This window comes from Lissotriton vulgaris, unplaced genomic scaffold (genome assembly GCF_964263255.1).
Source record: "Lissotriton vulgaris unplaced genomic scaffold, aLisVul1.2 SCAFFOLD_1408, whole genome shotgun sequence".
NCBI classification, from domain to species: Eukaryota; Metazoa; Chordata; class Amphibia; order Caudata; family Salamandridae; genus Lissotriton; species Lissotriton vulgaris.
In genome coordinates this window covers 91237-235415 of record NW_028255291.1, presented here as the reverse complement: position 1 = coordinate 235415, position 144179 = coordinate 91237, and the positions used below count along the sequence as shown (strand labels likewise).

The 144179-nt window shown below is 47.4% G+C and overlaps 1 protein-coding gene and 1 long non-coding RNA gene across 2 annotated transcripts; both read right to left on the bottom strand.

The window, feature by feature from the left end:
- Positions 1-33179: 33179 nt before the first annotated feature.
- On the bottom strand, positions 33180-35673 carry LOC147659173 (uncharacterized). The gene has a single exon (XM_086951920.1). The coding sequence runs from the start codon at positions 35411-35413 to the stop codon at positions 33608-33610; it is 1806 nt and encodes a 601-aa protein (XP_086808046.1). The 5' UTR covers positions 35414-35673; the 3' UTR covers positions 33180-33607.
- An 839-nt stretch (positions 35674-36512) lies between these two features.
- On the bottom strand, positions 36513-128026 carry LOC147659172 (uncharacterized). The gene is made up of 3 exons (XR_015307306.1): positions 127962-128026; positions 123293-123412; positions 36513-36759 (listed from the first exon to the last, which is right to left on the bottom strand). It is a non-coding gene; the product is annotated as an uncharacterized LOC147659172 (long non-coding RNA).
- Positions 128027-144179: the final 16153 nt, after the last annotated feature.

The window sequence follows — 144179 nt, the reverse complement described above, 5'->3', positions numbered from 1 at the left end:
GGGAATAGTAATTTTTACCCCTACACTATCCAACGCTTTCCCTACTGTTGCACTCTCTGGAGTGGGAATAGTAATTTTTACCCTCCCGTTATCCAACGCTTTCCTTACTGTTGCACTCACTGGAGTGGGAATAGTAATTTTTACCCCTACGCTATCCAATGCTTTCCCTACTGTTGCACTCACTGGAGTGGGAATAGTAATTTTTACCCCTACGCTATCCAACGCTTTCCCTACTGTTGCACTCTCTGGAGTGGGACTAGTAATTTTTACCTCTACGCTATCCAATGCTTTCCCTACTGTTGCACTCTCTGGAGTGGGAATAGTAATTTTTACCCAATTCTTTCTCTACTGTTGCACTCACTGGAGTGGTAATAGTAAATTTAACCCTCTCGCTATCCTACGGTAAAAATATTGTATATTTTTTGTTAATAATATGTATATATATATATATGTAATAAAAAAAGTTTTATTTTTTTATTTTTAAGTTACATTAATTATTTATTAATTTTAAGTATGTTTAAATTAATTATATTGATTATTATATTAATTATAAATTACTATTAAGACATTTAAAAAAATCGATATTTTGACTATCTATATTTTTTACAACGATATTTTTGATTCGATATTTTTGTACTTACCTGTTTGGAGATAGGGATTCAATATTTATGTATTCTATATTTTTTACTCGATATTTTGCTACATCGATATTTAGGTCATCGATATTATGTCAGTGATCCTATCAGCCATGGGACAGACAGAACATCCTAGCGTTCCGTAAATCCTCACCGGATTTACGGAAGAATCCCACTGCATTTTATACAGAGCTAGGTACCGCTCTGGGATCAACCATTACGACACTCGTCGATATCGATTTGTTCTTTGGGCTATGCCTGCCAGCGGATGTGTGAAAACAAATTAGAAGAATAGACCACACTGAGCTGCTTGGCCATACCTGGGAACAACTCGGTGTTTTAGATAAACAGCGAAACCCCGGACAGAAACTAATAAAAGCCATATTAGACCTTCCCGACAAGATAGTACAGAAAGTCAAATCCATAATCCCGGAGAAAAAGATTGATTGGCCCATTGTAACCGCATGCCGCCAGAAACCACAGGGGGATGTCTCAGAGTACTTCTGCCGATTTGAAACAGTATTCTCCGATTACAGCAGACAAGACATGTCCACCGCAACCGGACACCATTTATTTGTGCAGAATTATGTTAAGGGACTGCTACCGGACGTTTTGCAAAAACTGCAGACTAGCGAAAGCCGAGGGGCAGCCTCTAAACCAGCGGCCATCCTCCAGATGGCCCAGTACTATGAACACCAGAAAAATGAGATTGATAGGGCCACAGAAAGAAAGAAGAAAGACTTAAAATAAAGGGTCATGATAGCGCAGCTCCAAGGGGTGAATACAGGAAGGGAGCAATATAAAGGAGTATACCAATAACCCTAGGGCACAACCGCCTAGAAGTAATCCATCAACGCCATATGCAGGACGACCAGACTTAGGACAGGATCAGTGTGCATTTTGTAAAGAGTAAGGACACTGGAAATCCCAATGCCCGATTCTGCTAGGAATCAGTAGGGGCAGAGGGGCCAGAGAAATAGTAAACGGACAGAAAGAAAGAGGATGTGGGAGGGTACACGAATGAAGTTAACGAAGAGAGACCAGGTAGAGCAAACACATTTGATCATCCCCGACAGAATCAGTATCTGCAGTCCGATTTCGACAACACGTATGACTTTGCGTAGGACAGCCAAGGGCAAGGGAGGGATCCAGTCGAGCTCTATGTTGACAAGCAAAGCTCTTATGTTACCGCAAAGGTCCTGGGCACAGAGTCGCCATTCTTGGTAGACACAGGGGCAACACGTAGTGCGCTATGCAAACGACTGATTCCAAGGGCACCCTTGTCTGGCTCACACATAACCTCAATAGGATTTGATGGTACGCCCTCCACCATCCCTTTGTCCAGACCGATCCCCTTCAAAATTGAAAACAATGTTATCGACATGACATTCCTTCTCTCTTCCAATACCCCAGACGCCATTATGAGTCATGATTAGGGCTCCCGGTTTTATGGTATTTATTTTTATGCCATTTCCGTCTGTATTTATCCATATTTATTTTTTGGGCATTTTTTCAGTATTGATCCGCATTTATTTTTGCCACAAGCAAAAGACGCCGCTACAGCTAGTATTTTTCCGCATTTATTTAAATTGACAATGCACACCAGCGCCCGGTTGTAATTGGTCAACACAATACATTCATCTGAAAACTTTGCCTTTGTAGCACAAGCACATGTGCATTTCAAGAGACTTTGCGGACATTGATGCTCTTTCTGGTTTGTTAATGAAACGAAGACCACTGAAAACCCTTTCAATATTTGCTGATGACACTGGAATTGCCAAGAGATTCTGTCATACCACAATAAGAAATGATGCAAAAGGACACCATGGCCAAACTATGAAAACGAATTTAAATGAGAGCTGTAGCTAAGCACACTTTTTTAAGACATATTCAAAATCAGCTTCAAATTTGGCAGAGAGGGTAATGTGGTGGTCACAGGTTCGAATAATATCATTTCAGTTGTAAAGCATTTAAAAATAAAAATGTAATTCTCCAATAAATACGTAACAGATATACGTTTGTCAGACAATATAAAAGTAGTACATTGAATATTCTCCTGCTTATGGAGCTATAGAGAACTTCTGATGCCTTGACTAGGGTCCACAGCATGCGTAGGGGGGAGTTGCAGCAGAGACAGCTCCCAGAACAGAGGAAAGGTACTTCTGGGGCAGCAGCAGCACATACTATCATGGAATCACCAGCGTCGGATTGGTAACACGGGCATTCGGGCAATGCCCGAGGGGCTGTTGTCCGAGTTCTGCTGTGGGCTGCTTTTTTTGAGCAATCTGGGGGGCCATTTGGGCACTGTGTCTATTGTTCGAATACAGGCTCAGCCAGCGGCCCAGTGGGTGTCTGAGTGGCCTTTCTAGGGGCAGATGGGCGATCATCACCTCCGTTTAGCAACAGGCAGAGGTGTCACTTTCTTTGTCTTGCTGGCTGGCCCATTAATGTGTGCACATACTGAGCGGGGGCAGGGGACCTGAGTAGAAGTGGCCTCACTTGTTTCACTACTGTAAACTAACGCATGTATTTTTTTCCCCCTCTCCTAAAGTTTTTTTTAATAAGATTACGCCAAAGCAGTGATTTGAGGAGTGATTATGCAAATGTGGGCCGATTTTTGTTTTGGCGTGCCCGGGCCGATTTTCAATCCCAATCCAACCCTGGGAATCACCACACTCAAGGCATAACAAAGAATTAATAAAATGTATGCGATCACATTGTTAATTCACGTTTAATCACTAGCGCGTGAGTGGGTGGGGGGTTGTCACAAGTCTGAGGGCTGGTGAGCAAATCGTATTTACAGAAAATACATGAAGGACATTAGGAGCATTGTCACGAAAGGATTTAGTGACACTCTGCTTTTCACTGGTACTTGGAAACCTTTTCAAGACAGTGGCGATAGCCTTATGCCGGAGGGTGGGAGGCGCAGAGTTTAGGCATAGAGAAGCCTGGGGCTGGCAGCAAGTCTCTCATTTAGGAGAGCATGGTGCACAGTGACCAGCATGGCACAAAAATGTACTGACAACATTTTCAATAGCTGCCTATTAAAACAGCTAATCCCAAAAAAATGAATGAAGGCATTAGAGGGCATTTCAGCCACTCTACAGTTAGGACATAGATCACAATAAAAACAAAATGAAAACGAGTCCACAAGACGGGGGGAGCGAACACTTGATGCTGCCTTCTTACTTGGGGTGGGGAGGGAGGGCAGGAGCCTGAGGCTGCAGAGGGACAGAGAGATGCATCATGTTCTGCATCTGCGGTTGAGCAGCCAATGGGGGTTATCGGACACAGATGTGTTTGGGGCCAAGCTACTATTTCTGACTCTACTAAAAATTACAAATGTTCCACTTGAAACACTGAGTTGCTGCGCTCCTCAGAGCTTTCCTGTGCAGTGAGGCTTATGCAGGCAGTAACAGAATGTTTTGAATGCATGCTGCAGTGCACACAATCAATTGTTTAATTCACGTTTAATTACTAGCGCGTGAGTGGGGTGGGGGGGTTGTCACAAGTCTGAGGGCTGGTGAGCAAATCATATTTACAGAAAATACATGAAGGACATTAGGAGCATTGTCACGAAAGGATTTAGTGACACTCTGCTTTTTACTGGTACTCGGAAGCCGTTTCAGGACAGTGGCGATAGCCTTTATGCCGGAGGGTGGGAGGCGCAGAGTTTAGGCATAGAGAAGCCCGGGGCTGGCAGCAAGTCTCTCATTTAGGACATAATTTTCAATAGCTGCCTATTAAAACAGCTAATCCCAAAAAGTCACTCTACAGTAAGGCACACCGATCACCATAAAAATGAAAACAAGACCACAAGACGGGGATGGGGGGGTTAGGGTGGAGGGGGGGTTAGGGTGGAAGGCGGGGGGTGGGAGCGAACACCTGGTGTTGCCTTCATACGTGGGGTGGGGGAGGGAGGGCAGGCTGCAGAGGGACAGAGAGAGGCAGGAGCGGCTGGCGCAGAGCTAATCCGAGCAGTGGAGTTCTGGATCCCTGGAGATGCTGAACAGGAAGGCGTCTTCAAACGTCACTATTCCGTAGTGCAGGCAAAAGGAAAAACAGCCAGGTGAGGCCCCAAAATAAAGGGCAGAAGTTCCCAGGGCGGGGATGGAGGTGTTAGCACGCCCACACAGTGACGCTACGATCAGGATTAGCTCAGGGTCAAAGACCCTGAGCCAATAGGTTCACACCACAGCACGTCACTGAAAGGAATTCCCAGTATCAAAACAGGGGCGTGGCATGGCAACTCTGAACCACGGCAGCTCTGCAAGATTTACATGTATTTTGCCGTTGTTAAATATAAATACAGACAAAGGAAAACGTGTTTTCCGTCTGTATTTATATGTAAAAATCCGTTTAAACGGAAAACCGGGAGCCCTAGTCATGATCTACTGAAGCATTTCTGTGCAACTATCAGATGTTCGCCAGACGGAGTACGAGTCATCTTATATGACAACCACCAGCACCAAAGAGATAATCCATCCCGACACATCTATCCCATTTTTGAGACAGACACATCCCTACTAGACACTTTGCCCTCGCATCTGTGGGCCAGGGCCGATTCAGACGTAGGACGAATGATGATTGACCCGGTACACGTGACAATAGGACGCAACCTTACCGAAAGTACCCCAGTACAAGATATCGCCAGAAGGCGAAAAAGCATTGACCGATATCATACAGTCTCTGGTAGAGGCAGGAGTGGTAGAAGAGGTAGTAAGTAATGTTTGTAACAGTCCTATTTTACCGATCATCAAGAGACAGGGAGAGGGAAATGGAAAAGCCTACCGCTTCATCATCCACCTCCGAGAGATAAACAAAATAGTAGTACCGCAGTACCCAGTAGTTTCTGACATCACCACCATTCTAACCCTAACTCCATCCTCGGCTACCACTTTTTCCGTTGTTGATCTCAAGAATGCCTTCTTCTCCATACCCATTCACCAAGACAGCCGCTATCTTTTCGAATTTACCCTAAGATCCCGCTCCTATAGATTTTGTCGAGCAACCCAGGGGTACACCGATAGTCCGAGCATCTATAGCCAGGCACTCAAAAGGCAGTTAGACGCCTTGCAGTTACCAGATGGGGTGGTGTTGATACAGTATGTAGATGATATCCTTCTGGCAGCAGACACCTCTCCACTAGCCGTCACAGCCACCATCCAACTCTTACACTTCCTTGCAGAGAATGGTCACAAAGTCTCCCGAAAGAAATTGCAGTTTTGCAAACCCCAAGTAACATACCTAGGACACCTCTTATCGAAAGAAGGGAGAAAACTCACACCCAACAGGATTCAGACAGTTTTAGACACTCCCATTCCCAAGAATCAGAAACAGGTCCGCTCTTTGATAGGCCTCACCTCCTTTTGCCGACAGTGGTTGCCAAACTTTAGCCTCATTATCAAACCCCTTCTCTCCCTCCTAGCCAAAGACATCCCCTCACATTTTCCCTGGACACCCGAATGCCAGTCAGCATTCAAAGAACTGCGAGATGCCCTTTGTTTGGCACCAGTTCTAGGAACCCCAGACTACTCCAAACCATTCTTCCTCTACACACATGAAAGGGAGGGATGTGTATTGTCCGTCTTAACACAGCCAATTGGCCACAAACATCGCCCTTGTGCATATTTCTCTGCCACTCTCGACCCAGTAGCTAGAGCTTTGCCGGCGTGCTTGCGCGCTATGGCAGCTGCAGCAGTATCCATCCGCCAGAGCGAAGGAATAGTGCTCTCCAATCCCATCACTGTGTTAGTACCCCATGCAGTTGACACACTACCGAACCAGACAAAAACCCAGCACCTGACTAGCGCACGACTGACATGATACGAGTTGACCCTGCTAGCACCACACATCACTCTGAAGCGATGCACCACTCTCAATCCAGCCACACTGTTACCCCTACCCGAAAATGACCCTGGTGTGATTCCCTTACATGACTGTGTGACCCTCACTGACGAACAGACTAAGAGTAGGGTAGATCTTCGAGACACTGCCTTTCCAGAACCAGATGGAGAACTATGGGTGGATGGCTCATGCATCAAACTCCCCGATGGCACCACCTCAGCCGCATATGCCGTCACCACTGCCCGAACCATCCTCGAAACAGCCCGCATTGCCCAATGATCCGCACAAGCAGCAGAGCTCATTGCCCTCACACGAGCATGTATCTTAGCAGCTGGTATGACTGTAAACATATACACTGACAGCCTGTACGCCTTCGGGGTGGTTCACCATTTTGGGCCTCTATGGAGGGAAAGAGGATTCCTGACCTCACACGGCACACCCATCCTACATGGAGATCTAGTCTCCACCTTGACAGAAGCAGTCCTCCTCCCCAAGCAGCTAGCAGTGATTAAGTGCCAAGCACATAAGAAAGTGACAGATCTCATTAGACAGGGAAATGCACTAGCCGACATTACTGCCCGAGCCACAGCCACGGACAGAACCACGACACGAATGTACGTGACTAGGTCACAAGCAGAGCAATGGACTGACGCTAGAATGACTATAAGGCAGAGGTATTCAAACTTTTCCAGGTTGAGCCCCCCCAACTGAATTCCCCCAGATGTTGGGCCCCCCCACCACCCGACCGAAACCTCGGGAATCCGGCACACCACATGATCGACTGCAACGCGCACACCACGGGCCATATCCGGTAAACAATGCTCAACACAACAAGAGTGCCTAGCAAACTGCAGGCCTGTGAGTGGGTGTGGCAAAACGACAGAGGCGTACCACACAGCTCAAAACACAATCCTCCAAAGCAAAGGAAGTCATCACAACCCTCCCCATCCATCATGTACACCTTGTCATCCACCAACTCCCCCACCATTCATTCCTTCCCTCCATCTGTGCCCCATCCACATCCAAACCCCTTCAACCACTTGCAAACCCATCCACCATCCATCCATCCCTCCATCCATCATCTCACCCATCCATCCCTCCATCCACCCCTCACCCATCCATCCATCATCTCACCCATCCATCCCTCCATCCACCCCTCACCTATCTATCCATCATCCATCCATCCCTTCACCCAATCCATCCCCTCACCAATACATCCACTCTTCCACCCATCCATCCAACCACTCACCCCTTCACCCAAGCTATCCTCCCACTCATCCATCCACTCCTCCATTCATCCATCCATCCACTCATCCACTCTTCCACCCATCCACTCACTCACTCACTCATCCATCCAACCACCCACCCTCTCACACATCCAGCCATCCCCCCACCCACTCATCCATCCACCCAGTCACTCATCCGTCCCCCCCCTCAACCCCCCACTCATCCATCCACCCACCCATCCATCCCTCCCGCTCTCCACCCTCCCCCACTCATGCATGCACTCTCTGACCCATCCATCTCCATGCTCCTCTCCTCACCCATCTATGCACACACCTGCCCATCCACTCTGCCAATCATTCATCCATGTCCTCACTCACCCATCCATCCTCCCCCTCTCTCTCCATTCCCCCCTCACCCAGCCACCCATCCCTCCATCCACCCTTCACCCATCCACCCACTCATCCATCCACTCATCCACTCATGAATCCATCCATTGATCTCTCACCCACCCCTTCACTCCTCCATCCATCCCCCGTCCATCCACCCTCCTCAATCACCCATCCATCCCCACATCCACCCCTTCACTCATCCATCCATCCATTCACCCCTTCACCCATCAATACATCAATACATCCATCCATCACCTCTCTCATCCATCCACCCACTGACTCGTCCACCATCCACCCCCCCATCGATCCATCCACCATTTCACTGATCCATCCATCCCTCCACCCATCCATCTACCCTTCCAACCATACACACATCCATCCACTCCCATCCATCCCTCCACTCATGCATCCATCCTCTCTCCCACCATCCATCCACCCCTTCACCTATCCATCCATCCCCTCACTCATCCATCCCCCCACCCACACATCCACCATGTCACCCACACATCCACCATTCCACCCATCACTCCACCCATAAATCCACCACTCCACCCATACATCTTTTCACCCACATGGCAACATAACGGACGTCTGGTGGCCGGCTCCACCCGACATCCCTCGCTCTCCCTCTAGCTGCCTCTGTCTCCCTCACTCTCCTTATGTCTCCCTCGCTATGCCTCCCTCGCTCTCCCTCTGTCTCCCTCGCTCTCCCTCACTCTGTCTCCCTCGCTCTCTCTCACTCTGTCTCCCTTGCTCTCCCTCGCTCTCCCTCACTCTGCCTCCCTCGCTCTCCCTCTGTCTGCCTGTCACCCTCCCTCGCTCTCCCTCTATCTCCCTCGCTCTCCCTCTGTCTCCCTCGCTCTCCCTGTCTCCCTCGCTCTCTCTCACTCTGTCTCCCTCACTCTGCCTCACTCTGCCTCCCTCGCTGTCCCTCACTCTGCTTCCCTCGCTCTCCCTCTGTCTGCATGTCTTCCTCACTTGCTCTCCCTGTCTGCCTCAGTCTCCCTCGCGCTGCCTCCCTCGCTCTCGCTCTGTCAGCCTCTGTCTCCCTCCCTCGCTCCCCCTCTGTCTGCCTGTCTCCCTGCCTCGCTCTCCCTCTGTCTGTCTGTCTCTGTCTCCTTCCTCCCTCCCTCTTCATCTCACCATGCCTGTGTGTGCCCGGGCTGACACAGCTTCTGGGCACACACACACACACACTCAGCCGGGCAGCCGCACCCGAGCACTTCACACCTCTTTAAGAGACCATTCCCATGCTAATGAGGCTTTGCTCAGCTCTTAGGCCCCTGCAGCCCCACTCTGACGGAAATCGCCCGCCCTCACAGAGAGTCTCTACATCGCGCTGCACAAAGGGAAGATCGGAGTGGAGCACGCGCCCCCCCTGGGATGGTGCTGCGCCCCCACAGTTTGAAGAACCCTGCTATAAGGGATATCCAAATGACAGGCACACACGACAAACTGACTGAATGGGCTCGGGTGGGACAAAAAGACAAGGAAGGCTGCTGGAGAACGCAAGACGGAGACAAATGGCTGCTACCTAATGCCTACCTGATCCCCATATTGACCATTGCACATTTGCCAGCACACATAGGATCTGCCCCTATGACCAAACTAATCCCCAGAGTATGGCATAACAGCAAGATAGCCGAATCAGCAAAACGCTTAGTACAGCAATGTATAGTATGCCTGCAACACAACCCAGGGAAGGGAACAGTAGTACCACGGGGAGGGTTTGGAGTCCCTGACCACCCCTTTGAAGTCCTCCAAATGGACTACATCCAGCTAGAGAGGTGCCATGGTCTGAAATACATTCTAGTGATCGTGTGCGCCTTTAGCAAATGGGTGGAGGCCTACCCCACCCACGACAATACCGCCTTAGCTACCGCAAAGGTAATGCTAAAATAATTCTTCCCCCGATATGGCCTTTGTAGGATTTTATGGAGCGACAATGGCCCCCACTTCATAGCAGAGGTCATACAGAACATCCTGAAAGGATTGGGGGTAAAGCAACATTCCATGCCATTTTCCACCCCCAATCAGCGAGCCTAGTAGAAAGACACAACGCCACACTAAAACTGAAGCTAGCAAAAATAGTCGCCACGACTGGACTGAAATGGCCCGACGCCCTCCCACTGGCGTTGCTATCAATGCGCTCCACCCCGACCAAACACCAATTTCCTCCTTATGAGGTTGTCTTCGGCAGACCAATGAACGTTTGGGCGGCACCAAAACCGACAACCATTAATGATGTCCCGGACATACTAATGTCCGACTACTTGCACAAATTGATGAGCAAACTAACTCTTATCCACCAACAGGTGCAGCAAGCCATACCAGACGTATCCAGTCTAAAAAGTCCATGCTGTTCTGGTTGTGAACAAGAGTGAACTGTAAATTCCTATTTCTGGTATTTATCCATTGATGGAATTCCAAGAGGCTCTCCTGTGAGCCTTGCCAAATGAAAAAAATGTCATCAATATATCGCAGCCAACAGCGAAGGTTGGCTGCGAAAGGATTGATGACATTTCGGACAAAAAGGTCCTCAAAAACAGACACATAAATATTTGCAATATCCGGCGCAAAAATTGCACCCATAGCTACTCCTCTTTGTTGTTTAAAGAAGTTTTTCTCACAATTAAAGAAGTTTTCACATAGCGGAATTCGAGTACAGTCTATAATGAAATCAGTAGGAACTGCATGGGGTCTGGGTCTACTCTCCAATAAATTCTCGAGAATTGAGATGACATCAGTTTGGGGAATGTTTGTATAGAGGCTCTCGATGTCCATTGACACCAAGAGCTCAATCGTATTGTCAAAGGGAAGATTGTCAACCACATTAATAACTGCAGTGGTGTCCCTAATGTAGTGTTCATTTTCAGTGGCAAAGGGATGAATGAAAAAATCAACATATTGTGCCAGGGGTTTGAGGATGGAATTACACCCGGACACAATAGGCCGGCCAGGAGGACATGTCTGGTCTTTATGAACCTTGGGCAGTATGTAAATTGCCGGGACTGTAGGTGTTTTGTTTATAAGAAACGCAGCTTCTCTCTCACTCAGCCATCCTCCAGCAAGTCCAGTTTTCGTCAGATCAAGGATTTTTTTCTCTAGTTTAGAGGTTGGATTGCCAGGCAGTTTGATATAATTCGTTTTGCTATTGATCCCCCCCTTCCCAAGTTGCGGTTCCCGGAGTGGCTGTGGGTGGTTTCTCAACCTGTTTGGGGGGTTGGAGTGGGCGGAGGTAGGGTGGGTATTAAATATTTGCATCCTCCTTCTGAGGCGCTTTTGTTTTCGACCGTATGCACTCTGTTGTTATGTTGCACGTCCTATGTTGCTGCACTTCAATGTGTGTGTGGGGTAAGCTTGGGTGGGGGGTTATCTGGGATGTTCAGCCTCCTCCTGAGGCAATGCTGTTTTTTATATTTGGATATTCCATTGACATATTGCTTGCATCACACCACCGTTACACATACTCTCTGCACTGCTTTGGTGCATTGCATGGCACACACTCCGAAGGTCGTGCTCTTGGGTGCGACACCGACTGCCATCCTCCATCCTGTGGCAAATGCTCCTCCCTTAGTGCCAGGCTCCCTGCTTATGCTAGTGTTTGCCAGACCATGTGCATCCCCTACATTGCTTAACTGCTCATCCTTTTCTTGCTTTGCACCACCATGCGCTCCCACTCTAAGCACCTGACCACACTGCGTTCCTCTCTTCCCTTCACTACTACGGCATGACAGACACTGTATTTTGGACATGGAATATCCGCAGTCTAAATGACCTCCGTAAAGCCCAACTGATTCACGCCCACCTCCTTCTGTACAAAGTGGACATCTGTCTGTTACAAGAAACCCACCTGCTACCTGCAACTGCCAACAGACTACATTCCGGACACTGGGGAGAATCACACTCCTCTTTCTACTCTAACTGCTCCCGGGGGGTGTCCATTCTGATACACAGGGGACTCCCTTTGAAAACGTCCCAGGTACTTACTGACCCCGAAGGGCGCTACGTAATTCTCCATGGCTCCCTGCAGGCCAAACCTTTAACAATTACTGCAGTATATGACCCTAACACGGATGACCTGGATTTTTTTGCGCAAATCTGGCACCACATCTCGTCCCTAGGCCCTGCTGCTCTCCTCTGGGGGGGGACTTTAATGTGACACTCTCCACAGTCTTGGACCGTTCCGGTACTCATGCTTCAGACCCTCACTCCGTGGCTCTCCTTAGCTCAATCCTTGCCGAAATCTCCCTGTACGATGCCTGGCGCCACATGCGCACTGATACCCGCGAAGGGCACTTGCGTCACTGGAACTTGCAGCTGTTGGTCCCATCTGGATCTCTGCATCACCAATCCAGATATCCTTTCCTGGCTTATCTCCGTTGATCATATGGCACACCCTTTCGGATCATGCGCTGGTACAGCTTAACCTTCTTTTACCCCAATCCCCTCGGCGGACCTTCACCTGGCGGCTCCCCCCGAATGCACTTCGAGATTCTGTCTACTGTGACGAGGTCCAGACCGCGATCACTAACTATTTTGAGCTTAACGAGGGCTCTGTGGATTCTCCCGCCACACTTTGGGAGGGTTTTAAGGTTGTCGGGGCATATGCATCTCTAAACAGTCAGGGATTTTACGCTCCATTCGCAGCACACTATATCAACTAGAATCGGAAATCATGTCTTTGGACTCTGCCCATGCTCTCCACCCCAGCTCTGATACTCTCGCTTGATTTCGCGAGAAATACTCAGAATTTGCAGAGGAGGCCAACAGAGAGCTCTCATTCCTCGGCAGAGAGGCCAGAGCATGCCGTTTTGGTGAGGGCGACCGGCCCGGTAAAACTCGGGCCAACCTTCTCCACCCTCCTCGTGCTGCAATCTACATCACGGCGCTTTGGGATGGTGGCCCTACTCGAACTACCTCCCCTTAGGAAATCAAGGCGCGATTCACAGAGTATTACACACAACTTTATACTGCGGGCTTCAACCCCTTGCATGAGGTCTTTAACCAATATTTTAACACCCTCGAGCTCCTATGGCTTGAAAACTATCATTGTGAATTCCATGACAAGCCCCTCTCTAAGGAGGTAATACTTGCAGCCATCAATAGTATGCCTGGCGACAAGGCCCTGGTTTGGACGGTCTACCCGTTACAGTCTACAAGACTTTTGCCCCACTTTTGGTACCACACCTGGCCGCTATGTAGAATGACTCTTTGGAAAGTGGTCTCCTCCCACCATCGCTCTGTGAGGCTATGTTAACGCTCCTCCTCAAGCTGGACAAACTCCCTGAATGCCGTGACTCTTACCACCCCTTGTCCCTTATTAATACGGACAATAAAATCTTCGCAAAGCTACTTGCCTCGCGACGCCTTCTTCTCATGCCACTCATTGCTCGGCCAGATCAGTCTGGCTTCATCCCTGGGCACGCCACTTCACGCAATCTTCGGACCATCTTTTCCGTCCTCCATCAGATTAATCCAGCTCTCCCCACAGTGGCTGTTCTTCTTGACGCCACCATGGCCATCGATACCCTGGAGTGGCCCTTCCTATTCATTCTCCTTCCAAGCCTTGGCTTCAGCCCAGTATTCATACGCAAAATATTACTCCTATAGACTCTACCCTCCACCCGTCTTTGGATTAACGGACAAATTTCCGATCCCATCCCTATCGGGGGGTACCCGCCAAGGGTTGCCGTTCTCGCCCATGCTCTTTGCCATCGCAATGGAGCCCCTCGTGGCCAGACTTTGACAACAACACACTCAGAGGGGCATTGGCTTTGCAGCCCGTGCCCTCTTGGTCTCCATGTACGCGGACGATATTACTTTATATGTCCGTCACTCCCAGGAAAATCTCAGCCCCCTGGTACGCGAGATCATACGGTTCGGTGGATACTCTGGTATCCAGGTGACCTGGAGTAAGTCAGTCCTCTTTCCTCTTACTGAAGCCACTATGCCCTTTACTCTGGACTATCCTTTCGTCTGGTCCCACTCGCTATTTGGGTGTCTGCCTTAGCAGGGACGTGGAAGAACTTTGGAGGGCTAACTTTGGTTGTGCGGAGGACTGGCTTGAGTCCAAGATAGCCCAATAGAACCGGTTGCCCCTATCTCTGACCGGTCATATAGCCATTGCTAAGTTGGTTGTCCTCCCGAAATTCCTGTATCTTTTCCTGAACGTCCCTGTCCCCCTCACAACCCACTATTTTCATAGGATTCGTTCGCTGATCATCTCTCTAACCTGGGCAGGAAGACAACCCAGGATCGCATATGACACTCTTACCCTCCCGATGTCGTGTGGTGGCCTGGACGCCCCTCTTTTTAAGCTTAATGCATTATGTGCTCAGGCCAGTTTCTTGTACTTCTGGATTCATCCTACTCCTTTCCTGCCCCATGTGGCGATCGAAGCTGATCTTGCAGCCCCGTGGCCTCTAGTCACTGCCCTGTTTGCCCCAGCCAAACTCCCACGCACTAAAATAGAGACGGTCGAAACCTTGTGCTGGGCCTGGGAGGGACTATGCTGTATGCCTGGTGCTCCGATGCTATCGGCAAAACAATGCCGATTGTTCGGCATCCTGCTTTCCCCCCGCTCCAGCCCTCCGGCATTGCTAAACATGACACCCCACTGGGGATGGCGAGAGTAGCGGACCTCTACCCGGGGAGCAAGTTCTACTCTCTCTGCTGTCTCTGGTCCCATTGATACTTTACTTTTTTATCAGTTATGGGACATTTGTCGGGAACTGCATCCTACCTTCCCCCAGCCCATTCCTCGATGACCACTCTCAACTTCCTATACTCGTCTCCCACTCCTCAGAAATTGGTTACCAAACTCTATGCCCTCACGCTGACGGCCACCTCTTGAGGTTCCGTGATTTTGAACCCGCTTCATAAAGGCCGTCGTATCGTGACGATTTTGGTAACAGCGGACCGCAAATGACGAGTGTAGTATGAACGAGTGTTTTCGTTATGCTCGAGTGATGGATTCACCATGAAATTAGGGCTTTTGTTCTGAACCTTCGGGTTCCATTTTGTGTACGGCAGCCATTTTGTGGTTGCCCTCACATAGGCCGATGACTACGGTCGAACGAGTCCTTGGGATACGTACACCTTTAGCTGACTTCTGTGTGACCTGAGCCAAACTGATTCCATTGCCCGAAGCTAAACTTGTTGAGCCAGTTTCTTGTTCGGCAGCTGGTCAAGATAGAGATCAAAGAGCAGGACATTACTGAGTTTATGGTACATGCACACACCCTTCTATCTTGCTTCTCATCTGTTTCTGTTCCTTCTTTTATGGCCTATTCATGGTTTGGGTTGAGGTCTTTTATTATGGGCTTGTCCGGCCTGTTTGAGCAAGAATGTTGGACCTTTCCGTGTAAATGATGGTGGGCTGGACAACTGAAAGGTGGGCTTGTCGTTATGTGATACTTTTTGCAATGTCATCTGTGATTGGATGGTTTTTAAATAATTGGTACTAGTAAGGAATGTTTGCCTGAAGCATGATTTTTGGCATAAAAGACGGTGTCTCGCAATACGAAGGTGTGCAGTCTCTGGCGAACCACCCGTGCCGTGCTTCGTAGACTTCTGTTCCTGGTTGCAACCAATAAATTTGATCTTTGACGTCACCGAGAAGTATCCCGTGTCTCTGTATTCTAAGACAGGTGAACTCGAAGACATTGGGCGTCTAAAACCCGGTTCTTCAAACTATCTCCACTGACCTTGCTCGTGTGGCATGGGGCGAGGATCTCGGTGTGGATATTTCCCAGGCCGATTGGCTTTGCTGTTGAATCCAAACGAAGCGATTATCTCCAAACTATTGCCTGTGCCTTATAGTAGTAGTAGTAGTAGTAACAGACCTTTCTTGAGCGCATATTTCACGCTTAGGTCTCATAGTACTTTGCCAACAACAGTAACTAGAGGGGAGAGACAGAGTTAGAATAGCCATGACTTGAGATCTTTACGAATTTTTTTATGGCTCGTCTCCTGGTGGAGTTGCATTGGCAATAAGTTCCTTAGCTCCCGGGGCAATTTTGGAGAAAGACCTATCCCCATTTTTTAACCGTGCATACCTGTGGGATGTTCAAGAGGTGCTTGTTGGATAAGCAAAGGGGGCGTCTTGTCTGATATTTAACCAGTTTCTTTGCCAGGTAGATAGGTCCCTGGTTGTTCAGAGTTTTGTGGGTGAAGCAACATCATTTAAAAGAAACTCTTTTTTATCGGCAGCTAATGGAGGGTCCTAAGACTGGGGGCTGATGGAGATCGGGAAGGGAGATTAAGGACCAATCTGGCCGCAGTGTTTTGAAGCACTTGTAGTTTAGAGAGAAGTCTTTCATTAATGGATGCAAACAGTGCATTGCCATAATCTAATCGGTTGATGATTAGGCCTTGTACTAGTGGCAGCCTAGCGCTGAGGGGATCCATTTAAAGATTTTTTTCAAAGAGCGCATTTGTCTGTTACTAGTATGGACCAGGGAGTTGATATGGTCCTTCATGGACAATTTGTTGTCCATGATAACTCCCAGGTTACGAACTGTTGTTTTGGGCAATGGGCATGGTCCAAGTGAGGGAGGCCACCAGTCTGCGGACCATATGTTCAGAGCGTCTCCAAAGAGCATGATCTCTGTTTTGCTCGCGTTGTGGAGCAGATGATTAGTTGACATCCATTTGTTTACTGATGTCATACATTGTATAAATGTGCGCTGTGTGTCAGTTGGGTCAGCATCAAGAGTGATCAGCTGTTCCGTGTCGTCAGCATAGGAGATTGTGCTGAAGCCATGGTCTCTGATAATTTTGGCCATCGGCGCTAGGTAAAGGTTGAAGAGTGTTGGACTCAAACTGAATCCATGAGGAACACCCTTATCAATGATTAGGCTATTGGAGCAGAAATCCCCTATTTGTACCATTGTAGTCCTTTCCGCTAGGTAGCTTTTTAGCCATTTCAGAGCCGGGCCCTCGACACCAAACTCACCTAGACGTTCTAAAAGAATGTCGTGTGAGATGGTGTCGAATAGCTTTTTTCCAGTGTGCTGGCACAGTAGATTCTGATAAAGAGAGGTTAAGGATATGGGTCAGGTTGGGGATGAGTGCTGAACCAATCTTGGGTGGAATCTGTGCAGATGCAGGGTCGGTTGGTGACCCGGATTTCATCCTATTAAGTAGAATGGAGGTGTCTTCTATTGTAAGTTTACTAAAAAGAGAATGGGTATCTGGTGGGGGAAGTTTTATTCTGACTATGTAGTGTGTTAGAGTCATGGGGAAAACATTTATGGATATCATTTATTTTATTTACAAAAAAGGTTGCGAGTGAGTCTCCTCACTCCTGTGAGATGGTATGTGGAGGAATGTCTGAGACAGGGTGTGTGAACTCCTTTAGAATTTTATAAAGTTCCTTGTGGGAGTTAGAGGGTTGATTGATGCGGTTTCCAAGATAGGTTTTTTGGGCATTAGCAATGTTATCCATATATTGTTGGTGAAGCATTTTATATTAATATCTGTCTGATGTATTTTTAGTTTGTCTCCATTTACGTTCTGCCTTTCTGACAGCTGTCTTGATGTGTTTTAGATCCAGAGTGAACCAGGGGGATAATTTTATGGGGCAGTTGATTTTTTTCTTCGGGGTAATTGAGTCTAGGGATCTGGTTATGGCCGCATCCAATTTTATCACACCCTCATTTATGTTGGTCATTTCAGAAGGAGGAATAGGGACAAAGGCTGTTTGAAATGATTTCAAGTTGATCTTGTTCCATGGTCGGCTAAGCTTCACACGCAAGGCCCTCCACGGCACCGGACCAGCATACCTGAACAGCCGACTCAAATTCCACGCACCCCAAAGGACCCTACGATCAGCCCAGCTTTCCTACGCCGTGGTCCCCCGCACCAGAAAGACCAGATCGGGAGGCCGCTCCTTCTCCTTCCTCGCGGCCAAAGCATGGAACGCCCTTCCGCTCCACCTCAGACAGACAACATCGCTCCCCATCTTCGCAAGAAACCTCAAAACCTGGTTCTTCGACAGACCCCCTCCTTGATGGAATGGAACCTGCACCCCCCCACACCCCCCCACCCCTAGCACCTTGAGACCCTTACGGGTGAGTAGTCGCGCTTCAACAAACTCCTGATTGATTGATAGAGCTTCTGCTCTTTTTTGTGGGTCAATTTAGGCATCCCTTGGCCTATTTGAAAGCTTATGAGGTGATGGTCTGACCTTAGGATGGGGAGAATTTGATTGATCTTTATGCAATGTTAGTTTGTAAATAATAGATCTAGGGTATGACCAGCATTATGGGTGGGGTCTGCTATCAGTTGTTTTAAGCCGAGTGAGTCGAGGTTGGTGATGAGGTCTCCAGTGTAAGGGTCATTTATAAGCTCGGCATGATAATTTAAATCTCCAAGGAATATAAACCTATCTGCCGTGAGAACATGTGGAGCAATCATTTCCGTTAGATTATTCGCAAATTGAGTTTTGTTACCCGGGGGTCTGTATAGGAGTGCACCTTTCCATGCTTCAGTTTTTGTGCCTTCTATTCTGAAATTACAGATTTCGCCCCAGTCAGGCTGGACGGCTTCAACAGTGCGTAATTTCATGTTAGATTTAAACACTATAGCTATCCCTCCTCCTTTCTTCCCCGTCCTATCATGCCTGACTGATCATCTGGTAATGGGGGGGGGGGAGTGCAGTCGCTAGGTCAGGCTGAGAGGACTCATTTAGCCAAGTTTCAGTAAAAAAGCAGAGGTCTGGCTTCTCCGAGTCTAGTAGGGACCATATTTGGAGTGAGTGCTTAGGGAGGGAGCGTATATTGCAGTCTAGTGCTTTTATAAATTCTGATTCTGGCTTAGAATTGGTAAGCCGTGGGATAGTGGTGCTGTTCACTGTTGGTGCGCTTACTTTAGTGATGTGTAAGCATTCTGGGGTGTTAGGGAACTTGGTGATCAAGGAAGTAGTACTGACCCGGTTTAAGGAGTGTAGCTCATGGTTAGTGTATTTGATGATTGTCTTTTCTTATGTCAAGTAAGGGTGATGTGTTGGGAAGGATAAAACTAAAAAAGGAATAAAAAAGGCAGCGTGACTGGCGCCTGGCGACAGACAGGCGCAAACAGGCTTGCCTTTGGCGTGTCACTGTGCGAGTCTGCTCTGCGCAATCCCTTTTGTTGTGGGGGGACTGCCGCAGAAGCTGGGATGCTAACCTCCCCTGAGTCTAGGGGGAGAGGAAATGGCGGAGTCGGTCCCCTCCGCACAAACGGCACCAGCCGCGGCGGACCAGGGGAGACTTCGGTGAAAGCGGGAAATGTGGCGCAAATTAAAAGCAGGCATTTTACAACAGTTATAAAGCTAGTCAGGCAATTTAAAAATAATCAGAACAGAAGTGCGGGCGTTACTTTGGCCGGACAGGGCTCTGGTTACTGCCCCCGTAGTGTTTTGTGTTGGCTACTGGCATCTGCTCTGCTCGCTCCCTTTTGTCGTGGGGAAGTGGGAGGGACTGCCGCAGAAGCTGGGATGCTAACCTTCTTCGGCAAAGCTCTACAGCCCAAAACGTGAATTTAATTTTAACACCACATCCATCTTCTCATCAAGAACAAAGAGACTTGTCTTCAGTGAACATTACAGCAGTGCCTGTACCGGATGGTATAGTGTGGGACAAAGTTGATTTCGACATATTTGGCCCGACTGAACTTTTAAAAATTCCACATTTGTATAGAATATCGTTAAGTGATATTACCTCAAGTACATTTTCCGATGATTGGGACTTTGAAACTGTAAATAACATGTTGTCTGATTTAGAAAGATCTGCTGGATTTTCCAGTAGTGAAACATTGGAAAGCTCATCAGATTATAAATTTATGTATTGTTATCAACATTATGGCCATACTTTTTTCCATAAATCCGCGACACCTAGAAATGTCTTCACATAAAACCAGTGGGAACATTGTCCAATACTGCCAAAGGACAGTTCAAAAATATTCGTGCACAAGTTTCCATATTTTTCAGGGTTTAATATGTCTCACCCAGCCTCATATTACGGTAAGGTTGCACCTACATCAGCACAGAAAAATATGCTTACAGATACGAAACAGATTTACTCTGCTACCTTTATTACCCAGCTGTCTCAACAAGGGTTCGACCTTTGGAAAGACATTACAGACCTAAAATCAGTCTGGGATACTAGAGACTGGCAAGTTCAGGGGATGGAAGCTTTATTTAGAGTATGCCTCATCCCTCAGCAGATCATGTTTTTGAATGAGACAGTGCAACAACCGTCTTGCCTTGGACTAGCCAAGATCAAAGACCTGAACACACCTTGGTGCCAACACATTACACACCAAGGATAACAATACATCACAAGAACTAGTTACATTAGATGACATCATTCAATACAATAGATCAGACCCCGATTGGAGGAAATGGTTGATTTGGCCCACAGACACCAATAGTTGTCAGTCAAGATTCTTGGGTAGAACTGAAGGGATTAATATTCATAGGCCAGTTCCACGTTATTTACAAAGACAACATACGGGGGTAGTGACATCCTAAAGTGTTGGGAAGTTGGGCCTTGATTGGCTAGGAACCTCAACATTCACCTAAGTGAAACAACACTTATCCTTACTTACAGAGGATGTGGATCTTAGGGAATTCTTACTAGGTCCCAGGAAGCCACGTCTGAAACGTTTCATATATGCCGGTGTTTACGCTGCCTACAATGAAATATGGAAAATATCCCAACAAAAGGTCACAGAGAAAATACAGGAAATTGACCGTATACATTTAGAAAAATCTTTGGCAGTAGTAAATAATGGGTTAACAACATTGACCTCAAGGATATATTCCTTAGGCAACATTGTATCTTCTGCGATAGACATATTGGAACAAGATTTGGCCATGTTGCAACACTGCATCTCAGTTACGTTCTGTTATGTTGTTAGGCTAGGCGCTTCAATCTTTGCATGCAGGCTATGTGCCTTGGTGTTTTATCAACAGTACTTCTCTGTTTTCTGAATATAATCTAACAGATAAACAGGTAGAAATGGCACAAAAGGGAGCAAAATATACAATTCTTAGTATTGAAAAACTGGACAGATTAGTATTCAACGTAGCAGACTCACCGGCTACAGAATGGCTCATCCATGGCCACATAACTCTCCCGGTCACTACTTTCCAGTTTCAGTATTGCCTTGAACATAAGCAGGCAGGCAAATATGAAAAGATGGGTAGGGAATAAATCGAGGAATCTTGGGAATCAGTAGGCAAGATGGCGGACACGACCGTGTCCGAGATAGGCAGGCAAGAGGTGCTTCCCACCGGTCCAACCCCTCTACATCCCCGACCTGAGGGAGAGCTGTCTGCGGGTGACCAAAACACTCCCTATGCAGGATTGAATACCAAAATCCTGGTAATCGTGAGGTCCTTGTTTAAAACCTGCTTTGGAGCCTTCGCAGTAATGCTCCTCTTTTATCTGGCACAACTTTATCAGTTGCACTATCGGCATGCAACCCTCATTACTGCTTACCGGAGCTTGGCAGCAGGCGCTGCGACAGAGAGTTACGGGCTGCGACAATAGAGAATCGTAGCGGCTCCTGGCTGGTGCCGCAGTCAAGCGATGCACTGAGCGATGCGGCAAGGCATTCTCTCCCATTCGGTGCTTGTTCCACAGCGTTTGCCTCACAAACCACAGAGTTGAGCGGCACAGTGTGGGGCTCTTGCTTGCTGCAGGAGAACATTGTACCACCAACGAACGCAGTGGAAAACCAGGACCGGAGTTGCAGTTTGAGCCCTACGAAAAGCATGGGCCCGAAAAACGCTAGTGCTGTTCAGAAGGGGCCAAAGACATGAGTCACAGCAGCCAAGGCAGGGAATGCAGCACCTTCTCCAGCCCAAGCTCCAGCTCACGATTTGACACCGGCGGGTGCCCTTAATGGCCCCATGCAAGAAGTGGGGTCTAACAGTTGCTCTATCCTAGAAAATACACTCTCTTCCCCCTGGGCTGTGTCTGGCACAGGTCATACTGGTGCCAAAAAGAAGATCCCGGGCATGATTAAAAAGAGTCAACCCTCAGTCAGAGGTAAGACATTTCCTGTTGTTGAAACAGTGATAGGGATAAATGATTGTGCCGGTCTTTTAGGTAATAGCAATTCAGCCCTACTTGCTATTAGTCCAACATCTGAGTTAATTGAGCCAACTATTGGTATTTCCTCAGCACAAAAAACCTACCTGGCTTGCAGGGGGAAGAGCAGGAGCAGGAGGGTATTGAGAGTAAAGTGGAGTATGCTGACAATGTTGCTGAAAATTTAGCTCCGGATACTGCTGGCTCCAGTAGCGCACATCAGGTGGACAATGTTCTGTGTGAGAACGGTAGTACGGCAGCACCAACAGTGCTAATAGAACCGGACTCTTGCGACTCTGGTGTAAACTTCTTCTCTATGTCCGACCTCTCTAATAACTCTGAGAACGGGAGCACTGAAGGGGACTAGGGCAATGAAAGAAGCGTGACCAGCTCAGCCCCTCCGGACGAAGATGAAAACAGTCTTCTGGTTCATGAAGATATTAATACAGTTAGAAAACTGAAGGATGTCCCTCAGATAATCTCCCATAAAGGTCTCTCAGATCTTAACAATGGATCTCCTTTGCTGCCTCATTCTTATGGTGCAGGGTCCAACGAGAGTCGGGCTGTCATTGAAGAAGTACAGGGAGAAGGTTTGTGCTCCACTGAGACAATGCAGAACAACGTCACCTTAGCTTCTATATACCAGGCAATAATGCCACATCGGGAGGAGACTCGGGCAGAAGGACTCCGATTGCAGGGTGCAGTGCGTAAACTCCAGAATACGGTTCGCCGCATGAGTAAGAACTGTACGGAAATCTCTGCCAGGATTGGTGAAGTTGAGGGTAGAATTTCAACAATTGAGGATGATAAGAGTCAACAAAAAACTGATTTATCTTCCCTTCAGTCTCTTCGAGTTGACTTTACTTGGAAACTGGCTGATATGGAAAACAGATCAAGGAGGAATAACCTTCATATTTTAGGTGTACCTGAAGGAATTCAAGGAACAGACATTCGCCAATTTGTCATCAATCTGTTTTCGGAAGCATTTCCAGATCTTTCGAAGTGGAAGTAGGAACTCGAATTGCAGGGGGTGCATAGATTCCCTTTTCAGATACGTTGGGGCAAGACTGGTGTAGAGTGCAAGCCTAGAGCTATTTTGATCTGTCTGAAAACATTTTTACTTTGTGAATCCCTGTATGAACGGAAGAGGCGTGGGCAGGTGTGCAAATTCTTTGTGCGCCCAGACTACTGCCAAGCCACAGTACAGCTGAGATGGCATTTTCACCAGTTGATCCCTCAATTTCAAGCTAAAGCGCCGGAAACGTATTTATTAAATCCTGCGAAACGTAAAATTATATTCAAGGATAAAACAGTATTTTTTATCTCAGAAATTGCAGCAAAGGAATTCTTGGGATCAATTTAGTGGGATGTGTGGAAGGTATTATTAAGGGGTTAATTGTTCGATTAACAGTTCACCCTTTTTCTCAGTTACTCTCTTGCTTATTTAGTTTACCTCAGTTAGAGGGTGGGGGGGCTTGGTGGGGGCATTTTGTCCTTTCTCTCCATCACCAATAGGGACTAGTCAGTCCCTTTGCCTCATTTGGGTGTTTGCTTGGGTGGGTGGAGAGGGGCTTCAGGGTGGGATAATTGGGGAGGGCGTTTGGGGGATGTTGGGGGGCAAGGAACAATACATTTTTGTGCTTATACAGTAACCGCTTTTTAAGTGTGATTAAAATGTTCTTCACTAAATGTTTTGACTTGTTTGGAATAGCAATTCCTATGCTTATGCTCAGAAGGGAGGAAGTCATTTCAGACTTGATAACTCAACCGCATTGTGAACATGGGTAGATATGAAGTCGGCTTATGGAACATTTGTGGCCTAAGCGATAAAAAGAAAAGGGGGATTACCGCTCAGATACTTAAATCAATGAAAGTAATTTATTATGTTTACAAGAAACTCACATTGCTTAGAATAATAGGGGCTGGTTGAAAGACCTGGGGTTAGAGCTGGTTTGCTGTACACGACAAGGTACCACCACCAGGGGGGTGGCTGTTCTGAAAAGGTGCGGATGGGGGATGTAAAAGGGTGAAAGAGGATCCTTGCGGTCGCTGGGTGATTGTGGAATTGTGCTTAGATGGTCGGGTTGTAACCATACACTCTATTTACGGCCCTAACCTTGATGATCCTTGTATGCTGAACAACCTTAGTATTGAACTAGCCCAATGGCCCTCCCCCCTGATCCTTTGTGGGGACTTTAATCTCCATTTACCTGGGAGTGTAGATATAACCAGCGACTACTATTATACAGGGAAAAAGGGACAAACTTTTAAAGCAACAAAAGGGCTAGTATAGGACTTTGGGCTTGTAGATGTTTGGTGTATGAAAGAGAATGGAGCGTCAGGAAACACCTATTATTCTGTACCACATCGAAAACATGTCCCCTTAGATTACTTCTTTGTGGCGGCTGACCTTGCAAATTCTGCCAGGATTGATATCCAGCCTAAAATAATCTCGGATCACAACCCGATTTTTTTAGAGCTAGAAACTGGCTATAGATCTCCCTTGAGACCCTGGTAGTTTGAACGTAAATTATTGGTGGACCTCGATTTTTGCGAACAGATGTCCAAGTGGATATCAGATTTCTTTAAGATTAATCGTGGGTCTGCGTCTGTCCAAATGGTTTGGGAAGCTTTCAAAGCGGGCGCTCGCGGAGCAACCCTGAGCTATATAATTAACAAACAATTAAGATTACGGTCTGCACTGTCTGAGGAGATTTATTTATTTATTTAGAAGTTTTCTATAGCGCTAACAAGACCCGAAGGTAGCAGAGCGCTTTACAGTAGAGGGAATGCAAAAGAGAACAACATGACACAAATTCAGTAAAAGCGAACAACGAGCGACCATTTGGAGGTGGAAAAGTTCGAACAGCAGGACTTCTTGGTAACAGGATTCAGCGTTACAGCTTGGTTCTGGGGACACTTGCTGATCCAGGTTACCCACAACCAAGGGAGCGGATAAGGCACGAGGATTTGAGTTGACTCTTGAATTCTGCATAGGACGGTATGGTTCTGATGTGAGGGGGATGGCGTTCCATATTCTGGGGGCATTTCCTGTGAAAGAGCCGTCCGCAGTTCTCTTCTTTCTGGTTTTTGGTAGGATGAGCAGCAGGGAGTTAGAGCTTCTCAAATTTCTGGCTCTGCCTGCTTTTTTAAGTTTGCTTGCCAAGTATTCCGGTTTGCCGGTATGGAGGGTCTTGTGGGTTAGGCAGGCCGTTCTGAAGGTACTCCGTATTTCCACAGGGAGCCATTCGAGTTCTTTGAGTGCCGGGGAGATGTGGTCAGATTTTTTGCAGCCTGTGATCATTCTCGCTGCCGCATGAAGTGTTGTTTTTAGTGGGGCCAGGTGCGATTTGGGGATGCCTGTTAGGATTGAGTTCCCATAGTCCAGTCTTGATAGAACTAGAGATTGCGTGGCTAATTTGAGGTCCTTATTGGGAATGTAAGGTTTGATTTTATTCAGAAGTCTGAGGTTGAAAAATGCGCTTTTCGCCGAATTCTTGATGTGGTTTGCCAGGGTAAGTTTGGGGTCTAGGGTGAAGCCCAGGGATTTAACGGAGTCGGCTAGCGTGAGGTTACCTTTGAGAGCATCGATCGACTTTAACCACTCGGTGATTTGAGGGTTATCTTCCTTGTTTGAGATGAGGAGTGTTTCTGTGTTGTCGGGATTGAGTTTCAGGTGATTCTTTGTCAGCCAGTCTTGAACTTGATTTAGGACATGGTTGAGTCTGTGGATGTCATTAAGGGAAGAGGATTCCAGGTAAATCTGCGTGTCATCCGCGTAAAGGTGGAAGTGGATGTTGGCATTCCTGAGTAACTTGGCGAGCGGTTCCATATAGATGTTAAAGAGCTGAGGAGAGAGCACAGATCCTTGAGGGACACCCTTGTTGACTTGCTGGGTTTCGGAGGTGAAGTTCTTGATTTTTATTATTTGCGTACGGTTATGCAAGAAGGAGGAGAACCACTTGAGGACTACCTCGCCAAGACCGGCTCTTTCTTGAAGAGTCTTGATGAAGAGCTTGTGGTCCACCGTATCGAAAGTTGCGGAGAGATCAAGGAGTATGGGGAGGCAGCACTTGTCCGCGTCAAGAGATCTGTGAATGTCGTCTATGATGTTCAGCATCGCGGTTTCTGTGCTGCGGCCTTGTCTGAAGCCGGATTGGAGGGGGTCCAGGAGATTGATGTTGTCCAGATGGTGTGTCAGTTGCAGGAGTACGCAGCGTTCAAGTGTTTTTGAGAGCAAAAAATTAGAGCTCATTAGCTCTAGGTTTTTATGGGGTTATAGATGCCAGAGAAGGGCTTATAGGAAGATGGTCTTGCCCAAAAATAGTGGTGGCTGGGGTATTCCTTATTTTTTGTTTTATTATTGGGCATCTGATCTGCAATTTATAAGTCCATTAGTAGTGGTTGAGGGCGCTGAAGTTTTGGTTTGTCATAGTCCAGTAATATTTACGTTGAGTCTGGGGGAGGAGGCTAATGGGTGTCTTGTTAAAATCCTAGAGCCTAGTTATTTAAAAAAAACTAAATTCAAGATCCTTAAATCCGCTTATTGTATCTGGAGACAAGTTAAGCGCCATCTAGGGATCCCCAACCTTAGTGCTTATATTCCCTTCTCTGCCGCCGGGCTGCTGCCTTTGATCTTCCGTGATCAAATCTCTTTTAGATGGTGCTTAAAGGGAATTGTTACACTCGGAGATCTATGTGAGGCAGGTCAGCTTCGATCATTTACTGAGCTCCAAACTAAATATGGCCTTCCTAAGCACGATTTTTACAAGTACCTTCAGATCCGGAGTTTTTTTAATTCTTTAGGTTCCGGGCGAGAAAATCAATTGAGAACAATTCCGCTTATTGTGAAACTGGGTAAAGCTTCCATAGGTCATCTGTATACTCTACTGATTGAGGTACTCCCTGATGATATACAGACTTTTCAAAACAAGTGGGCTCTAAAGCTTGGGCAAGCAGGGATTAACATGCTAGACTCGTTAAGTCTTGCAAATCAGGTTTTGTTGACAGGGATGATGCGAAGCCAGCATTATATGGCTATTCACGACCTGTATTATACACCAAAAAAGATCTCTAACTGGGCCACATCTGCTTGGACTAAATGTAACAGGTGTGGGTTGTTTGCTGCAGACACAGTTCATATGTTTTTCTCTTGCCGAAATTAGCCGAACTTTTCTTGTCCATAGAGCATTTTTTGGATTCCCTGTTGGGAGTAACAAATGACATCACAGCAGAACTTGTGCTGTTTGGGCTGAGCTCTGACATTGCTACACACATGCGCGAGCTTGTATCACGAAGGAGTGGATCAACACTGAAACTCCATTTTTTGACCTGGCGGGCAAGATTATTATCAATGTATAAACTGGAAATGGCTATTTATAAGACCAAGGGCAGGAGAAAAAGGGCAATGGGAGTTAAAATCTGGAGACCCATTACGGACTGGATTTAAAAGATATCTTTGTTTTATTAAAGTTGTCTCTTTCCTAGCTTTTTCTTCAATCATTGTATTTGTGCCTTTGTCCTTTTTTTATATTTAGGTTTCTGCTTTCTTTCTGGTGTATATAACTGTTGTTCTTGATTTTCTTCTCGTATAGTTTTCTCTGTCAAGGAACTCTATTTTTATTTGTTCATATCTGATTGTTGATGTATTTATTCCTTGCAAAAAAAGGGAAATGACCAATAATAATTTTTTTTTTTTTTTAAGGGAATCTTGGGAATTACTATACAGAATTCGATGCGGGTGTGGGGATTGAGAAGTGTTCTTAGCGGTACAAACTGTGAGAGTGCTTTAAGTGGATCACTCATATGCCAGGACATATTGCTGCACGGGGCTTGTTATGGTTCTGTAGCGAACCTGTCCTGCCATCTGACGGGTTCCCTGGCTGCAGAGATGACTCCAGCATTCGGTCTACTTTCAAATGGGAGTTACCTGATGCTGAACTATCAAGGCTGCTGTGGAATGCTACCAGGCATTGCATATCTGGTAACCGTCGGCTCCAGAGTTACTTGTTGTATGCAAGTATTGTTTCCACTGATACATACAGTCAGGGAGGCGCCGTTATGGCCTTCACTGAATGTTTCCTTCATACAATTTGATGCTCTTAGCAGAATGAAAGCCATGCATCTACAGCAAAACGTGCCCTTAACCTACACCAGAGAAACCTTTGATCCTCAAATAGCAAGAACCTCAGCTGATATACAGGCACTCATATGTACAAACTGCCCCATTCATCTCGCAGAAATTATGGGTCGTATCTTTTATATGTCTGATACAAGTGGTATTGTACACCTATTTAAGACAATAGGGTCAGGACTGTTAAGCACCTTTCAGAGAGTCCTCGGAGTTATCCAATATTTTATACACTCTGTCTTTGGAAGCATTTTCGGAGGTCTTCTGCTTATCCTGGCATTAATTGCAGGAATCCTGATTGTCCCATTACTGCTATGCAATGGATGGCCCAATCACCAAAGAGATGACAAAAGCGCTCCTGGAGCGGAAATACCGTGAACCCTTGGTGCAACATCTGGGCATACCTCGCCTGCTGGAACTGAGCGCCTCTTGGTTCGTGTTATTTAGACCAGTCTGGATGGACTGCATCTTACATGTTCTTCGATGGCTGTTCTGAGGAGAAGAATGTGTGTGGGATCTCTGACACTTTCATCAGCTACGCCTTCGGACATGGATGCTATGCTGGACCCCATAAAAGCCCATGCTCTGCGTTGTCCCCAGCGTATTCCTATACTGATAGCTGCATTCCTCGAGAACCCACAGGTGCCATTTGCTCCTGCTGGGTTAGGTGTTGCCTCCTCCACAGGCACTCTGGTATCAACTACCGCACAAGCTGCCCTAGCACCGGCTGTTGGCAGTACGGAATATCATCTATGTGCGATTGACATACTCTGCAAGGTGTTAGACTTGTCCTCTGCAGTACCAAACACCGATATTGTTGCATCTCCCATCCAGGACACTTAATGTAAAATTGGCTCATCTTTTGCTGGGAAAGAATTAGGCTTTTCTTTTTCTCATAAATAAACAAACAACATTTGGAACATTTCCTACATTGACACTTTCACTGAAAAAGACATGGTCCTCTTCTGCTTCTAGTAAAGCAACTTCTATGAATGGACAAATTGGACTTTTTGCCCGAGTGGCAATTCAAACATCAACCTTTTACATTTTTTAAAGACTAATTTAAAATTATTTAAATACTTTTTTTTTATGCATCATTGTATTAAACATACATCGGTTTCAATAAACAATACAGAGGTATCAATCAAATTATACATTGTAGAGCGGCACAGAAGGAGAATTTTCATATCATTGCATTGTATAAGAGGGGAATGCTACGGCATTAGGGAGTCATCTTGTTCAGCACATCGGGCGGCACACACATCTCTCCACGGTATGTATTCTAGGGACTCCATATACAGGACCACTTTTTGGGGCATCCCCTGGCCGAGTACACTGTTTTTTCTCTATACATACACAAATCAAGGTCTCTTTCCCAGGCTTCAAGTGTGGGCGATTGGGCTGCTCCCCATAATTGTGCGATGTTTCTTTTAGCAATCATGAACCCTAGTGTAACCCACTGAGTGTTCAGGTCCGTGGGTTTCCATATATTCAAGAGGCACCTACGCACCTCTGGGCGAAGTTGGACCTGTAGCCCCGCGTTGATTGTGTCATGGACCTAGCTCCAGTAGGAGCTGATATAGTTACACTCCCAGATGATATGCATGAATGTCGCCATATGGCCACAGCGCCACTTACATTCTCCTTTATCGGATCTTCCCATAAGCACCAATCGGGGCCCAGTGATATATAGTCTATGGAAGATTTTAAGCTGCACCAACCTGAGGCGCCCTGGAATGGTAACCACTCTAGGGGAGGACACAGCCTCTTGCCAGTCCTCGTCATCTATTTCAACCCCATCTCGCCTCCACTTCTCCCCCAGTGATTGGAGGGGATCTGCCATGTTATTAATTAGTTTCTTGTATATTAAGGAGATAGTTTTTTCAGGAAGGTAAGCATCTAAAATTCTGTCATCTAAGGGTGAGGCTTTGGGAAGTGAGGTCCGCTTAAGAAGATGAGTCAGGAGTGAATGCTAGATCTGTGTATATCGGAAACATTTGGTGCCTGCCAGCTTGTATTCAGTCTGTAGTGTGTGGAAGGATTTGACCCCTCCCTCTCCCCAAATGTCTTTAATATGGGAAATGCCAATAAGGTCCTGTGAGAAGTTGGCCTAATATATGATGTCACTAGTTCTAAAGGCACCTTGTATCAGTCCAAGCAATCCCTTATGGTGATGATTGTAAAGGCAACCTTATAGACCAGCTATCCTAGTGGTAGAATGGACAAAGCAGTCTAAAGGCTAAAACTTCAGAGGGCATGTGAAGCCAGCTGTTTTACCAAGTACAACCCCTTGAATACCAAATAAAAGGACACCACACAAGGTATATATAAAAATTAGAATGTATTTATTCGAACACATACCCTCTGCACTCTTTATGAGGTCAGAGGTCTAAGCACAATACAAAAAACTTAAAGAGCATACGCTAAGTTGCACAAAATACAGTTATGGCCTAGGGGCCACGAAAACCATATACTAAAATAGTGGTATAAGCACCACGTCACGAACAAGGAGTAGGCCTAGGGCCTGGGGTCTTTTCCACGTACGCGCATTACCATTGAAGTCAATGGGAACTTAGAAATCAGCAGTAAGAAGATTTAGGACACTTCCGGACAAGCTAGGAGGAAGCAACTAAAAACAGGGACACTTGGATAGTCAATACCCACAGGAGCACCGGAGTACTCGCGGTACCTCACCCACGGGAGACGGGGGCATAGGTGTCAAGATGTGTCGCGTTTCGTAGCCGGATCCTATTGAGACCTGGAGAAAGAGGCTGCAGGCGACTAGGAGGAAGATGTCCGGGTGGATCCAAGGGTGGATTGAGGATGAAGAGTACCTGAAAGCAGAGGGGACAGAGTCTGGGTCACTAGCCAGTGACCGCGTGGAAACAGGAAGGAACCAGGCGATGTCGAGGAGCAATCAGGTGATGTCTTGAAGCTTGTCTCTGCAGCCACGTGGACCAGGAGGCGTCGAAGACGACCAGGAGCTGGATACGGACTGTCCCACAAAGGATCTCGCTGATGGAGGAGTTGACTTCCGGATTGGAGTCAAAAAGCCTTGGCAAAGGTTCTAGTTCTGAAAAAAAAGCCTTGGCAAAGGCAACCCACGCAGGAATCGAAGATGGCCTCTGATGCAGACCATCAAGGTCTGAGGGGCTTCTCTTTCACAGGGAAGCAGGGGTTGGTTGTCACAGAGGCTACTAGCCAGCGGGCCAGTAGCCGGACAACACGTCGAGCAGGCAAAATGCAGAAGGGCCCCACGCCGATCTCGTGGAGGGTGGATGGCTGATCTTCAGTGCAGATGGTGCTCTGAGTTGGGGCTTCTCAATCCCCAATGCAAAACTTCGAGGGTGCCTCAGAAGCCGCACATGTAGCAATTTGCAGGCTTTTCAAGAGGTCCTGTCCCACATCTCTTGTCGCCTCTACGGGTCTCCACCTTGCTGTGGTCGAGGATCAGAGTCGAAGAAGTCTGGAAGTATGGGTCTTGTCAGGCTCTGTGCCAGGGTTCCGGCAGGAACGTCGACAAAGCAAGCTGTTGATTGCTGATGGTGCCTGTTTGCCTGTTGTTACGGCTCGCGGCCCCCGCTTCGTGGGAGCCACTCGCAGCCGGACTTTGTTGCTGCTGGGTGTTCTCTGCTACAAGGAAGCTTGGGGAACTACAGACACCAGAATCCCCTTAACTGCACTCACCTGGGCTGAAGCGCAATCCCGCCCACCGCGCTATTTTACGGCTCGAGGCCCCCGCTTCGCAGAACGCGTGCGGGCGGGCGCCGGGCGAAGCCCGGGCCAAGGGCGGGCCCGTTTGAGCCCGTACGAGAACGACCGAGGACCCCCCCTAATATCTCCACTACAAGGTCGGTGCATGATTTATACCCTGCCATTTGTTGTAGATTATCTAATTACTAGCTATCATTTACACACTCAAAGATGTAGTTGTTCTAAACCTCATCGGAAATGACCACTCCTAAGGCTGGGAGAGGCAGGAAATCAACTAATGGTGGGTCAATAGTGGGTACCCTGGACCAGTTTCTTGCGAGAGCATCTTCCGTTCTGGCCCACGAAATAGAGCTGACAGAAAGAAGATTGCCACTTGACCCTGCTTTCAACAAACGGGCATCAATGGGAAGTTTGGCCCAGGCATCTTCACCAAACCCCCTACAAAATATTGATCTTACAAGGCCAGAAGGCAATGACGTGCGAGAGGGCAACCAACAATTGCAAATTGCTGGAGGCTGGCCTTGCAACCCAGTATGTGAAGCCGCCATGCTAAATACTAGAAATGCCCCTAACCTTCACACTGTGCATTCTGGACCTCCAACATTAAGTGTCAAAAGAAAAGCTAAAATTCAGAAATCTGATAAAGTAGGGGGAAGTACAATACCACCAACTCCGCATAGTCCTGCTACATGCCAGGCCATCACGGAAGAGCCCACATCGATATTGAGTCCTGGTGTTGTGTTCCCCGCTGAGTTGGGATTGGACTTTTGGACCAAACTTGAACACGTTTTTTAAAAGACATGTCTCCCCATTTATGACAGACTTAACTTGATAGAAAACAGGCTTGCAAGTCTCCAATTATCGTTTGCTTCGGCTCAGGCACGGGGTGGGAAACAGGATAAAGGGATAACAGAAAAACAAAAGAGATTATCTAAGCAAACTAATGAATCTGAAATTCCCTCTACCCCTCTGCCTACGAGTAATGCAGCTGATATCAGTGCCCCTGTTCTAATCCTACTTCATCTCATCTAATGATATTGCAGTGACTAACCACATTGTGTTGAGTGGAAGGGCAGAGATAGAAGATGGGAGCAGGGCTATAATTGAACAACGCCAAGCGAAAAATAATATTTCTTTCAGATTCTGTCTTTCAGATACAAGCTTTTTTGGCATAAAGATTATCTCCAGTGTGGAGTTTCTCATAGTGAGATAGCGTTTTTCTCTGCAGCTTTTCTGGCATTCAGAACACTCATAAGGTTTTTCATCAGTATGGAGAATCGCTTATGGTTAGTGAGGCTGTGCTTATCAAATAGGAATTTCTGGTATTCACAGCATTGGTAATGTTTTTTCCCTGTGTGCGTCTGCTCATGTAGAGTGAGATTGTGTTTTAAATTGATGCTTTTCTGGCATTCAGAGCACTAAAATATTTTGGTGTGTTTTCTTATGGCGCTTAAAATGATCTCTTCCTCTGAATCTTTTCTGACATTTAGAGCACTGATAATTTTCTTCCCCAGTGTGGATTCTCATATGTTTAGTGAGATTACATTTAAGGCTGAAAAATATTTGGCATTCGGAGCACTGTTAAGGTTTTTCCCCAGTGTGGGTTCTTATATGCTGAGTGAGTCTGCCTTTTACACTGAAACATATCTGGCATTCAGAGCACCTATAAGGTTTTTCCCCAGTGTGGGTTCTTATATGGTGAGTGAGACTGCCCTTTTCACTGAAACATTTGTGGCATTCAGAGCACCGATAAGGTTTTTCCCCAGTGTGGGTTCTTATGTGATTATCGAGACTGTTTTTTTGGCAGAAAAATTTTTGGCATTCAAAGCACTGATAAGGTTTTTCCCCAGTGTGGGTTCTTATATGCTGAGTGAGATGGCTTTTATCAATAAAACATTTGTCGCATTCAGAGCACTGATAAGGTTTTTCCCCAGTGTGGGTTCTTATATGCTGAGTGAGACTGAGTTTGTATATGAAACATTTCTGACATTCAGAGCACTGATAAGGTTTTTCCCCAGTGTGGGTTCTTATATGCTGAGTGAGACTGAGTTTGTCTCTGAAACATTTCTGACATTCAGAGCACTGATAAGGTTTTTCCCCAGTGTGGGTTCTTATATGCTGAGTGAGACTGAGTTTGCCTCTGAAACATTTCTGACATTCAGAGCACTGATAAGGTTTTTCCCCAGTATGGGTTCTTATATGCTGAGTGAGACTGAGTTTGCCTCTGAAACATTTCTGACATTCAGAGCACTGATAAGGTTTTTCCCCAGTGTGGGTTATTGCATGTTGAGAAAGACTTCTTTTGTCAATGAAACATTTCTGGCATTCAGAGCACTGATAAGGTTTTTCCCCAGTGTGGATCTTTGTATGCCGTGTGAGAGTACGTTTTAAACTGAAACATTTCTGGCATTCAGAGCACTGATAAGGTTTCTCCCCAGTGTGGGTTCTTACATGAAAAGTGAGACTGTTTTTGTCAATGAAACATTTCTGGCATTCAGAGCACTGAAAACGTTTCTCCCCAGTGTGGGTTCTTACATGAAGAGTGAGACTGTTTTTGTCAATGAAACATTTCTGGCATTCAGAGCACTGATAACGTTTTACCCCAGCGTGGATCTTTAGCCCAGCGTGGATCTTTGTATGCCGTGTGAGAGTACGTTTTAAACTGAAACATTTCTGGCATTCAGAGCACTGATAAGGTTTTTCCCCAGTGTGAAATCTCACATGTGCAGTTAGAAGTGATTTAACGTTGAAATGTTTTGGGCATTCAGAGCACTGAAAATGTTTCTCCCCAGTGTGGGTTCTTAAATGAAGAGTGAGACTTCTTTTCTCAATGAAACATTTCTGGCAATCCGTGCACTGATAAGGTTTATCCCCAGTGTGGGTTCTTATATGCCGAGTGAGACTGTTTTGGTCACTGAGACATTTCTGGCATTCAGGGCACTGGTAAGGTTTTTCCCCAGAGTGGATTCTCATATGTTCAGTGAGATAAGATTTACGGCTGAAACTTTTTTGGCATTCAGCACACTGGTAAGGTTTTTCCAAAGAGTGGGTTAATGCATGTCGATACAGACTCGCTTTGACACTAAACCTTTTCTGGCATTCAGAGCACTGATAAGGTTTTTCCCCAGTGTGGATTCTCATATGCTCAGTGAGATAAGATTTACGCCTGAAACTTTTTGGGCATTCAGAGCACTGAGAGAGGTTTTTCCCAGTGTGGATTCTCAAATGCTCAGTGAGATAATATTTACTGCTGAAACTTTTTTGACATTCAGCGCACTGATAAGGTTTTTCCCCAGTGTGGATTCTCATATGCTCAATGAGATAATATTTACTGATGAAACTTTTTTGGCACACTGAGCACTGAGAGAGGTTTTTCCCAGTCTGCATTCTCTCAAATTCAGTGAGATGCGATTGATGGCTGAATTTTTTTTGGTACAGGTAACTTATTTCCCCAACTTGGGTTATTTTGCTTTGATTGAGGCGGGTTTGAACACTGAATTTGTTCTCACAGTCCGTGTTTTTGTAAGGTGTATTTCTAGAGTTACATTTAGTTTTCTCTTGCTTATATGCCACCGTAAGATTGAACTAGATTTTAGAGTCTGGCTTGTTTAGATAATGTTCAGTATTTATTTCTAAAAGAAATTGTGTGTAATCTGCTTAACGTTTGAATTAAGCAAAATATGTCTCGAAGCAGCCCTGTAAAACCTGTTGAAATGTTTCTAGCAGATAAAAGTCTTTTGGTTATAGCCTCTCCGGCAGCAACTTATTTTGTGACTGAAGTTTTTCTCAAATCTATTTGTATAGGTTCTTAGCAATGCAGTGATAAGGTGTTAGTCTGATATTTAATGATTAAACTGAGAAGTACCTTTTTGCACTGACGTAATGGCAGTAACTGAGAACATTAGAACATGCACAGTACTATTGTGGCTCACCAGTCGCAGAACATCAGTTAATTATACCCTTTCTATAAGGTGTAGTTCTAAAGACGAGGATTTATTTACATTAGCTATAGCGCAACGGTGCTCATTTAATCCATTTTTATATTTAACAGTTTTACATATCACTCCTGCACAACAGAATGTTGAGGCGATTTACATAGAATTACAGAACAGTACACATTAAAAAGGAAACAATCTGAGATGGTCATGAAAACAATAAAGTTGTGAATTTTTAAGGTTTTCGCCAGAGTGAGCAGAGTGGGTCGAGGTGTTATATCCAGAGGCAGATAGTCTCAAACGTGTGTAACTGGTTAAAAACGGTTGTTGAACAAAGGTGATTTTCCAATCTTTTGGTTGTTAAGGTGTCAGCTTCGGAGTCTTCTTGGAGCGTCTTTTCTTTGATGGTATGCTGAAGAAACCTTTTGTTGTAACTTTCTTTTATGCAGTGTGTGCTTCCTCTCTAGAATTACATGATGCTTTAGATGAACGTTATTCTGTCATGCTGAGGCAATTTGCCTTTCTGATAATATTTCAGATGAGGATGCTGAAGTGGTCTTTCTACATTATTTCTGATGCTGTGTGCACAGATATGGCTTTGCTCTGGGTTAATGAAATGCAAAATTAGAGACTTCACTTACAGGTAGAGTACTTTCCTCGCCACACTTAGATTTTTGGAAATTATTTAAACGTAGAATGCTGGATGTCCTTCAGTTTTTCAAAATAATCCTTCCTATGGCACTGACATTTAGTGGCTTAGTGCTAAATCTTGCTTTCTTCGTCCGTAATTTCAATCACCTATAGTATTAAAATTAAATAGTTAATACATGTACATTTCCAAAAATAATAATTCACAAGCCAAATCAATGCAGGATTTTTAAAATGTTGAGCTGTTTTTCAGACAGAGCAAAGTGTAGAATGGTAGCCTGAGAGTACTTGGATGTAGGAGTGAGGATTTGTAGAATTTTCAGCATTTTATTAAGCTCACAAAGGATACCCTATGGAGTTGTAACATAGAATCCCAAAGGCAGATATTAAAGTCATATGGACTGGCACCAAACTGATATTAAAATAATATACACTATTAATTAATTTGTAATGCAAATTTCTGGGACTTAAAGGACTCCGCCACAGACAACAGGCATTCTCCCCTGCCCTGAGTTACCGCCTACTTGTATCTGGTATCCTGACTTTTGAGTTTTGGCCTCTGCCTCAAACAAATCTATTATGTGCTGCGAGGACTATGCCTAGACCTATCCCTCGACTATGGTCCAGAGTATGAATCAAGGGCAATAAAATGAAGGCGTACTTTCATGTGTTCATTTTATTCCACCTGATTATCAGTTGTTAGGTTTTTCTGCACCTGGAATTACTGGGTGCAGAAAATCAGGACACAATTATTTTCCAGACAGAAAAATTAGACTGAAAAGACGCATGAGACTCTGGGGGTGCAGCAGAAGCAGCCAAGACTTATGCTGTTTTCTTTACTAACTGGGGGAAAACCACAATTCTTCCCTCTGTTGGTGTTCACAGTCGTTGTCGGCCTATGATTCGGCATTGAGTGCAGAGCGTATCGAGTAGAGCCGAGGGGCCGAGCCGAGGAGGAGTTAACGAGCAAGAGGAGCGGAGCCTGGGACGACTGCCCGGGTTTGTTTTGTGACCAGTTCCCGCTCCCGAAGGTTTCTCCCGCTTCACCCGCGTCCTGTTATACGGGCGCTTTAAGTTCGACGGATCTGTTTTGTGGGCAGGAACGGCCACTGCCGGCACCGCAGTGCTAAGGCACTGCTGGTGCTGCTTGTGCGGCGGACGCTGCAGGGGTCAAGGGAGCCTTGGCCTGCGGTGCTGCTGGTGCGGCGGCTGTGACGAGGGACATGATTTTCAAGGACCACAAAAAGAGGAGTATAAGGACCTATCATTCATAAATGGGCAACACCATTGCCCAGGTACTCCGGTACCTGGAAGTGGGAACGCGGGAGCAATTTGGGATTTATTCTTCAAAACCTCGCAATTAAATCTGGAAGCTTTAACATATCAGTCCAACAAAATGGAGGTCCAAATAGATCTCTTGAGGGCTATGGCATCCTCTGTTGCCGGAATTGAGCAGAAGATAACAACGCAAAATAATCTAATAGTAAGGGCACAATCTCAGCCAATATCTACGTATGCAGAGTGTAGTTGTGCCCCGCTAATTAACAAACTTGCTACCATTCCGGATATTTTAAAAACGATAATTGACAATGTAAAAGGGAATTTTCCTAATGTGGGAATTCAACCCATCAAGACCGACTGCTCCTCTAAAGATACAATAAAATGTAAAGACAATACTGTTGTTGTTAAAGAAAAAATAGATGATAAAACAAAAGATCAAGAAGTGATACACCTATGCTGGACACAATCAACATTGACAAACGCAGCTCCAGAAGTTCATCTATCAAAAAGACAGAGAAAAAAAACAACAGAAAGCAAGAAATAAAGCTTCTAAAAGTATAAAAAATACAAATTCATCAGATATAGTGAGATTGAACACTGGAAACAGCCATGACCAAATATCATATTGTGAAGGTGAGGGTAAACAAATGTTACCAACAAAACCCTTTTACCCTCTATTTAATAAGGATATATCGGAGGTAAAAGCAGTTATTTATTTTATTTATTTATTTTCAAAGTTTTATATAGCGCGAACAAGATCTTCACAGATATCAGAGCGCTTTACATAGAGGGGTACATGAGGGAACATAGTCAAACAGTAAATCAATAGATCACACAGTACAAATAGGTGGCTGCGAAGCCATCACGTGAGTAATAAGACAACTCATACAAATAAGTAAATGAGTCAAGCATGTAATACAGATCGGTGCAGGGTGTTAACAGAGTTCGAGATAATAGATCAAGTGTATTTAGCCATGAGGATAGCTTTTACTTCTTTTTTAATGAGTGTAGTGGAAGAGATAAGCCTGGTTTCGGGGGGGAGTGAGTTCCAAATCCTAGGCGCCAATCCTGAGAAGGAGCGCTTGTATGTTTTTTCCTTCCGGAATCTTCGAGGTTTCAGCAGAAGATTGTTTGTGCCTCTCGTGTTTCTAGTTCCCCCAGAGATTGTCAGTTTCTGAGCGAGGTAGCCGGGTGAGTTTAGGTGTACCGCCTTGTGTGTCATGCAGGCGATTTTCAGATGTATTCTGGCTTCAAAAGGCAGGCAGTTCAGGGATTTCAAGTCAGGGGTAATATGGGAGTGCTTTTTTGACCCAGTGATGAGTCTCGCTGCAGCATTCAGAGAAGTTCTTAGTGGTGCGGTAGTAGTTAGGGGGAGTCCGCAGAGGGCGGTGCTGCCGTATTCAATACGTGGGATGACTAGCGCTTGTACTGCTGTTTGGAAGTCTTTGGCTGGGAGGTAGGGTTTAAGTTTCCTCAGAGTATTGATCTGGAAGTTCGCTCCCTTTGTTGCCTTGCTGATATGTTGCTGCATGTTGAGGTTGGTGTCAAGTGTTATGCCTAAAGATTTTGCTGAATCCACTATGGTCGGTTGGACATTGAGTGCTGTTAGGTGCTTCAGCCATGTTTGTGTGGTAGATATTTTCGTGGGAGGTGAGATCAGAAGGAACTCCGTCTTCATAGTATTTAATTTGAGGTGGTTATCAGCCAGCCAAGATTGGGTGCTCCTGATCGTTGAGTTCAGACGTAAGATGTCTTTGGGGGATTGTAACTTGAAATATAGCGGAGTGTCATCGGCGTACATGTGAAAGTTTACATTGGATGCTTGTAGCAAGGAGGTGAGAGGTTCCATGACTAGGTTGAACAAAGTTGGGGATAGAGAGGATCCTTGGGGGACGCCTAGCGTTACAGGTATTGGCGAGGACATCAGGTTGTTGCTCTTGAATTTCTGCGACCTGTTGTTAAGAAAGGAAGTGAACCACTTGAGAACAGTTCCAGATAAACCCATTCTTGTATTTAGTAGTTCTAGTAGATTCTCATGTTTAACGGTGTCGAATGCTGAAGAGAGATCTAGAAGGATGAGGAGGCAGGTGTCGTTTTGGTCTAGCATTTGAAGTGCGTCGTCGATTATGTGAGTCATAGCAGTTTCTGTGCTGTGTCCTGCTCGGAAGCCTGACTGGTGGGTGTTGAGGAGATCAAATTGCTCAATGTGTTTAGTCAATTGTAGTTGTGCGCATTTTTCCAATAGCTTGGCGAGAGTAGGAATATTGGTGATGGGACGGTAATTGTTAAGATCAGAGGGGTCGGCTGTAGGTTTCTTTAGTAGAGGTGTGATCTGACCAATTTTGAGGGAGTCAGGTATGCTTCCTTGTTGGAGAGAGCTGTTGATAATTTTAGTCCAGAGAGGGAGAAGCAAAGGGGTAAAGTCTTTTACTGCGGAGGCAGGGAGGGGGTCCGTGAGGTGATTGGATGGTTTCAGGGTGCTGAGCAGTTTGCCAATTTCTTCTTCCGAGTATGTGCCGAAGGTTGACCATGTAGCATTGTTTTTTGGTTCAGTGGGTGCTAGGCGTTGGGGTTTGGAGTAGAGGCTTGCGTCAATGAGGAGATCGCTTTTTATTTTGTCAGTTTTTTGGATGAAGAAAGCAGCGAAGTCTTCACAGGAGGGTGCCTCACGCCTAGTGTTGAGCGGTTGGGGTTGTTCCTTGGATTGTGTTCTGATTAGCTCAAACAGTTTTCTCGGGCGGTTTTTTGCTTGGTCGAGTTGGAGGCTGAAGAAGTCTGATTTTGAGCGTTTTATTTTCCTGAAGTAGGCGTTTCTCTTTTTCTTCAGCTCTTTTAGGTGCATTGCAGAGGGGGCTGATCTCCAGGTACGCTCTGCCATTCGCATGTCTCGTCTATCCTCATTGAGACTCCCGTCGTACCATGGTTTGGAGATTTTAGTAGAGTCTCTTTTCAGCTCCATAGGTGCAGCCTCATTAATTATAGATGTCATAGCGTTGAGATAGTGGTCAGTCAGAGTTTGGACGTCTGTAGCGCCTGTCGGTGGCAGTAGGAGGTTGCAACTGTTAGGGGGCAAAGAGCCTGGGTTAAGCTTTTTCAAGTCTCTTTTCCAGACTTTGGGCTTGGAGAGTTGAGCCGGGTTAACTTTGACTTTTTCATTGATAAAAAATTTGAAATTTATTAATTAATTAATGTGAAATGTGTTATGAAAAAAAAATGCTTAAACAAGCAAGCTGATAGTATGGAAATGATAGAGAATGGGAAAATTCAGTCCTTAGAAATGCTGCAAGTGGAGGAAAGTAATAAACAGGTGGAAAATAAGCCATCACAATTAGAAACAAATAGAGCAAAGAGTGAGAGTATTAGAGAAGATGAAACGAATAGAGATTTGTTAAAAACCTGGAAGGATATTAAATTACCACAAGATCTGGGAACCAAAACGAAGCAGTTACATAAACATCGACAATCATGGTCTCAGACTGTTAGTAATCATAATGGAAGGTTAATTGAACATGCTCAAGGTGAAAATAGTCTGCAACAAATTAAATTAAATAACCCAGATAAAAAAAGAAGGAGTGGTGCAGGTAATTTTTATGCCAGAATATCAATCTAGGGGTAATAATGATATCTTGACTCGTGGGAACATATTAAAATTGTGTAATGCAGTACCCTCTTTAAAGAAAATTAAATGTACCTGCATAGAATCAATTGAATTAGACACATCAAGAATAATAATCGCGAATCGACATTAGTAATTTGGGCATCTTCTACTGCCGCCAGCCGTATTATGCAAGAACATAATCTCTTTCAGGACTGGGGAATAAAAATAACAACTCCCCTGCAACCTTCCTATCCTAGCCCTTTTGTTTCATCAAAATTACAAAATCATAACCAAATGAGAACCGAGAATAATAAGAAATATTCCATATTAAAAAACCCCATAGGTATGACCAACAGGCATCTTTTAAAATAATTAGAGGGAAAAAATAGGAGAATTATTATTTGACACTGTCAAATTAGGTTGGCTAACAGCAGCCCTCCATAATGTCAGGCAGGATTGACATCTACAATCTGAAGTTTCTTTAAGGGGGCCAACAATTATGAATGAAAGGGTCCGATTATGTTCGTGGAATATAAATGGCGTTCAAGCAAAGATTCAGAATAACCAATTAGCTACTTTGTGCTGTTTTCAAATCATTTGTTTACAAGACACTTGGGCTTTAGTTCCTTTTAGATTGGAAGGGTATAGGCTTATTACTCATTAGCTAAGAGAACAAGTAACTATGGCAGACCTCGTGGGGTTTTGGCTATTTTTAATATATACTGAGCTAAAAATGGTAAGTGAAATGGACGTCCCAAGTCAAAAGGATGATCTAATTGTCAAAATACGATACAAGGAGCAAAATATAATTAAATCTCGTGTAGTAATCAACGTATATAATCACGAAGAACAATGGCGACCAATTTGATAATTATGATAACGCAGCAACTGGACAATGACACCCAAACTGAGATTATTATTACCGGGAAATATAACATGAACATGCTATGGTCTTACGATAGAGATGTTGAAATACAATGGCAAAATTACTTATGGTCAATTCCAAGATTATCATCAACAATGGGTATGAGGGAACAAAAGAATGAAAAAATCGGCAAGACTCTTGTAAAAGAATTATACATCATAGGTCTAAGGGTGCTAAATGAGCAATTTCCCCAAGATTCGCCATCAGCATGGACTTTTTAAGAAGGGTGTCATAGGTCTAGAATAGATTATACCATAGCATTGTTGCATCTATTTCATACATTTCTGTCTTATCAGACAGTGGGAATAGATATAAGCGACCACGATCAACAAATAATGGAGTTAAACCTAAATGGCCTAAGATTTGAAAACTATATGACACTTCCGGGAGAAATAACGACAGTAAATTATAAGAAACTTTATTGGTCAGATAACACCAAAGATTCTATTACAAACACTGCGCAGGCAATTGTTGATTTTCACTTCGAAGGAGATTATTCAAATGCTGTCGAAAAATGGTCTTTCTTCACACAGCAATTAATTACCAGTCAATCTCAATAATATGCTAATAAAGGTTAGTGGGGAGGAGGAGCTTCGCGGGCGACCAAGATGGCCGCGTAAGCTCGGAGCTCCGTGGACCGTCCGATCCACCGCAATTATCCTGCCTAGAATCCTGGTCCACGTTGGTGGCACTGTAAAGCTGGCGGCCTGCTGGGGCGGGGGCTGCAATCGGGTCCCGAATCGATGGCTCCTGAGCGAAGTTACGTCGAGCTGAACTCCGCTCCGTAACGATGCCATTGTCCATCCGGACTTCGTCACTTCGCCACTTCGCTCGACCGTACTGCAGGGGCCTTGCCTGCCATCTCCTTGGTGAAGACGCGGTGCTCTAGCCTTGCCCTGGTCGACCTGATTGTTCTTTCTGATCTGATTGACTCCTGGCTGTGGACCCTGACCTGCGACCACCGGTCCTTTGTTCTCGAGGACCCAACATGGCGGGCAGAGGCGATCCGGAGAGGGCATCGAATAAAGGTAGTCGGGGCAAACCGCAGACGCAGAACAACCGTATGGAACGGTATGTTAATCTCAAATCACCGCCTACGTCGGGTGCTGTCTCCAAGGGAACCCCAGTGATTGCCCCGCCGGACGGCTCGGATCCTACCCTGGTGGACATTATGGGTGCCATCACCAGCCTTCGTGCCGACGCACAACACCAGCACGAGATTCTGTCCCACAAGGTGGATTCCATGGCCATTGATATTTCTCTAATCAGGACCGACTTGGGCAAGACGAACGACCGTGTGAGAGCGCTAGACATTAAGACCACTAGTCTGACCTCGGATGTCTCTGAACTACAAACGGAGGTCCGGAACTTGCGATCGACTGCCGATCAGCTCTCGAAACGGCTGGAGGACTTGGAGGGGCGAGCCAGGCGGCAGAACGTCCGCATAGTGGGGGTTCCGGAAGGGTCCGAGGATGGCGCAGCGGATCTCTTTGTGGAAGAACTGGTCAAGACGCATCTGGCGCCCTCTGGGCTGAGCAACTTCTTTTCGGTGGAACGTGCCCACCGTGTGCCCGGTGGTCCACCTAAAACAGGGGCGACGCCGCGACCTATTGTGGCGCGCCTTCTCAACTTCAGAGATCGAGATGCGATCCTCCAAGCGTCCAGATCGCACGGGCCACTACAATATCAGAACGCGGAGGTGCATTTTTACCCGGATTTCACCAGGCTGGTGCAACGCCAAAGGCTGAGCTACGCGGGAGTCAAGAGACGCCTCAGGGACATGGGTCTCAAATACTCTATGCAATTTCCTGCGAAGCTCCGTGTGGAATTCAAGGGCCGTGCCTACTTCTTTGATTACCCGGACAATGTGAGCGAGTGGCTGGACACTGTAACACCAGAACGGGAAGAGCGTGAGGAAGATGTTGGAGGAGCCTCAGGCGGAGCGGCAAGAATGAACTGGGGGCCGGAGCTACCCCTGCCTCGAATGACCGCCGGACTACTGTTTTGGTGTGATTATTCTATCCTTTAATTTTATGGTGGGTGGCGGGACGATTCCACGGGGATTCCTTCCTCCTCTGGGTCTTCGGTAGAGTAGTTAATGGGGCGACAGGCACACTGCAGGTTGGGAGGGCTTTTTAGTCTAACGCAGGGGTGCAGGGTGGGGGGTTGGTTGGGTACAGTTTTGGTTTGTTTTGTGTTTCTCTTTTCCTCTTTCTTGTGGCACACGGACAATGGTGATCCTGGACTTTTTCTGATGCAAGTGTCTTTGGGTGATGGGTGGGGCGGGCGGCGGAGGGATGAGGGGTAGGGTGTTGAAAATTCTTAGTTGGAATGTTAACGGGTTGGGTGATCGTATCAAGAGAGGGGTGGTTATTCAACTGGTTAAACGGCATATGCCGGATGTTGTACTTCTTCAGGAGACGCACTTAGTGGGCAATGCCTGTAAAGCCCTGAATCGCAAAGGTTATAAAATGGTGGCTCATTCGGGGTTCTCTTCCGGCTCCAGGGGGGCGGGGATTCTTGTGCGCGCATCCCTTCCCTTAGAGATAGGGACCACCTTGATAGATGATAGGGGGAGGTACGCCGCCGTATCCGGGAGATGGGAAGGGCGTTCCCTCACGCTATTGTCTGTGTACGTCCCCCCAGGGCTTCAGTTTAGTACTTTTCAGGACCTTGGTGGTGCCATTTTGTCTGTGCCGGCTGGTCGTTTGATTGTGGGGGGTGACCTTAATTCGGTTTGCTCTGGTCTCCTCGATCGCCAACCGCCTCGCGACCTACGTGGACCACAGATGTGGCTGCCGTCCTTCCTTGAATCTACTGGGCTGGTGGACGCGTGGCGGCTTTTGCACCCCACGCTTCGTCAATTCTCTTTCCTGTCGGGCGCGCACGGGAGTCTCTCGCGGATTGACTATGTCCTTACGCTGGCTTCGGATGCACTAGCTGTGTCGGAGGCCCGCTTCCTTGCACGAGGCATTTCCGATCATTCCCCGTTATGGGTCTCCTTCGACTTTGGCGTGACTCTGTCGGAACGCCCGGCAGCGGTCAATCCTTGGTATTTTCGTGATTTTAAGACCCGCACCCTTTTGGCCAAATCTATTGACCTATATTTCACTGAAAATGTGGGCTCGGTGGAGTCGGCCGTTACACTGTGGGAAGCTTTTAAGACGGTGCTCCGTGGTGAGGCTCAGGCACTCATCGCGGCCACCCGCCGTGATAGGGACTCGGCTATGTTGGCCATTGAGCAGGAGGTGCTACACCTCGAGGCCCAGCTGCGCTCCGATCCGGACCCCCTGGCCCTCCACAATCTCTCGCTGAAACAGGCGGAGTACCACGCCTTGGCCACTAATGCCGCTCTTGTTCTCGCCAAAGAACAGCAAGGCCGCATCTACGATGTGGGCGATAAGGCCGGGAAACTGTTGGCTTGGCTCGACAAGAGAGAGATGGCCAGCCGAGTGGTGCCGGAGCTCCTTGGAGAGGACGGTACGATCCTTACGGATCCCAGCGCCATTGTTGACTCTTTCGCGGACTACTTCCGTGGAGTCTATGAGTCTGCCTCGGTGTTCTCGGAGGCGGATACTACGACCTTCCTCGCTGATATCGACCTGCCCAGTCTCTCCGAGGAAGAAAGTGAGGACCTGGATAGGGACATTACCGCGGACGAGATTGACCTTGCGATCCGCTCCCTTAATTCAGGCAAGGCCTCTGGGCCCAACGGTATACCAGTGGAACTGTATAAAATCCGATCGGATGCGGTTTCCCCGCATCTCCGCAAGATGTTCCTTGAATCCTTTGAGAGAGGCTCCCTTCCCCTGGACCAACGACTGGCGACCATCGTGGTCATCCACAAGGAAGGTAAACCACGGGACGATTGTCGTTCTTACCGTCCTATTTCCCTCCTTAATGTGGAGCCCAAGGTCCTTGCCAAACTCCTGGCTAATCGGTTGATTGGAGTTATTAGTGACCTCGTGCACCCCGATCAATCTGGATTCATCCCCCACCGTAACACCGCCCTGAACTTGCGCCGCCTCCATGGGGTTATGGCCCGGGCCCACACTCTTAAAGACCCAGCGGTGTTGGCGTCCCTGGATGCCACCATGGCCTTTGATTCGCTAGAATGGCCTTACTTATGGGCGGTTTTGGCTAAACTCGGATTCGGTCCGATCTTCGTTAGTTGGGTGAAACTCCTCTATGCGGACCCGATGGCCAATGTGGCGGTCAATGGTCGCCTGTCGGCGCCCTTCCCTTTGCGCCGTGGCACCAGACAGGGTTGCCCTTTGTCCCCCCTGTTGTTTGCCCTGGCTCTCGAACCCCTTGCGGCGCAGCTGCGTTCCCATCCTGACTTGAGAGGTATTGAATGGGCCCCCGGCTTTGAGGACAGGGTCTCTCTATACGCTGATGACATACTGTTGTACATGTCTTCACCGGGTAGATCCCTTATTGTGGCCTGCGATGTCATCAAACTTTTTGGGCGATACTCCGGCCTGGTTATCAACTGGGCCAAGTCGTCCCTCTATGTCCTCAAATGAGATACCCCGCGCCTCCCGGGGGGCTGCGGTATCCAGATTGCTTCGCGCGGCTTTAAATATCTGGGTATATACATATCCGGTAATGCCAAGCTCCGGTATGATAACAATCTGCTCCCTCCTCTTCAGCGGCTGCGACGCGACGTCGAAAGCTGGCGCCACCTGCCACTCTCCCTCCTAGGCCGCGCTGCCCTTTTTAAGATGATGGCTCTCCCCAGATTCCTCTATGCACTGCAGAATGCGCAGGACCCTGTCCCGGCCCGCTACTTCCGCGACATCGAAGGCCTTCTTCGCAATCTCCTCTGGGAAGGTCGCCCCCGTGTAGCCCTCCACAAACTCACGCTCCCTTGGTATGATGGGGGCATAGCCCTCCCCGACGTGCGCCGGTACTATTGGTCGTCGCAGCTCGCTGCCCTGAACCATGGGTTTTACGGCCCAGCGGAGAACCCTGGATACGCCATGGATAGATGGCTGATGGGCGGCGGGAATTATTACCGTGCCCTATACTCCAAGTCCTTTGACCGCAAACTGACGGGCCCCACTCGCACGGCGGTTCGCATTTGGAAAGCGGTTACCAAGGCGCAGGGATGGCAGGGCAGGCTCACGAGGTTCACTCCCCTCTTTGACTCCGACATCCTGGGTAGGCTGTGGCACACCAAAGGTTTTGACAAGTGGGACCTCATTGGCATCAGCAGGGTTGAGGACATGATCTCTAGGGGTTTGATTAAGACCTTCCCCCAGCTACAGGCTGAGTACCAGCTGGGCGCGACGGAGTTCTTCCGCTATGCACAGTTGAGACATGCGCTACTTTCGGCCTCCCCGCCGGATGGCGCCATTCCTGAAAGTTCCCCGCTGGAGGATAGGATCCTGGATGGGCATGTGCCAGACAGTGCGATTTCCCTTTCGTACAAGAAGTTGATGAATGTACGCACAGACCTCCTCCTTGGCTTGAGAGATCAGTGGGTGGCGGATGGCCTTGAGCTGGACGACGAGGATTGGCTAAGTGCGGTTTCCTCTCCTAAGGAGGTTGCCATTTCTTCCCGTCTTCGCCTCGTACAGTTTAAGATCCTCCACCGGGTGTACGTGACTGGGCCCCGATTGATGCGCATGGGTTTCTCCTCTGACGGTCTTTGCCGCAGGGGTTGTGGGGATCCTGCCACCTTCCTACATATCCTCTGGGATTGCCCGGTGATCGCCTCCTATTGGAGGAGGATCCACCGCGTGATGGCGGAGGTTACTGGCTTGGCTTCCCATGCGGAGGCCCGTCGATGCCTCCTAAATGTCTGGGAACCGTCCGACCATAATGTCGCGCAGACTAGGTGGGTCACCCTTGGGAACATGGTGGCGAAGAGGGACATAGCCCAGCGGTGGGGTGCGACTGCGGCCCCTCTACTGGTGCAGTGGAAGGCCAACATGGACTGGTGTATGTTTAGGGAAAAGACAGTCTATGTAGCCAGAGGGAGGCCGCGGAATTGGACGAAAGTCTGGGGAGCATGGAATGAATATAGGGGGGGTGTGTGCCAACCACCTGAACCAATTGACCAACAGGATGCTGAATTTCCCTGACCTGTGACGCCAACTGAGCTTCGAAGTGATTATTTCTCCTGATGCCCTCCCCCACCTCCCTCCATCCCATCCTGTATTCTTCCTTTCTTGATAGTATTCCTGCCTTATTCCCTACCCATCCCCGACACCCAGCGTCACAATTTATTTACTGCCACTTTCGCGCCCACGGGCGCCAGTTGTTGTTTCTCTATCATAAAAAATAACCTTTGTTGATTATGTTTCTAATGTTGAACACTAATGACCTCCTCCATTTTTGCTGCCTTGCCTCCGGGATGTTAGGCTAAATAGCTGTGTGTTCTGATCTCAATAAAGGTTTTCAAAAATTAAAAAAAATAAAAATAAAAAAAATAAAGGTTAGTGGAGGAAAAAAATTTCCATTGGTGAAAATTTAGTTTGAAAGCCATCAATTAAAAAAAATACGTAACAGAATCCTGAGATTGGTAAAAAAGTTCCCAGTTAATTTAATTTACAGAGTAAAACTTAAAAAGATAAATACAGTAGTAAGGAAAATGGTCTGGAAGGACAAAATGCAAGAAAAGCAATTGTTGTGGGCAAAAGCTCTATATGCTTGCAAAAGGAGTAATTCAAGAGCCTTCTGGATTCTAGTAAACAAACTGAGTAGATCTAGTAGGAAATCTACTTCATCAACAGTAACTGAATCTGAATGGGTATCGTTCATAGATGTGCATTTGAATCCTACTCCTAAAATGGCTGTGAATTCTACTGATTGGGCTATGAATTGGAGGAGAAAAGAAAGATAACTCAAAACCAAGTATGTATATTAACAAAGAATCAGAGATCCAATGGTGCCCCAGGCCCAAGTGGGATTCCCGCTGTGTTGTATGAGGAGAAAGCATCATATTAGTCGAGCTATCTAACACCAGTATTTAAATCATGCTCTCCAATCAAGAGCAGTCCCCGAGGCATGGAAGGGATCTATAATTTCTCCTATATAAAAAAGTGGGGACTGGTCCCTCCCATCCAAATACAGATTAATTACGCTCCAAGATACTGAAGCTAAATTAGTTGCCTCGGTTATACTTAAGGAATTAATTGATTGGGCTAATGAAAACCATTTAATTCCACCGAACCAATCGGGTTTGTACACGGTCAAGGTACAACAACAAATGTGTTAACACTGGGAATTTTAATGGAAAAATATCAAACAAAAAAATAGCCATTATATTTATGTTTTGTTGATTATAAAGCTGCCTTTGACTGTGTAAATAGGCAGATTTTATGGAGGAAACAGGATTGTTATGGCATTAGCTTCAGCCTTGTAAACGCAATACAATTGTTATATACCAATACTTGGACAAGAGTCCGGCTAGGGAATGGCTCAAAACTTTCGAGGAAAATTAAAAAAACTTTAGGCTTAAAGCAAGGGTGTGTTTTAGCTCCATATTTATTTAATCTATTTTTATCAGACTTTACCCTTGCAATAAACAATGAGTTAGCAGACTCACCAAACTTATTATACGCTGAAGACGTCGTCCTGCTAAGCCAAACAAGGATAGGACTGCAGCAATTAATAAACAAAACATCAATGTATTCAATTGAGAACAAAATGACAATAAACGAAACAAAAACAAAAGTAATCGAAGTCAGTACCAAGAAACGGAAGGGCAGTCAATTTAAATGGTACCACCAAAAGCGGGAGCTAGAAAAAGTTCAATATTATAAATATCTTGGGATACTGTTTGACGAGAAAGGATCTTTTTCATACCATAAAATGGAGATGAAGATAAGAGCCAAAAGTCTACAAGGGGCTTTTCGCCTACTTTATAGCTCCTTGGGAGGCCCAACTTATACCCCATTAATAAAAGTAATAAAAGCGAAATTGCTCCCGAGCCTTATATGGAAGTGAAATACTCCGTGTTTTGGATTCTGCATTATTAAATAATGCTATTACAAATACATTTAAACATCTGTTTCGGCTTCCACTTAATGTATCACCTGCTCAGATAAGGCTAGAATTTGGCTTTTGTAATCAACAATATGCAAGAATGGGTCAGTACGGTAAGACCTGGAGACAAATCAAAACTAATATCAATAACCCAATGTGCACATTTTTGTGGAAAGAAATGCAACAAAATGAAAAAATTGTCCTTCTGTAAATATCTGAAAAAAGCTCTTGAAGAATTGTCAATTGCTGAGATCTGGGAAATGTCTTTAACAGTACATAGTTTAAGAAAATAATTAACAAATCAGTAGAATATTTGTCACTTTTAAAGACAAAGAACTGTTTATTAAGAGATCCCACACATGCATGTTGGTCCAGGAATGTACAAGTCTTAAGGTCCAACTATATTTATAAATACCATGGTCTCTACAAACCAAAAACACCTTTATGAAAGCACGATTCGGCAACTTACCTGGCTTTAAACATGTAGTGCCCTGGCTGAGACCATCTAAGCCGACTATGTGCAGAGTATGCAACCTATGGGACGAGAGTATTTTGCATTTTGTTTGTATATATGCAGTAATGATGGCAGAAAGAAAACGAAATTTGAAAAACTGCTTCATTGACAGAGGTGTTCGTACCTGCAGACATGCCATGGTAGTTTGTTTTAGACCAACGGTTATTAAGATGAACGCCAATTTTACAACATTCTTAATACTTGTTAAAAAGAAGTTGGATACTTGTGAGGTGCCCACAGGAAATCTGGAAGTCTAAGATAATTAAGGACAACATTTAGGACAATTTTTATGATATCACACATAAATTACAGAAATATTAATTGACATTATTTATATTAAGTCCTGGAAAGATGACGGTCTGATGTAATGTCTATAAATTGTGTTTATGTTAATCAAACTAATTTGGATTTTTTGAAATGTTAAAATTATTGGTCTGTATTTTAAAGTGGTGTGTTTTCTTTTAAGAATGTAGTAATTGTAAGATTTTTGTTAATCATGTAAATACAATTTACCTTACTCCCTCTGTTAGAAAATGCTTTACCCTTCCCTCCCCTGCTTCACCTATCTCCCCCCAACCAACCACATGCATATATCTACCACCTGCTTAAAATAAGTGGCAAATAAAAGCAGAAAAACACTATGAAATAGTGAATGGCATGTGGTTTGACAGGCAGAAGAATCTGTTCCTCGTGGCAACTCGTCAGTCCATTGCGTCAAACTTGTAACTGGACGTTACTGGGGTAAATCTACCACAAAGTTAAAAAAAAACAATTACATGAGATCTTTCTGCCACTCCAGTACTGTGCAACTTCTAACAAGGGGCTATGAGAGGTCTAGGACGGGTCCTGTGACCTGGAGGGTCACACGAAGTGTGCTCTTATTTAAGGCAGAGGACTGTCATGGGTTTAACAGCTAGAGCGGTGGTGGCAATGCACCCTGTTGTAAGGATCAATAGCCTGATGCGATCTTTGCGAGTGGCGTCCTACTGACACACCCATGTAATGCTCCATTTCTATGCCTGTGCCCAGACTTTGCGCCAACATCAAGTGCATGTTTAGGGTGTTGGTGTGCGTAGGATAAATGCAATGTGAGAGTGCGACAGAGTAAACCGCTAGTCTGAGGGACACCCCCACCCCAAGACGCTCACAACAGTTCAAGGCAGAATCTAATACTCTACGACAACGTGATTGTTGAGGCCCAGTTGGACGATTGTGTGCTGCCAACCGGCCCGTTCAAGGTTGCATTTGCCAAATTCCTAACACAACTGGGTCTGAATCTATTGGCTTACTGGAAAGCCTGTGTTGGGCTTTTAGCGGCTGAATTCCTGACTACTCTGTGTCAGAGGCCCATGAGGGACTACAACTACCCCAGTGTTGAACACCCTGTCTGAGCCGGCCACAGTGTGGGCTCAATTGCTGAAAGTCAGGCCTCCAGAGGGGCTGCACTTACCGACAGGCCAGGTGTGACTGCTACTTTGGGACTGCTGATCTTCAGGCAACCGCAAAGAAAAGACAGAGTGTGTGCCCTACTGTATGCAGCCCTACATCCAGGACAAAAGTGCTCCACAAAAGCCTGCTGGTGGGTCACTGCTCTCTCGAGTGTTCGGGCGTGCCAACTCAAGTTGAGGTGCGAGGCTCAGGACAAGGAATGTGCTTTCCTGGAGGTTCCCTTTGCAAGTGGGGAATGAGATTCTTTCCTATTACACCATCAACTGAAGCAGCACACATTAAGAGCACTAATGGAAAATAGCGGGCACTCATGCGCTGGCTACCCAGAATGGTCTCTATGATGTTGGTGATAAAGCCAATGAGTTGCTTACATGGTTAGAGAGACAAGACAAAGGACGGAACAGGATCCTTGAGGACACTGACTACAAGGGGACGGAAATATTGGGAGAGACTTCCTGAAAGACCTGACCCTGCCAATGCTAACGAATGAGGACTGAGACGCACTAGACCAAGACCTGCCAGTAGACTAAATAAATAAGACAATAGGAACCTTGCAAACAGGGCAAGCGACAGGGCCTGATGAGCTCCCCTTACAAATATATAAAAGCAGAGAGTGCCTCCAGAGGAGGTATAAGACTGCGTGAAAATAAGGGTGTCTCCCAGAGGACCAAAGAACGTCTGAGGTGGTGGTCATCCCAGAAAAGGTCGAACCAGCAACTGAGTGTGGCTCTTATAGACCTATCTACCTGCTTAATTTTGAGGCTAAGGTCCTTGCGTACACCCTGGCGATCTGCCTGCGGACAGTAATTGCAACAGTGGTTCATCCTGATCAATCGGGCTTTATGCCACACCCGGGAACGCGCTTAAATTTCCAACACCTTAATGGAGTACCATATGCAACAGGGGATTCCTTTGCTAAAACCAGTGGCGTTGCTGTCAAGCTCTTGTAATGTGGCCCCTCTAGTGCGCATGAGCGTCAATAATACAGTCTCCCGAGTCTTTTCCCTCCGACAGGGATGTTCCTTGTCTTCTATGCTCTTCTCAGGTGCGTGGGTTAGTCAGGACCTCTCAGATGGGGTATTCCAGTTTATCAGGAGTGGGATGAGAGAATCTCCCTCTACACTGATGTTTTGCTATATGACACACAACCAGCCTTTTCGAGTGCACAAATCTTACAAATTTTTCACATATTTGGAGATCATTCAGGATGGAGGATCAATTGGAAGAAGTTCTTAATATTCCTGCTGGAGGCAATGGACCATACGGCTACACTCTAGGTGCACAGTTCGGGTGGCACTACATGGCTTTAAATATTTGGGCGTAATCTGTCTTTCCTACTACCTTTTCTCTTTCCGACACTTTTCTGTCCACTCATAACTGCTCACTTCTTATGGGCTTCTTGCCCGTGTTCTTAGTGCTGTTGTTTTTAAAGGGTCCTGCGACTTCCCACAATAGACCAATATTGCTATAAATAATGTGGTACGAAGGTTGTAGGCGACATGCTGTGTTCAAGCTACTTTGCTACTGCTTCTCTATACTCTTGTAGACTCTCACAGTACGCTGCCGGCTCTAAATAGGGTTGTGAGCTTAACGCTGTGTATATCTGGACCTGTGTTCTATTCTTTACCTACCAAATAAAAATGTATTTCAAACAAAATATTTGGGTGTGTTCATTACAAGAGAGCCACAGGCAGGAACATACTCCCGAAATTAGACCGGTGTCGCAGGGATAACCCAAACTGGCACGCTGTACATTGTGCAAAAAACGTCCTTTAAGATCCCAGCAGGCATTTTCTTTCAAAAGGTAGTCTGAGAACTTCGGCTCCTGTTGTGGGATGGTGGCACTTCGCGCTGAGTAAGTTGCAGAGGGGAGTTTAAGGTGGACCGGCGGTCCGGAGCATTCTCAAGTATTACTGGGCCACGCAGCTGGTCGCAGTCAACAACTGGATTTTTGCGGACCGTGAAGAACCTGTTACCGGGTAGATGGATAGGCCATGGGCAAGAGAGGTTACCCCACCCCGGTGCTATATCGAAGAAAGTATGAGTGCACCCTACCTACTCATACCCAAACATTGGTAAGGGTGTGGAGAGAGGCTACCAAGTATTTAGGCTGAGAAGGTAAGCTGACTGAAATTACTCCACTGTATGGTGGTGATCTCGTAAGTGCAGCGGGAGGATTGCAGGGCTTCACAAAATGGGGATTGTTAGCTTAGAGCGGCCGGGCGATGTGTGGAGGGGACAGGCGCTTGTGTCCTTCACAAACCTACAACAAAAGTATAAATTAGGTGACTAAAAACGGTTCTGACATTTGCAGGTGGGTCACGCTCTGCATGGTCACATGTGGGAAGGGGAGCAGTTGCCTGAAGCATCCCCACTGGAGGACCATCTGCTAACTAATCCCCTGACCAAAAAAGCAATCTCAACCATCTATAGGAAGTTGATCTACAATTCCCTGGATCCCTTGGGGACTCGGAGGGATATGTGAGAGAGGGACCTAGGCACGCTTGGCGATGGCGATTGGGTTGAGGCCATTCAGGGTGCCAGGGAGGTGGCAATTAGAACTCGTTTTGGTCTAATTTAACTACAGATCCTACATAGGACCTACTACTCCAGAACTTTGTTGCACCGAATAGGGCGGGTGGCCACCTCTCTGCGTAAGGGAATGTGGGGGGGCTTGTTTTAATGCGGTGTGGAGTTGTCCGGTAATTCAATGCTACTGGGTAGAGATCATGAGAATAAAGTCCCAGGTCATGGGACTAGCGATCCCCATGGGGGCCAAATGGCACCTCATGGATATCACGAGTGAGGTGACATGGCATAGTTTTCGCAGAATATGACTGGCCCTGGCTTCAGCGGTTGGCAAGCATAATATTGCACGGGGTGGGGAGACAGCTCTCCCCCAGAGTGGAGGATTGGGAAGCAGATCTCGATTGGTGTCAACGGGTGGACACAGGGTGTATCTCAGCAGGGGCTGCCCTTGTAAATGGGAAAAGATATGGGAGGGCTGGCAGAGCTACTGGGCCATGTGACTGGCCATGAGGTAGTGAAAGTTAAATATGTACCATCCTTGCGATCTAGGTTTATGTAGTGGGATTTGGCCAGGGAGTATCAGGAAAAGCCAAGCTATGTTACTCACTCCATATTTGCAGACTTTTTGGTCTAATCACTCTCACTAATGTGCACCGTATTTTCGTTGTCAACACCATCAATTGAGCACTAGTTCAATAAAAAGAGTATTTAAAAGTAACTGTGTCTTGGCAAGATAATCAGTGTGCTGGACATTATTCAATTGAGTCTGTTGATCTATTGTTGAGCTCTGAGTTCTGAGTTCAAGCTGGTCGACATTACAAAGCTGTGAATATTGTGACTGCTCGCCCTCGCTAACTTGAGAGTCAAGTACAAAAAAGGGTTTACTTGGTCAGTTTGCACAGCCTTACTAGGACAGGTCACATAACATCAAAGGAAAGTGACCTCAACCCAGTAGCCGCTGCCTATCCCATGGCCCCAGAAATGGACGAAGGTGCGGCCGGTCATTGGGCCTCGCACCGAAACGCGCGTTGGCGTTACTACATCTTGTCCTGAGTTTCCAGTTCTGGGTCCCCTGCCGATGGCTGAGAGGACCTACTCAGGATGTTCTCAGAGCACTATTGATTAAAGCTGTGTTGTGTGTTATGAGGAATAGTGAATGCGAATGTGTGAGGTTTGCTGCGGAATGGGATGCATGAATGTATGAACTAGAGGGGAAGTGTGCTATTTATAATTTCTTTGTCGAATCTGATTAACCAATGTACTGTTTTACAAATAATATATGGAAAAAACTACAATAAAAATAAAAAGTATATTTTTGGAATGAATGAATTCTCTGATTAATTAATGTGGCACTAAAAAGGTAGAGAGCTCAAAGTTGCGACTGATTGTAAATGCTGGACTCCTGATGAGCCGCTAGTTGATGAAATACAGGGTAGGTCCCTCCCTTGCTTAGAATCTTGACTTTTCCCCTGCTGACCTGCCCTACATCCTCCCCAGGGGGCCCCTTTGACCTATTAGAGGCCCCAGAAGTGGACTAACATAGAGACAGGACTGAAACTCCCTTGCTTTGTCAAGCTGAAGCATTTGGTCCTTGTATGTTTTCTAGACCGCAATCCAGCATGACATAATTTAACATAACCAGTACATGGTATTCATCGACTTGTCCGCAGCATTCGACTGCGTTGTGCATACGAGGCTGTGGACAACCCTACTAGAAATGGGAATTGACCCCCCTATTGTCAATTTTTTACGGGAACTGTATTCTGGGGCTACCAGGAGAGTCAGATTTGGAACCAAGGGGCAACTGACGGATAGTTTTGTGGTGGAGAAGGGGGTCAGGCAAGGGTGCGTCCTGGCCCCCTTCCTATTCACCCTATACACCAACGGCCTAGAGGCCGCCCTTCTTGAGGGCGCAGTTGATCTCCCTGTCATTGGTCGTCGGCAGATACCAGCATTATTATATGCCGACGACGCAGTTATCCTGGCCCGAACACCAGTCCAGCTACAACGGGTTCTGAACAAGTACTGCTCGTTTATGAATAGTCTGAATCTAAAAGTAAATATAAAGAAAACTTTTGTGATGCATGTTGGCCCAAAGACTGGAAACCTCAGGAAAATCTTCGTGAACACGGCCCCTCTCGAATGCACAGCTACATATCCCTATTTGGGAATCTTATTCGATGAGGCACTCAAATGGAAGGAAGCCATCAAATCACGCAAACTAGTCTTCCTAAGGGCGGTTGCCGCACTGAAATCTTTTGCCCAAAAACTGGGGAAAAGACCCCCTGCAGAAATGCTCACAATATATAGGGCAAAGTGTGTCAGTGCTGCAACTTATGGGGCAGGGATTTGGGGTGGGGCGAACGTAGACCAGCTCCAGCTAATTGAAAACTCTTTCCTTAGGTATTTGCTGGCAGTCCCGAAAAGTTCGACAACATATGGGTGCCAAATTGAACTGGGAGTGGATTATCTAACAGACATTATAAAAATCCAACCAGTTATGTTGTGGAGACGAATTTGGGTCACGGACCAGTGTCATCTAACGAGGTCAATTGTGAAGGATTGTATGAAGTTAGACAATACTGGAAAAATAGGATGGCTAGCATATGTAAAGTCATTCTTAACAGACATAGGTCTTGCAAGGTTTTATTTGGATATTACAAGGAAGGAGTTAAAAATGGTTTGTTTGTCACACTTGAATGTACTCCGGCTGTTGAGTGAGATAGGGAAACCTTCTGTCCAGTAATGTCTGTTAATGCAAACAGCCCCTACTATTCAGCCATACCTGAACTACAACATAAATCAATATGGTAAATTTCTGTTGACCCGTTTCAGGTTCAATGTATTTCATCGTCTGATTTCTTTCCCTTCCCAGAATGATTGGACCTTAAATCTATCCCCCTGTCCCTGTGATCTAAGTTCGTCACAATCTACCATACATGTTTTGTTTTTCTGCAAATTGTATTCAATTCCACGGAGGCGATGGATTGTTCCCATTTTAAAGGCATGGAACTTGAGGCAGTGTCGCCCAGCCTTTTTGGCCTTCCAGTGCCTGGAAAACGAACTTATAGCCAAACCTGTAGCCTACTTTCTTAAATTTTGTATTAGGCACCGTGCAAATCTGTGAAAAATGTACAGCTAGTGTGAATGGAGCTGACTCGCTCCAGATTGGCCAACATGTGATACAAGTCGGTACCATTAATTTTAACTGCTTTCGTTTTGTACAATAAGCATCCCTAAAGCAAGCTTTTAATTAACTGTACATTTATGTGTATTTTGTCTTAATCCTCGGACAATCTAAATAGTCCCGTTCTAATGTTTTTAAATAATCATGTAAACAATGTATTTTATGTACTTTTATGGTGTTTCAATGATTGTCGAAACCAGAATAAAGACAATTTGATTTGAACATAACCAGTAACTTGTTCAGCTGACATTGCAGAGATAAACCCAGAAACATAGATAGCAGTTTTTTAAAAAAAGGCTGCGTTAAGGTAAGGAACACAGCAGCGTCTTGTCATTTACTTATTCACATAAAAGAAATAACATATAGGAAGCATTCTAATTAACTCTCTCTTTTCTCCACTCCTCTATTTGTCAATTATCAAGACTATGGGTCTGATTTTAAGTTCAATGGGTAACCCGACTTGTTAGCGATCTCTGCTGGCCCTGTGGCGCTCTCTGGCCCTTCAGAGGAGCAGCAGCCATGGTGGCTCCTCTGAAGGCACCGCAGGGGTGGTGAGCGGCTGCCATGTTTCAGGCGCCCATTCACCAATATTTGTGTTTTTCAAAAACAAACTTCCAAAGCTGGAGTTTGTTTTTAAAAACAAATAACTAATCACTCTCACACCCTTGGAACTTTCTCCCTGATTAATTTTCTCCCAGGAAGTGGGGTTCATTTAAAAAGAAATTCTCAACACGACTGCCAGGTATTCCCTGGTGGTCCTGAATAAGAGAAAAATACATCAGACAGCCTGATCTAGAGAGGAAGGGCCATCCGATGTATTCACACTGATGCCACTCAAGCAAGGCTGGACACATGACAATCCTGCTGACTTGCACTAGATCAGGCAGACCATTTGTTTGTTGGACAGGGTACTCCACCACATTTGTGGTGGAGTACCCTGCTCATCAAACTCTAAATCAAGACCTCTATATTTTCTGTGTTATGCATATATCTCTAGGTCCGCTTCAATATGTCCATCAGTCTTTCTATGATGTACCTGTTGTACGAGTTACTTACCTTCGGTAACGATGTATCTGGTAGAGACGATTCTAGCCGCAGATTCCTTAACGTAGAATTATCCCCAGGCGTGAGACTGGATCCGGAAAACTTTTTGCCACAGCATCCCTGCGCACCAGGGGGACAGCATTACGCGACTCCGCCCAGGCGTCGTCTGCGTACGTGACGTCAGCGAGGTTCCATAAGTCCCACCCCGGCGCGCCTACGTCAGTTTTGTTAGGAGAACTTTTCCGCATCACAACGCAGAGCCAGCAGAGAAGCTGTGGGAGCATGGGAACAGTGTGCGAGTCAGCAGAAAAATAAAAAGAAGGAATGGTGACAAAGAACACCATAAGGACCAGTGCCAACACTGCAGTACCCAAAACAGGGAAAGAAGACAGAACAGAGCACAGCCCTGAGCAGCCACCCTGCCAGTATGAAAATAGTACCCCCTTAAGACAAGGAACATATGCAAAATGTCATGACAACATGCAGCAGGACTACAACCCCCGACCAAGACCCATCAAGGGGAGCCAGTTCCAAGACAAACAGGGAACGACAGACCTCCAAGACAACCCCCCCAAGGAAGCCAGGGCAGGGCGCGGCCAAATGACCCAAACCCAGAGGGTAGCAGAGGGGCCAGGACCCTCAGGAACAAGAGGGATGAAAGAACACCAGCCTCAATCCTGGAGCAACCAGAGTAGAGGGGCACAGGAGTACCTATAGACCCAGCCTCTACATTGCCAAGGAAGAGGAAGGAACAAAGCAAGACAACGTCTTGGCGAGAGAGCGAAAGAATGCACTCACTCATCATAGTCATCCGCCGGCGAGTGCAGAAGGGCAAGCCAAAGGGTCCTCGCAGAACGGGGAGGAAGGGCGGGCCGTGAGGAATCTGCGGCTAGAATCGTCTCTACCAGATACATTGTTACCGAAGGTATGTAACTCGTACATCTGATAGAGACTACTAGCCGCAGATTCCTTAACGTAGCATAGATACCCTAGCCATACCCATGGGGAAGGAGGGTCTGCGGAAGGACCCCACCAGCCTGGACATGACAGAGGGTCCCACAGGGGACTAGTCCAATGGACAGGGTGAAGAGCCCCGCCCTCCCAGGCATGAGGGGGAACCCCCACAAGCAGAAAACCACCAACCCCAAGAAGGGTGTGGGAAGAAGAAGAAAGCCTGTTCACTCTCAACAGAGGAACCAAGGGAAAGGCCAGGGAGGCTGAAGCACCCCATGCCCCTAAAAGGCAACAGAGCTTCTATCCAATGCCAGGGCAAGGAAGAGGAAGAAGAAAAGCCTAGAGGGCCCAAAGAAACGAGGAAAAAGAAGGCGAGCCCACCATACACTCAAGGCAACAGACGAGACAGAGCGGCGCCGGCAGTAATGAGCCACCGAAAGCAGGAAGAACAGCTCGGGCCCCAGGAAGACCGGGCAGGCTATGCCTGACGAAGGGAGAAACACAGAACCAACCCAGCCTCCAGGACAGGAGCATGAAGGCGAGGAAATGCCCGGACACACTACTACGAGGGGTCCGCGCACACGACCCAAAGAAGCATCAGCAACATACATAAACGCCATGGAGAGCAGAGACCCAAAGGCGACCAGAACTCCCTAGCAGAGCGCAAGCTGTATAACAGCTACGACTACCCCACATAGTGTACGTTAAGTCCCAAGACAAGGGAACCCTCTTTGGAAGAAACTTCCGCAGCAGAGGAAAAAACAAAAGAGCCTCGGGGGGAAAACCCACAGAAGACTTGTTAAGCAGCCCAAAACAAAAACAGAAGGCCTAATCTCAGGGCCAATTATGTGCAGATAACTCAAGCAAACACACACACAGTCAACAAAGGGCCGTCCAGCAGCCAACAATGCCACAGTCTCAGCAAGAAGGACTCGAGTGGCCATAAAACACACCGCACAGCCAGGGCAGCCTGCCCAAACGAAGGTCCAAAAACCAGATAAACTCAGCAGTAACTGAGGGGGAGAAGGTGGAGGAGGAGAAAGAGGAGGAGGACTGAGCCCTGCCAAGAACCTCTGGATGGCGGAGTCTGCTGGGGCATGGAATAGCAGAGTGCTATTGAATGGAAGATCAACCAGCCACTCCCGAACATTTTCAGGGAACACACCATCTCGAAGCTAAGCATGCCGACCAAGGGCGACCGAGGAAGCCATGGCATGACCCAGCACCTCCGAGATGTCCAGAGCGGAGCGGAGAATAAACGCCGCTAGCTCCCGGCCATCCAAGGGATGATGGCGTAAGTTGACCTGAACAGTCTCCTGTGAAGCAGTGGATCCCATGGACTCAGCAGAGTCCCACAGAGAAGAGGTGGCCCTAGCCAACACACATAAGGTGTTAAGGGCCCCCAAAGCGTCGCTGGTCGAGGCAAACATGTTGTGCCCTCAAGTCCAGCCAGCGTACCTACCGGGACGGCCGCGACAACAGTGGAGGCAGGGAGGGAAAAACAGCCCGCAAATGTGGACTGGAGGCAGAGGAGTGGAGGGAAAGACACGCCGAGTCACTTGGCGCTGGAAGGTGCCGTTGCAGGAGGTGTTGGGGCACCGGATCGCCTGTGGCGGGACGCCCCCAGGTCCCCATCAGAGAAGAAAGGAGCGAACCCTCAAAGGGTAGCAATAGCTTCCTCCCACCAGAGCCCTGGGGGAGAAACTCCAAAAGGTGGTCTGCCGGGAAATGAGAAAGCCGGTCACCAATGCGCAGAATACCCACAGCCGTGGACACTGCGTGAGTGAAGGCCGCACCCGCCTTCTTAGGGCCCTGCAGTGGAGAAGCAGCTCCTCCGTGGGATACGGCTGTAAACTAAGACGCCCGTCCCCGAAGCCAAGCGGGGCGGGGCGGGCAAAGACCAGACCTGGAAGTTCGAAGGAGGAACCGAAGAGTGGAGGACCTGTTGCACCTCCGGAAAACGCCGCAGCATTGGTAATGGTGGGGAGCTGCCCATTGATGACGCCGGTGAAAAAGCCACCATGCGGCGGCCTGCCTCCGGTGAGGATGACGCCAGCAGGCACCCAACCTCCGGAGAAGAGGGAGCACCCTGAGACCTACTTTGGTAATTTGCGCGCTTAATAAGAATGTCTGACTATGACTATGACTATCCGAAGCCGAATCCGCAACTCAATGTCTGTCCGGTGTCGTAGAGTCTGCAGCCCGAGGCAGGACGTCATCACCATCTGGCGCCGAAGGAGACGCCGGATAGGGCTCCTCCAAATCACGCAGCGCCGGAGACCGGAGCCGAAGTGGCCAAGGGGCGGCGCTGGATCGGCACCAACTCGACCTCTGACGAGGCAGCCGCCTGCGTGGAGGGATGAGAGGGACCAGGGGAGTGACAAGAAGCCCTCTGCAGCCTCGGCTCAGAATGTGACGTAGGTGGTCCGCCGACGCATGCAGCGCCGCCAGGGCCGATTCAATCTCCGACTCGACCTCCGATGAGGCAGCTTCCTGCGTGGCGGGACGAGAGGGGCCCGGAGGGGGACAAAGGGCCCCGTCCAGCCACGACCCACAGCAGGATGAGCGGGTCTACCGACCCTTGTGGCGCTGCCAGGGCCAGCAGGCGCCGGCGCCGTAGCGGCGTCAGCTCAGCCGTGGTAAAGGTCGTCGCCTGTCTAGAGGGCGGAGTGGGACTCGGGGATGCGACCCGAGCCCCGGTGACCTCCCGCGTCACCACAGGGACTTGCGCAGGAGTTTGCGTGATCCGAAGGAGGGACCCCCGAAGGTCCGCACCCCAACAGCATCATATCCTCCAATCCTGGAGCCGAGCCAGTCGGTGCCAGAGCCGCCGGCGACGCCGCAGAGGGCCCGCGCAATGCAAGGGATCCGCCGACGTCCCAGCATGGGAAGGAGGAGGAGACACCAGCGAGGCCTGCAAAGTCACCGCATATGTCTCCATCTGGGCTCTCAACGCCCCCTCACTGGGAAACCGTTGATAGGAGGACGACACGCAGGGCCGCATCACCCGCGGAGAGCTCACACCCCCGGCAGGCCGAACACCAGCACCCGGGGACAAGCTGCAACACTCACTCACTGGGGAGCGGTGCTCGTGCGACATCGGAGAGGGATGAGGACGCCGACGAGTACGGCCGCTTCTGAAACAGTCTGCCAAGGCTGATCGAGGGGAAGAAGCCGATCTTGAGCGACGCGCCGAGAGTAGTTTCTTCCGGCGCTCCCGTCGTGACTTCGGCTTCAACTGTTGGCAAGCCTCACAATCAGTGGTGCTGTGATCTTCCCCTAACACCACATGCAAATGAGGTGAGGGTCCATCGCCGACATAAGGCGCACACACGATATGCAAGTCTTAAAGCCCGAAGGCATTCACACACTGTTCCACCAAAAAATATCACAATGATGAAAGAAAAAGGGGCCTAAACAGGCCCAAACAGGGACCGGATCCAAAGAAAAAACTGACATAGGCGCACCGGGGTGGGACTTATGTGACCTCGCTTACACGGACAACGCCTGGGCGGAGTCGCGTGATGCCGTCTCCCTGGCGCACAGGGATGCTGTGGCAAAAAGTTTTCCGGATCCAGTCCCACGCCTGGGGATAATTCTACGTTAAGGAATCTGCTGCTAGTAGTCTCTATCAGATACTGAGGCTTGTGTGTTTAGTAGAGGTTTAATCTTATGGTGTGTGTGTGGGTTTATTTGAACCCTGTGGTTTACTCAGCACGTGTTGTTTATGCGGTGTTGTCACACCCTTGTAATTATAAAAGGTATGTTACAGGCGACCAGGTGTCTCTTGCCTGCGACTTCTGAAGAAGTAATAGTGCACAGTTAACAGCAGCAACATGCAAAGTGTCAAGAGCCTGATTTAGAGTTCGCTGGGTGAGCTACTGGCAGGGTTACTCAGACACAAACGTGACAGATATCCTGGCCGTCGTGTTACAAGCACTACTGAATATGATATAGGGGAGCCTTGTTTCTTTCTTTCATACTTTCTATTTCTCTTGTTTTCATTATCTTTATTACTCTTTTTTTTCTCTTTCTTATTGCTTTGTCTGTTTCTCTCTATTCCTGGTTTATATTTCTTTCATTTCTTAATTTAAGAGTGCTCAGCCTGGGGGCGCGGCTTGGCGCGCGGCAAGATGGCAGCGCTGTAGTGCTGCTCCACGGGCCACTGTGCAATATCCTGCCCTATCGGAGACAGATGCTTGCCTGTTTGGAACGGAGCGGACTGTGTTCATAAACTGCTACCAAGCGTGGGGTCTACGGAGACTGAGGTGAGCCGCGGTGCTTAGTTAAGTGGCACCGGACATCGCCCCCTTGTCCGGGCACAGTACGGAGTGTGGCTGCAGTGAGGCCCATCAGACGCTACTGGGGAACACTACAGGTCCACGCAACCACCGAAACAGCAGAGGAGACTGTGCCCGGTGTATAACGGCTGGATACAGGACGCGAAGGACCGCCTCGAGCGGACCTCGAGATTCGTGCAGCCGGGGTGAGTGAACCACTGCGGGGAGGTGGCCGGCTCCCATAGTAGGCCACTGTGAAGCTGCTTACTCCACCTCCCGACTCCCGGCATGGACGATTAGTTGCCAGTTAGAGTCCCCAATTGAAGTGACTGTTGCCCCTGTTTTGTACCCTCCCCCTTTTAGATCACAGTGGGGGAACATCTAAGAACTGCTGTGGGCGGCCCTCGAGTTTCGCGCTGCTGAGCGGGGCTCCAGAGAGCCGGGCACCATCACCAGGTCAGCGCCCTGCTCTTGAGGGTGCACTAGGCCGCGGATAGGCCGCGACCCTCGAGGCTGGGACTTTGGTATTGAACGATTGGGCAACAGAGGAAGGGTCATTAGCCATCACTGGGACCTCACCCCTGCCCGTATGGACATGTGTGTGGAGCCACTGCGTTGAGATCTACCGGATGGGAGATTGTGAGTGTCCTTATACACTGTGGTCTCCGTTGATACTCCCATGACCGGAGGACGCCACTGGGCTCGTGGAGTGCCTGTGCCTTTTACTGAGGTTTTGTGAAGCCTGGCGGTGATTACACAAGAGGTGGGAAGGAGGTGCGCCTAACCGACGACCGCCCCTACCGCAACACTTATTCAAGTCTCCCGGGGGTGAGGTTGGTCGCCATTGACGTTGTGCAGGGGAGCCGCCCCAGGTTAGCGTGCAGGGTGAGGTGCGAAGAGTGTAAGGAGGCGGTGACAGTACCCCTAAAGAAAAACGTCGGTGAGTGACGGGACAGTAAGGTCTGAAGGGCGCCAGCTACGTGGTTGTGCCGAGTGACCAGCCAGCTCGAGACTGCAACATGGGCAAGCCAGACAGGGCCCAACCGAAGCTCACATTCGAACTCAGAAAAAATGGCAAACCACCACAATCTGAAACGTCGGACCCAGACATGGAGACCGCGTCTCATGGTGCCCCCAGTCTGCAGAAAGCGTGGCAGCCATCCAACATAGCCTCCAGGCCATAGATGGGAAGATTGAAGCCCTCAATGGTCGCATGGACCTGTTCTCCGCCAAACTCGACAAGCAAGCGGCGCGCATTGGCGAGGCGGAACAAAGGATCTCCGACGCAGAGGATGGACTCCTCCAACAGGTGGGGGAAAAAACGTCAGACCTCACCAAGCTGCTTGCGGTCATACAAGCGAAGAACGAGGACATCGAAGCACGCTCGAGGCGCAACAATATTCGCGTGCTGGGGCTGCCGGAGTCGACGAATGTGGGCCGGATGGAGGACTATATGGAGACCATGCTACGAGAGGTGTGCGGCCATGTTTGTGGTGGAGAGGGCACATCGGTCTTTGGCGGTGCGTCCACCCCCGGGTACCCCGCCAAGGCCTATCATTGTTCGCCTGCTCAACTACCGGGACAGAGACACTGTTCTGCGTATTACTAGGCGAAAGGGCAAAGTAGTATACCAGAACACTCCGTTATCATTCTACCCGGACTTTACGGCTCAAGTACAGGCAGCGCGGAAAGAATTCCAGAATGTGAAAAAACTGCTCCTGCAAGAAAACATCCCCTATGCCATGCTGTATCCTGCGCGACTGCGGATCGGCGAGTATGATGGAGGGAAAATCTTTGCGACGCCGAAACAGGCCATGGCTTATGCTAAATCCTTGCAGAAAAAGCGCAAATCTGATGGCTCCACTTCTGAGGTTGATGACTGAGTATGACAATGCTTGAGATATGTATCTTTGTTTTCTGAATGCCAGTATTGTGTTCCTTCCTTTGTTTTTTCAATACTGCTGGAACTTTGGGGATAAGGAGTGGGACGGGCGGTTGCACAAGCGGTGTTTCTCCTCGAATGGCGGAAATGTTGTTGGGCTTTAACAATGTAATGTACTTACAGACTATCCGAGACGGGAGGGATTATTGACAGTTCCCAATGTCCGTATGGTATATGGAGTGCTGATTGCTCCTACGTAGTCACTTATGTCACTAATGTCAGCGGTCTCTGAGGTGTGGGTAAAGTAGACTGCGGTGGCCCACTTCCACCTAGCGCCGGGAGTGTATGTCGCCACCACGGCCCTCAATGGGAATGCCCCAAAAAGTATATTGGTTGTTGTTGGGTATGTTGGGGCAAGGGGGGTGGGTGTATTGTGTCTTTGGCGGGTTGGGGGTGCCAAAGTGGGTGGTAGGGGGGGGGGGTCTGAGTCTGCTCACTGCTTAGTTACTGTACTGGTGATATTTGCATAAACTGAGGCGTGTTATTTCTCGTTGTGGGGAGATGATGGCTTGAGATTGGCTACAAGGGGGAAGTCTGAAGGGTGAGAAGTACGGGTGTATTACTTGGAATGTACGTGGGCTGAATACGCCTAAGAAGACCAGGCAGGTGCTCGCGCACTTGGATAGGCATGGTGTCCACATAGCCTTATTGCAGGAAACCCATCTAACTAAACATACGGAGGGGTCTATAGCAAGGCGTTGGGCCACCTTTCGTTTGGCCTCTTCATACTCTAGCTCTGCCAGAGGTGCCTTAATCCTTGTGAAGAAGGGGCCACTGGATACCAGGGTAGATGGAGAGGGGAGATGGGCTGTGGTGCGGGGTAAGTTGGGGAAGGTGTTGGTGACAATAGCTAATATTTACGGCCCGGTGGTTGATGAGCCAGCATCTTTTCTATCTCTAATCAAATCAAATCAAATCAAAAGAGACTTTATTTCGGTTAATATTTCAAACCATAAAAAGTACATCCATTAAAAACATTTTTCAAATTACACATCATACATTATAAAAACATTATACACAGATATCAAAAATTCATCATGGTAGTTAAGAACCTAGGTCAAGGCAGGTTCTTATTCTTAGTGCAGTTTTTAAAAATGACAAGATGTGGAGTACACAGTCCTGGTGCAAAAGCTGCAAATAAATAAGGGCAGGTCTAATTTGTTTAAATTCCAGTGTTCTCAGCAAATCAACAAGAAAGTGGCGTCTGGGATAATCATAAAACCTACATAAAAATATAAAATGTAGCATGTCCTGAGGAGACCTCCCGTCGCAGCCACAGGGAGCTACATGTTTGCTAAAAATGTCTGATTTGGGTCTTATTAAAAGCTGCTGAAATATATTAAATCTGAACCTAGTCAGCAAAAATTTTTCATATGAACTAAAGGCGCATGCCAGGTATGGCTCCATTCCACCACACGACTTTAGCATAATAAACTTTCTGACACTCGGTTTCAGCATTTCCGTACTTTCTCTATCCGCTAATTTGTGCTTAAGAAAGGCTCCTTTAACCGCTGTTAGGTCCTCCTTCACGATGCCACTCGGATGTGAAAACAAATTAGCGCACCCCAGCATTTCAAAGCAAGATTTCAAATATTTTAGCTAGGGGATGCGCATACAGTTATCCTGGGAAATTACATCCCTTACAATCTGATGGGTGAGTGGTATCTCTTTGTTAAGCCACAATGAAACCCAGCAGATCAATGGCTTCAGTGCTAGGTTATCACATAAAAACGGTGTCCCTAGCTCCTCATGCACGACAAGGTTCGGGGTACTAGCAGGGACACATAATAATCGTTTAAAGAAAGTGTTTTCAGTGACCTGTAGTTGAGTATTGGGCACATAGCCCCACAGTTCACTGCCGTAAGCCGCCGTGGCTACAGACTTGGCATTATATAACTTGATCATTGCGGCTATTGGTTTCTTTCCTATCTTTTTCGCTAGATTGAGGATGCTTCCATTAACCCTCAGCATGTCATTCTTCTTCTTCACCAGATGAGGGGCCCAACATAACTTCGAATCAAATAGCACACCCAGATAAGAAAAAGTCTCTGTTACCGGGATAGGACTATCATCAAGCTTAAATACATAAGTCTTTCTTGGGCGTTGGCCAACCTGCATTACGTAAGACTTAGAATTGTTAACCATAAGATCCCTGTCAGACATAAAGACATTAAAAGCAGTTAAAAGTGCCTGAAGCCCCTTCTCCGTGCGTGAAATTAAAACCGCGTCATCCGCGTATAACAGCACGGGGATGCCCCTTCTACCTATTCTGGGGCAGTCAGCCTGTATAGATTGTAGTGCTGCATCCAAATCATTAATATAAAAATTAAAAAGAAAAGGGGCAAGAATACATCCCTGACGTACTCCTTTTTTTATCATAAACTTATCAGTGGTGTCCCCATTAGATGAATATCTAACATTGGCACTGGTTTGTTGGTGCATATCCTCCAGGAAATCAACAATCCCAGTGTCGACTCCCCTCGCCCTCATGAACTGCCACAGCCTCCCCCTGTTGACACAGTCGAAGGCTGATGACAGGTCCATGAAGGCGAGGTGGATCGTACCCTTCTGGGCTACCGTATATTTACTGAAAATAAGAAATAAATTAAGACACTGGGTTATCGTGGATCTGCCCTCACAAAATCCATATTGAGATATGGACATAACATTATTTGCAGTTGCCCAGCTAGTGATTCTCTTCAACAGAACTCTCCCGATAACTTTAACCTTGGAATCAATTAGGGAGATTGGACGGTAGCACAATGGGCTACCCCTATCTCCCTTTTTGAATACCGGGACAATGGTTGACACCCCCCAGGACACTGGACATCCTACCACAATGGCAGCATTGAAAACCGCCAGTAAGATAGGAGCCCAAAAATGTGGTCTGGACTTAAATAAATCAGGTGGGATGCCATCTGGGCCGGGCGCTTTGTTTGATGTTAAACCTTCTATAGCTTCCAGTACTTCGCTACACTCAAAACTGAGTACTCCATTAGGGTCACTGGGAAAGCTAGCATTAATAACAGGGTCGGCCGAAAAATACAGTGATTCAAAGTGCCGGAACCAGTCCTCTCTCAATATACAGCACTCCAACCCGTCCCCAGGTTGTTCTGACAAGAATGGTTTTTTTACTAACTGCCAAAATTTCATGCTATTGTTTAGGGTCTCTGGGTCCAACAGTTCATTCCAGGCCTCCACACGCAAAGTCTCCTTGTGTGTTTTAATGGTGGACTTATATGCTTTGCGGCAGTGTCGGATATTTTCATGTATCCGCGGTACCTCTGCCAATGCTGCCTTCAAATTACGGGCTGCTTTTGAACACTCTCGATTGAACCACCTTGGCCCACATTTCTCTAAGTTACTCTTAGATGGTTTTGTTAGTAGCCCTGACACTTTCCCCGCCAGAGATTGAAAGGCATTGAGCACCCCCACCGGGTCTGTCCCAGTACATTTAACAATTTCATCTGCACAAGATTCCTCAATGTTATTATATAGAAGGTCTGGGGTAATAGTTGACCACTTTATACGCCGCCTCCCATCAGTCGTTATCAAGTTGCTTTCAGGACGAGGGAGCATGACATCTGAGAGACCAAAACCCCTAAGACAGACCACAAGGGGGTTGTGATCGCTGAATTCACTTGTGATAATATCAAAGGATTCTAAAAAAGGCAACAAAGCTTCAGAAAATAACATGTGGTCAATAATCGTGCCACTGCCATGCCCCTTAAAGGTTGGAGTGTCAAAACTTTTGCTGGGATCTCTAATTTCCATGCCCATTGTTAGAACTAAATCATTCAACATGGTATTACAAAATTCACCCTCTGCTGTATGTGCAAAGTGTAACCCTTCAGCTCTGTCGCAATTTAAATCACGTAGGCACTTCCTAAGGGGATCACCACAGAGGTGCAAATTAAAATCTCCCATGACCATTATATTATGGCTGTGTTTCTTCATGGAGACATTAATATATTCGTCAAGTACATTGAGTTCATTGCATGCTAGAGTGGTGTTAGTGGCATTATAGAAATTAACCAGCCCAACCCTATTGCTTTTTACAGACAAAACAATGCCCTGGACACAAGATCGTTGTACATTAATAGAGTAGATACACGAGGTTATCATCACAGATACAAAGATCACCAAGCCTCCCTTTGGTCTTCCTCTATTAGAAGGAGTTGCTGGCACAGAGAATGCTTTGTACCCTTCTAAAAACAATTCGCACCCCACATCCCATGTCTCTTGGAGGCAGATGACCTTAAATTGTTTGATAAAAGAGACCCATCTTTCATCTGCCATTTTGGTTGCCAAACCCGCAACGTTCCAAGACACCATATTCACACATTTATTAGTCTCCTGTGGGTTGGTAGAGTCAATATTACATGTTGAATCGGCTACTATTAGTCCGTCCTCACCCACAGGAATTTTATGTCAGTCACACATGTCGAGACCGGACAAAAGTTCGTATCTGTTAAGTGTGTTGACATTATAAGCCATCTGGTGTTGCCCACCGAGATCAAATCTGTTCCCTGAGTTAGTGGAAAAACCTGGCCCACCTATATTGGCTACATTGTAAGTAAATTGCACCCCACTATTCCCATTGTTCGAAGTCTGGGAGTCCGGCCGAGGTGTTGGCCTGTTTCGATGTGGGGGTTCCTTGCAAAGGTGAGCATAAAAGTAGCCCAAGGGACGAACACAAATACTACCCTCATTGTATACCAGTGATGCAGCCCTCAGGAGTATAGTTGCCACATGTTGGGGGTGTCTATAATTAGCCACAATGCAATCCCCATTGCCCACTTTGTTAGAGGGCCCTACCCAGTTAACCCTTCTAACTAGCGTTATCTGATCTGCGTACCCAACGGGAAAGCCGCAATTCTTATTCAGCCATGAGACTGTCTTATTTTTTAATGAGTCATGTGACTCGCCATGAGGAGATGCCGGGTGCGTGCCAACTGCAGGGACATTACTTAAGACCACCACAAAGGGTGCACACTCCGGAGGAAGGTTTAGATAGCGATTTCTTCTATCAGGACTGGGCGCTAACTTATTACCTCTGTTTGAGTGTAAGCCTACTCAAGGCTGCGAGTTTCCTGTATTAGGTTGAGGGACATTGACAGGTGGTGGCCGCTGAGGTCTATTCCCTATTGTACTCTGAGCACCTGTGAGATTAACAGCAGCTGACACATTTTTCCCCTGTTCAGCTTGGGTGGACCTTATTTCTTTTAGTATAGTGCTAGAATCTCCAGCGGACTTTAATTGCGCGGAGACAAGCCCCCCAAGCCTATCTACTTCTTTTACAAGGGAATCAATTTTTTCCAGTAGTGGTTTAAGAAACTCCTCTATCTTCACCCCCAGGCTGCTCTCCATATTAGAGAATAAGGCAGTAAACTGATCATTAGTAGTATTTACACTGGCAATCTGCTTCTGGGAACCTGAATCAGTTCCCGTAAACAGAAAAGGATTGTTAGCGGCTGTCCAAATTTTATCTGTAGTGTGACTAGCTACCGCTGGTTTACTAGTTGGTTTTCTCCCCTTGCGTGTTGCCATCTTTCTACACTGCCTTAATGGCTGCCTCTTGGGAGATACTCCCTTACTGGATTCATTAATTAAGTCACATTGCTCCCTCTCACCTGAATGTACCAGTGCCTCAACATTAACAGAGTTAGATGTTAGTGTCCGTGTGCATGTTGATGGGCTAGCTGGTAGCGAAACAGCTGCCCTCGGGGGGGGCATTTCCATGTTGGACAAACTGTCCCTGAAAATGGCATCTGGGTCTTGAGCGATAATCAGTGAATCATCCTGTATTCCTACTGAGGTAACTCCTTTTCCTAATGATACACGACGATCATTATTTATCTGGGCGACTTTTTTTACCATATAGTTATTAATGGCACTCTGACCCTGGAGCATGTTGCCTGCTTTAGCCTTCGACATTGTGATCATGGGATATATATACACACTTTAAAAAGATACACTGTGCAAGAGCAGAACCCTACAAAATGTAGGCACAATATTAAAATTAAGTCTCCGAATCTACTGATTGTCAACTAACAAAAGTAGAAGGGGCCTACCCAATCCGAGCAACGTTTCCGGCCCAGTCCGGTCTCCTCGGGCCTCTGAGGGCCACAGAGGGCCCGCCCTTGTCCCGGGCTTCTCACGGGCGCCTCCCGCGCGCGACTCGCGAGGCGAGAGGCGTACCGCTGTTTTATCGCGCCTCCGGGCGCTCAGGTGTGACTGGGGCTGCGTCCGCTACCGCCGGGGCACCTGGGTCTTGGAGTTCAGCCCTCTCGGCGGTGGCGGTATGGCGGTGTGAGTGATGGCTGCGAATGAAGGCTGCAGCGCTCTTGCCCGCTCCTGCCCTGGGTCGGTCCGTCGAAAGGTACTGCCGTTTCCCTCACGGCTCCGATTACAAAGTAATGCCCCCCAGCCAGCATCTTTTCTATGTCTATTTCAGGTACTGCGTGAGTGGCCGGAATCGGCCTTGTTGCTGGGGGGGGCGATTTAAACACCTGTTTAGATCCACACATGGACAAGTCTCCCTCATCTAGTCAACGTATGATCAAGGTTGTCCAATGTGTGTGGGATTTCATGGAGGAGAGGGGGTTATCGGACATCTGGCGCTCCCGACATGCTGGAGCTAGAGAGGGCACGCATATCCCACCTGCTTACAATACATGGTCACGGCTAGATTACTGGCTGTTGGGTGGTGAGGCGGATGGCTGGGTCACTGAGGTTAGCGCCCTCCCGAGGATCCTTTCGGATCACAATCCGGTTATATTACAACTCCTAGTGCCACACAACATACACAGGCCATTTACTTGGCAGTTTCGGGCAGACTCTCTCCTAAACCCTGTATATGAGGATACCATTAGGAAAGCCATAGTACAGTATTTTGATCTGAATGTGGGCTCGGTTGATAGCGCGGCCACCCTGTGGGAGGCCTTCAAGGTCACAATAAGGGGAGTATGCATAGGTACGCCGGCAGGCATATTGCAGGACTTAAGGGGGCAATTGCGGCGCACCAAGGATAAATTGCGAGAATTGGAATCCTCTTATGATGCAACGCCCTCGCCTGAGACACTTACACTCATTCGAGAATACATTGACAAATACAACACATTAGCTGCCTCTGAGGTGAAGTACTTGTCTAAGAGGTTTGTGGCAAGAGCGTATGGGGAGGGTGGCCGGCCGGGCCGAGTGCTGGCTAACCGTCTTCGTGACCGTATGGATGCCCCCCAGATAGAGCGCATTGTGGACGATGGGGGGGGGGGGAACACATCACCCCTGGGGACATCCTAGGTCAATTTTGTAGCTTCTATGAGACACTTTATACCTCTCGAGGTGACCTGCCAGAATCCGCCTTAACAGACTACCTTTCGGATACAGCTTGCGCATCGTTATCTGATGTACATAGAAAATTCTTAAGCTTGCCCATCGATGTGCAAGACGTCAAGGACGCTATACTATCAATGCCCAACAAGAAGGCTCCTGGGCCCGATAGGCTGTCAGCAGAATTTTATAAGCAATATGTCGACTTGCTTGCGCCTCACCTCTTGGCAGTGTAAGTGGAGGGGCATGAGGTTGGCCATCTCCCTCCATCCCTCCGGCAGGCACTTATTATCACCCTGATAAAGAAAGATAAAGACCCATCACGGTGCGAATCGTATCGCCCCTTATCCTTGATTAACATTGACGCCAAAGTCCTCGCTAAAATATACATCCTTTAATGCCCCTACTGATTTTACCAGACCAGTCTGGCTTCATACCGGATCGCTCCACGTCTTGGAATCTCAGGACGATTTTTGCCATGTTCCATGTGCTGAACCCCGAGTTGCCTGCTGTGGCTGTGCTACTGGATGCAGCCAAGGCGTTCGACTCCATCGAATGGAAATACATGCTTTCCATGTTGTACAGGATGGGATTCCCCCCTGTGTTTGTCCGGTGGGTTCAAATTTTGTATACAGTCTCCTTGGCAAGGGTGCGAGTGGGTGGCTTCACATCTGCTCCGTTCACTATACAAGGGGGCACTTGGCAGGGGTGCCCCTTATCCACTTTCCTTTTTGTCATCGTGCTAGAAACCCTTGCCTGTAGAATTCGCCAAACACACAGGGCGGTGGCTTTGAACTTTAATAATAGGCCAGTGGGCATATCTGCGTATGCAGACGACATGGTTCTATACATTCGTGAACCATAGCTATATCTATCGCAGGTCATCCGTGAATATGTCCGTTATGGGCTGTACTCTGGTCTCACCATTAATTGGGAGAAATCTGTCATGGTTCCCCTCACACCTGCCACTAAATCGCCCCAGGTTGACTATCCCTTGCTGTGGTCAGAGGATCCTGTGAAATATCTGGGCATCTGGATCCATATTGACCCCGTGACGGTTGTCCGCGAAAATTACGGGAGGGCTTACACTGACCTGGTACAACAAATTGATAGATGGGTGGGGTTACCTTTATCACTAGCGGACCGCATTGCTGTCATCAAAATGGTGATACTGCCTAAATTACTGTATCTGTTCAGTAATATTCCTATCCGCTTAAACAAGCAATTTTTTTAAACGGTGCAAACACAATTGCTCCGCTTGGCGTGGGGTGCGAAGCCACCCAGAATTGGCTGGTCCACACTTACATTGCCTTTTGATACAGGGGGGTTCTGTGCTCCTGACTTCTTCGTATACTACCTATGCGGACTGGCCCAATACGCATATTTTTGGTTTCGGCCGCATGATTTTATTCCTCATGTGCCGGTTGAGGAGGGGGATGCCGGCGAGATACCTTTGCATGGCATTATTACACAAGTGCAAAGATTGACGCCCAAATCGGAAATAAATACCATTGATGCCACGGTCTCTGCATGGCAAGCTATAGGCCGGAGGACACATAAACTCCCGCTGTATGCTCCTAACATGCCTATTGAGGAGCATAGTGCCCTATCGGTTGCGCGGGGCGCTTCGTGCACTCAAAGAGGCAGGCATTTCGATGATGGGTGATCTTTATAGAGATGGGACATATATTACTGGGGAAGATTTGAGCTTTATATCCAATCCTACGCCGTTGTTTACTTATACCTGCTATCGTTTGCGCAGAGCTGTCAGGGATTACTATACTACATTTCCAGACGAGCCAGCGATTTCTAAGTAGCTGCAATTGGTTGTGACGGCAACCTCCAGGAAACATCTACTCACTAAACTTTATCGGGTGGTGCAGGAAGAATTGGTGCTCCCGGAAGACAAGAGTCTGGCAAGATGGAACAGGGTTTTAGATACACAGGTCACGTTGGAAATGTGGGGACAGATTTGTGGTCTGACGGGAAAGCTGTCAGCTAATAGTAATTTACGCATTATACACCTTAAATTCCTCCATCAAACATACCACACACCCGCACGCTTACACAAAATAGGACTTAGAGATACTAGTTGTTGCAGACGATGTGGACAGGAGGAGGCAGATTTCGTTCATTTAGCATGGCACTGCCAGGGTGTGCACAGATACCAGATAGAGGTGCTGGAGATGGTTTACACTATGACTGGTCAAGTGCTGGACTGCACCCCACTGCTCTGCTTATTGGGATATGTACCTTCAGTGCAGGATGTGATGGGACACTTTGTGAGAATTGCTATATTGCTGGCAAAGAGAAGGGTTCTGTTCACGTGGGATGGGAAGCGAGGCCCGGCAGCCTCCAGGAAACATCTACTCACTAAACTTTATCGGGTGGTGCAGGAAGAATTGGTGCTCCCGGAAGACAAGAGTCTGGCAAGATGGAACAGGGTTTTAGATACACAGGTCACGTTGGAAATGTGGGGACAGATTTGTGGTCTGACGGGAAAGCTGTCAGCTAATAGTAATTTACGCATTATACACCTTAAATTCCTCCATCAAACATACCACACACCCGCACGCTTACACAAAATAGGACTTAGAGATACTAGTTGCTGCAGACGATGTGGACAGGAGGAGGCAGATTTCGTTCATTTAGCATGGCACTGCCAGGGTGTGCACAGATACCGGATAGAGGTGCTGGAGATGGTTTACACGATGACTGGTCAAGTGCTGGACTGCACCCCACTGCTCTGCTTATTGGGATATGTACCTTCAGTGCAGGATGTGATGGGACGCTTTGTGAGAATTGCTATATTGCTGGCAAAGAGAAGGGTTCTGTTCACGTGGGATGGGAAGCGAGGCCCGGCAGCCTCCAGGAAACATCTACTCACTAAACTTTATCGGGTGGTGCAGGAAGAATTGGTGCTCCCGGAAGACAAGAGTCTGGCAAGATGGAACAGGGTTTTAGATACACAGGTCACGTTGGAAATGTGGGGACAGATTTGTGGTCTGACGGGAAAGCTGTCAGCTAATAGTAATTTACGCATTATACACCTTAAATTCCTCCATCAAACATACCACACACCCGCACGCTTACACAAAATAGGACTTAGAGATACTAGTTGCTGCAGACGATGTGGACAGGAGGAGGCAGATTTCGTTCATTTAGCATGGCACTGCCAGGGTGTGCACAGATACCAGATAGAGGTACTGGAGATGGTTTACACGATGACTGGTCAAGTGCTGGACTGCACCCCACTGCTCTGCTTATTGGGATATGTACCTTCAGTGCAGGATGTGATGGGACGCTTTGTGAGAATTGCTATATTGCTGGCAAAGAGAAGGGTTCTGTTCACGTGGGATGGGAAGCGAGGCCCGGCAGCTGCCAAATGGTTAACTGATATGGTGTATTGTCTGGCGCAATTGTCCCTCTATGAAGAAGAATTTCCAATGAGATCACGACCTAAAGACATCTGGGCCCCGTTACGAGAATACTTGTTGACCCGTAGAGAGCAGACTGAAGATGCGGTCAATGCTCCTTCTGACTGACGGGAGAACTGTTTCAGTCAAAGACTGTAGCCACTGAACTGCAAGCCCACAGGGTAAGGATGTGTTCTAGTCCTGATATACGTATCCACTAGCGAGATGTATGTGTATGTATGTATGTGTGGTTTCTTATACAGCGCACTTATCACCTTACAGGTATCAAGGCGCTTGCTTTGGGAACCTGTCCTGGATTTTCCCTGTGAGATAGCCCCTACTGGGCTTCCCCAAGGTGAAAGCCAGGCATCCCGCTGCGGGGGCCGTTGTGGAGATTGAGCAAGCTATTGCCCAGAGTTGCAGAGTGTGAGGTTCCGTGACAATTGTAAGTGGTGTTTTCGACTCGCACGAATATAGTCGAGTCTGGTATCTATGAACCGCAAATGACGAGTTTAGTAAATGTGCGCAGTTTCGCTGTGCTAACTTAAACCGTTCGTTTGTTACGTGGGTTTTTCATCTGTACCCACGGGTTCCATCTTAGATACGGCATCCATTTTGTCTCTTGCCCTCAAGTAGCCAGCGAACGGACGTTGTCCGCTTCGCGACCCTGGGACTCCCAAGATATTTGCGGAAGACACATGTTCTTTGTGAGTGTCTTTATGATGAGGGGGTTGCTACTGTAAGGCAGATGGCGCCGCTCGAGGCTCATCTTGCCGCACGGACTTATTGTCTCAGCCGTGCATCTCATTAGGCACGTCCCTTTGATGCCTGTATCTCGTGTTTCCCGATACCTCCCCTTTTACACCCTTTCCGATCTCCCCACTGTCTCCGTCTTCCTCTTCACCTGTCCTTGTTCCTATTTCGATCTGTTTTACTGCTGATTGGAATTTGCTAATGGTGGGAAGATGGATTTTTACAGTTGGGAACCGCCAAATGTTTCTGCACTTATGTTCCGGACCTCATGTGTTTCAAAGTGACCAAAGCGACCCCTCTGGGGGATAATGATGAGAACCGGGTTGTAAACTTTTGTGTGCCATGTTGTACTATGGGTAAAAACTGTATAAAAGGAGCGATCCACAGAACCAATTTGAAGCAGTCTCCCCAAGTTGCACGTTGTGTACTTGTCGTGACCTCTGTGTTCCCTGCAGCAAATAAACCTTGAATCTTTGACGCCGAAGGAAGTGTCCGGTGTCTCTGTGATTCGTACGCCGGAGCAGGTTACCCACGAAGGTTTCAGGTGTTGTGCCCTGGCACCGCTGGGTCTTAAAGAACCCAGTCCTTCAGTTGGCGCCCAACGTGGGGCTGCATCAGTGGTACCGGTCCAAGCCCGACGATCGTGAGGAACTTCGCGTGAAATCTCCGAGGGAAGGTGCACTCCGCTTCATCGATCCTGTTGTCGAAATAAGTGGCCCGAAGACTTTTCCCGCGAAGATTCCCGCCTCCGGACGGCTGCGACGGACTGCTGCCCTGACTGTAGACCTGTTTTGGCGCTTGGCGTAGACCTTGGTATAGCGAGACGATTGACGGGCCTTCCTGGTGACGCCATCGATCTTTGAGTTAAGTATTTGTGGGTCGCTCCCAGAGTTCTTGGTTGTTGACACTTTAGCGAGTGTTTTTGTTGTTAACGCTGTGTGAGTGTTTTTGTCGGTGACACTTTGCTAGCGTACTTTGTTGTGTTGTTTGACGACTGCAGCCGCCAAAAACCGAGGGTTTTGTTCTTTGCTGGGACTTGGTAAATCCCGTAACCCTTGAAGTTTGTGAAACTCGGCTAGTGTGCAAGATGCCTGGTCGCAGTACTTTGTTTAGTTGTTTCAGACCTTGTGGTATGGATTCCCGACTGGAGGACTCGTGTCCGATACCTCCGGTTGGAACTCCCACGTATGAGCTCTATAGTAAGCATGGGCTAGGCCCAGTTACCTTTAACGATTACTGGATTAAATATACGAAAAAGGACGGCGACCTTCGTTGGCCACCTCATGGTAGCTTCGAGGCCCCGATTTTAGATAATCTAGAGATTAAATTGTTCGAAAGAAAGTCAAGGCCGGCCATGTTTGATGCCTTTCGGTTGTGGCGCAAAGAAGCCCGACAGAAAGAAATCAGACAGACTAAACGTAATCAGCGAGATAATGTTGCTACCATAGTGAAGAAAGCAGAGCAATTTCAGCGTGATAAGGAGGTTAAGGATAAGGAAGTGTTTGATAGATTACAGCGTATGACTGTAGATAAATGTTATCCTGCTTTGCCTACGGAGCCGGAAAAGAAGGAAGAGCCAGTTGAGGATCCCTTAATGTCTCATCTTATGAAGTCGCCACCTCCGTACGTACAGGGTACCGCAGCTCCTGTGGTCCCTGCCGTACCTATTCTTCCGCCTATTCCTCCTCCGCCTGTTCCTCAACCTGCACCCGTTCTTCCGACTGTTCCTGCTCCTTTGCCTGTTGCTATCCCTACTGCTCCTCCGCTTCCACATACTCCTGCTCACGCTACTGCTCCTGTTTTGCTAACTCCTGCTGTTGCTACTGTTTCTACTCCTTCTCTTGTTAGTCCTGTGTCTTATTCTTCTCCCTCTATTCGTAGCCGCAATTCTCCTCTTGCGACTAGTTTCTTTCATTCGCTCGGACCTGTTCATGGGTCCGCTGGTTCTGATGGTCCTCAGAGACGTAGTCAGCTTCCTGGAAACAGAGAACGTGTTGCGCTATATAATATGGCGATGGGTTGGATGGTAAATCCTCTTAGAAGTCCACCCCGTGTTGTCCTCGATACATTTTGTCAATTCAATATACCAACCCAGAGATATGTGTTTAATGAAATGTGCAAGTCCCTTTATGATCAAATAGCGGCCGATGCGCCTGACGAGGTGCTGACCGCTCTGTCTGATCTCCAGCTTCAGTTCGCAAATGGACTGATAGTGGATACCAACGTTCGACGTGCTGTTGAACGGTTGCTATCTCTTCGTCCCGCTCCGATACCTCATGCATTGTTCGTTGAGGATATTGAAAAACAACCAGACGAGTCTGGCCAATACCCTATGCGGGAAGTTCCACCAGTGTGGATGCCAGGCGATGCTACTGCTATTCCTATTGTTCCGCCGCATTTCCAGAGAGTATGGATACATCTCCCATGGAAAAGATCGGAAGTGTTACAGGTGAAGCAATCTTTGCCTGACCCTCGCAAAAATCCTGCAGGGTATTATAAGGAATTATCGCAGCTCGTAGACGCTACGATAATGAATCTTGCTGATATCGATATGTTGTTTGGCAATGTCGTACCGCAACCGGTATGGGCTAAGATTCGTCAAGAAAATCACGCAAACGAACTAGGTGGTGATTGGGCGGCCATTGTAGCGGCAGATGGGTTGCAAGTCGGTGGTGCTAAGCCTGAACAGTTGATTGCTGCTCTCCCTCAAAGAATAATAACATTAATGAAAACTCTTATGCCAGCTATGAGAGTGAATTGGGACAAATTGTCAGCTTGCAAGCAAAAGAAAGATGAGAGTGTTTCCGACTTCTTTACGAGGTTTGAGGAAGCATTCATTGACCATAGTGGACAGGATATGGGTACTGAGGGTGGTCAGAGATTGTTTGTGGACAAATTTGTTTCGAATCTATTGCCCGATTTGAGCAATAAGTTAAAGAATTCGGAAAGTGCATGGGCCGTTTCTACTTCGGCTCAGATATTGGCTACGGCGCAATATTATGAGAACAGAGAGAAAGAAGAGAATGACCGTGCTGATAAAAAGACGAAAGAGCTCAAAACTAAAGTGTTGTTGCAACAAGCGTATCCTCCGCGTTCAAATCAGAATAATTCCCAACAGAATAGATCGCAGTCCCAATCGAATCGATCACAGCCACGCAATGATTCCTCCTCCCAAAGATCATCGTTAGGATACAATCAATGTGCTTATTGTAGACAGGAGGGACACATTAAATTTAATTGTCCTGTTTTGAATGAACGTAACAGTGGTAACTCATCTAGAGGAGGTCGTGGTGGTTCGCAGCAGGCATCACGTGGTAGAGGTCGTGGTGCTCAGAACGATCGCTCAGATAACTCATCCAATTCTAATAATTGTTTCGATCAACGTGGATCATCGCAAGGACGATCCGCGCAGTACAATGTAGACGATTATTACGTCGATCAGGGAACTGACGACAGTAATTACTAGGACAGCCAAAGACAAGGAGAGGGAGTGGTATCAGTTCCGGTTGATCAGAGAGGGCCTTACGTCGCAGTTGCTACATCGGGCGTCGTTGAGCCTTTTCTGTTGGACACTGGTGCAGCGAAAAGTTCTATTATGCATTCGAAACTCGCTGGCGCACCTTTGTCTGGCTTAACAAATGTTTCCGTTGGATTCTCTGGCGCCCCTGTTAGCAATCCAGTTTCGCGCCCTTTGCCCCTTACAATTGGGCCACGTGAGCTAGAAGCTCCGTTGATTTTGACTACAGGTTGTGGTGAAAATCTTTTGGGCCTGGATTTGCTTAAACGTTTGTATGCGACTTTGTATTGTTCTCCTGCGGGTGTAAAGCTTACGTTAGGAGAGAGGGTTGTCTCTCCTATGTATTTGTCTCTTGATAAGCTCCCACCGAAATTGAGTTCTCTTCCTGAATCTTTGTGGGCAACGGGTCCAAATGACGTGGGCCTACTTGATATCTCCCCTTATGTTGTACAGTTGAAATCTAATGTGCGACTGCCACGTATTCCCCAATATCGTATCTCCCTTGATGGTGAACGAGCACTGTTAGCGATCATCTATGATTTGATCGAGAAAGATGTTATTGAAGAGACTCGGGGAAATGTGTGCAACAGCCCTGTACTGCCCATTCTTAAACGTACAGATCCTACAAAACCGCCTGTTTATCGTTTTGTTATCGATTTACGGGAGGTGAATAAAATTGTGGTTCCTCAATTTCCCGTTGTGCCTGACATCACGGCGCTACTGACTCTGATTCCAGCTTCTGCATCATGGTTTTCGGTGATTGATTTGAAAAATGCGTTTTTCAGCATCCCGATTGCCGAAGAGAGCAGGGACCTTTTCGGTTTCTCTCTCGGTGGACGTAGCTTCCGGTTCAAACGCGCTCCTCAGGGCTACTGTGAAAGTCCATCGATTTACAGTCAAGCCTTGAAGGGTCAACTGGATGCGTTTAGGTTGCCGGTTGGTGCGGCCTTAATCCAATACGTCGATGACCTATTGGTGGCTGCTGATACTCAGGACATTTGCAAAATTGCTACGGTATCGTTGCTGCAACATCTCTGTGAGTTAAATCACAAGGTGTCACCTTCTAAACTCCAATATTGTTGTCAAGAAGTAACCTATCTAGGTCACTTATTGTCAAAGGAGGGAAGGAGATTGACCCCAGAGAGAATTGCAGCGATTGCGCGAATGGCTGTACCAAGAACCCAAAGAGATGTGCGTGCCTTTCTAGGTATCACGTCGTACTGCGGGCAATGGATTCCTAATTTTTCATTGCTAGCGAAACCATTGGTGGCTCTTACGTGCAAGGATGTTTCAACTCCTTTACCATGGACGGAAGAATGTCAGGAAAGTTTTTCTGAATTACGTGATTCATTGTGTTCGGCTCCTGTGTTAGGTACTCCTGACTACAGTAAGCCGTTTACATTATATGTTCACGAAAGGGAAGGTTGTGCTTTGAGTGTCTTAACGCAACCTTTTGGTGGTAAGCAACGTCCATGTGCATATTTTTCCTCGACCTTGGACCCAGTAGCTAGAGCATTGCCGAGTTGCTTACGAGCAACAGCGGCAGCTGCGGTCTCCATCCGACAATCAGCAGGATTGGTCATGGATAATATGCTTACGGTGATGGTTCCGCATGCAGTCGATACTCTTTTGAATCGAACGAAAACTCAGCACTTGACGAGTGCGAGGTTGTCTGGGTACGAGCTGACGCTGTTGGCAAGCCACATCCAAATAAAACGTTGTAATGTTCTAAACCCGGCAACTTTGTTACCAATTAGCACAGAGTCAGATGAAGTAGCAGAACATGACTGCTACTTGAGGACCGAAGAGGAAACGAAAGGTCGAGTGGACCTTAAAAACACCCCATTGGAAGATCCGGATGGTACTTTGTATGTGGATGGGTCATGTTTTAAGTTGCCGAATGGCGATGTGACTACTGCTTATGCTGTTGTAACATTGAATACTGTTGTTGAGACTGCAAGGTTGAATCAGAATTCTGCCCAAGCTGCGGAGCTGATTGCTCTTACTAGAGCATGTGTGTTAGCGAAAGGGAAACGTGTGAATGTGTTTACTGATAGCCAATATGCGTTCGGTGTTGCTCACAGCTTTGGACGATTGTGGAGAGAGAGAGGTTTCTTGACGTCGCACGGTACGAAGATTCAGCATGGCCAGCTTGTGAATGATCTTTTGGATGCATTGACGTTGCCTACGCAAGTTGCGATTGTTAAATGTAGTGCGCATCGTAAGGTGACGGATGATGTTGGTCGTGGTAACGCGTTTGCGGACGAGACTGCTAAGGAGACTGCCCGGAACCTTAGCACTCGGATGTATGTGACGAGTTCGGTTAGGTGGCCTACAGAATCGAGTATGTGTGAGGACACTATCGAAAGTGTGAAAGCAATTCAGAATGAGGCCACCGAAACTGAAAAGACGAAGTGGAAAGAAAGTACGGGAAAGTTGGATGCGAATGGTTGTTGGATTGATTTGTCTGATCAGAAAAGATGGTTGTTGCCTGATGCGTATGTGCTGGCCGTTGTGACAATGGCACATGGGTTAGCACATATTAGCGCGAAAGGTATTTGCAAGTTGTTGGCTCCTGTGTGGAAGAATGATGGCATTACGAAATGTGCTGAACGTCTGGTGAAGAATTGTATGGTGTGTATTATGTACAATCCTGGCAAAGGGACCCCAACTCCCCCTGGCAGTTTTGCTCCCCCTTCGTATCCCTTTGAGGTGATTCAACTGGACTTCATCCATATGGAGCGATGCAATAACCTGAAATACGTTTTAGTTGTGGTTTGCGCATTCTCCCGATGGATCGAGGCCTATCCCCTCAAAGACAATACTGCTTTGTCTACTGCAAAAATCCTACTGAAGGAATATTTTCCTCGGTATGGAATGCCTAGAGTCGTGTGGTCAGATAACGGAAGTGAGTTTGTTGGAGGTGTGATGAAGAGTGTGTGTAAGGGCCTTGGAATTAATCAGAAATTCCACAGTGCCAATCATCCCCAGTCAGCTGGATTGGTTGAAGGGTACAACGGCACCCTTAAGCTAAAGTTAGCGAAGATTCAGGCTACGACTGGTCTTTCGTGGCCTGACGCTTTACCTTTAGCATTACTGTCAACTAGGGCGACTGTACACTCCCGAGTAGGGCTTAGTCCCTATGAAATAGTGTTCGGCCGTCCTGCGAATGTGTGGGGGGTTCCTAGGCCAGGAATATTCTCTGATCTTGAGTACCCAATGTTGATCGATTATCTACATGACTTGACTGCTAAACTGAGGTTAATTCACCAACAGGTTTACGACACATTGCCGACGCAGACGGAGGGTCCAGGCCACCAGCTCCAGCCCGGAGACTGGGTGGTGACAAGAAACTTTTCACGCAAAAATAACCTGGACCCGAGGTTCACCGGACCCCACCAAGTGCTCCTTGCCACAAGGACTGCAGTTCGTCTTGAGGGGCGGAAGAATTGGGTGCATGCCACGCACACCAAGAAAGTCCCCATTCCGTTGCCAGCAGACTCGTGGGTGAGGAAAGGCATTGTGTCATCTGAAACAGAAACATTGCCGGCGTTTGTACCTTTTAGCGACGCACTGCCTGTTGGAGAATCCCCAGCACAGCAGAAAGACATTAAAGACTCAAGACCAGAACACTCAACTGATCAGCAGGACGCTGTCTCTTCGACGGATCCTTTATTCGACGAGCAGACACGCCCTGGGAAAACCCGATACTTTATGCGATCTCGCACTAAGGATAAATAAAAAATCTTGCTTTGCTGAATTGATAACTGCATTATCCCGTTTTCTGTGATCAGTTTTGAACTTTCATATTACTGTAATTATTCATATATATATATTGTGCTTCCTTCCTTGTACTTTTTGCTTCCACAGCTGAGAGACTTTGTTTTTGCATATATATATATTGTGCATTAAAGGCCGTAGGGCCGCGCGCGTACTTCCTTCTGGATGGTAGGTCTTGACGCTAGGTTAAAGGCCGTCGGTTCCTGGGAACTCCTAGGGATTGACTATTACTGCACAGAACGAAGTGCGTCAAGAAACGTTGCGGACGGTCGTAGGGAATGGCATTCTCGAAGCTGAATGATTTGGAGGGAGCTCAAGTCCACCGATTCAAGCTGCAGCAACTCAGTCGTACCAAATGTTTTATATTCCAACTGTTTGTATTGTTTTTGACTGCTTCTGCATTATTGGCGGGTGGGGTGTATTACACGATGTCTTACTTCTTACCTGCTACACCTACTCCTACTCCTTACCCTAATCTTACCTCTACTGCTTCTCCCCATTCCTTTCACATGTTACCGGAACACGAGCAGGCTAGACGTGTAGAATTCCGCAACAATTCCTTTATTCAGCTCCTCCATCAGCATCAGTTAGTGGTTAACACTACTAATTGTTGGGTGTGTGGGTTGATGCCACATACTACGGATAAGGGAATTCCATATCTGGTGTTACCGTATAGCTCCCAAGGGTCAGCTCGAGCATTTCAGACAATGTTTCGAAGCGCACTGGGTTTCCACCCCATTCGAGAACCACGTTCCCCCGACTCTGGTCCTACCTCGTACCAAAAACCTTTGTCGATAGCAATAGAGGATTTAGATAGTGATATCTATGATCCCTCGCTTATTCCCGAAGAGGAGGTACAAGCCTATAGAGTCCTAAGTAGAGGTGAATATAGTGCGTTCACTAGTGAAAAGCAGCTTAAAAGCTCGCCTCCGATATGGGTCGTACCCCACACTGGTAATTTATGTCTTATGGGTCGTGGCCGAAGATCGCAAGCCCGACTTGGAGCAAGTGCTTGCACTGAAAATTACATTCTGCCGATGTCCTCGTCCCCTGTGTTTCTGGCTGCCAAGGGTACATACTTTATCTGCTATGATCGTGCATACACATGGTTGCCCGCTGACTTCATGGGCTCATGTTTCATTGCAAATTTGTTGCCCCCGACGTTTACCGTAGATGCCGATTACCACAAGACTAGAGTTGTGCGAGGCGTAATTAGCGAAGAGGATACTGCCGGTCAAGAGGCAGGAGACTTTTTCAAGGGTTTCCTCCCGTTTTGGGGACCTATGGTTAATAGTAGGAACCTGAGACAGTTGACTCGAGTGGTAGAATCGACAGCTAATATTACTGCCAGTGCCCTTGGTAATATCACCACAGAACTCCAGGCGGAGAGACTTATGACGTTACAAAACCGTATGGTTTTAGATGTCATCTTAGCAGATCGAGGTGGGGTATGTAAGGTGATCCATTCGAGCTGCTGCATTTTCATTCCAGATAATGCTCCTACTGTCTATCAAGCCATCTCGAGGTTGCATAAGATCTCCGAATCCATACACGTGGATGTAGGGGATTGGACGCTACTTGGATGGTTTTGGGGCCTGATGTCGACTTGGGGTTGGAAGATTCTGATGATCATCGGAGTCGTTGTAGTGTTACTGTTCACGTGTTGCCTTTGTGTGCAGTGTGGTCCTGCCTTATGTGGCCTCTGTGCTACAACGTGTATAAGACAACCACCTGTTACCAAGGGGACTCAGTTGGACAGAGCTATGCTACAGCAACATCTCGATGGTTTGATGAATATCGAATATGATTCCGACTAGTGCTTGCCTACATGAGGGCAAAAGGAGCGTCTGAGGTTCCGTGACAATTGTAAGTGGTGTTTTCGACTCGCACGAATATAGTCGAGTCTGGTATCTATGAACCGCAAATGACGAGTTTAGTAAATGTGCGCAGTTTCGCTGTGCTAACTTAAACCGTTCGTTTGTTACGTGGGTTTTTCATCTGTACCCACGGGTTCCATCTTAGATACGGCATCCATTTTGTCTCTTGCCCTCAAGTAGCCAGCGAACGGACGTTGTCCGCTTCGCGACCCTGGGACTCCCAAGATATTTGCGGAAGACACATGTTCTTTGTGAGTGTCTTTATGATGAGGGGGTTGCTACTGTAAGGCAGATGGCGCCGCTCGAGGCTCATCTTGCCGCACGGACTTATTGTCTCAGCCGTGCATCTCATTAGGCACGTCCCTTTGATGCCTGTATCTCGTGTTTCCCGATACCTCCCCTTTTACACCCTTTCCGATCTCCCCACTGTCTCCGTCTTCCTCTTCACCTGTCCTTGTTCCTATTTCGATCTGTTTTACTGCTGATTGGAATTTGCTAATGGTGGGAAGATGGATTTTTACAGTTGGGAACCGCCAAATGTTTCTGCACTTATGTTCCGGACCTCATGTGTTTCAAAGTGACCAAAGTGACCCCTCTGGGGGATAATGATGAGAACCGGGTTGTAAACTTTTGTGTGCCATGTTGTACTATGGGTAAAAACTGTATAAAAGGAGCGATCCACAGAACCAATTTGAAGCAGTCTCCCCAAGTTGCACGTTGTGTACTTGTCGTGACCTCTGTGTTCCCTGCAGCAAATAAACCTTGAATCTTTGACGCCGAAGGAAGTGTCCCGTGTCTCTGTGATTCGTACGCCGGAGCAGGTTACCCACGAAGGTTTCAGGTGTTGTGCCCTGGCACCGCTGGGTCTTAAAGAACCCAGTCCTTCAAGTGTGAACCCCTGATTTGAGTAGGCCCCGAAGCGAGAATTATCGAGTCTGTGGACATTTGAGCTCAAGACCCTGCCGCGTCGGGAATTGAACCCTGGTCCCGGGTCTGACCTCTGCTTCAGGGTCTGCCTCCTCTAACCCGTGAGCCACACTTCTCCACCCAGATGGGTCAAATCATGCTAATGTGTGGTCAACAATGCAGAACTAGGCCCGGGCTGGGGGTGGGAATTGGGGGATGCTATTCAGTTGTTGGTTTCTGTATTGACTATGACTATGTATGCTGACTGTAATTCTCAGGTATGTATCTGACATGTCAGTTTTTTTTTCTTTTTGTTTTTGCATTAAAATCAATAAAAAAAAGTCAAAATAAATAAATACATAAAAGAGTGCTCAGCCTCCTAAAGCATTTTATTCATTCATTTCCTTTTCTTCTTTCCTGTCACGGGGATGACTGCACAGATATCCTTATAAGTAGGATCTTTTGAATTCTGATTGAACCTATTTACTAATGGTCCTAATTGAAGGTGTCATATAGAAGTTAAATATATGTTTCTTATGTGAGGTAGGGAGGGTATGTGTGAGAGAGATAGAGAGAGAGAGACAGAGAGAGTGTGTGTGTCTGTCTGTCTATGTCTGAGTATGTGAGAGTACTTGAGCGTGGGGAGCCGGCTCAAAAAGAGGTATAGCGTGCAGAGAGTCCAGCGGATCCCCAGAGGTAAACAGAGGCTAAAGTAGATAATACTAATGCTCTTTGTGGTAGTGTGGGGGAGCAGTTAGACGTATACGAGGGATTGTTTTAAGCATTTGTTGTACCCACAGTGGTAATACATGACACACAGTGTTGTACACAAAGGGGCAATAAATAACACACACTCATGAATAAATCTGAGACCAATTTATAAAATGACACTTGGTTAGATTTATTTTGCGGAACCACAGAATTTCATCTTCCGCAAATACGTTTTGCAATAGAAATTCTGTTCAATATAAAAAGTGGACAATTAGTGCATTTTCCAGACTTTGTAATGTTAACCTATGGGGTGAAGAAAACATTCAACATACGTATAGGCAACATTTACTTACAAGACCATTCTTCGGAAGTTAAGGTTAGTATTGGACAAGGTTCAGTTCAGAACCAACAGTGCACCACCAGCGGCACAGGGGCGCCCAGGTGCAGGTGCAAGTTCAAGGTTGGAAACCCAATACAAATTAAGGGGGACTGGGGCAATCGGACAGAGGCTGCTTACAGGTAGGTAACAGCGGCTGGGGGGGAACTAGTCTCTGGGGGTTGAGGCCAACACTGGACATGGCCCAAGGCAGCACCATGACTGCACCACACCACCAGCGACAGAGGTTGCAAGACCACACAGCATCAAAGACCGGCCAAGTTGGAAAAGGTATGAAGGCTCAGGCCAGGAGGCCGGTCGAAGGAAACCAAAAGCTTTCATGGTAAGTTTCGATTCTCGGGAACATAGCAATACCCTTTGTCCTCTTCACCAAAGCCCAGAACGGATGGTTGCAAGTGACGTAAATAATTAATTTACTCTCTTAATTTCTATGCAGGTAAGTACTTAATCAATAATAACTCAATCAGAATGAAGGAAAACAGAGTCCGTGGTGTAAGAGTTTCTAAGGGTTTTATTCCTCATAAAGGAATCAGGATATCATGTTCTGACCACCACACAGGGTGTCAGAAGGGATAGATGAGCGCGCTCTCGTTTATTGACAATACATAGCTTATATACTTGATTTACATCATAATGTTCAATGTGAGAGGCGTAACAGCTGAGAGAAGACAAGATAACAGTATACACGTGGTACTAGTACATCATCAAGAGGCGTAAACTAGGCGTGAACTAGGAGTGTGTGCTAGAAACGTCACTGATAGGTGACGCAAGTGGGTGGCACCAAGGGGTGGTGCTAACAGAATGTTGCAATGTCAGCAGAAATCGGAAGCTTGGATGCGCGCGCAGCTGCATGACGTGTAATAGACGGGGTGCAGGGGACTTGACATTTACACTGACGGAAAGAGACAGAAGTCTAGCATGTCAGATCAACTTGTGCTTCTATCATATCTGATATCTGATGTTTAGGAACTAAGCTATCTGGGCAGAAAGGTCTCTAGAGCAGAAGCTATTCTATACTTGTTGTGAGTGCGTGTATAAGCGCCTGAGTGTCTGATTCAGAAGCGTGGGGGCATGGGGCCTTCCATGGAAGCATGGCAACAGAGGCTATGAATTATTTGCATAAAGACAGGTCGGCCCTTTAGCCCTGTAGCTGGGGAAGGATGTTTACTGAAACTAGCAGGCTGGAATGCATCTTCGGAGAGGAAAACAGATAACTCGAAGGTTATAGTCAATCTTGGCAGGCAGCAGGCTGAGCTGAGCACGGAGGGCCGCGTTAGAAGTAAGTCAGAGTTCACGGGTACGGGGGCTGCGTGGGCAGGGGCCCTCGCAGTCAGAAGCCAGAAAAGAGGCTCGGTGGCAGAGATTCGGGGCCTACTCTCAGCCAGGCTGAAAAACGTAGGAGTACACTTCAAAAAGACGTTGGCATAGCATACTTAGGAACGGACCATCAAACCCATTCATGGTGGGTCTGAAAGAGGACAAGTTAACGTTGGACGCAAATGTATTTGCGTCTTCATAGCTGGTACAGGAGGGAAGTTACATGCACTTTTAACTCGTACATGGAGTCGGTGGGGTACTCGCTAGGGAACACAACATGACCATAAAATTTATATTACCTCATTCCCTCCTTGTTCCCTACGGACCCTTCATGATATATCGATCCTCATAAATCGATCGGTTTGTTCTTGTAACATTATATGTTCGTCTTTCTTTCTTTGACTGTTTGAGAGGCAACTGGAATGCTCAATGCAGGATGTGGCACACAGTCCACATATCGCTGGCCCACACTGCAGGCACAGGCAACAACTGAATACTATAACAAGGCCAATGCCTAGGAAGGATAAGATCTTCCATCCCCAAGCTGTTAACGTAGTCCAGAACCAACCGGACCAAGTCCAGGTGCCTGGATTCTGGTGTATCTGATTTGCAATTTTATGTAAACGGGTAATAGCTTGATAGACAGACGGTGCATTTTGTGGAATGAAAACACAGCAACTTGACCCGATGACCTTACAGGCTCCACCTCTATCTGCCAAGATGACGTCAATCACAAGACGATTTTGAAGGACAACAGTCCGTATAGCAGACTGCTCCTCTGTTAAGTTACCTAGAGCGGAGGCAGTTTCATTCACTACTGCTTCAAGAGTTCTCGTTAATCTGCGTATTAATTTACTGTTTTGGACAGGTCCTAGGAAGAAAAAGAATCCTTTATTAAAATCAGTGTACTGTTCCCATGCCGTTTCTGTGTAGTCGACAAGGGGAATATCTCTTTTGGGTCTATTCGGAGTTAGATTCGTATTTCTATGGTAATCAGGGGGAGCTAGAAAAACAGGTGGCAGAAGGAATGCAATGTAACAGGTACCATCCCAATCTGGAGGCAAACGTATGTATGCGGTATGACCACAAACAAAGTAGGAATGACTGGTAGCTTTAAAGGACGATTTACCATGGTCACTGAACTCGACCACAGTAGTGCATTTACTATGACCTACGTGTACTGAACCTTTCTTGCTAACACATAATTCACCTGTAACTGGTAATACTAACATATGGGGCAGAACTGGAGCAGTTTCGGATTCAACAGTAAGGATCATAAGGCTAATTGTGTAATTACCTAATCCATATACTTCATTTTCTAGATCAGTTCCTATTCGAGTGGGGAGCCCCTCTTTATCAGGGTAACAGACGTTGAGCAGGACTAAGTTCAAGTTTCCCCAAACCCAGCCCCCACCAAAAACAGCAATATCAGGATCTAAGGAATTAATTATTTTAAACCATGCTCCACAGGAGCCATTGTGAGTGAATGGGTACGGAAAGAGAGGCAGAGCTCCTTTGTAATTCTGGTAGGGAGGGAGTCGACCACATATCCAGCAGTCGGTAGCATTATTTGTCTGATGGGAATGGTGTAACATACTAATGAATGTATTGTTGCGCAGCGCAAGTCTGTAAGAGAGTTCATGTGCAGGAAGTTCACTAAAAGTGTGTTCAGCAGAAACATTGTAAGCAGATTGTTCATGCCTAAAAATAGGCCAATATATAGGTAATAAGATGCTAGCAATAATGAGTAGTATACTGAGAATAAACATGATTATTAGTGTCACTATGCAGTGACTACGAAGTGATTTGCAATATGTTCTTTTCTTTTCCTCTCTCTCTCTAACTCGATCTAGGGGATACATGTCAGAAACTATTTAACCGATTCACCTAGGGGAGGACTTAAACAATTAAACTGTCTGACTTGCTAGATCGGAGCTTCATACGGTAAAGTTCTTGGGGAGTCTTTTCTCGCTCGGCAACGGTAAAATCCTTCGTCTCAACACAGTCTTTGGTGGGGGTGGACGAGTCAGAGTCCTGTTTCAGTCCGTTTTTTAGTTCATTGCATAGTTTGATGTGACTCGTGTGGACCCACCCCTTTCTCCCCTCGATTTTCACAGCGGTCCTGGTGGTAAGTAGAACGGTCTTTGGAGACTTCCAGCGGGGCTCCAGCGGACTTTTCCGGTCGAAATTCCGGACGAGTACCAGGTCCCCTGGACGGACCTCATGCGCCTTTACATCGGTGTTGTCAGGGAAGGCTGCGGCAACCTGTGAACGACATGATTGGAGTGCAGACATCAAGGAGGCAAGGTAATCTGTCAACATGTTACAATCAACATCAGTGATCTTTTTCGGAACGGGCGTCCCCCACATATTCGGTGGTCTGCCAAAGACCACTTCGTACGGGGATAGCCCTGATCTTGAGTGGGCGACCATTCTCATGTAGAATAGTGCCACGGGCAGGGCGACTATCCAGTCGACCCCTTTTTCCCGACAGATCTTGGCAAGACGGATTTTTAGTGTCTGATTATGCCTTTCTACAAGGCCAGCTGCTTCGGGATGTCGGACACAGTGGAACCTCCACTGATATCCTAGCAAGAGGGAAACTTGTCTCATCAACTCGGACGAGAACGGCTGTCCGTTATCTGAATACACGACACGGGGCAAACCGTACCGTGGGAAGAATTCACGAACCAACTGCCTGGCAGTGGTCGGAGCAGTGTAGTCTGGGACTGGGTATGCTTCGGTCCAGCGGGACAGAGCACAAACAATTACAAGGACATACTTAAATCCTCTACAGCTATTCATCTGGATATAATCCATCTGGAGGACTTCAAAAGGGTGATCGGGAGGATGGAATCCACCTTGCTCAACAGGGACGCTTTTACCTGGATTGAACTGACAACAGATCATGCAAGTACGCACTTTCTGTTTTGCTGCTGCTCGTAAGTGTTTGTTGTACCAGAGATTCTGTAAACTGTCTAACATGGCTTTCTCTCCAAGATGGGCAGGACTATGTGCTGTATTTATCATGACTTGAACCATTGAGTCGGGGAGAAACCATATAGATTTTCCCTTCGTCACCCAACCTTGATCTGTCTGAATCCCTCCTAGTTCAGTCCATTTCTTTATCTCCTCTGGAGTAGCATGTGTCTGGATATCAATTACGTCTAGGGCGGGATCTCTAACTGCCATACACTGTGTCTGTACTATTGTCTTTGTCACATCAGTAGTCTGGGTGTGAGTCAGTGCTGTATGTTTTGCTGTCTGGTCTGCCAGGTCGTTACCCTGGGAAACAGAATCTGTGATTTTAGTATGTGCCTTACACTTCATGACTGATATGCCCGAGGGCAAATGTATTGCTTCTAACAGTGCTTGAATGAGGGGGCCGTGTTGTATCTTGGCCCCATGGGAAGTCAGAAAACCTCGTTCTTGCCAGAGGACTCCGAAGTCGTGCACAACTCCGAAGGCATAGCGGGAATCTGTGTATATGTTAACATTTCTGTTCTTCGCTAAAATACAAGCTCGGGTCAGAGCGATGAGTTCTGCTGCTTGAGCAGACAGTGTGTCAATACGATGTGTTTCTTTAATTTCAGTTTCAGTGGTCACGGCATACGCGGCCACTAATTCTCCTGTACTTGTTCTCATGCATGAACCGTCCACATAAAGTGTCAGGTCTGGATTTGTCAATGGAACATCTGTTAAGTCTCGTCTAGGCTTAGTTACTGTGTTAATTATTTCTATACAATCATGCGGAGCTGGATCTGTCATAACTGTAGGTAACAATGTTGCTGGGTTCAAGATACTGCAACGTCTGATTTCTATGTGTGGCTGGAATAGTGTTAATTCATAACCTGTCAGTCGTGCTATAGTTAAGTGTTGAGTCTGCGTTCGGTTTAACAAAACCTCTACAGAATGTGGTACTTGAACTGTTAACTGATGACCTAAAACAATTGAATCACTTTGTCTTATTGCTAACGCTGTTGCTGCTACTGACTTTAAGCACGCAGGGAGTGCTTGAGCTACTGAATCCAATGTACTAGAAAAATAAGCACAAGGCTTATGTGAACCTGCTTGATCTTGAGTGAGGACAGACAATGCTGTGCCATCACGTTCTGTAACAAAAAGTGTAAACGGTTTGCTGTAACATGGTGTCGCTAAAACTGGTGCTTGGCATAAAACTTTCTTCAATTCTTCAAAAGCTTGTGTATGTTCCTGAGTCCAAGGGAGGGCAGTCGAAGTCGCTGCCTCCTGTGTCGTTAACTGGATGAGTGGTTTAGCTAGAAATGCATACTGGGGAATCCATTGTCTGCAGTACGAGGTGAGGCCTATGAAGGCCCGCACTTCCTTTTGTGTCTTGGGTTGCGGCATGTTCACAATTAACTGAATGCGATCGGGAGTGAGCTGTCTCCCCACTTTGGACAGCAAGTGACCCAAGTACACAACTTGCTGAACACAGAATTGTAGCTTCGAAGGAGACACCTTGTGTCCCTTGTCGGCCAGGAAATGTAAAACTGTCAGTGATGCTTTTTCACATTCGGACTCACTTCGTGCGGTGATCAGCAGATCATCGACGTATTGTAGTAAAGCGGTGTTAACTGGCATTTGAATACAATCTAGTTGTCTCTTCAGTGCTTGACTATAGATGCTGGGGCTTTCTGTGAATCCTTGAGGTGCGCGCGAAAATTTGAAACTGCGTCCATTTAAACAGAATCCGAAGAGATATTGGCTCTCTGGATCAATAGGCACGCTGAAGAAGGCGTTCTTGAGATCAATTACAGTAAAGAACGTTGCTTCTGAATCAATAGCAGTCAAGAGAGATGATATATCGGGGACCACAGGATACTGTGGGATAATGCATTTATTCAATTCTCGAAGATCAATCACCAGCCGATATACTGGCGGTGCATTGGGATCAGTACGTTTAAGAATCGGAATGATGGGTGAATTACAGATATTGGAGTCGGTTTCGACGACCACTCCTTGGGCAATGAGCTCTTCAATGATTTTCAGTAAAGCCACTACAGCATCGGGTGGTAACTTGTATTGTCTGATTCTGGGTAATACAACACCTGCCTTGAGTGTAACGCGGTATGGTGTAATGTGCATACATCCTACATCAGTTGGGCCTTTTGCCCATAAGTAATCAGGTACATTTTTCAATCTGACGTCAAACTCACGAAGAACGTAATGACCCTTGAAATCCCGCAGAAAGAGTCTGACTCCCTCCGGGGAACAACATATTATAGCTCCTAGAGCCTTCAATGTTTTAATTCCTAACAGATTTTCCGGACATGATTTTGTGAGTAACAGGTCTGTAACGCGTGATAATGGACCCACAGCCAGGGGAACTGGTTCTGATACTTCATTTACGATAGGCTGTCCTGAAAAACCAAGGGAAACATTTTGTGAGCCTGAGAGGGGTGCCCCTGGAACTTCGTCATGACTTATTGTAGTGCGACTTGCCCCTGTGTCAATTAAAAACTTTCTGTCTTTTCCCAATACTTGACTATGTACATAAGGACCTTCTTGATCTACAGGAATCTCGATAAGAGGCAAGCCACCTTCCCTCTCTAGGCTGTTTCATGTATATCGGGAATATTCGGGGTAAGCAGACTGGGCATACTGGTACATCTGTTGTGAGACTTGCTGAGTTGCAGCAATGGGCTGTGGCTGTGGTACTGCTACGGTCTGTGCTGTCTGTGCGGATGCATGCATAGGCTGTGTATTCTGTGTAGACTGATGCTGGTTATGGTCTTGTCTAGGCGGATGCGATCTTTCTTTAGTTTTACCTGTCGCTATGTTATGTTTCAGAACTGAACATTCGTGTACGTAGTGACCTGGCTGCTTGCAATAATTGCATGTCCCTTTAACAGGAGCTGCAGTATGACTTGTCTGGGTCGTACCTTTCCTGTGACTGTCGGATGGGACCGTCTGAGCTACTAACATTTTCATTTTCGTGTCTTTCATACGTTTCTGTTCCTGATCTTGTTCTTCCCTAATTCTATTCTGGTGATATTGTAACATTTGTAACATCTGGGATGGCGTATTTGCTTGCCATGTACTTTCGACCTTATACACTCTATTTTTAACTAACGGTAAGGAATTCTCGACTAACTTTGATACAAAAAGATGTGGGTACGACTCACTACTTGGCTGGAGGCCACTATTGATAATAAAACATTTCTCGAATCTTGAATAGAAGTCGCTAGTATCTTCATCATGTTTCTGTTTACAGGACGAGATGGCATCCCAATCCTCCTTTCTAGTTGTCAATAATCTGGGCAGGACCTGTACTATTAAACCTGGTAATGCTTTCGTTTTGTCCCCAAGGCCTAACCCTGGAACCCGTTTCTTTTCTTCATCCTCTATTTCTGCCCAGGCAATCTTTGTGTTTCCCACCTCCCATTCCTTTTCCTTTAATTTCTCGAATATACCCGTGGGCAATAATACCTTCAACATTTTCATAATATCATCATATGTGTAGTCCCCCATTAGTAACATGTCTTTGAGCTCTCTATGAAAACCTGCAGGGTCTTTATCATGGCATGGTACTAATTTCTTCATTTCTAACAGTTCTAATTTAGTCAGAGGCGTGTGCACATACACGCGTTTCAAAGTTTTATCCTCACCCATAACAGGGTGCACCTCTCGCAAGGGGTTCTGACTTTCAATACCCCCGCACTGCATATGGTACATTTTTCTTTCTGGAGGTGGGGCGGGGACATATTCAGAGCTTACAAAGGTATCGTATCTGTGCCGTTGTTCTAGAATTATTTGAATTAATTTAGTGCTTAGACCTCTCCATCTATCCATCAATAGTGCTTCTAGTGTCTCGTGTAAGGGACCTGGATCGGAATAATGTTTTCTGTACTTAATGAGAAGGTGCTGAATCATATATACCCCTGCTAATTTCTGTTCGTCGGGGGAGAGGTTCAGAAATGTCTGTGCTACGGTGTCATCATTATATATGTCTGCATTTTCGGCCCATGATACCGCGGATCGGGCTAGTTCTTGTTCATCCATAGAATTGAGTACATGGTACCCAACTCGATCTCGAAGCCGTTTATCAGTTTCCTGGAACTGATGCTCCGCAGAATTCGGATTTGTTAAGGCAGAGAAGAAAACTCTCTTGCTTTCTGGACGGATACCCTTCCTTAGATAAGTTCCCTTACCTACATATGCTATAGTGCTTGTAGTCTGTTCTGATTCTTCAGATTCTTCTTCCTCCTCGGAGGGAGCCTTTTCTTTCTCTTTCTCGTGTACTGCTATCACTGCTTTCTTAATCTTTTTATACATAGCCTCTATGCAATTCTGTCTGTCATGTTTTCCATCAGCTATATTTTGACCCCACTTGTTCAATGCATCTAATTCACTCTGATCTGTTCCGGGCCTGTCTCGTTCTCTTATTAGACAATTTATGAAAAATCGTAGTATCAGTGCTTGCATGTTAACTTTCTGTTTCTCCATGGCATCCTTAATACTATCGGGGTCCTTTCCCGTTTGAACGAACTCATATATTCTATCTAGGCGCTCCTTCATTCCTGCATAACATAACAAACTATCAGTAGCAGATCTTAACCGTAATGACGCCAATATCATTAAGTCGTCCTGTCCAGGTTCTGGATCATATCTACAAACTGACATATTTTCTTTTAATGCGTCAAGGCGGGATGAATTAGAAGAACGGGGGGATCTGTGCGTAAGAGGACTCTGCATACCTTTGAGGTTGAATCTGTGAGTCGGTGGCGGGGTCTGGAGACCCGCGGTCGCACCTCCTGAAGCGGAAGCTTGGGCATTATCTCTGTGTGTGGTCAGTATCTGAATTTGTCTTTTAGTAGGATCTGATTGAAGTGGTTTCGGTAACTCAGTTTTAGGTGAGGGAAGTGGCGGAGCTGGCGGAACGGAACTAGTCTTTTTCGGTGTCGGCTGAGCGTGATCTTGGGGAGCAGTACCACCCCCGGCCCTGTCAGTAGGCAGGGCACGAACAGGCAGATTGGTGTAAGCTGGCGCTACATCTTCAAGGTATGAATTTAGGAATATGTCTTTAGTAGTCTTATGCATTACTTTAGTTGGAACTAATGGTGACGGCAAATTTTTCGGTATTTCTGAAATGGCGTCAGGGGTACCATCGGCCAAAAGATACATGTTGTTCACTTTGCTATTTTGGATACGATCTATTTGTTCTACTTTTACTCGAATTCCCTCAGTAACTAATTCGTTTTCTTGGGCCTTTTCTGATTCTTTAAGTCTGTCTTCTCTACGGAGTGCTCTATCAGCACGCTTACGTGATTCCTTACGCCAAAACTCTATGGCGTCTTTCTGAGATTGTCTAGCTTTCTTTTTCCGTAATATTTCTTCTACCTTTATGATGCACTCGGCATCCCATGTTCCGTTAACTGGCCATCGGTATCTTTCCTCTAGGTGCTTGGTATAATCTGTCCATAACTCTAGATACAGGATGGCGTCTATGCCATGCTTATTATACATGAAATTACCTGGAGTGTCCCTAGGGGGGATTGGAATCTCTTCCTCTAACATCCCTTTCCTAGTTCCTATCTGCTTTAATTTGTTGAAAAACGGCATTGTGCCTACTTGATACTGAAATGCTTGATCCTTAATACTTAATTTCGCCTGTAATTATTTAAACAAGAAGAACACAATAATGCACAAAACAATCACATTCATACCACAACATTAACTACATGAAAACATGAAGACATAGTTAACTACCCCCTACACTGAATGTACCGCTCAACGATACGGATACACTGCTGTAACAGTGCAGAAATTCGGAATACTTTATATACTGCTAAACAGTACAGATACACTGCCTAAAAACAGTGCAGACCGGACTTGCGTACCCAAACCCGTCTAGATACGACCCAGCAATGGTACTCACCGGGAAGCACGGAAAACAGAAGGCCTCGGAAACGTGCAGGTAAGTACTTAATCAATAATAACTCAATCAGAATGAAGGAAAACAGAGTCCGTGGTGTAAGAGTTTCTAAGGGTTTTATTCCTCATAAAGGAATCAGGATATCATGTTCTGACCACCACACAGGGTGTCAGAAGGGATAGATGAGCGCGCTCTCGTTTATTGACAATACATAGCTTATATACTTGATTTACATCATAATGTTCAATGTGAGAGGCGTAACAGCTGAGAGAAGACAAGATAACAGTATACACGTGGTACTAGTACATCATCAAGAGGCGTAAACTAGGCGTGAACTAGGGGTGTGTGCTAGAAACGTCACTGATAGGTGACGCAAGTGGGTGGCACCAAGGGGTGGTGCTAACAGAATGTTGCAATGTCAGCAGAAATCGGAAGCTTGGATGCGCGCGCAGCTGCATGACGTGTAATAGACGGGGTGCAGGGGACTTGACATTTACACTGACGGAAAGAGACAGAAGTCTGGCATGTCAGATCAACTTGTGCTTCTATCATATCTGATATCTGATGTTTAGGAACTAAGCTATCTGGGCAGAAAGGTCTCTAGAGCAGAAGCTATTCTATACTTGCTGTGAGTGCGTGTATAAGTGCCTGAGTGTCTGTATGAGAAGCGTGGGGGCATGGGGCCTTCCATGGAAGCATGGCAACAGAGGCTATGAATTACTTGCATAAAGACAGGTCGGCCCTTTAGCCCTGTAGCTGGGGAAGGATGTTTACTGAAACTAGCAGGCTGGAATGCATCTTCGGGGAGGAAAACAGATAACTCGAAGGTTATAGTCAATCTTGGCAGGCAGCAGGCTGAGCTGAGCACGGAGGGCCGCGTTAGAAGTAAGTCAGAGTTCACGGGTACGGGGGCTGCGTGGGCAGGGGCCCTCGCAGTCAGAAGCCAGAAAAGAGGCTCGGTGGCAGAGATTCGGGGCCTACTCTCAGCCAGGCTGAAAAACGTAGGAGTACACTTCAAAAAGACGTTGGCATAGCATACTTAGGAACGGACCATCAAGCCCATTCATGGTGGGTCTGAAAGAGGACAAGTTAACGTTGGACGCAAATGTATTTGCGTCTTCATAGCTGGTACAGGAGGGAAGTTACATGCACTTTTAACTCGTACATGGAGTCGGTGGGGTACTCGCTAGGGAACACAACATGACCATAAAATTTATATTACCTCATTCCCTCCTTGTTCCCTACGGACCCTTCATGATATATCGATCCTCATAAATCGATCGGTTTGTTCTTGTAACATTATATGTTCGTCTTTCTTTCTTTGACTGTTTGAGAGGCAACTGGAATGCTCAATGCAGGATGTGGCACACAGTCCACATATCGCTGGCCCACACTGCAGGCACAGGCAACAACTGAATACTATAACAAGGCCAATGCCTAGGAAGGATAAGATCTTCCATCCCCAAGCTGTTAACGTAGTCCAGAACCAACCGGACCAAGTCCAGGTGCCTGGATTCTGGTGTATCTGATTTGCAATTTTATGTAAACGGGTAATAGCTTGATAGACAGACGGTGCATTTTGTGGAATGAAAACACAGCAACTTGACCCGATGACCTTACAGGCTCCACCTCTATCTGCCAAGATGACGTCAATTACAAGACGATTTTGAAGGACAACAGTCCGTATAGCAGACTGCTCCTCTGTTAAGTTACCTAGAGCGGAGGCAGTTTCATTCACTACTGCTTCAAGAGTTCTCGTTAATCTGCGTATTAATTTACTGTTTTGGACAGGTCCTAGGAAGAAAAAGAATCCTTTATTAAAATCAGTGTACTGTTCCCATGCCGTTTCTGTGTAGTCGACAAGGGGAATATCTCTTTTGGGTCTATTCGGAGTTAGATTCGTATTTCTATGGTAATCAGGGGGAGCTAGAAAAACAGGTGGCAGAAGGAATGCAATGTAACAGGTACCATCCCAATCTGGAGGCAAACGTATGTATGCAGTATGACCACAAACAAAGTAGGAATGACTGGTAGCTTTAAAGGACGATTTACCATGGTCACTGAACTCGACCACAGTAGTGCATTTACTATGACCTACGTGTACTGAACCTTTCTTGCTAACACATAATTCACCTGTAACTGGTAATACTAACATATGGGGCAAAACTGGAGCAGTTTCGGATTCAACAGTAAGGATCATAAGGCTAATTGTGTAATTACCTAATCCATATACTTCATTTTCTAGATCAGTTCCTATTCGAGTGGGGAGCCCCTCTTTATCAGGGTAACAGACGTTGAGCAGGACTAAGTTCAAGTTTCCCCAAACCCAGCCCCCACCAAAAACAGCAATATCAGGATCTAAGGAATTAATTATTTTAAACCATGCTCCACAGGAGCCATTGTGAGTGAATGGGTACGGAAAGAGAGGCAGAGCTCCCTTATAATTCTGGTAGGGAGGGAGTCGACCACATATCCAGCAGTCGGTAGCATTATTTGTCTGATGGGAATGGTGTAACATACTAATGAATGTATTGTTGCGCAGCGCAAGTCTGTAAGAGAGTTCATGTGCAGGAAGTTCACTAAAAGTGTGTTCAGCAGAAACATTGTAAGCAGATTGTTCATGCCTAAAAATAGGCCAATATATAGGTAATAAGATGCTAGCAATAATGAGTAGTATACTGAGAATAAACATGATTATTAGTGTCACTATGCAGTGACTACGAAGTGATTTGCAATATGTTCTTTTCTTTTCCTCTCTCTCTCTAACTCGATCTAGGGGATACATGTCAGAAACTATTTAACCGATTCACCTAGGGGAGGACTTAAACAATTAAACTGTCTGACTTGCTAGATCGGAGCTTCATACGGTAAAGTTCTTGGGGAGTCTTTTCTCGCTCGGCAACGGTAAAATCCTTCGTCTCAACACAGTCTTTGGTGGGGGTGGACGAGTCAGAGTCCTGTTTCAGTCCGTTTTTTAGTTCATTGCATAGTTTGATGTGACTCGTGTGGACCCACCCCTTTCTCCCCTCGATTTTCACAGCGGTCCTGGTGGTAAGTAGAACGGTCTTTGGAGACTTCCAGCGGGGCTCCAGCGGACTTTTCCGGTCGAAATTCCGGACGAGTACCAGGTCCCCTGGACGGACCTCATGCGCCTTTACATCGGTGTTGTCAGGGAAGGCTGCGGCAACCTGTGAACGACATGATTGGAGTGCAGACATCAAGGAGGCAAGGTAATCTGTCAACATGTTACAATCAACATCAGTGATCTTTTTCGGAACGGGCGTCCCCCACATATTCGGTGGTCTGCCAAAGACCACTTCGTACGGGGATAGCCCTGATCTTGAGTGGGCGACCATTCTCATGTAGAATAGTGCCACGGGCAGGGCGACTATCCAGTCGACCCCTTTTTCCCGACAGATCTTGGCAAGACGGATTTTTAGTGTCTGATTATGCCTTTCTACAAGGCCAGCTGCTTCGGGATGTCGGACACAGTGGAACCTCCACTGATATCCTAGCAAGAGGGAAACTTGTCTCATCAACTCGGACGAGAACGGCTGTCCGTTATCTGAATACACGACACGGGGCAAACCGTACCGTGGGAAGAATTCACGAACCAACTGCCTGGCAGTGGTCGGAGCAGTGTAGTCTGGGACTGGGTATGCTTCGGTCCAGCGGGACAGAGCACAAACAATTACAAGGACATACTTAAATCCTCTACAGCTATTCATCTGGATATAATCCATCTGGAGGACTTCAAAAGGGTGATCGGGAGGATGGAATCCACCTTGCTCAACAGGGACGCTTTTACCTGGATTGAACTGACAACAGATCATGCAAGTACGCACTTTCTGTTTTGCTGCTGCTCGTAAGTGTTTGTTGTACCAGAGATTCTGTAAACTGTCTAACATGGCTTTCTCTCCAAGATGGGCAGGACTATGTGCTGTATTTATCATGACTTGAACCATTGAGTCGGGGAGAAACCATATAGATTTTCCCTTCGTCACCCAACCTTGATCTGTCTGAATCCCTCCTAGTTCAGTCCATTTCTTTATCTCCTCTGGAGTAGCATGTGTCTGGATATCAATTACGTCTAGGGCGGGATCTCTAACTGCCATACACTGTGTCTGTACTATTGTCTTTGTCACATCAGTAGTCTGGGTGTGAGTCAGTGCTGTATGTTTTGCTGTCTGGTCTGCCAGGTCGTTACCCTGGGAAACAGAATCTGTGATTTTAGTATGTGCCTTACACTTCATGACTGATATGCCCGAGGGCAAATGTATTGCTTCTAACAGTGCTTGAATGAGGGGGCCGTGTTGTATCTTGGCCCCATGGGAAGTCAGAAAACCTCGTTCTTGCCAGAGGACTCCGAAGTCGTGCACAACTCCGAAGGCATAGCGGGAATCTGTGTATATGTTAACATTTCTGTTCTTCGCTAAAATACAAGCTCGGGTCAGAGCGATGAGTTCTGCTGCTTGAGCAGACAGTGTGTCAATACGATGTGTTTCTTTAATTTCAGTTTCAGTGGTCACGGCATACGCGGCCACTAATTCTCCTGTACTTGTTCTCATGCATGAACCGTCCACATAAAGTGTCAGGTCTGGATTTGTCAATGGAACATCTGTTAAGTCTCGTCTAGGCTTAGTTACTGCGTTAATTATTTCTATACAATCATGCGGAGCTGGATCTGTCATAACTGTAGGTAACAATGTTGCTGGGTTCAAGATACTGCAACGTCTGATTTCTATGTGTGGCTGGAATAGTGTTAATTCATAACCTGTCAGTCGTGCTATAGTTAAGTGTTGAGTCTGCGTTCTGTTTAACAAAACCTCTACAGAATGTGGTACTTGAACTGTTAACTGATGACCTAAAACAATTGAATCACTTTGTCTTATTGCTAACGCTGTTGCTGCTACTGACTTTAAGCACGCAGGGAGTGCTTGAGCTACTGAATCCAATGTACTAGAAAAATAAGCACAAGGCTTATGTGAACCTGCTTGATCTTGAGTGAGGACAGACAATGCTGTGCCATCACGTTCTGTAACAAAAAGTGTAAACGGTTTGCTGTAACATGGTGTCGCTAAAACTGGTGCTTGGCATAAAACTTTCTTCAATTCTTCAAAAGCTTGTGTATGTTCCTGAGTCCAAGGGAGGGCAGTCGAAGTCGCTGCCTCCTGTGTCGTTAACTGGATGAGTGGTTTAGCTAGAAATGCATACTGGGGAATCCATTGTCTGCAGTACGAGGTGAGGCCTATGAAGGCCCGCACTTCCTTTTGTGTCTTGGGTTGCGGCATGTTCACAATTAACTGAATGCGATCGGGAGTGAGCTGTCTCCCCACTTTGGACAGCAAGTGACCCAAGTACACAACTTGCTGAACACAGAATTGTAGCTTCGAAGGAGACACCTTGTGTCCCTTGTCGGCCAGGAAATGTAAAACTGTCAGTGATGCTTTTTCACATTCGGGCTCACTTCGTGCGGTGATCAGCAGATCATCGACATATTGTAGTAAAGCGGTGTTAACTGGCATTTGAATACAATCTAGTTGTCTCTTCAGTGCTTGACTATAGATGCTGGGGCTTTCTGTGAATCCTTGAGGTGCGCGCGAAAATTTGAAACTGCGTCCATTTAAACAGAATCCGAAGAGATATTGGCTCTCTGGATCAATAGGCACGCTGAAGAAGGCGTTCTTGAGATCAATTACAGTAAAGAACGTTGCTTCTGAATCAATAGCAGTCAAGAGAGATGATATATCGGGGACCACAGGATACTGTGGGATAATGCATTTATTCAATTCTCGAAGATCAATCACCAGCCGATATACTGGCGGTGCATTGGGATCAGTACGTTTAAGAATCGGAATGATGGGTGAATTACAGATATTGGAGTCGGTTTCGACGACCACTCCTTGGGCAATGAGCTCTTCAATGATTTTCAGTAAAGCCACTACAGCATCGGGTGGTAACTTGTATTGTCTGATTCTGGGTAATACAACACCTGCCTTGAGTGTAACGCGGTATGGTGTAATGTGCATACATCCTACATCAGTTGGGCCTTTTGCCCATAAGTAATCAGGTACATTTTTCAATCTGACGTCAAACTCACGAAGAACGTAATGACCCTTGAAATCCCGCAGAAAGAGTCTGACTCCCTCCGGGGAACAACATATTATAGCTCCTAGAGCCTTCAATGTTTTAATTCCTAACAGATTTTCCGGACATGATTTTGTGAGTAACAGGTCTGTAACGCGTGATAATGGACCCACAGCCAGGGGAACTGGTTCTGATACTTCATTTACGATAGGCTGTCCTGAAAAACCAAGGGAAACATTTTGTGAGCCTGAGAGGGGTGCCCCTGGAACTTCGTCATGACTTATTGTAGTGCGACTTGCCCCTGTGTCAATTAAAAACTTTCTGTCTTTTCCCAATACTTGACTATGTACATAAGGACCTTCTTGATCTACAGGAATCTCGATAAGAGGCAAGCCACCTTCCCTCTCTAGGCTGTTTCATGTATATCGGGAATATTCGGGGTAAGCAGACTGGGCATACTGGTACATCTGTTGTGAGACTTGCTGAGTTGCAGCAATGGGCTGTGGCTGTGGTACTGCTACGGTCTGTGCTGTCTGTGCGGATGCATGCATAGGCTGTGTATTCTGTGTAGACTGATGCTGGTTATGGTCTTGTCTAGGCGGATGCGGTCTTTCTTTAGTTTTACCTGTCGCTATGTTATGTTTCAGAACTGAACATTCGTGTACGTAGTGACCTGGCTGCTTGCAATAATTGCATGTCCCTTTAACAGGAGCTGCAGTATGACTTGTCTGGGTCGTACCTTTCCTGTGACTGTCGGATGGGACCGTCTGAGCTACTAACATTTTCATTTTCGTGTCTTTCATACGTTTCTGTTCCTGATCTTGTTCTTCCCTAATTCTATTCTGGTGATATTGTAACATTTGTAACATCTGGGATGGCGTATTTGCTTGCCATGTACTTTCGACCTTATACACTCTATTTTTAACTAACGGTAAGGAATTCTCGACTAACTTTGATACAAAAAGATGTGGGTACGACTCACTACTTGGCTGGAGGCCACTATTGATAATAAAACATTTCTCGAATCTTGAATAGAAGTCGCTAGTATCTTCATCATGTTTCTGTTTACAGGACGAGATGGCATCCCAATCCTCCTTTCTAGTTGTCAATAATCTGGGCAGGACCTGTACTATTAAACCTGGTAATGCTTTCGTTTTGTCCCCAAGGCCTAACCCTGGAACCCGTTTCTTTTCTTCATCCTCTATTTCTGCCCAGGCAATCTTTGTGTTTCCCACCTCCCATTCCTTTTCCTTTAATTTCTCGAATATACCCGTGGGCAATAATACCTTCAACATTTTCATAATATCATCATATGTGTAGTCCCCCATTAGTAACATGTCTTTGAGCTCTCTATGAAAACCTGCAGGGTCTTTATCATGGCATGGTACTAATTTCTTCATTTCTAACAGTTCTAATTTAGTCAGAGGCGTGTGCACATACACGCGTTTCAAAGTTTTATCCTCACCCATAACAGGGTGCACCTCTCGCAAGGGGTTCTGACTTTCAATACCCCCGCACTGCATATGGTACATTTTTCTTTCTGGAGGTGGGGCGGGGACATATTCAGAGCTTACAAAGGTATCGTATCTGTGCCGTTGTTCTAGAATTATTTGAATTAATTTAGTGCTTAGACCTCTCCATCTATCCATCAATAGTGCTTCTAGTGTCTCGTGTAAGGGGCCTGGATCGGAATAATGTTTTCTGTACTTAATGAGAAGGTGCTGAATCATATATACCCCTGCTAATTTCTGTTCGTCGGGGGAGAGGTTCAGAAATGTCTGTGCTACGGTGTCATCATTATATATGTCTGCATTTTCGGCCCATGATACCGCGGATCGGGCTAGTTCTTGTTCATCCATAGAATTGAGTACATGGTACCCAACTCGATCTCGAAGCCGTTTATCAGTTTCCTGGAACTGATGCTCCGCAGAATTCGGATTTGTTAAGGCAGAGAAGAAAACTCTCTTGCTTTCTGGACGGATACCCTTCCTTAGATAAGTTCCCTTACCTACATATGCTATAGTGCTTGTAGTCTGTTCTGATTCTTCAGATTCTTCTTCCTCCTCGGAGGGAGCCTTTTCTTTCTCTTTCTCGTGTACTGCTATCACTGCTTTCTTAATCTTTTTATACATAGCCTCTATGCAATTTTGTCTGTCATGTTTTCCATCAGCTATATTTTGACCCCACTTGTTCAATGCATCTAATTCACTCTGATCTGTTCCGGGCCTGTCTCGTTCTCTTATTAGACAATTTATGAAAAATCGTAGTATCAGTGCTTGCATGTTAACTTTCTGTTTCTCCATGGCATCCTTAATACTGTCGGGGTCCTTTCCCGTTTGAACGAACTCATATATTCTATCTAAGCGCTCCTTCATTCCTGCATAACATAACAAACTATCAGTAGCAGATCTTAACCGTAATGACGCCAATACCATTAAGTCGTCCTGTCCAGGTTCTGGATCATATCTACAAACTGACATATTTTCTTTTAATGCATCAAGTCGGGATGAATTAGAAGAACGGGGGGATCTGTGCGTAAGAGGACTCTGCATACCTCTGAGATTTAATCTGTGAGTCGGTGGCGGGGTCTGGAGACCCGCGGTCGCACCTCCTGAAGCGGAAGCTTGGGCATTATCTCTGTGTGTGGTCAGTATCTGAATTTGTCTTTTAGTAGGATCTGATTGAAGTGGTTTCGGTAACTCAGTTTTAGGTGAGGGAAGTGGCGGAGCTGGCGGAACGGAACTAGTCTTTTTCGGTGTCGGCTGAGCGTGATCTTGGGGAGCAGTACCACCCCCGGCCCTGTCAGTAGGCAGGGCACGAACAGGCAGATTGGTGTAAGCTGGCGCTACATCTTCGAGGTATGAATTTAGGAATATGTCTTTAGTAGTCTTATGCATTACTTTAGTTGGAACTAATGGTGACGGCAAATTTTTCGGTATTTCTGAAATGGCGTCAGGGGTACCATCGGCCAAAAGATACATGTTGTTCACTTTGCTATTTTGGATACGATCTATTTGTTCTACTTTTACTCGAATTCCCTCAGTAACTAATTCGTTTTCTTGGGCCTTTTCTGATTCTTTAAGTCTGTCTTCTCTACGGAGTGCTCTATCAGCACGCTTACGTGATTCCTTACGCCAAAACTCTATGGCGTCTTTCTGAGATTGTCTAGCTTTCTTTTTCCGTAATATTTCTTCTACCTTTATGATGCACTCGGCATCCCATGTTCCGTTAACTGGCCATCGGTATCTTTCCTCTAGGTGCTTGGTATAATCTGTCCATAACTCTAGATACAGGATGGCGTCTATGCCATGCTTATTATACATGAAATTACCTGGAGTGTCCCTAGGGGGGATTGGAATCTCTTCCTCTAACATCCCTTTCCTAGTTCCTATCTGCTTTAATTTGTTGAAAAACGGCATTGTGCCTACTTGATACTGAAATGCTTGATCCTTAATACTTAATTTCGCCTGTAATTATTTAAACAAGAAGAACACAATAATGCACAAAACAATCACATTCATACCACAACATTAACTACATGAAAAACATGAAGACATAGTTAACTACCCCCTACACTGAATGTACCGCTCAACGATACGGATACACTGCTGTAACAGTGCAGAAATTCGGAATACTTTATATACTGCTAAACAGTACAGATACACTGCCTAAAAACAGTGCAGACCGGACTTGCGTACCCAAACCCGTCTAGATACGACCCAGCAATGGTACTCACCGGGAAGCACGGAAAACAGAAGGCCTCGGAAACTCGACTGGACTCGACTCGGAACTTCGGAAAACTTCGGAAAACTTCGGAAAACTTCGGAAAACTTCGGAAAACTGGTGGGCCTCTTCACACCTCGGACCTTGCTTCTTTCGGCTGGGCTCTGGTCGGGATCCTCCGCACTCCTCACCGCCTCGTCTGGGCACTGATCGCAGTCTTCGTCACCTCCGTGTGTCAGAGGGGGATGCAGGAAATCCTGCCAGTACACGTGTTGTCCGTCTAACTGATGGCAGGGGACACGGATTGCAACGCACCTTCCGGCGCGTGAGGTGGGGGAGGGGTCCCTGTTCGGGCGCCAAAATGACGTAAATAATTAATTTACTCTCTTAATTTCTATGCAGGTAAGTACTTAATCAATAATAACTCAATCAGAATGAAGGAAAACAGAGTCCGTGGTGTAAGAGTTTCTAAGGGTTTTATTCCTCATAAAGGAATCAGGATATCATGTTCTGACCACCACACAGGGTGTCAGAAGGGATAGATGAGCGCGCTCTCGTTTATTGACAATACATAGCTTATATACTTGATTTACATCATAATGTTCAATGTGAGAGGCGTAACAGCTGAGAGAAGACAAGATAACAGTATACACGTGGTACTAGTACATCATCAAGAGGCGTAAACTAGGCGTGAACTAGGAGTGTGTGCTAGAAACGTCACTGATAGGTGACGCAAGTGGGTGGCACCAAGGGGTGGTGCTAACAGAATGTTGCAATGTCAGCAGAAATCGGAAGCTTGGATGCGCGCGCAGCTGCATGACGTGTAATAGACGGGGTGCAGGGGACTTGACATTTACACTGACGGAAAGAGACAGAAGTCTAGCATGTCAGATCAACTTGTGCTTCTATCATATCTGATATCTGATGTTTAGGAACTAAGCTATCTGGGCAGAAAGGTCTCTAGAGCAGAAGCTATTCTATACTTGTTGTGAGTGCGTGTATAAGCGCCTGAGTGTCTGATTCAGAAGCGTGGGGGCATGGGGCCTTCCATGGAAGCATGGCAACAGAGGCTATGAATTATTTGCATAAAGACAGGTCGGCCCTTTAGCCCTGTAGCTGGGGAAGGATGTTTACTGAAACTAGCAGGCTGGAATGCATCTTCGGGGAGGAAAACAGATAACTCGAAGGTTATAGTCAATCTTGGCAGGCAGCAGGCTGAGCTGAGCACGGAGGGCCGCGTTAGAAGTAAGTCAGAGTTCACGGGTACGGGGGCTGCGTGGGCAGGGGCCCTCGCAGTCAGAAGCCAGAAAAGAGGCTCGGTGGCAGAGATTCGGGGCCTACTCTCAGCCAGGCTGAAAAACGTAGGAGTACACTTCAAAAAGACGTTGGCATAGCATACTTAGGAACGGACCATCAAACCCATTCATGGTGGGTCTGAAAGAGGACAAGTTAACGTTGGACGCAAATGTATTTGCGTCTTCATAGCTGGTACAGGAGGGAAGTTACATGCACTTTTAACTCGTACATGGAGTCGGTGGGGTACTCGCTAGGGAACACAACATGACCATAAAATTTATATTACCTCACAAGGGTGCCTTTTGGTGTCAGAAAAGGCATACCAAAGCACGTTAAGGTTGAGGTGGTCTTCTTGCAGAGGCTGCAGGTAACGTCGAGGAGTCCAGACGAGGTCAGCTCATGGTGGACTCTCGCTCTAGACTGACTGGGAGCGATCCTCTAGAAAGGAGCTAATCTAACTAAGGGCTGAGCCCTGAATGCCAGCCTCCTTGACACGGTCCACGGTACCATGGTCGGCCGTGTCAAAGGCAACCGAGAGATACAACAGCACCAGGGCCTGAGGAGTACCTCTGTCAGCCCTCTCTCAAGTCCAATACCGCCAGTATTACGGTCTCCATTGAGTGGGCAGGCCGAAAGCCAGCTTGGTGTGAGTCGATATAGTTGGACTGTTCAATAAAATTGGACAGGCACTTCACCACAGGAACAGGAGCAAACAGATTGGGCGGTAATTCAACAAGATCTGGGGGTCTGCCCCTGATTTCTTTAGAAGGGGAACCACAATTGCATCTTTAAAGGCCTTAGGGACACAACTCTAGAATGGGGACTCATCAGAAGAGAGAGGGCTGGTCCTGGGAGGCCGGTGAAGGCTTCTTTTAGGATGTGTGGTGGGCAGCAGTCCGTAGGGGATACAGATTTTACTTTAGACAAAAAGTCCTGGAACACCTGTGTACAGTAGTTCTCTGCAATCTTCTCTGCTGGTGCACATCGGTAGTGCCGGCTCTTCTTAGTTCATCAGGAACTGAAGTTCAGAGTCTGGGGATGCCACCTGAAAACTAGATTTAAGGGTGTTACAAGGGAGTGACAGGTAGTGTCCAATGGCCCTTTGCCTGGGGGGTCTACGCCCTCTAACATGCCCACCTTCTGTGAGAGGAGGACACAGTCCTAGCCCTAACTGGATAAGTCCCATCATCTTCAAGATGGTGGGCACTGAAAAGTGAACTTGACCTAGCCTCCAGCACCCGAGGGGTATAGTTGGCAGAGGGGGGCACATCTCCTCTTCTATCAAAGGTTTCCCACCTGTCCTGCTGCCAAAAAGGGGGTGAGGACAGGATGGAGACCAGCTCCTTCAAACAGGAGAGGCTGGGGTTGCCTTACAAAGGCGGCAAGACCTTTGAAGCTCCCCACCACGGATGGCTCTTCCTGTGCAGGGGGAGACGTGAACACCTCCACCCAGGAAAGGCATTGTTCTCAGCCTCAGAGTGCGCAGGCACTCTCCCCTGAGGTCAGAACACACTCTGGTGGTAGCAGGCAGGCTCAGGCCAGTCAATGACCACACTAAGGATTGGTAGGTTTCAGGGGACCACGCTAACGGGCCCTATGTGTGTAATTTTTAATAAAAATTTACACTGGAATCGGTGCAAGTTTATTATGTTGAGATGCTTGGGGCCAAACATCACATATTTCAGTGAAGCCATCATGGAGCTGCGAACTCATAATGACGAGTGTCCAGCCTATGTACTTGCTATGGGGAGAGGATGTGGTGCAGCAGCCAGAGCTGCCGACTTGGGCACCCATCAATGACGAGGCAACCTTCGACGAGGCATCTGTCGACGAAGCAGGTAGAGCCTTGAGAGCCATCGACCGTCTCGTCGGCGAGGAGGCATCCAACGACGACTGACCAGAGACAGTACTCTTTTTCATCGACCACGAAGTGAGGGAGGTGGCAGACAAGCGAGGCTTCACCGACACCATGACAAACATCGACGGAGAGGACGCGAATTAAATAATCATTGTAGGTTGAGGAGAAGAGAAGGTGGAAGTCGTCGTTGTAGCAGTGGCGACGGAAGTCTTCGTCGACGAGGAACCCATTTTTTAGGCAAATTTGACTCAGGAAGAGACTTAGAAGCCTGAGACTTAGTGGCAAATCTCGGAGGAGTAGAGGTCATAAGTAGTCCCTTAGAAGGAGCAGGAGCCCTTTTTGAGGAAGAAGTCTGGCCTTCATGAGTAGAGGTGTGGTCTTTCTTGAGCACCTTAGCCTTAGCTCCCAGGACACCCCCGCACCGCACGGCCACCAGCTGCTGTGTGTGCCCCTTCTTCCCGCTGCTGCACTCAGCCTCGCTGAGCCTGCAGCCACGACCCCGCCCCCTGCTGCCCTAGCGGGATCGCATTGTCTACCTTGTGCTTAACTTGTTTTTCCTCCCGTGTAACACTGTTTTTTGTATCCCCCTGAGCTTCTGACTTTGTGCTATTTTCCTCCGTGCTGTTATTTGCCCTTGTGCCCCTGTGATTTTGTACTTTTCCTAGGTGTTGTTGTCTCCCCTTGTGCCCCTGTGCATCCCCGCCCCGCTCCCCGCTTCCCGCCGCCGTGCTCGCGGCCACGCCCCCTTTTCTTCTGTACCCTCCCCACTCCCGCCTCCCAGCTCCTCCCTCCCTCCCACTTGGCCATAAATGGCGACCGTGCGGCGCAGGTGAGTGTGACCTGCTCCCAGGACACCCCTGCACCGCACGACCACCAGCTGCTGTGTGTGCCCCTCCTTCCCGCTGCTGCACTCAGCCTCGCTGAGCCTGCAGCCACGACCCCGCCCCCCGCTGCCCTAGCAGGATCGCATTGTCTACCTTGTGCTAAACTTGTTTTTCCTCCCGTGTAACACTGTTTCTTGTATCCCCCTGAGCTTCTGACTTTGTGCTATTTTCCTCCGTGCTGTTATTTGCCCTTGTGCCCCTGTGATTTTGTACTTTTCCTCCGTGTTGTTGTCTCCCCTTGTGCCCCCCGCCCGCTCCCCGCTTCCCGCCGCCGTGCTGGCGGCCACGCCCCCTTTTCTTCTGTACCCTCCCCGCTCCCGCCTCCCAGCTCCTCCCTCCCTCCCACTTCGCCATAAATGGCGACCGGGCGTACGCGCAGCGGGCGCGCCGATTGTGCGCCGAAGGCGCGCCAAAGGTAAGCCCGTCTGCGCCCGTCCGCGCCTGGACCGCGCCCAGCGCCAGGGCCCCTGTCCCCCGCAGACCCCAGCCCACCCGCCGTGCGTACGACGCCGCCACCCTCAACGCACACAACACCAGCCGAATCCCGGGATGCTACCGAGCCACCCCGAGACGCAACCACGGACCCTTCAGCTGTCACTCCTGCAAGTTCACCTGCATCCGGACCTGCACTACACCAGCACCCACCAAACCGAACACCAGCAGCAACCACCTGAAGTGCATCCTGCTCAACAACCGCTCCGTCCACAGACACGCCATCGAACTCTGGAACCTCCTCGACACCACATCGCCAGACGTTGCCTTCCTCACGGAAACCTGGATGAACGCCTCCTCAGCGCCCGACATCGCCATCGCCATCCCGGAGGGCTACAAGATCACCCGGAGAGACCGCGCCAACCAGACGGGAGGAGGTATCGCCATCATCCACAGGAACACCATCCGCATCACGACCAACACCGACGACACCCTGACAACCGCCGAACACCTGCACTTCCAGATCCACACCGACCCCAAGACCACCCTCAGAGGCACCCTCATCTACAGACCCCCGGGACCATGCACACAATTCAGCGAAGACATAGCTGACTTCATCAGCCCGCACGCCCTCCCCTCCGCTGACTACATCCTCCTCGGGGACCTCAACTTCCACCTGGAGAACAACAACGACCGCAACACCACCACCCTGCTCGACAACCTCGACAACCTCGGACTCAAGCAGCTGGTGACCACCCCCACCCACTACGCCGGACACACACTCGACGCAGTCTTCTCATCCAGCAAGGATATCGCCATCAGCCACGCCACCGGACTCCACTGCGAGCACTTCAGCTTCAGAAGAACCACGATCCACCACCACCAGCAACAGGTTGCACGAAGAAGCTGGAACAAGATCACGGCCGACCAACTCGCCGCATCCCTGAGCCAGCATCCTCCCGCCAGCTCAGCGAACCCCAGCCAGGCCGCTGACAACCTAACGAAGTGGATCAGCATCTGCGCAGACGACCTCGCCCCACTGAGGACTCCGCCCAGCAGACCCGGCAGCAAGAAGGCCCCATGGTTCACCGACGAACTCAAGAGCTCCAAGAAGATCTGCCGAGCCCTCGAGAGAGCCTGGAGAAGAGACCCAACACCGGACAACATGACCACCCTCAAGCTCGCCACCCGAAAGCACCATCAACTGATCCACGCCACCAAGAAAACAGCATTCAAGGAGCGGCTGGACAACAACGCACACAACAGCAAGGAACTCTTCAACATCGTGAAAGAGCTCTCCAACCCCAACGCCGGAAACAACGACATCACACCATCGTAGGACCTCTGCAACTCCCTCGCCTCCTACTTCCACAACAAGATCGCTGACATACACAACAGCTTCAGCACACAAACAACGCTCCCCACGACCGCACCAACGCCCCCCACCACCACCCTCAGCGCCTGGACCCCGATCAGCACCGAAGACACCATCCGCACGATGAACTCCATCCACTCCGTATCCCCCACCGACCCCTGCCCTCACCACGTCTTCAACAAGGCCGACGCCGTCATCGCACCCCACCTGCGGGACATCATCAACACCTCCTTCGACACCACCACCTTCCCTGAGAGCTGGAAGCACGCCGAACTCAGCGCTCTACTAAAGAAACCAACAGCGGACCCCACCGAACTCAAAAACTACCGCCCAATCTCGCTCCTCCCGTTTCCAGCCAAAGTCATCGAGAAGACCGTCAACAAGCAACTGTCCGCCTTCCTCGAGACAAATGGATCCCTCGACCCCTCACAGTCGGGCTTCAGGGCCAACCACAGCACCGAGACCGCCCTCATCGCTGCCACCGATGACATCCGAGCCCTGCTCGACAACGGAGAAACAGCGGCCCTCATCCTCCTAGACCTCTCCGCAGCATTCAACACTGTCTGCCACCGCACCCTAGTGCAGCGCCTCAGCAACGTCGGAATCCAGGAGAAGGCACTCGAATGGATCATCTCCTTCCTCGCCGGAAGGACACAGAGAGTCCGCCTACCCCCGTTCAGGTCAGAGGCCACCGAAGTCATCTGCGGCGTTCCTCAGGGCTCCTCGCTCAGCCCCACCCTCTTCAATATCTACATGAGCCCCCGTGCGGCCATCGCACGCCAACACAACCTCAACATCATCTCCTACGCCGACGACACACAGCTGATCCTCTCCCTCACCAACGACCCCACCACCGCCACAACCAACCTTCACGAAGGGATGCAAGACGTAGCCGAGTGGCCCGAGATACCTCAACAACCGCATCAACTTCTACACTCCCACACGCCAGCTCCGATCGACCAGCCACGCCCTGGCCGCCGTCCCCCGCATCCGAAGAGCCACAACAGGAGGAAGGTCCTTCTCCTACCTGGACGCCAAGACCTGGAACTCCCTCCCGACCCCCCTCCGCCTGACCCAAGACCACCTCGCCTTCAGGAAGCTGCTCAAGACCTGGCTGTTCGAGCAGTAGCGGACCACCCCTCCCCAAGCGCCTTGAGACCCTCCGGGTGAGTAGTGCGCGATATAAATGTCTTTGATTAATTGATTGATTAGCAGATACCAAACCCCCACTCACTAGCCCCTTCTTAGAGATGACAGTCCTGAGAGAGGAATCACTCTCAACATCTGGGATTATCCTTGGTCTTGAGTTTCTGTAACCACAGAAGTAGACTTCCCTCTCTGTCTCTTAAAGTCTTTTGAAGAAAAGTCCAGCAGATTTTACAATCTCTCACCTGATGTTCAGGGTGGAGGCAGTAGATACATTTTTTGTGGGGGTCTTTGGAATGAAGCCGGAGTTTCCCACAAGACTCACAGTGTCTGATGAGTGACCTCTTTCTAGTAGACAAAGCAGTGAAGACGGGTTTCTGAAGAGAAAAGGTAGAGGGACTGAGCAGCGCTCAGGGAGACTCCCTTCACACGACGTGCGGTAGAACATCTGAGAGCCTGAGCCTCTGAGGAGAAGGTTCCAGAGGGTGCGGTCGCCTGATTGGCTGGAGTTTGTACCATATCTAAGGAGTTGGACAAGTTAGTAAAGTGACACGTTTTTTTCCTATTAACGTCCATGTTACAATACTTCCTACTGCTCTTTTAGCTGTGCTTTAGCTATGCTGTTGCTATACTGCTATTCTATGTACCGTGGGGATCTCACTTCGATGACGGGGAATGATTCAAGCATGTGAATCTATGAAAGTTACCCCATTACTGGAGAGCAACAGTTTTCCCACTACTGAAGCTCTTACCCAAGTTTGCTTTAGCCTTTGTCATCTCTCACATTGACTACACTAACTCTTTACTTTGGCATTCCGGCATATCAATCGAAAAGACTGCAACTAGTGCCAAACCAGACTGCTAGAGTAATATATCGCCAGGCAAGAATGCAGTATGTCACCCCTCTTATGAAAAAGTTACATTGGCTTCTGGTAGTCGAACGCAGTGCATTTGGGATGCCTCCTCTTTAAAGCGCTCCATGGCAACTGCCCATTGTCTGTATCTACTCGGGTCCAGAAATATATCCACTTTCAGGATCTTAGGTCTTCCCATTTGAATCCCCTAGCTACTCCGTCCTTTAAACGCTAGAAATCGCGGGGAATAAGATTTACGGTCCTGGCCCCTCAATTTTGGAATTCTCTCCCTCGGGACATTAGATCGATGATATCATATCCTCAATTTTGGAAACTATTAAAGACCTGGTTTTTTTGCCAGGCTTATGAATGAAATACTTAGCGGCAGGACTCCCTTGTCCGCAGCACCATTAAACGTTGTGGTGTGCGCACGCTTTATATGTCTTTATTAGACAGCTCACAGTCCAGTTCACTATTTGTGGCATTCTTTTGGAAGTCAGTCTGTGAGGGGTGCCACAATGGTGCCATAATCCCTCACAAACCTCCTATAGTACCAGGGAAACCAAGGAAGGCCCTCACTTGAGTCTGGGTAGTTGGAGCCACCCAGTCCAGAATGGTCTAGATCTTGGGTTGTTAGGGTTGAACCTGGTCTCCACTAACAAGGGGACCCAGGTATGCAACCTTTCCCTGTTTTGTCTGACACTTGCATGCCTTGATAACGAGGACTGCACTTCTCAGAGCCTCATGTACTTTCCTAAGGTGGTTCAGGTGATCCTGCAGGTGGAGCTAAAGTCAGCAATAGTGTGTAGAAATGCTGCATTCAAGGATTCCAACCCAGCAAGGGTTAGTTCACCAACCTTTGAAAAGTGGCAGATGCATTTTTCAAACCAAAGGGCATTACAGTGAACTGATAATACCCATCTGGGGTTGAAAATGCAGATATTTATTTTGCTCCTGGAGTCGTCAGACCTATATGCCAGTACTCTGATGTGAGATCAAACATACTCAGATACTTGGCTGCTCCCAACCTGTCAATAAGTTCATCTGCCCATGGAATTTGGCATGCATCAGTTTTGATCACAGCATTCACGCCCCAATAGTCCACACAAAACCTCATTTCTTTCTTACCATCCTGGCTATGAGGCTTGGGGATTAAGACAACTGGGCAGGTCCAGGGGCTCTCAGAAGGCGTTAGAACTCCCAATTCCAGCATCATGCTTATTTCAGCTTTGATGCTCTCTTTCACATGTTCGGTCGGCCTATATGTTTTATTCTCGAAAGGTAGCCTTTCATCAGCGTCTACAGCATGGATACACCAGCTAGTCTGGCGACAGGTCAAAAAGAAGAGCTCAGCAAACTGATTTAGGACTTGCCTGCAATCAGTCTCCTGATGGGCAGGTAGGGTGTCTGACAAGACCACACCTTCCACTGACCCATCTTTTGATTGCTGGACAGGTTCACTCTTTGCTTCCCGATCCTCATTTGTAACCATGAGCATGGTCACATCTGCCATGTCATAGTAGGGTGTAAGGCGGTTAAGATGGACGACCCTCTTATGGTTCCTGTCTGAGCCAGGGTCTACCAGGTAGGTGACCACCAGTTTTCTTTCTAGGATAGGGTAGGGTCCACTCCACTTACCTTGCAGAGCCCTAGGAGTCACAGGCCCCAAAACCCACACCATCTGCCCTGGCTGGAACTCAACCATAGCAGCCTTTTGGCATTACCAGAGCTTCTGGAGCTAGGCTGGCCTCGACGTTTTTGCTTGCTATTTCCACGTACTCATACATCCTGGAGCAAAAGCCAAACACATAGTCCACTATATCTGCTATGGTTCAACAAGAGGTTTCTCCAATCCCTCTTTCACAAGGCACAGTGGTACCGACAGGAAACCCAAACAGAAGTTAAGATAAGGAGGACCCTACTCCTTTCTGTGGCCCTTCCCAATAGGCAAAAAGCAAGCAGGGAAGTAAGATATCCCTTCTTCTTTTGAGTTTTTCAGGAAGTCCACCGATCATGCCCTTCATTGTCTTGTTAAATCTTTCAACAAGGCCATTACACATAGCAGAGTGGCTTTGGCCACACTGACCAGGACGTATGCAGCGGGGGATTTGGACCCCTAATATTATGCCGTTCATTTTCAACACGCAGCTCGATGGCTCAACACAGTCCCTAGTTGGGAAATTCGGCTCTCGGCGGGAATGGTGGATGCTGGTTGTCTTCCGGAGCTGTTAATGGAAGAATCGGGAACACCAAGAGATAATCCATATATTGTGCGACAAACGGCCAGAGTATGGCATTGGTTTGTAGTGAGAGTACTTAAGCGCGCACCATTCCATAGGGAGCTCCTAATCTAGATATTAAAACCAATCAGGCAGATGGCACTCAGTATGTCCTTCAAGGCATGGAGTGAGGGGGATGCGAGCAATAAGGTGAATTGCACCCAGATGAGACTTATCCCCTTTAAACATGCCCGCAAAGAGTTTGGTCTAAGCCAGGGGCAATTTTTACAACATGCGTGCTTGGCAGACACAACTAAGCACAACTGGCCATGCTGTCCGACAGCTCCGCCGCATACTCCAACCCTTGAGATACTGCTAACCTATGGAGCGTGTAGACACCTAATTATGCATCTTTACAGAACAATGCGATCAGATACAGTAGGCACTACACACGGGCCCGAGAGGCCTGGGATTTAGACTTTGACATTCCAATGGAAGATCAAGACTGGCAGCAGGCCTGTGAACTAATACGCATGGTTTCTAGTAATGCCCATTTTCGACTGATACATTATAATTTTCTGCGAAGAACCTACTAAACGGCGCAAGACCTTCATCGAATGGTCGGGTCTTGGCCAGATATATGCTTGCGCTGCAACATTGTGGGGGCTGATTTCGTACATTAACCATGGTCCTGCGATGCAATACACTCCTTCTAGCAACAAGCTGTCGAAGAAATGGTGCATGCCACAAAACTAAGTATTGAGCTGACACCCAAATGCTGTTTATTAGGCCTGTTTAGATGTCAGAAGGGCGCAAGATAACCTATACATTTTGTCAGTCGCCTATGGTACTGGCATGACGTAGAATTGCAATCACATGACTGCCCCAGCATGCCCCAGCGATTGTGCTCTGGCATCGAGATGAACTTCTTCTCATGCTGAACGCTTTGATGCTGCCTCTCTTGTCATCGAGCCTGATGATCGGGTAGAGTGCTCTTGGACCAAAACGACTTACAAGGGTCGCAGTCTTCCTTCTTGTGCTCCAGAGAGAGGAACAAGTTACAAACTTGATGTACGTCGGTGGAGGGTACTTGGTGTGGCACTCAGGACAGAAATAGAATGGAGTCCGTTCCATTTGCAGATGGCTGGCCCTACGCAGCAAGGCCCGACGGTTGCCCACAAGGTTTTCTATCAAAAATGGAGAGTTTTCCAAACTATTTGAAACGAGGAGAACAGGGAAATGTGTACTGAAACAATACAGTTGAGGGTAGAGTGGACTGCGCACTGAGGGGAACCCGAAGAGCGGTTTCAGAGTGCAGCAATATGCACCCGAACCCGTTTGGGGTAAAAAACAATCTAACAATGGAGTCAATGCCCATGTGCACTATCACCGAAAGATGGTCACATTACCTAGTGACTGGAAAGACTTCTTCAAAGATAAACAACTTGCAAACATCCGGACCCAACACAAGATGGCAGGAGTATGCAAAGCATTGCATCTACAGCATACATGCCTAGAACAGAGGATTAATGGCCCCAAATCCCTGCTGTGGTATCGTCATGTTGTGGCTGAGTGTGCCATGTGATGTGGCAGGCTATAGTGCTTGGTGTGATTTGGTCATTTTTGACAAGGTGGAGTACTGAAGGCTTAGGCGTTTTTTATTTTCTTTGTTTTTGGGATCGTGTGATATAGTGCGGTACCTACTGTATGATGTAAGTAAATAATTGCTATTATACAGTAAGGATGTGGGGTGAGTGTATTTAGGTCTGAAGACATGCTGATTATATGCAGAATAACAGGTCCGGGAAGTCACTGCTGACTAGAGCTGGTTAGCAGCTGCACAGGCCTTGGGCATTGATCCTATTGAGGATAATATGTGACGGGCCGATGGTGACTGGAGCTGGCTAGCAACAACGCTGGCCTCTGTTATCCATTACAAGCAGGGTAACAATACATGTCAATATTCACTGGAACTGGTTGGCAGTAAAGTTAACCTCTGGTTTTGAATATTAGCAGGAATTAAGGTACAGGGGTCACTACTGACTGGAGTTACTTAGCAGGATAATAGGTCTCAGGGAGCCAATATTGACTGAAGCTGGTTAGCAACAAAGCTGGCCTCTGGTATTCATGACAAGCAGGCTAACAATGCATGTCAATATTGACTGGAACTGGTTGGCAGTAGAGTTGACCTCTGGTTTTGTAGATTAGCAGGATGTAAGGTACAGGGGTCACTACTGACTGGAGTTACTTAGCAGGATACTAGGTCTCAGGGAGCCAATACTGACTGAAGCTGGTTAGTATGATCACTAGTCCCAAGGTGCTACTAATGACTCAAGTTGGCTAGGATGATAACAGGTCCCAGGGACCAGTACTAACAGGAGCTGGCTAGTAGGCTTACATACAGGTCCAAGGGGCCACTACTGACTGGAGCTGGCTAAAAGAATAACAGGCCCAAGGGTGGTGGGGTGCGAGTGGCACCAGTGATCGGAGTTGGCTAGAAGCATTGACAATGTTTGGTATTGATTAAATGCAGGATTCCAGGTCACAGGTGGCACTGCTGAATACAGCAGGATAGCAGCAGTGGTGGCCTCTTGGAAGAAGGAATTGAGAAAGCATAACTGGATATACTGGTTTCTTTAACACCGATAATTGGTTACACATGAATGCCGCACGTGCATTAATATATTACATTACCAAATTACAATATTCTTATATTAATTTGATGCGACTGTTCGCCTTCATATGCCTGCAAAGTTACATGATTCTATTAGGCCCAGAACCGTTTTATTTAGTGATGTCCATCTCCACACTTTCCTGCACCTTGTCGTAAATTGAATATTGACAAACAGAAGTGTTATTTCCAGAAACAGTGAATTCTGCAGCTTGTCTGTGTATTTTTTATCTGCACCTCACGGACTCCTCACATTCCTCTCGAGAGAAGATCCTGCCTCCTACTCATTAGTGTTGTTTTAGTAACTGTTTCTATCACGTGTTCATGTTTTATTGACTTGAATTAGGAGAAAAGTGTATAAAAATACATGGGTAGCATTAGCATTATATACTCCAACATGCTTTAGGGTGGATGCTCTTGTCCATTGCAAAGACAATTGTCACTTGTTAGTTTGCTTGGCCTTTTGCTATTTTTGCATTAAATTTATGATAGATGTGTTGGCCTCCAGGTGTGTTGTGTTTTATTTTACATATCATAAGAGATGATGAGGAAAATGACAGTCCAGTATACACATTCTTTGTATAAATCAACCCACAGTATACTGTTCTGGAGGTTCAGTCCCACAGATATTATCTCTAACTGAACACCCTAGGAAGCATGTGCTTTTCAAACCAGTTGCCCCCTGATGCGGCGTCCAAGTTATTGAATAAATCAGTTTGTCCTGAATTTTAGGAGGGTTACCGTATCTAGTGCACTCTGTTAGAGAGTGCTCACCTGTGGTAGCAAGATGTTACTAGGCACCTTATCACCTATGCATGGTGCAGGGCTTTGAGTTACAGAGCTCCTCACGCTGTGGAGAAGATTAGGTCCCATTTACCCATTTTCCCATATTTGGTCCTGATGAAATGCCAACAGATTGCTCCATGACTACACAAGGCATGAACAAAGTTGACCTGAAGTATAGACCCCAGCTTACCCGCAGGTCCATAGGTGATCAACACTTTCACACAGTGATAGGCGCCCTTAGTTCCTCAATTTCTCTGCCACTGTTTTTAATCTCAACATGGACCAGGAAGATCACATTAAGTATATTGCGGCAACTGGTCGATAGTTGATCTTATATTCAGACTTCACCAATCTCACATCTTATGACACAACATCCTCTGTCCTACTATGCTCATCCAACTTACTTATTAAAAGATCTCCGACAGAGTGCCTTCTAGTGGTGCCTACCAGGCATTGTAGCACCGGCCTGGTGAGGAGTATAACCCAATGATGAAACATGTCACCTTCAGGTGAGTAAACACAACTTGTCTTAAAAGCACATGCTTTCTAGGGTGTCTGCATTCAGTTACAGAAAATGTCTCTGGGACGAACCTCTGGAACAGTATACTGTGATTTGACTGTTTTATTTTTACAAATATACATAGCAGATATTGGCCCTTCCTTGTTTCACAAAAATGATCGGATTCCTGCCTCAGAGCGCACTTCTTACAGACGAGTATGGGGTTATCATGTTGCTGCTACAAGCTCCTTACCTGTGCGAGTTATCGGGAACGATGCAGGGGGCAGACCCAAACCAGCCACAAGTGGAGATCAATGACAAATACTGAAGAATGAACAGAGCTTCCAAGCTGGTGACCATTACTTAATTGACCCTGAAAATAAAAGACACGTTTTTAGTATTCTGGTGACTCATGACCATAAAAAACAAAGGTTATAAATTCAATATTGTGTCAAATACTTAAACAAGCATTTGCAATGCAATAGGTCTCGCATTAGGAAAGTTTGAGCTATTGGTATTGTAAATGACAATTTTTTTATTTATGTGTTGGTTTTGAAAATAGCAAAATTAATAGCTTTGTCATTTACAATGCCAATAGTTATAACTTTCGCAAATGTGACACCTATAGCATTTGTAATGCAATATGTGTTGTATTTACGAGACTAGTAATAAAAACAAGTCCCTATTTTTCCAAAAATGAAAAGGAATGCAAAATGCGACCACTCATAACTCACAGACCCATTAATGCCATAACCACATTTCTAATAAAACACAAAAATAGAAAAATAAGATCAAAACAATTTTGAGAAAATATTAAGAAAATTGTACAATGTATTCGATATAAAACAATACTTTTGTACACAAATACAGTGCCATTTAATACAATTAAAAACGTGTCAATTCACATGAAGAATAATAAAATACAGGTTGTCATTATTCTTCATGTGAATTGACACATTTTTAATTGTATTAAATGGCACTGTATTTGTGTACAAAACACGTCCACCACTACCACCGCCACCACCACCACACCTACCACCACCACGTCCACTACCACCATGTCCACCACATCCACCGCCACCATGTCCACCACCATCACCACGTCCATAACCACCACATCCATCACCATGCCTGAGTTAAACTTAGTCCGGCAGATAGAGCATGACATCTTCCACCCTATCAAGCTTGTTGGCGCTAGAATCATCTCACAATGGGCTCTACCCGAGTATCTAAATGAGAGTAATAATGCTCTATCATATGTGATGAGCTTACCGTTTTCTGGGACAAATCCGGCATGGTTCCTCGCCCTCGACCGTGTCCGTAAACAGGCGGGCTAGCCTTAGGCGCGCCAGCAGCGTGCCGCTGCGCGTCCATGCTGTGGGCACCATAAGTAGGCTTATGCTTAACTACTAGAGCGCTCACCTGTCCCTCGCTCCCCACGAGGGCGAGTCCTCCAGCTGTGGTCACTGGTCCTGCCCAGCCCAGCTCCCGTTCTCGTTCTACTATTCGACGTAAGTCAGGCTTACCCACAGTGAGTAAGCATTCAATGCAATTTCAGTTTAAAAAACATTTGTTTCAAAAAGCTTTAAATTTAAAATGCGATTGTCTTAGAAGCATCCAGAGTAATTTTAAAAGCGATACATTCAATCATTCAAAATACTCTGGCTTAAAGAGACTGTGCAAACAAGCAAGTTCTCAGTTAGTACTCTCCGGTACCGTGTGTCTGACCTGTGTCAGTTTCTCTGATTCTTCCTGTTTCTCTTGTTAAGCCATGGCAGCTTCTTGAGCCGTGCAGGGTGTGAGCATCTGGAAGGGCAGCCCCAGCCCTCCAGGTCTTTACATGCGGGCCCCTCGGCAGCAGCAGCACTGGGCTGCTGTTTACTTGACTCAGAACTAACATGAAAAAGAAACGTACATATACAGCAAACACTTATTTAAAGGTTAATTGCAGTTAGAACAAGCATTTACAATGCAATAGGTCTCGCAGCATTAAAGTTAGAGTTACTGGCATTGTAAATGACAATGCTTTGCATTAATTTTTTTTTTTAATTTGCAATTGGTATATAAACATTGTTTGTGAATGGTTAGCTGTTGCTTATGCTAAGCAAAGTTGGCAGTAATATAGAGTGCTAGTCTTGCTTGTTATAAGCATGCTGATTTAAAGCGCTCTGATACCTGCACTGACGGCAGGTGGTGTGTGTTCCTGGTGGAAGCGTGCACTGATGGCTGGTGGTGTGTGTGGGCCTGGTGGAAGTGTGCACTGACGGCTGGTGGTGTGTGTGTGCCTGGTGAAAGCATGCACTGACGGCTGGTGGTGTGAGTGTGCCTGGTGAAAGCGTGCACCGACGGCTGGTGGTGTGTGTGTGTGCCTGGTGAAAGTGTTCTCTGACGGCTGGTGGTGTGTGTGTGCCTGGTGAAAGCGTGCCTGGAGGAGCAGTGGTGACGCAGGGCTCCTATGCCCGAGGGAGAGCCCCGCGTAGGCTGCAGATGTCCGGAGTGCCGGTAAGTGGGCCTTACTTGTAGGGGGGGGCGGCAGGGGGGTGTCGGTAAGCTCGTGTATGTGTGCGCGCGTGTGTGTATGTGTGCGACGGTGGGAGGGGGGGTGTTTCTATATGTGTACATGCGTGTATGTGCGCTCATGTGTGTGTCTCTGTGTGTGTGTCTATGTGCACACATACAGGGGGGTGTCTCTGTATGTGTGCGTGCGTGTAGGTGTGCTCGTGTGTGTGTCTCTGTGTGCGACGGGGAGTAGGGTGTCTCTGTATGTGTGCGTGCGTGTATGTGCTGACTGTGAGTGTGATCTTTCACTTTCAATTGACGGGGCTGCCCCCCTTTACTCTGGTGAAAGCCAAAAACGGAATTCGAGTCGATCTTCTCATCACACTGAGTTTTCAGGCTGAAAAAATGTCAACGTTTGCTGAGGCCTTCAAAAGAGTGACCCAACTCAGCAGACACAAGGAGACCCAGTATAGCTGCTGTGCAGTACAGACCTTAAGGTACCCAGACCCAGCGGGAAAAAAAGAGTGACCCAACTCCACCAATTTATTTATGCGATTTTCTATAGCGCGAACTTTACCCAAAGGTGTCAGAGCGCTTTACATAAGCACCAGTTGAGAAACATAAGGACTTAGGATTACATGCGTTACAAAAGAAGGATACACACGGAAAAAATTGCAAATGTACAAGATGTAAAGTCACACAAGGAGGCGATACACGTGGATATACTCTAAGATAGTAAAAAGGTCTCCTGCATTTACTAGTGATTGGAGTTATCTCTGTATACATGGGGAAGGGATAGACATGGATATACTCTAAGAGTCACATAGAAATGGAATAGAGCACAACGGTCTACTGCATAAACTAGTGATTAGAGTTATCTCTATATACATAGGGAAGGGATACGAATGGATATAATGTAAGAGTTACATAGGAATAGAAGAGAGTACAAACATCTACTGCATATATTAGTAATTAGAGTTATCTCTATATACATAGGGAAGGGATACGGATGGATATACTCTAAGAGTCACGTAGGAATGGAAGAGAGCACAAAGGTCTACTGCATATACTAGTGATTAGAGTTATCTCTATATACATAGGGAAGGGATACAAATGGATATACTCTAAGAGTCACATAGGATTGGTAGAGAGTACAAAGGTCTACTGCATATACTAGTGATTAGAGTTATCTCTATATACATAGGGAAGGGATACGAATGGATATACTCTAAGAGTCACATAGGAATGGAAGAGAGTACAAAGGTCTACTGCATATACTAGTGATTAGAGTTATCTCTATATACATAGGGAAGGGATACGGATGGATATACTCTAAGAGACATAGGAATGGTAGAGAGTACAACGGTCTACTGCATATACTAGTGATTAGAGTTATCTCTATATACATAGGGAAGGGATACGGATGGATATACTCTAAGAGTCACATAGGAATGGGAGAGAGTACAAAGGTCTGCTGCATATACTAGTGATTAGAGTTATCTCTATATACAAAGGGAAGGGATACGAATGGATATACTCTAAGAGTTACATAGGAATGGTAGAGAGTACAAAGGTCTGCTGCATATACTAGTGATTAGAGTTATCTCTATATACATAGGGAAGGGATACGGATGGATATACTCTAAGAGACATAGGAATGGTAGAGAGTACAACGGTCTACTGCATATACTAGTGATTAGAGTTATCTCTATATACATAGGGAAGGGATACGGATGGATATACTCTAAGAGTCACATAGGAATGGGAGAGAGTACAAAGGTCTGCTGCATATACTAGTGATTAGAGTTATCTCTATATACAAAGGGAAGGGATACGAATGGATATACTCTAAGAGTTACATAGGAATGGTAGAGAGTACAAAGGTCTGCTGCATATACTAGTGATTAGAGTTATCTCTATATACATAGGGAAGGGATACGGATGGATATACTCTAAGAGTCACATAGGAATGGGAGAGAGTACAAAGGTCTGCTGCATATACTAGTGATTAGAGTTATCTCTATATACATAGGGAAGGGATACGAATGGATATACTCTAAGAGTCACATAGGAATGGTAGAGAGTACAAAGGTCTACTGCATAAACTAGTGATTAGAGTTATCTCTATATACATAGGGAAGGGATACGAACGGATATACTCTAAGAGTCACATAGAAATGGTAGAGAGTACAACGGTCTACTGCATATACTAGTGATTAGAGTTATCTCTATATACATAGGGAAGGGACACGAATGGATATACTCAAGGGTCACATAGGAATGGATGACCAATGAGGGTCAATGAGCATTTTTGATACAAATAATCATCGATCGATGCAGACAACAACAACGTATGAATCCCGGACAGCTGCAGGCTCGAGACCCTGCCAGCACCAGACAATCTTTGTGCCTCTTGACCTCACCTGGGGTTTCATGTGGGTCCTGTGGGCCCTGCTATGGTCGGGTTAAAAGAGAGCCGTGGATGAACAACTGCGCATGCGCTGGTGATAGAAAGCACTTCCCACAGGCGGGGTAAAGAGGTCTTAGACTAACTGCGCATGCGCTTTGGACAACGTGTTTAAATGCGCATGCGCTGGTGACTTCCCACTGCGCGGGGTAAAGAGCCCTTAGACTAACTGCGCATGCGCTGAGGACAACACACCGCACATGCTGAGATATCTTTAAGCGCCTCGGGTTGGCTCCTCTATGCGGAGGAAAGTGTCTTTCCTCTGCGCAGGTTGAGTGAGATCTGTCCAGGACTACGTCCTAACTCGGCGATTTCAGTCCTATCTTCGCTCCGCACATGCGCAGCTGTGACGCGCGGTCCTGCGCTTGCGCACCTGTGACGCGTGGTCCTGCTCGTGCGCACCTGTGACATAGTGTGTAGGTCTGGCCAGTTGCGGTTTGACTAACCTGCAGCGTTGTCCTCTTTGTGTCAAGCGCCCCTGGAAGCTGTGGGTTCAATGCAGTTGGCGGAACATGGGGGTGCGCTCGTTGCTAAAATTGAGCTAGTGAAATTTGAAAATGAGGCCCCCACAGATCAAATGGACTATTCTCTGTTGGTGCATGTGGCATGTCATGAAACATTACAGTGAACTGCATATACCATAATGCACTTGGGAGTTCTGGGGCTAGCATTCTGGTTGTTTTATTAATTTGTGTTTTTGTGCTGGTGAAAGGCGAAATGGACTTTCCTCTTCCGGGTCAGTGATGGCAGGTTCATTCATTCATTCATTCATTCAGCTGCATTGCTGTAGATGTATTTATGCCCGTCGTAGCTGCTCTAAGGAAGTGGTGTTCCGCTGCCTTCTATTTAAAGTAATCTTATAAATAGTACCAATGTAATGACTTCGTCAGGCGTGAGAGCATTTCTAGGATGGGTTTTGTGTCTCGCCGCACGTTTTTCTTTGGGGGTTTCCACACGGATACCGTCCGTCCTCGGTGAGCAAAGGGACCCCCAAGGTCGTCTGCTGGGAAGTCCTGTGGATTATCCGACCTCCTCCTCAAAGCCGCTGCGCTTCGCGCGCAAGAAAACTGCATTGCAAGGCTAGGGGGGGGGGGGGGTTGGGAATGGGGGGAGAAATAATAAATAGTTTAACTGGCAACAGGAACACTGCCCTCCAGCGTAGATGGTGTCAGCCCTGAAGCAGCCTGAGCGTCGCTGCTGAAGAGAAACGGAAGTAAATGATATCCGAGGAGGCAATCTGGTAGGAAGAAAAGGTTTGATTCCAAATCAGAGAGTGCTCGGTGACACATGCCCAATATAACAGAGGCTGCAAGGAGCCTCTGGCAGGGAGGGTTACTAAGCCAGTGGTTTACCGTGTGGGGGCAGCTCATAGGGTTGCAGCATATGTGGTCTATTAGCAGGTAAACATGTGTACTTCCTACAGAGGAATAGTATTTGTACCTGTACACAGGCTTCTTTCATATTGTCCTACGCAGAGCTTTAAGTGGGACGGGTCTCTATCTAGCAGGACCACCCTTCACTATGTATGTCAATTCAAAGAGACTCCTTATAGTTCTTTCACAGTCTCATCATTTCAGAAGTGATGCTTTGTGTTTATTAGCAGGTAAACATGCGTGCTTTCTACAGAGGAACAGTATTTGTATCTGTTCACATGCTTCTTTCATATTGTCATACGCAGGGCTTTAAGTGGGACGGGTCTCTCTCTAGCAGGACCACCCTTCACTATGTATGTCAATTCAAAGAGACTCCTTATAGTTCTTTCACAGTCTCATCATTTCAGAAGTGATGCTTTGTGTTTATTAGCAGGTAAACATGCGTGCTTTCTACAGAGGAATTGTATTTGTATCTGTTCACATGCTTCTTTCATATTGTCATACGCAGGGCTTTAAGTGGGACGGGTCTCTCTCTAGCAGGACCACCCTTCACTATGTATGTCAATTCAAAGAGACTCCTGATAGTTCTTTCACAGTCTCATCATTTCAGAAGTGATGCTTTGTGTTTATTAGCAGGTAAACATGCGTGCTTTCTACAGAGGAATTGTATTTGTATCTGTTCACATGCTTCTTTCATATTGTCATACGCAGGGCTTTAAGTGGGACGGGTCTCTCTCTAGCAGGACCACCCTTCACTATGTATGTCAATTCAAAGAGACTCCTGATAGTTCTTTCACAGTCTCATCATTTCAGAAGTTATGTTATGTTATGTTAGGAGGTTTTTGTAAAGCGCACTATCACCGTAGGTTTCCTGGCGCTGATTGGGATACTGAGAAAGGCAGATTACAGTTTATCCAGATTGGGGGAAGAGCCAGGTTTTAAGGGACTTACGGAAAAGGATGAGTGATGTGACAGATTTGAGAGAAAAGGGAAGAGAATTCCAGAATGTAGGGGCAAGATATGAGAAGCTTCGGCCTCCCATCCTTGTAAGCTTGAAGGGTGGGATGACCAGGAGGTGAAGATGAGAGGATCTGAGAGTGCGGGGGGGGGGCAGTAGGGGATGGTAAGAGATTTCAGAAAACTAGGTGAAGGGCCAGTGAGGGACTTGAATACTAGGCAGCCGATCTTGAAGGCTGCCCTGAGATTGATAGGGAGCCAATGCAGTTTAGCAAGGAGGGGCTTGGCCGACTGCCATTTAGGGGTCCTAAATACAAGACGCGCCGCTTGGTTCTGCACGACCTGTAGCCTGTAAAGCAGGGTTTTTGGCAGGCCATGATAAAGAGAATTGGAAAAGTCCAAACGGGAAAGGACTAAGGCCAGAGTGACTTGAAGTAGGACTGCGGGGGACAGGAGGTAAGCAACCTTCCTGATCCTGCGGATCTGATACATGCAGGAAGAGACCACTGCCCCCACCTGGGCCTTGAGGGAGAGTTCGGAGTCAATAATGACACCCAAGCTCTTCACAGATGTCACAGGGACAGGGGGAGGGCCGAGTCCAGAAGGCCAAAAGTGTGGACCCCAATGGATGGCGCTCCTACCAGGAAGAAGGAGCTCTGTCTTTCCGGGATTCAGCTTAAGCTGATTTTGGCTCATCCAGAGAAGAATATGAGACATAACAGAATGGAAATTAGAGACAGCAGAAGGGGTGGAGAGAGGAAAGATGAGTTGTAGGTCGTCAGCGTAGTTAAAGACGGTGACGTCCCACTGCCTCAGAGAAAGAAGAAGGGGGCGAAGATAGAGATTGAAAAGGAGGGGGGACAGAGAAGAACCCTGGGGGACACCGCAAGTGGAGGAGACTTTGGGTCCACGAAAGGCCCCCAGACTGACCGTCTGAGACCTACCAGATAGAAAGGAGTGGATCCAAGCCAGCGCCGGGCCCTGGAGGCCGGCCTGCTCGACACGGCGGATAAGGATGTCATGATCCACCGTGTCGAACGCGGCCGACAGATCTAACAAGACCAGGGCCTGGGGAATGCCCTTGTCAGCATTGTCTCTCAGAGTGTCGAGCACGGCTAAGATGACTGCCTCCGTGGAGTGGCCGGGTCGGAAACCGGCTTGGTTAGGCTCCAGGAAGTTCGAGTTTTCGACAAACTGTGAGAGGCTAGCCGTAACATGGGCTTCCAGGATTTTGGAGAGATAGGGAAGGAGGGAAATAGGTCGGTAATTGGCAGGGACCGATGGGTCGGCCCCTGGCTTCTTCAAGAGAGGAACTAGAACGGCCTCCTTAAAAGAGCCAGGCACCGTGCCCGAGGAAATAGACGAGTTCAGCAATGGAAGAATGCTTTCGGGAAGAGAGAGACAGATGTCTCGCAGTATAGACGGGGGGCAACAGTCATCCGGGGAACCAGACTTGACCCGGATAGCTAGTTTTGCTAGGGTGGTCGAGTCAAGAATAGGGAAGTGTAGAAGTGAGGAAGAGTTATGGGGGACCGGAGTGGTAACAGCGTCAGGAGAGGGGGTGGTGATAGAGTCCTTAATCATAACAATTTTTTCAACAAAAAAAGGAGCTAAGGGCATTGCAAGATTCCTGGGTAGGGGCCTGGGTAGGGAGGGTCCTGGTGTCAGTGGTGAGTTCCCCAATCACTTTGAAGATTTCTTTGGATTGAATGGGTGCAGAGAGAATTCTTTCCGCGATATATGCAGATTTGGCCGCAATGATGGCTTTCTTATACTTGTTGCGCGAGACCAAGTAAGACTCCCTGCTTGAGGTGTGATAGTCCCTTCTCCACCTGCGCTCCAGTTGGCGAAGTTCAAGATGTTGCTTTTTAAGATCGGGGTTATACCACTTATGGGAGTGATTGTGCCGTGACCGAGGGAATTTGGTGAGGGGGGCTAAGATGTCGCTAGCCGAGACAAGCCAGTGAGAGATGTCATGAGCTAGCTTGTCAGTGCTGAGGTCAGACGTGAGGGAAGGGCGGGATTTCGAGAGGAGGTCAAGAAGGACCTGAGTGTCTACAGACCTCCATTTTTGTGCCATGCCGCCCTCTGAGGGAGGGGCTCTGATATGGCCAGTAATAGTGAGGGTGGCGTCGACCAGGAAATGGTCGGACCAGATACAGGGAGTGATCACCGGATGGGAAAGCTTGACCCCATGGGTCCAGATGTGGTCGAGAATGTGGCCTCCGGTGTGTGTGGGGACGTCAATGTGTTGTTTTAGGGTAAGGGACGAGAGGGCCTCGAAGAGCTCAGTGGCCTGAGGGCCAGCGTCCTGATGTGAATACCAGTAGTTGAAGTCCCCAAAAATGGCTACACGAGGGGAGGAGGTGGTGAGATTGGCTATTTGTTCGACAAAAGAAGGGGGAAATAGAGGCATAGGGTACGGGGGCGGTATAGCACCACGAGCGTGACAGCGCCTTCTTTCGTGCCCAGGTTGATCACAAGGTTATCAACTGCAGGGAGAATGAGCGAGGAGGTAGAGACGATTTGCAGGTTTTTCCGGATTACTGCTGCACCACCCCCTCCCTGACGGCCACCTGATCGATTGGCATTCAGCATGTAGTAGTCGGGAGGTAACGCTGCCAGAATATCTGGGAGCGAGTCTTCCGAGAAGTGATGCTTTGTGTTTATTAGCAGGTAAACATGCGTACTTTCTACAGAGGAATTGTATTTGTATCTGTTCACATGCTTCTTTCATATTGTCATACGCAGGGCTTTAAGTGGGACGGGTCTCTATCTAGCACTGACACCCTTCACTATGTTTGTCAATTCAAAGAGACTCCTTATAGTTCTTTCACAGTCTCATCATTTTAGAAATGATGCTTTGTGTTTAGAGCAGGTAAACATGCGTACTTTCTACAGAGGAATAGTATTTGTATCTGTTCACAGGCTTCTTTCATATTGTCATACGCAAGGCTTTAAGTGGGACGGGTCTCTATCTAGCAGTGCCACCCTTCACTCTTTATGTCAATTCAAAGAGACTCCTTATAGTTCTTTCACAGTCTCATCATTTCAGAAGTGATGCTTTGTGTTTATTAGCAGGTAAACATGCGTACTTTCTACAGAGGAACAGTATTTGTATCTGTTCACATGCTTCTTTCATATTGTCCTAGGCAGGGCTTTAAGTGGGACGGGTCTCTATCTAGCAGGACCACCCTTCACTCTTTATGTCAATTCAAAGAGACTCCTTATAGTTCTTTCACAGTCTCATCATTTCAGAAGTGATGCTTTGTGTTTATTAGCAGGTAAATATGCGTACTTTCTACAGAGGAATAGTGTTTGTATCTGTTCACAGGCTTCTTTCATATTGTCATACGCATGCTGCAAAAAAGCATCCTCTCTATGACTTTTATGTTTTTTTCCATTTATAAAACCGAATAAAGTTTGTTGAATCCCCTAGTGTTTAGAAGAAACATAGATTAGACGGTACTGGACCTTAAAGTAAGCCTTTTCTGCCTGCTATTGCTGCATTTGGTGAGCCAAGTCTACACAGGAAGTAACTCTATGAAATAAAATCTTAGGCATCGCTATCTCCTTATTATACCTTTAGGGCCCGATGTAGGTAATCTCAATTTACTGATTCTTAAATAACAAATTTTACCGATTCGGTATTTAAGAATCGGTAAATATGATGTAGGTAAAAAATAGGTAAAATTTACCGATTTGTTAATATTCCTTATTACCGAATCAGTAATACCGATTTGGTAATGAGGAATACCTTCCCATTTATCCCTATGGCCCTGGAATGAATAGGAAGCCATTTACTATTACCGATTCAGTAAATACCGAATCGGTAATAGCGGGAGCATATTCAAGGGTGGCGGGTGTCACATTGACACCCTGTTACACCCCTGAATCGTGCATGTGTGCCCATGTGGCGCACATGCATGCCCTAAGGGCACGTATGTCTGCCACATGGCACTTTGAAAAAAGCAAATAATTGCTTTTTAAAGGTATTCGGTATTTACCACCAACTTGTAGTTGGTGGTAAATAGAGAATCCTTAAAGCAAAAATGCACTCACTTAAGTGCTACCTACATAGGTTTTAAGGATTCGGTAATTTACTGATTCCTTAAAATAAGGAATCAGTATTTTACTGATTCCTTAAAATAACGAATCGGTAAATTACCGAATCCTTATTTACAGCCGCCTACATTGGAAAGGGCTAAATACCGGTCTGTAATGGGAAATTCACCAATTTTTGGCTGTTACCGACCGGTATTTAGCTTCTTACATCTGGCCCTTAGTCTCTTGACGGTAAACACTTTGAGTGCTTGGAAACTGGCTCTGTTAAAGTAGCGAGTGCTTTAAAAAAATCCTTGTGAATCTCCCCGCCCCCCCCCAACAAGGTGTTCACTGATTTGGGCAGCCACAAACCTCACTCATTTATTTGTGGCTTCACCTCTTTGCCAAAGTATTGTGGTTGAGAACTCTCTATTCAAGGTCTGGGCAGCTCGCACTCAGTGGCATTTCCATGATAAGAACAGTCCCGGTCTCACCATCGCAGACAGTGACATCCACTAAAAAACAAGATGGCATCTATAAAACCAGGAGATTTGTTGTTTTTCTTAATTCTCAGCCTACCCTTGTGACAAATTGTGTTCTCAAGATCAATCTCTTCATTTTGAACAGTTACAGGAATAACTTAAATCAAACAAAACATTTGAAGTAAGTTTGCGATAGAAAAACAGGACTGTAACCTTGGGTAGTCTTAGATGCATACTTCGTATCATCCCACTTGTACCATACAGCAAGCGGCAGCTAAACCGCCACTCAACTGATCGGCCATCTTACACGAGGCCTTTGAACACTGCAGGGCACACGCTGCGGCTGCCAGCTGCATCCCGTTTATGTTTTCTGCTGTGTTTCGTTAACCAGAAGCGCAGAGAGAACCCACAATGATTTATTCGTTCTTCAGAAATCTAACGTGGAGCATTTACATTTCAAATGAGTATATGAATCTTTTACTTATACTTTAAGTTCTTTGACTCTAAGTTCCCTGACTGATTGTAACAAAATGTAAATTTGAGCTTGGACAAGTGGATACTGTCCTTATAGAATCCCTTTGGGATCGTAAAGAAGTGCCAACTTCCTGCAAATTCGTTTTTCTACTGCCCTGTTGAGATGAATGCATCTAAGGTAGTTGGCGGGCCGGATGCTGGTGAAGCTGCAGTTCCGGCAGGAGAAGGGTCCTTGGGTGCGTTTCGGGGCAGCAAGACAGCAGGTGCATGATTGTCCGGCGTTGAGTGCGTGGAGGGAGCTGAAGTTGTAGCGGAGACGGGTGTTGTGGCGTTCGCGGGGGCCCGGTGTTCTGGCTCTGGGCGCGGTCCAGCCGCGGACGCCATAAGAAGGGGCGGTGGAGGGGAGGAGCAGCTGGGTGGTGGGGGCAGACGAATGGGTGAGCGGGAGGGCGGGGGCGCAGCGGCTGGAAAACGGGGGAGAAACGGCGGGAGTACAGAAGGCAGAAAGGGCACAGAAATGGCACAAGAGGAAAAGGAGGAATGGGAAGGAAAACAACTAACAATCCAACAAAATGCAATACAAAATACACTAAGGCGAAGTGTAGCAAGTGGAGGGGCGGGGCCGGAGGGGACGCAGCAGTGGAGAAACCATGGGAGGAACGGCGAGAAGGCAGAAGGGCACTGGGTACAGAAGTAGTGCAAGAGGCAACCGGGGTAATGAAACAAACAAAATAAACAATACAACAAGCAATGCAATTACACAAAGCAACCTACCACTGGTCACCAGGGATGGGGTGCAGGTGGTAGCCTGTAGGTGGAGGAGGGACCGATCTCGCGTCCAAGGCAGCTGCAGCGAGCTGGGAGACACGGGCAGACAGGTGGTGCTTGTGAGAAGTTGGCCCGATATGCAGCGTTCGCTATTCTAGCGACCGCTATGTATCGTTCCAAACGACCCTTATGGTGATTGGTTGTAAGTCAACCTATAGACCAGCTATCCTAGTAGCGTGGATACGAGCAGTCTAAGGCTAAAGACTCGAGAGGGCGCGTTAAGCCAGCTGTTTACAACACATGTACCCCTTGAACATCAAGTGAAAGGACACCACACAAGTGTTATGAAAATAAACAGGATATTTATTAAGATTCACAACAGCCCTGGACTCTTTATGAGGACAGGGTACTAAGCACAAACCAAATCTCTTAGGAAAATACTTCAAGTGCACAATTAAAACAAGTGTCCGAGGACACGGAAAGTTTAGTGGTCTCGGGCGGACCCGATAAGGCAAGTCGGAAGCGAGGGACTCGGGACCCTAGAGTAAAGAGGCTATGCAGGCACCGAAATGCCGAGTTACCTAGCCACGAGCGCTGCGGCTGCACAAGTCTTACAGGCGTCGGGGTCTTCGCTGACGAGCCAGGAGCCGGAAGAAAAGGAGTTGCTGGCCGGCGACCAGTGATGAATAGTTCGTAGAGACCCAAGCCTGGATCAGAGATCGATGATACCTGAAAGCAGAGGGGACCAAGTTCGTACTACTAGCCAGTAGTCAGAGGGTACCAGGAAGGCACCGGTTGGCCGTCACCTCGACCAGGTGAGTGGGCGACGCTAGGCTCTGCAGTCTCACGGACCAGGAGGCGTTGTCGGCGACCACGGTGGAGGTGCGAGCTGTCCCACGAAGGATGATGCTGTCGGCGTCGCTGGGCCCAGGATGGGGCAACAAGCCTTGGCAGATCTCAGGGCCACGTGGTGGGCCTAAGATGGCGTCTTGAGTGGACCAGGAGGGTCCGGGGTGCTTCTCGCAAAGATGGAAGCAAGGGCCAGTCTGGAGCAACCAGACCAGCAGTGTTGATTGTCGGATGTCGTCACAGAAGGGCACAAGCCAGCGGCTAGTGACCAGACAACGTGCTGAGCAGCGAGCAGAAGGGCCCCACGCAGATCGTGGAGATGCTGGGAGACTGCACTTCGGTGCTGGAGCGGCTCAGGGTCGGGGCTTCTCGGACCCCAGAGCACTCACCAGAGAATTACTTCGATGGTCGTGCTGGTTAAGAAAGCGTGCAGGTTTTGATGATGGCCGGTCCCTCGAGGTCTCGTCGCACCCACAGATCACAGCTGAGCTGATGACGTGGGTAGAGGTCAGAGGTGCCAGGGAAGCCGGTTCTCGTCGAGCTGGGCCGTCGGATCCTTGAGGAAGGACTTGCAGCAAACCGCAGAGTTCTTAGATGGTGCCCGCTGATGCAGGGTGACTACTCCTTAGTCACAAGGGAGAAATCTTGAGAAGAGTCTCGAATGTCCTTTCGTAGAAAGTAGTTCTTGATTCAAAGATGATCTAATTTGGAAGGGTCCCCGCTCCGGCCTTTATCCTAAAGAAAGGGGTGGGTACATGACTAGGTCCTGCCCTAAGGGTGGGACCAGGAAGGGGGGTAGTTACACCCCTCTCCCCTGCCGGACTTTCCCCAGGCCAGGGCCGGCGCCCCTGGAACTGGTTCTGACCGGCAGATGCGTAGTGAGCACCGGGGTGCCACTCCGCAGTCACCTTCTCGCAAAAGCCCTACCTACCCAGAATACACAAACCCTGTCTGGGACGGTGCGAACACCGCCCTCGACAGGAAACCCTTTGTCCAAGCGCTCCTCGCTGGAAGGACTCCCAGCAGCAGGAGGTCAGACTCGTGTCTGTGGTGGCAGCATCCATTTTGTGGAGCTGAGGCTTTAGTTAACTTTAACCGGGGTTCACAGTTACGTACATGTCGTGTCCCTCTAGAAGGGCGGAATGCTAACCTCGTCGCCAGAGTTGGTGAGAGGGCAGCATCCCGATTCGTATGACACCTTACTCGACATGTCTTGATAACGCGACACCGAAGTTACCGATATGGTACGCGTTATCATGGAACAGCCATTGGGTCTTGATTCCGCAAGCTGCAACCGGGCTCGGCTCGGGTCAGAACACAGTTCACACGAGCCCACGCACTCTGCCTTCAGGATTGTCAAGGCCTGCCATAGGAGTGACTGATAGGAACTCGGGTGTCCATTGTATGGTTAGATATAGGGCTACTATATCTAAAGCAAAGGGTGATTACACGACTTCGCCCCAGCTGTCATGCAGCCAGTTGTGTCAAATTTAGGAGGCCAGCCAGGGGTGGCATAATACATGCTGCAGCCCCTGGCGGCCCTGGGTACACCCATGCCCTGAGTTACAGGGTCTGATAAGGTGGCCCAGTACCAATTGGAAATGCACCTAGGGTACATGGAATCTATTTTAAAGAGAGAGCAGCAGGCCTGGGGTCCTGATTGGCAGGGCCCCAGGTCGACTATGTCCAAAACCAGCTAAAACACAGGGCAAAAAAGTTGGGGGCAACCATAGTCAGGATGTACCTTCCTACACAACCCCCCCCCCCCCCCCCCTCCAAACGAAAGGAGATAAGGCTATCCTTGTCCAGGTAAGCCTCTATTACCTAAGTGGCCATATAAGGAAGGACCAGCTCTGGCTTGGTTTCCCCCTGTGTCATGGTCCACTAGGCAACCCCTCACCCTAAGGGTATCTGAGGGTCTCCACCATAGGGAATCTCTGTCTCTGGTGTGTCTTGGGAAAGAAGAAGGCTGATGCTGGGATGGAGTACTGAAGTGAGGCTCCTCTACCTTTGGGCTCAACTTCCTCCAACCACCATTCATCATGTGTGCCTTTCTTTCTTTAGCTGAGATGCACTGAGCTCTCAGGGTCAGCCTCTGGCTACCTAAAGCTGGAGGCTGAGTCCCTCTGTTTGGCTTACTGGAGGGACAGGTCAGGTCTGGGGTTTTTAGGCCCCATGTTTGGCTGTGCACAACAGTGTCCAGCTGTGGGAGGTCCCTAACTACTTTTAAGGGGGATCCCTCAGGAGTCTGTTCTATTTTCACTTGGCTAGGTTTACCAGCTTCAGTGATCCTAATCTGTTGATTAAGGGTTTCCTTTGGACAGGGGGCCCTTTGGGGTCCACCACTGGCCTCCCTGTCCTCTTCAGCCCTGGGCTGACTGAGGCAGGGTAGAGAGGTGCAGGTTACCTGCTCCAGACTGGGTCCCACCTGGGAAGGGTCCACTGCCATCAGGGGCTCTGCCAGGCTAGGCCTGACTACCTCTGGGGCAGTTCCTTCAACAGGGGTAGAGTCAGTTCCCTGAGGAGGCTGGCTCTCACCTAGTGTCTGGGAGGGGGAAGACTCTTCTTCCTCCTCAGTGCTCTCTGTTTGAGTGGAGTGATCCATTGTTTCAGGCTTCACAACCTCACTATCTGTCTGAGTAGAGGCTGAGACCATTTCAACCTTGCCAACCTTTTCAGGAGGGCACTCAGTTTGTGTTTGGGCTGTGACTGTCACAGCCCTCCGATCCTGCTCTGGAAAGTCTGTCTGAGCCTGGGCAGTGGCTACCACTGCCCTTCCAACCTTTTCAGGGAGGAATGGTGCTTGGACTGGGGCTGTAGCTATTACTGCCCCACTAACCTGTCTGGATAGGCCTATCATTCTGGAATGAGTTTCTTGCTCCACCTCAGCCCATGCTGAGAGTTCCAGGTCATTCCCCAGTAAGCAATCTACAGGAAGGTTATCTGTCACTGCCACTCTCATGGGCCCTGTGACATTACCCCAGCTGAGCTTGACTACTGCCATGGGATGCCTTCTCTTCATTCCATGAATGTCTGTCACCTGATAAGTAAAACCAGGGGTCAGTTGAGCAGAGGGGACCAGATGGTCACTCACCATGGTGAGGCTGGCCCCTGTGTCTGTGAATGCCTCAACTTTCTGACCATTCAATAAAACTTCTTGTCTATACTTGCCCAAAATGTGGGGTCCAGTAGTGAAGTTGGCAAACCCCATGCCAGTCTCACAGACAAGAGTGTGGTCAGGGAACCTGGCTAGGCCATAGTCCTCCTGATTTCCCAAAGTAATGCCCACCACATTCTTGGGGGCACTCCCACCACCCGGGGGATTACCACTAGTGGTAACAGGAGGTTTAGGAGTATTACCTGGTGGTATGTTTTCCTTATTGCTATTTTTAGGGCACTTGGCATCACTTTTGTAATGACCCACCTGTTTACAGGTATGGCAATAAGGTTTCTTCTGTTCTGAGGGAGTGTTCTGGGACCCACCACCCTTGTTGGAGTTTTGGGGCCCTTGGGAAGTCTTCTCTGTGGATTTATCCCCACCCTTCTCTTGAGGCTTGGTCAATTCCTTTTTCTGGTCACCACCCTGGTTTTTAGGCCTAACCCTGGTTCTGACCCATTTGTCTGCCCTCTTACCCAATTCCTGTGGAGAGGTCAACTCAGAGTCTACCAGGTGCTGATGTAATAGCTGGTTCTGACAATTATTTAAGATTTGCTCCCTCATAATTAGATTATACAATCCTTTAAAATCAGTAACCTTACTACCCAGTAGCCAGCCTTCAAAAGCCTTAGTGGCACAATCAACAAAGTCAGTCCAATCTTGAGACTGAGTTTTCTGGGTGTCTCTGAACAGCATCCTGTATTGTTCAGTGGTTAAACCGAACCCATCAACCAGTACATTCTTCAAGATTTGGTAATTGTTAGCATCCTCCACCCTTGTGGTGAGGAGCTTATCTCTACCTTTACCATCAAAGGAGAGCCACAAGATAGCTGCCCACTGACTTTGGGGAACACCCTGCACAGTGCAGGCTCTCTCCAAAGCAGTAATCCATTTGTGGATGTCATCCCCTTCTTTAAAGGGGGGCACTATCTTATTCAGGTGCTTTGTATCAAAACTCCTTTCCCTATTGCTAGGTACATTGCTGCCACCAGTGGGGACTACCCCACTTAACTGTTGCTCTCTAGCAAAGGCAAGCCTTTCTTTGGCCAGGGCAAGTTCTTCCCTTTCAATCCTCAGATTAGCTGCCCTTTCCTTAGCTTCGTACACTCTCCTCTGAGGGGACGTCATCCCTCTTTGAGAAGAGTTGTGAGAGCCATTGGTTTGAAGGGATCTGCCAGAGTCTCTTGACAGAGATCGGGCTCGTCCATTCCCAATGTTAAGCTGACCTGACAGTAGCCCTGGGGGTTCCCCAGTACCACTATCATGTTTGCTTAAGTTGGACCGGGTTAGTCTACCGACTTCTACCTGTCCCTTGTCTGCCTCATTCTCAGAGAGATCCTCATCCTCATCCTCCTCCACATTCTCATTCTCGGCTGAGAGAAGGATTAGGTCAGGGTCACCTCTGGTTCCCTCGAGGGGAGGCATGTCTCCTTCTGGATTAGAATGGCTAAGAAGCTTCTCAGCCTTTCTGGCATCATAAGTCTCGAGGAGACCAATCAGAAAGGAGGTGGTGGGGTTAGCCCCTTGCTTAATCTTCCTAGAGTTACATACTTGTCGTAACTCGCGGAAGCTAAGCACAGTATATCTTGAAGGGATGACCTGTGGAGGGTCAACTGACACAAGGGGAGACTCAGAGTTTCCTCCTTTGTCCGACATACTGTTTCTAGTGTGGTGTAAGTGATGCACCTACCTACACTCTGTGTTTACCTACTGACCCCTTGCTAAGAGTTGCAGCCAAGGTGTGCTAAGCCTTGAGGAGCTACAACAGCTGGCTCAGTAGAACTCAGAGTATTCTAAGCTTTAGTTATATGTACTAACAGTACTTATGCGATCTTTCGACAAGATATTCTTAGGATACGTGTGGTAAAACAACAGCAAGCTCAAATCCCAACCGCTGCTCACCAATGTGAGAAGTTGGCCCGATATGCAGCGTTCGCTATTCTAGCGACCGCTATGTATCGTTCCAAACGACCCTTATGGTGATTGGTTGTAAGTCAACCTATAGACCAGCTATCCTAGTAGCGTGGATACGAGCAGTCTAAGGCTAAAGACTCGAGAGGGCGCGTTAAGCCAGCTGTTTACCACACATGTACCCCTTGAACACCAAGTGAAAGGACACCACACAAGTGTTATGAAAATAAACAGGATATTTATTAAGATTCACAACAGCCCTGGACTCTTTATGAGGACAGGGTACTAAGCACAAACCAAATCTCTTAGGAAAATACTTCAAGTGCACAATTAAAACAAGTGTCCGAGGACACGGAAAGTTTAGTGGTCTCGGGCGGACCCGATAAGGCAAGTCGGAAGCGAGGGACTCGGGACCCTAGAGTAAAGAGGCTATGCAGGCACCGAAATGCCGAGTTACCTAGCCACGAGGGCTGCGGCTGCACAAGTCTTACAGGCGTCGGGGTCTTCGCTGACGAGCCAGGAGCCGGAAGAAAAGGAGTTGCTGGCCGGCGACCAGTGATGAATAGTTCGTAGAGACCCAAGCCTGGATCAGAGATCGATGATACCTGAAAGCAGAGGGGACCAAGTTCGTACTACTAGCCAGTAGTCAGAGGGTACCAGGAAGGCACCGGTTGGCCGTCACCTCGACCAGGTGAGTGGGCGACGCTAGGCTCTGCAGTCTCACGGACCAGGAGGCGTTGTCGGCGACCACGGTGGAGGTGCGAGCTGTCCCACGAAGGATGATGCTGTCGGCGTCGCTGGGCCCAGGATGGGGCAACAAGCCTTGGCAGATCTCAGGGCCACGTGGTGGGCCTAAGATGGCGTCTTGAGTGGACCAGGAGGGTCCGGGGTGCTTCTCGCAAAGATGGAAGCAAGGGCCAGTCTGGAGCAACCAGACCAGCAGTGTTGATTGTCGGATGTCGTCACAGAAGGGCACAAGCCAGCGGCTAGTGACCAGACAACGTGCTGAGCAGCGAGCAGAAGGGCCCCACGCAGATCGTGGAGATGCTGGGAGACTGCACTTCGGTGGTGGAGCGGCTCAGGGTCGGGGCTTCTCGGACCCCAGAGCACTCACCAGAGAATTACTTCGATGGTCGTGCTGGTTAAGAAAGCGTGCAGGTTTTGATGATGGCCGGTCCCTCGAGGTCTCGTCGCACCCACAGATCACAGCTGAGCTGATGACGTGGGTAGAGGTCAGAGGTGCCAGGGAAGCCGGTTCTCGTCGAGCTGGGCCGTCGGATCCTTGAGGAAGGACTTGCAGCAAACCGCAGAGTTCTTAGATGGTGCCCGCTGATGCAGGGTGACTACTCCTTAGTCACAAGGGAGAAATCTTGAGAAGAGTCTCGAATGTCCTTTCGTAGAAAGTAGTTCTTGATTCAAAGATGATCTAATTTGGAAGGGTCCCCGCTCCGGCCTTTATCCTAAAGAAAGGGGTGGGTACATGACTAGGTCCTGCCCTAAGGGTGGGACCAGGAAGGGGGGTAGTTACACCCCTCTCCCCTGCCGGACTTTCCCCAGGCCAGGGCCGGCGCCCCTGGAACTGGTTCTGACCGGCAGATGCGTAGTGAGCACCGGGGTGCCACTCCGCAGTCACCTTCTCGCAAAAGCCCTACCTACCCAGAATACACAAACCCTGTCTGGGACAGTGCGAACACCGCCCTCGACAGGAAACCCTTTGTCCAAGCGCTCCTCGCTGGAAGGACTCCCAGCAGCAGGAGGTCAGACTCGTGTCTGTGGTGGCAGCATCCATTTTGTGGAGCTGAGGCTTTAGTTAACTTTAACCGGGGTTCACAGTTACACAGTTACGTACATGTCGTGTCCCTCTAGAAGGGCGGAATGCTAACCTCGTCGCCAGAGTTGGTGAGAGGGTAGCATCCCGATTCGTATGACACCTTACTCGACATGTCTTGATAACGCGACACCGAAGTTACCGATATGGTACGCGTTATCATGGAACAGCCATTGGGTCTTGATTCCGCAAGCTGCAACCGGGCTCGGCTCGGGCCAGAACACAGTTCACACGAGCCCACGCACTCTGCCTTCAGGATTGTCAAGGCCTGCCATAGGAGTGACTGATAGGAACTCGGGTGTCCATTGTATGGTTAGATATAGGGCTACTA

What these genes read in the sequence shown, in the direction of transcription:
- LOC147659173 (XM_086951920.1), bottom strand. Translation starts at nt 35,413, where the DNA reads ATGCAGACTGGGAAAAACCTCTCTCAGTGCTCAGTGTGCCAAAAAAGT.